The following is a 134,325-nucleotide window of genomic DNA, read 5'->3' as shown; positions in this document are numbered from 1 at the left end:
CCACTGCCACCTTAAATTTATTGCTATCTTTAACTTACTGATACCTTAAATCCAGTGCCACCTTAAATCTCCTGCTACTTTAAATGCACTGCTACCTTAAATTTATTGATTGCTTAAATTCACTGCCTCCTTAAATTCAGTGCAAATTTTTTGCTATTATATCTGTGCATTGCGCTGTGTGTGAGTGTCCTGGACATTCTGCCATTCGTTTCCTATGGGGAAAAAATATCATCTTTGAACTTCCTTTATCTTCTTTTGATAAAACTTCAGTGCCCCGTCTCATGCTTCACATCCTCTTGACAAAGTCTGAACTCCATTTAACTCTGACGGGTGACCCAACATGCTGAACTGGCCTTTACTTCACTTGATGCAGCTCTTAAGAATGTGTATATGTAGACGGAAGCTGTCCACCTAATGGCTGAATAGAAGTGTGGGAAGCTAAATGGATTGTATTATTGTATCAGACAGATGGTGGGAAGTAAACGGCGGGAGGTGCTGAGGTAGTGAGAAGAGCAATGGACAGGTGTTAATACTTAACAACAACATTTCACTTTACATGCTGTTTAAGTTCCCAGCAACCGGATCGGTGTTACATCGTAGACCAACATGGCTACAGATTTAAAACAATATGCCAGCATTTTTCAACCTATCTGCTGCATCTGTAGCATACAGCCATTTACTAGCCTGCTAGATCACCACCAGAACCACTGTGTGTTGTGTTTTGGATGCTGGTCAACCAGCTTGACCATGTTGAGTGATCAGCTAAGCCATGGAATGTGTGCTGCTCCATGCAGTTTCTTTTTTTTTCAGCTGGCTGTAGATAGCATTTTTAACATTTCCCTGTACTTGGAAAAGACAATATCGACTCAAATTACCCATAATGGGATTCCAAATAGGGAGATGCTGAAGCAACCATTTTCAGATATTCAAGCTTTCATATACTTTGTATATAATTGGTTACTTCATCATGGGAAATGCACAGGCTAACAATTGAATGAAATGCAGATTTTTCGTTTTAAAAGAGCTGTTAAATGTGACCGTCTTGTGAGTAAGTAAATAAATTATATTCTGCTTTGCCTCTACTAGACACGAGTGCCTTAACACAAGCACATTGCCAAGGGCATGTTGTTTACAACATGACTCAGAAGGCTGAGCTAGCGTGACTGGCTCTGGTGCATTTCCGCTAACTAGGCTAACTATGTCTTTGGCAAACTATCATGTTGGCACATTGTCCACTGAGGAGAAACTACATTGTGTTGAAGACGACAAGTCCTCAGTTTCCAGTGCTGTAACGGTTAGCTTTAGTAGCGCGTTAGCTAATCTGAAGAGGCAGCCTCTGTTATATATCTGACAGGACAACCTACTGATTTCCTTTGGGTGTGTTTGAGTAATGAAACATATGTACAGAGGTCTTCCTCTGAGTGAGACTTTTTAGCCCAAAATCAGTGCCATCACCTAACCTCTTTAACCACCGGTGGTTCCAAAACGCACTTCGTCATATTCTTTACTTCATAACTTGCATATTTTAAAAGCTTCATTCAAAAAGTGGGTGTCGTATGAGAGCTGTAACTGTCTTCTTTCCAGTTAAATAGATGGGTAATGTAATATTAAAACTTTATAATAAAAGAAGCTGAACTCACAATTTTTTTGTCTACTGAAAGTCGACCCATTTTTCCACAAATCTGAGCTATAAACTATAAACAGATGGCGTCTCTTCAGTGATCTGCTCTGTAAAAATTATTTATATAAAAGTAATACAAAGAGCGTCTAAGATTTTTGGCTTTCAGCAGTAAATTGTAAGTATATAGCATTATGTTTATGATCATAAAACACATTTTCAGTTAATTTGAGGGGAACATTTGTAAAAGCTATTTTATGCAGTTACTGCATATAATTTGCAGTAACTGCATAAAATAACCACACTGAAATATACCTACGAGCATAAGTGGCTAAGAAAGTAAGTTACTAGCCAAATTCTCAGAAAGTCCCACTTCCCTCATTATTGTTGCTGCATCTGTCAAACTTTCAGCTCATGCTACCTGGTAGCATCTATAACACTTATGCTAACAAAGCAGCTAAAAAGTTCAGTAGTACAAATGAACATTTAGAAGCACACAGAGGAGACATTTTTCATTCAAAAAATGATGTTCAGGGTGGACATTTAAAAATTGACAAGATACGAACTTAATTTAAAGCGAATAAAAATGGATTCTGGAAACCATGTTTACATTAATCAAACCAGGGAAATCATTTAGGCACACATAATGGACGCTGCCGCTTCAGAGGAGCTAATGCTAAAGCTAGCACTACAGCTAGTCAGAGCAGCGTTAGATGCTGAGGAAAACTTGTCTTTTATGAGGTCTTTCAGCAAACATTCGTGAAACGTACAAAGAATGGTAAGTGTACAAATGAATTAATGTTCATCTCTACATAGAATGTTTTTATAAGCACTGTGAGCACCACACAGTGATGTTTAATCTGAATGACTAGCTAAAAAAGTTAGCTAACTGATTCTAACATTGTCTATAAATCATTATACATCACATAAAAATAATGTTCAGCAAATACAGATAAAGTTTAGCTTAATTCTGCCTGTAAGTAGGTTTGACACTGAGCTGTGAGTTCCCTGCTAGAATAAAACACCACAGACTGGATGGCCAACAGCAAAACCAGCATATCACTGCTGTCTGGACAAAACCTCCTATCTCCATTTTTGTTGTTTTTCAGTTTATGCCATGTTTTGAAAATGCCTTTTGCCCTTTACGTTGTGTGCACATTTTATGGTGAATGGACCAAAAGAAATGGCCCAAAATGACTTGGCAAAAGGTCTGGTTCCATTGAGTTGCATTAAAAGTAAAGTTTTTTCCTCCACCTGTAAAGTTATCATTTTGGAGATAAGAGGTTTTGTTCTTACAGCCCGATATGTTGTGTTTTGGATGCTGGTATGCTGGTCAACAAGCATGACCATGCCAGGTGAACAGCTAAACCAGTACCAGACCAGCAGTAGACCAGCATAAACCAGCGTATATGGGCTTCATGCCGGTCTGTGCTGTTTTTTTCAGTATGGTTTGGTTTTCCAGAGTCATTCACCAAATATCTATTTATTAACTTGTATATTAAAATTAGTCCTGCACATCTCTATAAACTTCATGTTTGGGGTTTTAGTATCTGGAGTTGTTTGGCATTTTAAGTAGAGGTAAGATCACAATGTGCGTCTTTAATGCTGGGGTGCAATACAGGCTGATTCATTGCTTGATTCACTTATTTCCCCAAGCTGGGCTGATTAATTTGGCAGCTGCACTGAGTCTGTGTGTGTGTGTTTGTGTGTCAATGTTCACGTTCCTCATCACTCATCCAGTCATGGCTGCCAGATCACTTGCCCTTCACCTCAAAGACACTCACCCTACCAGTCAAAGATTGGTCTCACATCTGCATATTCTGATGTGTGTGGCCACAAGGACACAGCTCATTCATTCAAGAAATATATATCAGTTAGCAGCGTTAGCTTCTAACATAACAGCAGCTAACATATAAAACAGTGATTAAGCCATCGTCTACTATGCTACACTGTGTTGAGACTTTTGAAGGACTTGTAACAAGCAGCTAAGAATTTATTATCTCTCAGGCTGAAACTGAACGTCTTCAAGGACCAAAAGTAGGGGTCTGTATTCTAGGCTCTTCTATCTTTAGTCTTTGAAAAGGTTCTTAAGAGATAGTGAGTGTAGTCCTCAGTGGTTCTCAAGCTGATAGCGTGACTGAAGGCTTTCCATGAAAAGAGTCAATTTATGTCCCATTACCTTTTTAAAAGCAATAAAAGTGACTATTGTTTTTTATTTCTGTAATAAATGAAGGAATCTACGTTAACTTAAAATAAAATTATTAAAATTAGCATTTAAATGATCACAAAAACACTTAAAATGTCTGTATTGACCTTTAATACGATGATATTGGCCCCACTTCACCAACATTGAACTTCTCTATGAAATACAATTATTAAAATCTTCCAGTAACACCGTAATTACAGTATTATTTGGATAAGTTCCACTCAATTTAATGTTAAAACAAAGATGTTTCCTAAATAATCTGTTTAATTTAACCAAAAAAGCCATTCTAACCTGTCCCGCATTTTATGTGCAACGCTGTTACCCAAAAACTGATCCCCCTCTTAAAACAACGAAACATTCCTTTTACTATGATATACACAGGAAGTTGCATCATTGTTTTCTGAAAGATCCTCAGACAAATAAGTATCCGCATTCTTTTTTCTCAATTTACACACACATTTTTTTTTTTTTTAATTTATGTAAATTATAAGGTTATTAGTAGTTAGCATGCAACATGTGCACCCTTTCAAGCTAACCACTCCTTAATGCTTGTTTGTTTTAGGCTAATTTTATGGTGAATTTATGGTAAAAACAGCTTACATTTTCAGATTTTGGGAAATAAACACTTACTTTGATTGACACTTTGTCAAAAAAAAGCCAAAGAAAAAACATTTTTGAAGAGTTTTGAGGCAAAAAAAATGAACTCTACTCACTGAAAGTGCCGAAGGTGCTCAGCTGCAGAAAGGATGCTAACTGGTAGCAGAGTGTAGCAACATTTAGCCAAACAGTTAGCAGCTAGTTGGTGCCTATTAGCATTATTTAGCTTATAAAGCAGGAAAATCACTTCATATCCAGCATGACTGAGTTGCTAAAGAGCTGTTGGATGTTTGTCTAAAGTCTAAAGTGATGAAATTTGGTGTAGTCATACCTTGGATGAACATCTAACAGAACATTTGACTTTTTTGGTTACATGTAGTTTTCATATTTTTATTCTTAGTCTAATTTGGATTATCTATGCTTTTGTTAAAGATAGTAGTAGTTCTGTCTGACCAAAACACTGAAAATGACAAACAATAATAACTCACTTTTTATCTATATGGTTTGATTGATTTAAAAAAAGGTTCTTCAGATTTGTGCTCAGCTGAGCTCACAGAACATATGGACCAAATTTTAATGTAAAATTTTAGATATGGACATTAATAGAATGCTACTTTTGGCCAGCAATGCCATGTTTTTCCATGCATTTGGTAGCCATCATGTGTGATAATCCTCTGCTAAAGTATGTGCTGCAAATGGATACTCCTTCAACTGCTGCTGGAATTCGTGTGGTTTTTATTTATTTTGTAATTTTATGGTTTTGGCACTAGAAACAAGGTCTCAACGTTACACAATGTTCTAGTTTCACTAATGCGAAACAGAATATGTTAATGACTACAACAAACACATTAACAGCTATTTTGGGAATTTTGTTTGTCTCATAATCTGGCTTATTAGGGATGCTTGCAGAAGCGTCTTTGTTTTTGTTTTGGAAGTCATTTGTCTCATGTGTGGTTCAGTATTTCTTGTAGAAAATTGGCTTTGGCGCCAGCTAGTTTCGCCAGCCATGCTTAGGTATCAGTATGGGTATGTATAGTGCTTTTTCTAGACAGTTCTCCCACATGGAAATCTGATATATGGGCCATAAATGCACGTATCATAAAGGGTCAGACGTGTATTTCAGAATATCAGTACACATATGTGGTGTATAAGCATTAACTATTGGACGTATGTGCACATATATGGATCATACATATATGTCTGATAGGTGGGTGAACACATGCATGATATATGAATCATACATATACTCCATGTTTAATACATATGTCTGATGCATGGATCATACATATAGGTCTGATACAAACACCAAAAGATGTTTTATAAGCAAAATGTCCAAATGAAATACACTTCTATCATATATTCTTTAAACATTTGTTACATATATATATATATATATATATATATATATATATATATATATTTGTACAGGCTGATAATTGGCTGAAACATACGTTCCACATTTGAAAATGGCCAGTTTCAGTCTCTGCATACTTTGTTAGCCCCCTTTTACCCTGTTCTTCAGTGGTCAAGACCCCCCATGGACATGGTGGTGGTGTGTTAGTGTGTGTTGTGCTGTTACGAGTGGATCAGACACAGCAGTGCTGCTGGAGTTTTTAAACACCGTGTCCACTCACTGTCCACTCTATTAGACACTCGTGAGTCCACCTTGTAGATGTAAAGTCAGAGACGATAGCTCATCTGTTGCTGCACAGTTTGTGTTAGTCATCCTCTAGTCCTTCATCAGTGGTCACAGGATGCTGCCCACAGGATGCTGTTGGCTGGATATTTTTGGTTGGTGGACTATTCTCAGTCCAGCAGTGACACTGAGGTGTTTAAAACTCCAGCAACACTGCTGTGTCTGATCCACTCAGACCAGCACAACACACACTAACACACCACCACCACATCAGTGTTACTGCAGTGCTGAGAATGATCCACCACCCAAATAGTACCTGCTCTGTGAGGGTCCATGGGGGTCCTGACCACTGAAGAACAGGGTAAAAGGGGGCTAACAAAGTATGCAGAGAAAGAGATGGACTACAGTCTGTAATTGTAGAACTACAAAGTGCACCTATATAGTAAGTGGAGCTGATAAAATGGACAATGAGCGTAGAAACAAGGTCATAATGTTATGCCTGATTGGTGTAAGTCACAAGTTGGATAAAAGGAAAATCCAAATGTACTAATATATGTCATATATTTGAAATCCATGTATTGCCATATCTCTGATTTCTGGATGGGTTCCTCTTTTAGAAGACTCGCTCAGTTTGCTGGCTGCACGTTTTGTTTAAATGACTCATGTTCAGCCATCCACATAATCTGACCAAACCCCAGCAGTACCGTGGATGACCATCCTCGGGGAATTCCTTTCAGAGAACGCTCACTGGGTGGTATGAAGATGTCTCTCTCTCTCTTTTGCACAGTTATGCAGTGATTCAGATTCAGCTTCCTCAAAGTCAGCTTCCTAAAACTGACTCATTAGTGTTGTTTGACCTTCTACATAAATAATAAAGTAAATAAAGCCCCCCAGCATTGGGCTGTGGAAGAGTGGGACTGTGTTCTCTGGAGTGATGGTGCTCCATCCAGTACCTTTGGCACAAGTTAAAGTGATCCAGAACTAAATATCCAAAATCAGTACTTGACCTCACTAATGCTCTTGTTGCTGAATGCAAACAGATCCTCACAGCAATGTTCCAACATCTAGTGTAAAGCCTTTCCTGAAGAGTAGAGGCTGCAAAGGAGGACAAACTCCTTATTCATCCCCTTGATTTCAGCAGAATGAGCAGGTGTCTGTGAACTTTTGGACATACAGTGTAGGTATGAAGCTAAAAGTGCTTCAGAAAGTTTGAGGCCATCACCGGAAAAGGTGTGGCCTTCAGCTTTTCCTGGCTTCATGATGGTGCCTTGCGATAAGGGCACAGCTAAATTAAGCGTATCTGGAAGCCATGGAGAAAAAACAGCACCCCAGACCACCTTCCCTCCACCCTTTCACTTAGTCTCATGCAAATTGCGCAATGTGTTTTCACACAGATTGCTGCATCTGACAGATGCAGAAAGAAGACGAGGAATTTCTGAGCCTCGACAGCCTGCTGAAGCCTGTTTAGGGTCACTGGCTGCATGTGTGAACGTTGATGACAGGGGGTCCGTAAGGGGCCGGAGTGCCGGGGTGGAACTGACAGGAAGGTCACATGTGGGCCATTGCCTGTCAGTCAATCTGGAGTGCTGTATTGTTTCTTATTTCCTGTCTCTTATGCCCTCCCTAATTCTTCAAAAGAAAGAGACGGAATTAAGGAGAGAGAGAGAGAGATAGAGAGTGAGAGAGTGAGAGAGAGAGAGAGAGAGAGAGAGAGAGAGAGAGAGAGAGATCTATAGACATGATGAGTCACGCTTATGTGAGAAATGGTTACACCAAAACCCAGAAACCAAGCAAGGACAAGAGAGTGAGAATTTGTTTTTAAAAATTTTTCAACAATACTACTAGGACTACGACTAATAATAATAGTAAGCAAATTAACCCTTTCTCTTAGTAGCCATAAGATCAGGGGTCGGCAACCAAAGAAGAGCCATTTTGTCCCTTCAAAAAAATCTATGTGCCTTGGGAGCCACAACATTTTATGTCCATTTTATTGAGGTAACGTTTTACCATCTTGACTGAAAATATGTCTTAATATGTGCTAGATAATGCCCTAATGTAGATTTAAAAAATAAATGTAAATGAAAATGCAGACTTACTTGCTTCAGCTCAATTATAGCCTCTTTTCTCGCATCTCCGGCAGGAAACCTTTCCGCAAAAGTAGAACAGTTTCTTGTAAAATATCTCTCAACGTTTTAAGGCTGAAGTCACTTCTCTTTCACCAGCTTCTTGTTTCTTTCTGCTTGTTGTTTGGTCCCTTAGTCAAACTCGGAGGAATTTTTGTTCTTAAGGAGCATTGATGGAATATATTTCAATGGAAATATGAAGCAATGCAACATTTCTTAATGTGTTTAAATTTTAGACATCTGCTTCAATGCATTGAGTCATCAAAGGTGAGACACAAATGGTGCATAAACATTTTTTATGCTTGCCATGACAGAAAGCCTTAGCCTAGGATGATCAGGTTTAGATTTGTAATTTTGCTGTGTTGTTTTTTCTTTGTCTTTGTAACTCTCAGCTGTCTGATTTTAACTCAGTTATGATGTCTTCAATGGGAAACAGTGAATGTCATGAGTGGGTCCATGCTTTATAGTGAAAATTGTTTCTGTGATGGTTGTGTTGACAGTTGATGTGTACGCAGTCTTGAGCTCTACAAGCATGTCTCAGCCAATGAGATGTTAGAAATGGACCATGCTGCTACCATGCAACATGATGCAATCACAGTCTGTGAGAATCTACAGCTTGGGCTAGATTTAAATCAACCCCATCTTAGCCAAATCACATTTCTCTTATGACCTTTTGGTGGTGGTATTGTTTTTGGGTCCACCGTCCACTATAATGATCCCCTATTTGTAAAGTGTCCAGTGAGTGGAAGCACAGAATAGATGTTTCAGGCCCTGTATGCACTTTTTAAACATCATTTATCCTGAGAGCAGTGGAAGTGAAGTGATTCTAGCACTCTATACGTGGCTCCCACAATGCACTGGTGCCTAAGAAGCCCCACCCCCTCTCACTCTTTGGATCAGATTCTCTCCACGGGTGAGTCACTCACACACGTACGCACAGGTGAGCCGCAGCAGTCTTGGCCTGTCAGCTTGTTAAATAGTATTAGCCCCTCAGCTACACCAGCATAATCTCTGAACACACACCCAGCAAAGAAAAGCTCCATCTCATCTTACATTTACAGCTTTCTCGCTCAAGGCATGTTCTGTTTGCCTTTTAAGCAGCAAAAAGACACGCAACAATAACGTAGGACATTGTGATGTGATCGCATTGTTTTACAAAGAGTTTTATTAAGTTTCTGAGCTCGCAATAGTGCTTATAAAGCACCAGGGCTTTTTTACAACATCTGTTCAGGACTGCTTATAGTAGTTGTTAGAATTACCTGTGAAATGTAAATTAACTAAAATGTGGTAAAATGTAAAAATCCATTTGCAATTCCTCAGTTTACAAAAATCACTAGTATATATTTTATACAGACCTAATTTGCAGTTATAGCTGCAGACAATGTTGCAGTATTAAAATAAATTAATAAATTAAAAACCATTACATAAAAAACAACCCATAACAACAACAACGATGATAGTAATAATAAAAACAACAATAATAATTATGATGATGATGATGATTATTATTATTATTATTATTATTATACAATATGCTGTTCAAAAATACCCAAATATCTTTATTATTTTAATTGTTGTTCTGTCTTATATTTATATCTAGTAATGATACTACTGCTACCATTTTTAGATTATTAATGTTCTTATTATTCATGTTATTAATGATGTTTATTGTATACATTATGTATTTATTAATATGTGTATTATATTACTACTACTACTAATAATAACAAAAATAATAATAATATCAATTAATTATTATTGTTATTATTGTTGTTCTTATTATTATTAATATATGTTATTCCAAAATACATTAATGTCATTATTGGTATTATTGTTGCTTTATTACACATTATTATCTAATAATGATACTACTACTGTTTTCTACATTATTAATGTTCCTATTATTCATGTTCTTAGAAAATATTTTTGTATTATTTATGTATTAATACCTCTAAGATATTACTACGACTAATAATAACATCAATGCATTTTTTTAACACACAAAACTTTGTAGTTTGTGTGGCACATTCAAAAAAGAGAAAAACTTTTCTATATGATTATATGATGATGATGATGATGATGATGATGATTATTATTATTACTGTCATTTTATGGCTATTTATAAATACTACTATTGCTATTGTTTTGTGTTGTATTTTTAAATAATAATAATAATAATAATACTGCAGCTACTGTTTTTATTTTAGATTTTAGATTACTAATTTTGTTCCTGTGAGTGTTATTAATGAAATGTATTGTAGTAATTATGTTTGTATTAATAACTATACAATAAGAAGAGAAGAAGAAGAAGAAGAGGAATAGCAATTAATAATCATAACAATAATAATAACAATAATAATAACAACAATAATAATAATAATAATAATAATAATATTTTATTTTTTATTGTTGTTATTATTTGCAGTATTAATACTGATGCCTTTATTTATTATAGAAATAATAATTATGATTTCACATTGCTTGTTTCACATATATTGTTAAACCAAAGTCTAATGCCACAGTCACTCCTGGGGACACTTTACAAAGCAATAATCACTTTAACTTATAGAAGTAAGTAAACTGGTTGTTTAAAAAATGTCAAGTTCACTGAACATTAAACAATAAGTTAACAGAACAATTATCATGTGTTACATTTTGTTAACTTATTATTTAAAGAACAAATAAGACTGAAATGTTTACGCAGCCAGGTTACTTATATTTACACGTTAAAACTCCAAACTAGTTTGGACAGCTTACCTTTTTCCACTCACACTAGCCTGAATATGCACTTCTCCACTGTGTCGACGCTGTGCAGCTGATTGGAGTGACGGAGGACGATCTGCCCAGACTGATCTCTGTCTGAGGCTTTTTAATCATATCATTGACTCACAACCAGTCTTTGTGCTCTGTTTAATTGAATTGGCTACATAAAACTGCATGGCAGCACTCCTGTCCTTTAACCTTAAACCTAATCCATAAGCCAACCTCAATCATAATCATTAAACTCATACAAAGCACAGGCCTATTCTTGAATAGGGCGAGGCTGAGGTGTCGAAACTTTGAGAACACCTGAAACAGTAAGGTTTCCAGAGGGAGTCCTAGATATTTGGTCTACCAATTTGATGTACAGGCCTCTGTTTAACATACACTGATCAGGCATAACATTACGACCACCTTCTTGTTTCTACACTCACTGTCCATTTTATCAGCTCCACTTACTATATAGGTGCACTTTGTAGTTCTACAGTTACAGACTGTAGTCCATCTGTTTCTCTGCATACTTTGTTAGCCCCCATTTTTACCCTGTCCTTCAGTGGTCAGGACCCCCATGGACCCTCACAGAGCAGGTACTATTTGGGTGGTGGATCATTCTCAGCACTGCAGTAACACTGACGTGGTGGTGGTGTGTTAGTGTGTGTTGTGCTGTTCCGAGTGGATCAGACACAGCAGTGCTGCTGGAGTTTTTAAACACTGTGTCCACTCACTGTCCACTCTATTAGACACTCCTACCTTGTCAGTCCATCTTGTAGATGCAAAGTCAGAAACGATAGCTCGTCTGCTGCTGCACAGTTTCTGCTGGTCATCCTGTAGTCCTTCATCAGTGGTCCCAAGACGCTGCCCACAGGACGCTGTTGGCTGGATATTTTTGGTTGGTGGACTATTCTCAGTCCAGCAGTGACACTGAGGTGTTTAAAAACTCCAGCAGCACTGCTGTGTCTGATCCACTCATACCAGCACAACACACACTAACACACTACAAAGTGCACCTATATAGTAAGTGGAGCTGATAAAATGGACAATGAGCGTAAAAACAAGGATCATAATGTCATAATGTTATGCCTGATCGGTGTAAATACTAATGCTTATTTTTCATCAACAGATCAGTGTGGGTTAAAGCTACAGATGAGGAAAAAAGAAACGATTCTTCATTTTGTTGTTTATATAGTTAGTATAATGACACAGATTATTATAATTATTATGAGACTTAGAATTATGTATCCTAATTAAGTCATTTTGATAATCAACTACAGCTTACGGTAATTTGTCATGACCTAGTAACATTATTTTCAGCTGTCAGTTCAGTCAGGCCAGACAGCGAATGCCAGCCATCTATAACAGCATTGTTGTATAATGAGCAACATTTACTGTTGTTGCTGTTTATTTTCTTTAGGTGTTTGAGGCAGGGTGGCAAGTAGAGGTGTGACGCTCAGGTGTCCACATACTTTTGGCCATATAGTGTACCTATGTGGTTGCAGCCCTAGAATTTAGCTCACCTAGTTAACTAACGTTGGGTTAGCTTTAGCTGGTGTCCTCAGAGATGCAACAGAATGTGGTAGATCCTTATTGTAAATCAGCTATGCTGCAATTTTAAGCTTTTAATGCTCTACAATGCAGCTAATTGTGGTTGTTTTTCTGTTTTGTGAACTGATGTTTCAAGGAAACCTGGTGTGAAGTGAAGTAGCTTGTTGACAGACAAAGCCACATAGGGCATGAACTATCTGGCAAAAAATATGGGATAATACATGAGGGTGGGCAAGTTCGGGCTTGCATGGGATCAAGGAGTTCCTTTTGTTAGTGAATATTATTTTACCGAAGAAAATGATTTCCACTGATGCCCATTCAGTCTTGTGACCAAACTGTGTTCTTATTCCATCTATAATACCTTCCACAGATTCATCAACATTTCTGCTTAACCCCTTACATGACCTGGGCCACAGGTATACTACACACTTCTATAACCTAAGAACAGCTAAACCAGTTTGCATTGAAATCACTGTAGTTGTTGAATAATAAGCATTAACATGGAATAACCTCGAGATTTGGAGGGGTTAATCCAGTTTTTGAGATGTAAGCATTCATTCGATCATTCATTGATGGAGAATGTGCTGAAAAAAACCTTTTCAAAAAGGACCATTTATAGCACATCCATGCACATTTTCCATTCATCTGAAGAGCCCTTTCATGATGCAAAGAACCTTTTAATCATTCATAGGGTGCTTTGTGTGTTCATGGTTCTATATAGAACCATTTTCTTAACTAAAGAACCAAAGCACCATCTTTTTAAAGAGTGTAAACCTCAGTCAGTCTCAAAAGCCACTGACATCCACCACGTTTTTCTATAATTTTTGTGTGTTTTCCTCACACTGACGTGCATCGCATGATGTCTTTTTATCGTTTGTGTATGTTTGCTTTCGATGTGACATCATTGTAGCAGCGCTGTCGTCCTCTTGGACAATGGTTCCAAACAGCAGTATTGTTAGCTATGTGCTTCATTTTTTAGTAGGCCTCATAGTAGGTCTAGTGCAGGGGTCACAACCCAAATGTTAGAAAGAGCCATTTTGTCCTCATGTGCTAGTACAGGATAAAAAAATAACATAAATGAACACACAGACTTACTTTGCTCTGCTTTAAGCTTTAGCTCAGCTATAGCTGCTTTTCTCACATCTCTGGCAGGAAACCTTTCCGCAAAAGTAGAATAGTTTCTTGTAAAACGTCTCTCAATGTTTGTTTGGTTTTTTTTTACAAGGCTGAAGTCAGCTTATCATAGTGGTTGACCATTTCTCGTTGCAGATTAAACCACCTGAGTGCTTATAAATGCAAATAAGTCCATTCGTCTCCAAATTATTGATGTTTGTCATAAATTTTTCTCTTTGCCTTTTCGTTAGCTACTAGCTAGGCGAGATTGTTGTCTGCATTGCTACGGTGACCAGCAGCCTGCGTACCGACCTTCAGGTATTTATTTATTGTTAAAACTGTGTTGAACGATCAGCAGAGCTTTATTTTACTGCAAAGGAGGATTATTTTATTTTTACCTAAAGATCCGATTCTGCTGTGGAGCCGTATGTTGCAGACACCTGGTATAGTGGAAACTATTACCTATTGTCAACTTGAATGATAAACCTGCCTTTTCAAATAGGAAGGAACTGTTGTTTATTGCAGATTGAATAAATAAATCAACAGAATCGATAGTGTTGGTCAAACAGTTGTTTATTTGTTGGTGAACGGTTACTCGAAAAACCATTTCCTCCCTGCTTTCCAGGCACATCCACACTGTGGGGAATTTTCCTGCCAACATGGTACCTGAGGAGAGGCGGTAAACATGGAGCTTCCTGTTTCGGCCGCATGTGAGGCCAAGAACCCCATAGAGAAGCTCAAACAGATGTGCGCAAGACAGACAGAGAGCCTTTCACGGTGCCTGGCTTCGGAGCCGAGTCGGGAAGTGGCTTTGGGTTTGAAACCGAAATCCATGTTTTCCTCTTTTAACGAATGGCCTCGTATGAGCCGTGGCCAGTGACGCACGGTGGCCGCTAAACGGAAGCCACGTGTGGGGGGGGGTTCCAAAGCAGGCAGGAGTGAGAGTGATTTAGAACACACCTGTGATGAGCAGCAGCCAGAGCAGGAGAAGAAGAAAGCCTGATAAATATATACAGATATGCAGGTAGTTAGTTAGACAGATTTATGAATACAGTGATTGATGGAAAGTCATGGAAGATGCAAGCAAAATAGGGAGGGTGGTTGGAGGAACCTGGCCTTTACCCAGCGGGCCTTTCCCCAGTGGCATTGTTACAGCCAATTTAAAAACCACCATAAAATCTTTGGCCCCAAAATGGTTGCGGAAAGGCAGATTTGGGAATCAAACAGGCCCGCTCCAAAAGCACAGCTGGTAATACTATGCCTGTGGGAAAAGTGCTGACTCTGCAGAGAGAGAAATCCAGCTCGTAGAAAGTTTTCTCTCTGCCCCTCTCCCCCACCGCACTCTTTTTTTATGACGTGTCAGTGTCTGTATACCACCTACGTCTACCGTACTTGTGATTTGTCCTTCTTTGCAAACAGTTTCCGAGGTGTTTTTGCTGAATACCTGTGATTTGTGGTGTCGCTGAATAGCCCTGGTGTCAGGGAAGTAGTCTGAAGGCACTGTGCTTGTGTTTGTGTCTGTGTCAGTTGGTGACAGTCGAGGTCTTGCATCAGGGAACTGACTGTGCCTGGCACTGCAGTGCTGCACTGAGAAGGAGAGAAAGAGAGAAAGAGAGAGGGAGAGAGAGAGAGAGAGAGAGAGAGAGAGAGAGAGAGAGAGACAGAGAGAGAGTATGCAAAAGTAGTTTGCATTTTCTCTGAATGCAATGGTTGCCATGCTCTTTGGATTATACTCTTCTGCCCCCTGGTGTTGGAATGTTTTCTAACAGCCAACATCGGCCTTCTATTCTTAGACTATTACAACTGCAGGCAATGTGGCCAATAATCTCATCACAATCTATTTTTCTATATCAGTAATTAGCATGATGATAGATTTTGTGACAATTTATTTTAACCCTTTAATGTTCTGCTCAACCATTTGGGAGAGCACATTTTGAGTCACTATATATGCCACAAAGTGCCATCTCGACCGTTTGGTAGACATGAATATTTTAAAAATTGTGGGGTGAAAAAAAAACAAAAAAAAAAACACCAGTTGTTTTTATTATTGCCCCAAACAAATAAAAAAGTACAAAAAATAAAATTCCATTGCTTTTTTCTTGGTGAGGACATTAAAAGGTTAAGCCTAAATAGTATCCTCAATGCAAAAATCAGGCATCTGAAATGTTAATTTGCTAATGTTTCCATATAAAGCATTCATCAATTTAAAAATATTCTGTGTACGACACGGTAGAGTTTTGCTTGATCTGTTCAAATTGGTTCAGAAACACCTGCTTCATAGAGCCCTAATCTAGTACGCTAACTACAAGATAATATATTAGCCTCAGGCTAATGCACTGGACACAGCCTAGACACTCTACGACTACACAACAATACAATACTGTCGTGTCGGTGTAGAATAAAACACAGCAGGCCATGATTCTGCTGCAGAAAGTGCTGTTGTATGAAACACCTGGCAGCAAGACACTGAAAAGGGGAGGGGGAAGTGTTTCGTCACCAATAGCCATGGGCTTCCACCTCCTGGTGACCCTCACTCACATACAAACAACCCGCACCCCAGGCACAAAATGACACAAACAACACATAACACTTGCGTTAACTAACAGCCAACGACATAAAAAAACAAGTCCCTTTTTCGGAGGGTGCACGTCTCCCATGAGCCTCCTCACATGGTCCTACACATGGCCAGAGCTTCTCAGAGGCTGCGTGGCAAATAGCGGCGCACTACAATACGTTGTAATACAATATGAAACTAGTATTTTGGACACGGAAGAAAATAAAAGGCTAAAGCTAATAACAAAATTATTCCTAAAAATTATTCCTATTATATCCTAATAGAACATAAAAAATTGAAGCCCATTCCTGCCCAATTCTGGCAGTAGTATTTTCAAAATTTTGATTTAGTGTCTTGGAATAATGACTTACACCAATCAGGCATAACATTATGACCACCTCCTTGTTTCTACGCTCATTGTCCATTTTATCAGCTCCACTTACTATATAGGTGCACTTTGTAGTTCTACAGTTACAGACTGTAGTCCATCTGTTTCTCTGCACACTTTGTTAGCCCCCTTTTACCCTGTTCTTCAGTGGTCAGGACCCCTATGGACCCTCACAGAGCAGGTACTATTTGGATCATTCTCAGCACTGCAGTAACACTGATGTGGTGGTGGTGTGTTAGTGTGTGTTGTGCTGGTCTGAGTGGATCAGACACCGTAGTTGTTATTTCAACATAATATCTTAAATAAAAAAAAAATCTATATATATCGTTGTTGGAACAAAACCTTGTATCTCCAAAATGGTAACTTTACAGGAGAAGGAGAAAACATACTTTAGTTTTAATGTAAGTCAATGGAACCAGACTTATTTCCAAGTAATTTTGGTTCGTTTCTTTGGGTCCATTTATCATCAAATTTTCACACAATGTTAAAGGCAACAGGTATTTTCAAATTATGTCAAAAACTGAAAAACAACAAAAATGGGGATGTTTTCTTCCGACAGCTGCGATATATGTCATTATTTTAAGATACAAGTCAATATTTTGACAGACTGCTGCCAGAACAGAAGCAGGCAATTTTTTCCCTCTACCTGACATGAGTGGGCATCCTGAAATTGACAGGTATGAATAAAACATATTTAAAAAATCAACATTTTGGCAGCATTACCCTTAATGGATGTTAACATTCAAAAGTTGAGAATGAAGATGTTGCACAGTACGTGTGACTGTTTCCTTTACCTTTTGCATAATCTGAACACTGAAAACAGCTTGCTAGCTAACTCTCCTAACTGCTGCGCTGGTTAATTCTGCTGTGAGTGAAAGGCTAGACTCCTCCTCTCTCCCATCCAGCAAGTCGAAGGCACATCTCTACTTAGCGTACACAATGAGGAAATGTCCAAAGTTCAAGCCTTTGCTGCTAAAGCGTATTCATTTTATCACATTTTGAAAGCCAGACCTAACAACTTCATCTTCACCTTCACTCTCAGACTTTACTTGCTATGTTTCTGTACAACTTCTCAACCATGCTGTTGTGTGGTTTCTCCAAATGGGTGTATAATTAAACAGCTTACTGGCTGTTGACAAGCTGCAAGCGTTATCGATTTCAGTGTAAATTAGAGAAAAAGTTTAGAAAGTTGAACGAAGTTTAATAAGGGTGTACATACAACTGTACCATCAATACACCGCCTGGTCTCTTCTGAAGGCCTCTGATTTGTACTGTAAAGTAAAGGGGGAGGGAAAGGGGGAGAGTTACAACTGCCCACTACCTCTAACAATCCTTTCTTCATGAAATGGCATTCAGACTGAGTCCAATCTCCTTATTTTTAGACTTCAGGACAGATCAATATGCTCAGAATGTCCTTAAACTAGTTAAACCTGTGTTCTGTAACCACCTTTACATTCATTATGCTGCCCTTATGTGAATCATATAAGCAGGTAATCATATCATTATGAGACATAAATATAAAAAGGCATGGAGTTTGACCTGCTTGCTGCTGTTCTTGGACAGTATTAGTGTTTTGGCTGTTTGTAGTTGCACTGAAGTTTGAAATGGGGTCAGCAGCTTCATTCTGTATTCAGGGAATACCGCAGTGTGCCTTAGTGCACTGCTATCAAAGGAGAGCATTCGGAAAACTCTTCTCTGCTTTATTAAATACATAATTAATACACTCCAGTCTGCGGAATTGGTCACATCGGAGACATATTTCTGTTGTTGCTTCTAATTGAATCATACTGGCCACTCAATGCTATATATCACCGTGAGCTTGATTAGGGACGCCAATGCACCACAGTACAAGCTCAACTAGTGGATCTTTAAACATTGGCTGAACACTAAAGATGATAGAGGTGATGTTACCCTGTATGACTTATACACACATATATAAGTCTGAGCAGTTAGTTATAGGGATGTAATGATACACAAGTTTCAATTCACAATACTGGATTCACGGCTTATTCATTTGTCAAATTTGGTGCGCAAACATTGCGCTTGCGTTAGACGGTGTAATTAGGAGACTGGTCATTCTCCATGATGCATTGTCACATCTTCAGGATGCACGATGTCACATTTCTATACTGCATATCAAAATGTCACAATATACTGTTACACCCTAATAAATTACCATGGAATCCCAGGCAAGATATGGCTGCTGGGAACCTGTTTGTCCAGTGCAGGTAAAAACAATGGTTGATCCTAAAAATGATCAAAATTTACATACTGTTCCCCTTTCCATCAATTCAGTAAATCAGCCAAGACATATTAGTTTTGCTCTGGGGCTACAAAGACTAACCTCTTCCCCTGCCTAAAAAACAACAGAGACCAGCAGTCCATGGTCATGCTGGTTGACAAGAATACCAGCATCCAAACCACAACATATGCTGCTTTTGCTGGTGACCAGCTGTGCTGAGTTGAGCTGGTTCTTCTAGCATGGTTTGCAGGCCCCCTAGTGGCCATTCTGCCAGTGCAATGTAAATCAACTCAGATATTTATAAGTATAGAATCAAATGGAATATTTTCCCCTCAAGTTTGTTATCAGATTAACTAGGACACTGTCGGCTCTCTGAGTGAAATGTTGTGAGTCTGCATAGAGCTGCTAGTAAGCAATGAGGGGTGAACGAGTAGGGGTCAGAAAACATTTGACACCTGTCCACGAAGACGAGATGCCGAGATCAAACAGACACAATGGCAGCTTTCTTCATATCAAGCAAAATGGTGTACAACTACCACAATTACCACATCTGCCACAAAAAAACATCTAAAAACAATAAAAACAGTTGTTACTGCTGAAATACAGCACAGACCAGCACACATTTTGTGTCTAAGCTGGTCTAAGCTGGTTTATGCAGGTCTTGTGCTGGCCTGGTTCTTGTTTAGCTGGTCACCCCAGCATAGTCATGCTGGTTAGCCAGCATAAGATCATCAAAACACAACATAAACTGGCTTTGGTGCTGGTCAGTGTATCAATTTCCATTGCTGCCGAGCAGCATACCAGCATCCAAAACACAACGTGTCCATCTATGCCAGGAGTGCACAGCTCTGGTCCTGGAGTTCTGGTGTCCAGCACAGTTTGGAGGTTTCCCAGCTCAAACATACCCACTTAACCTGGCAATTAACAGATAAATGTAATTAGGTGTGTTGGAGCAGGTAAATCACCAAACTGTGCTGGACACTGACCTTTCAGGACCGGAGTTGTGCACCTCTGAGCGATGTTACAAAGACAAATATCCAGTTCCCAGTTTTGTAAATCAAATATATTTCCATCAAAACATTATATGCCATCAACATTATTGCAGAAAAGAAAAATGCATCATTCAACTGACTCTGAAACAGGCGCTAATTGCATTTTATGGCTGCTGTGAAAAGGGGCCTCATGTAACAAGCAAGTAATGGAAGTTTACAGCTAACAGGTTAGCCATGCACAAACTGCATGCCTCAGTCATCACACATTTGATGACTCCAACTGTCTCAAGTTGGGAAATCTTAAATAGTTTTACTACTTTTTTGAATTTTATAGACAACAGTATGTCATACAGTGTCAGAAGCCACAGAAGCAAGTGTGTTTTAGCAGTTAGATGCAGGTAGAACTATGCTAATTGGTGAATATGAGCTTCCATTACTTGGTAGCTACATTAGCCTCATAGCTCCAGCGCAAAACCGCAGAAATAATCTTCAGACATCAAACTTGTCTTGGCTGATTGAAGACGTGGGTTAAGGAGAAACTTTTGTAAAGACCTGTTTGGACAGGATAAATTTACATGGTGTCCTGGGCTAACGTCCTCTTTTACAGATGATACTCTGATTTTATTTCCATCTGGACTGGCCATGTCTGTGTTTCTCCCTCCTCTCCTGAGATAATCACACCAAATTCATTGTGTTGGAAAAAAATTTTATTTGACTGATGCTACTTGCTGTATTTAGTCTTCTTGCATGCATCCATATGAAACATTTTCCGAATCGTAAAAAAGAAGGATGCTTTGGAAGTCCTCAACCATTTTAATCAGTCTAGGTGGTAGACCTCCATCTCCATCCTCTTTACCACTGGGAGGAGGAGGAGAAACAAAAGAAAGTCTGTAAGTGAAGCAAGATCTCGGATGCAGAATACACAGGCGATTATAATGTATAAAGCACTTTTATTCTCACATAGCTACACAATGTCATCCGAGCATTACTTTATATGCAAATATCATCAACTTTTCATGCAAACTTTTCATACAGAGACTTATGACCACTTGTGATGCAAAAATCCAGGTTTGTTGTAATTACAGGAGATTTGTTTTTTTTTTACAGAACTCCCCGTAATTACTTAATCCAATCTGAATAGAGCTGAATAGAGTTTTATATGCATTTCCATTGGTCCATCTTCCTGTCACCTCCTTCCTCTGAAACTGAGTCTGTTGGCTGTTTCATCTCTCACCCTCCACCCCCCTCTGCTGTTGGAAGTGTTGGTCCATGCTGGTTAATAATTCAGCGTCAGCGTTGCTGTGCACAGGTCTTGGGTGTGTGTGTGTGTGTGTGTAGGATCGCTGGCTCACACACCGTCCTGCAGTCTCTGCTAAGACAGCTGCACCACTGAGAGTGAGAACAGCGAGATCCGGCGGTGCTGCAGAGCACATACACGCACAAGAAGACTGTACTCGCGCACACATCGTGCAGGGAGCACTGTGACTGCTCTTTCTCTGCTGTGGCTCTGTGTGGGTCATTTTCTCATACCACAACTCTCTCTCTCTCTTTCTCTCTCTCTCTCTCTATCTCTCCATCTTAAACACATATCACCTCCCTTCCTCTTCATCCTTCTGAATTCCTTCTCATTCTTCCCCCCATAATCCACCACATTTCATCAAGCAAGCCCCCCCACATCTCTCCTCAACCCCTGCAGAGACCGGGCTTAAGGGAAGATGTCTGAGGCTGGACCCAGGAGGGTTTTGAGGTGGCCTGGCTGGACTCTGCCCATGGCCACCTCTCTCTGCCTGCTGCTGCTGTGTGTGCTGTGCCTGGCCGAGGGGCGCCGGGCACCCAAAATCCCCCGCTGCCCACCCACCTGCTCCTGCACCAAGGACAGCGCCTTCTGCGTGGACACCAAAGCCATCCCCAAGAGCTTCCCACCTGGCATCATCTCACTGTGAGTACAAACCCAGCTTGCTCAGCCATCACACTGTCTGTCTGTCTGTCTGCGTGGTCATACCTGTTCAGTGCGCACTAGACTGAAGTTAGCCAACAGTTTGGCAGACTCTCTTATGTTATCACCTGCCTTCCCAGTCTGTGTATTTATTTGTACACTCTTGAAAAAAATGTTCCCTCAAAGGTTCTTTAGTAAAGAAAATGGTTCTATATAGAACAATGAGCACTAAAGAGTTCTTTGCATCATGAAAGGGTTCTTCAGATTGATGGAAAATGTGTGGTGTGGAAAAGGGTTCTATGTAGCACCAAAAAGGGTTCTTCTATTGTTACAAGCTTGACACTGTAAGCATAAAAGAACCTTTTTGGTGCTATATAGAACCACTTTCAAAAAGGTTTCGATATAGAACCACCTACAGCACATTCTCCATCAGTCTGACGAACCCTTTCATGATGCAAAGAACCCTTCAATCATGCAAAGTTCATGGTTCAAATTTCTTTACTAAAGAACCTTCGAAGGACCATCTTTTTGTATTCATACATGTCGGCTTGTCACAGTTATTACATAATCATATGTATTTGAGTTGATAACAATAATTTAAGCTGACCATATTTTTTTCTGTAGCAGAGGAGGAAGGTCCATTACCTTCCATAATCATAAATTCACATATGTGGCATATATGGTGAGCTGCGCTGAGTCAAGTGCCTATAAATTAAAGAAAGCAGAATATGCATGCAGATATATCATGGGTCCTATGAACTCTGACTTGGTGCTCTAAAACCTTTAGAGGGAAGTGTTGAGTAATGTTTGTTTATTTGAGCTCGAGGTGTTTTTCTTGTCAGTTGGGAGCTACTAAGTATCAACAGATAAACAGCAAACTTGGCCACCACGTCCTACATTTTTCTTGGATTTTAAAATGACCATAGTTCTATTTTCCTTACTTTTCCTTTCCTTAACTTTTCTTTATTCCATAGAATCAAACAGACTGTGTTTGTTATTATGTCTTTAAGACTGATATTTGCAAATGAGCTCTGTTCTGATTGGCTTTTCTGTATTGTGATTCATTCAGCAAGCACTCAGAGCTAAAACACTGCTTAGAACTTCAGTGCGAGTGGGCGGAGCTAAACTGCTGTAGGCTGAATAAGTATGTATAATTAAATGTGTTGGTTCTTGTGACATCATAGAAATAATGAATTCAAAATGAGCTATTTTTGCAGTGCAGTTACCATATTTGGACTGTATGGACTGGGATAGATAATGGTACACATCTAAAAAAAAAGGGTTCTTCAAGGGTTCTTCAAGGGTTCTTTAGCAAAAACAATGGTTCTATATAGAACTATTTCATGCTTAAATGGTTCTTTGCATGATGAAGTGGTTCTTCAGATTGATTGAGCATGTGTTGTATATGGTTCTACATAGAACCTTTTTGAAAATGTCTACATAGGACCAAAAAGGGTTCTTCTATTGTTACAAGCTTGACATTGTAACAATAGTAGAACCCTTTTTGGTGCAATATAGAACCATATACAACACATTCTCAATCAGTCTGAAGAACCATTTCACAATGCAAAGAACCATTTAAGCATGAAATGGTTCTATATAGAACTCATGGCTCTAAATAGAATCATTTCCTTTACTAAACCCTTAAAGAATCAACTTTTTGAGCAAAAAAAGACAATTGAATTGTTAATTGCAGTTATTCATATAGAAATTAATAGTTGGCTAAAATTTCACGATGCAGGCCCACATTTATGTCAAAATCAAAATCCCCCTTACCACAAGCATAATCAACCAGCCAAGACATGTTCTGAAGTTTGCTTCTTTGGTTCTACACTGGTGGTCATATTTTGGTCAGTTTTTTATTTTTCGCCACACTAACTCTTTAAAAGAGAGTTTGCCAGTGCAGGCCGGCTGTTAGAAGTGGCAGCCGATGTCAGGTGATGGATGACAGCACTTCTTTGAAACTGTCCATGTTACATACATAATTTAGGAAAAAGAGCATATTTTGTGTGTGAATGAGCTGCTCTAATCTGTGTAGTGCTTCTTACTGACAGACACATATCAGAAAAAAGACAGGAAAGGCTGTTGGAGTGTATTTTCCAGCAGCGAGACAAATTAGCCAATGACCCCTGTACTTCAGTGACGAAGGCCGAGGGCCAGCACATCTTCACGGTTTGATGAGGCAATAGAATGCGTTGCTTGAATATCTACCAGTTTGAGAGGTTTAATGCTGCTCCACTTTGTAACTAAGGGGTATTATTTGTCAGATGGATGGCAGCTGAGAACAGATGGAGAATCTCTCACTCCCTCCATCTCTGTCTCACTCTCTTGTGTGGTTGAACAGACTGGGTAGATGAGGTCAGCTTTGCCTGGCTAATAAAAGATGAGACACAGCCTCAGTATGTCTTTCTTTCTCTCTCTCCCTCTGCGTGCCTCATGAAGCCAACTTGCTTGAAGCGATAATGTGGTGAAATGTGGCGATTTTCCACAGTTTTACCCTCACCACAAACTTCATCACCCAACACGTGTGGTGTCAGAAGTGTGCTTATTTAGTTTTGCTCACAATTCTTTTTTTTTTTCATTACTATTTTCAAACTTTTCTTTATTCCATAGAATTAAACAGACTGTGTTTGTTACTATGTCTTTAAGACTGATATATGTAAACGAGCTCTGTTCTGATTGGCTGTTCTGTATTGTGCCTCATTCAGAAAGCACTCAGAGCTGAAACACTGCATAGATCTTCAGTGCGAGTGGGCGGAGCTAAACTGTGAATAGGTGGATATATGTAAACGTGTTGGTTCTCATGACATCACAGAAATAATGAATTCAAAATGAGCTATTTTTGTAGTTTAGGACTGTTGGGACAGGGTAGCTAATGGTACGCTCTTTAAAAAGATGGTTCTTCAAGGGTTCTTTGATAAAGGCAATAGTTCTAGATAGAACTATGGGTCCTCTGTAGAACCATTTACTGCTTAAATGCTTCTTTGCATAATGAAATGGTGCTTCAGATTGATGGAGTATGTATTGCACATGGTTCTATATAGAACCTTTTTGAAAATGGCTACATAGCACCAAAAAGGGTTCTTCTACTGTTACAGGCTTGACACGATAACAATAGCAGAACCCTTTTTGGTGCTATATAGAGCCATACACAACACATTCTCCATCAGTCTGAAGAACTATTTCACCATGCAAAGAATTATTTAACCCCTTAATGTTCCAGGCTTATTACATACTAAGGCTTATTATTCAGTAGCTAGAGGGACTTCAGTGCAAACTAATGGAGCTTTTCTTAGGTTATAGAAGTGTGTAATATGGCTTGGTAAGGGGTTAAGCATGAAATTGAACTACACAGAACCATTCCCTTTACTAAAGAACCCTTGAAGAACCATCTTCTTAAAGAATTTTACTCTGGGGCTACGATGCTAATGTAGCCTAGTAATGGGAGGCTACACCCTATTATTATTCTATTGAGATAGTGGATTGGCACCTGCAAAACTCAAGGGTTCAATATCGGTATAAGGAAAGAAAAAGTGATACTGTGCCATTTCTATTAATTGCCATTGTGCAAGCTGCAGGCCTGAAACATTGCCTTTGTCATCTTACTCAAATCCTTGTTGGCAAATTGTCTGTTTAAACTGGATTTAGAGCCATATTAACTGAGATACTGTGGTTGTGTGTGTGTGTGTGTGTGTGTGTGTGTGCAGGCCACAGAAAGCTCACTCCCAGCAGGGTTTACCAGCCGCAAGTCTCAGATCACATGAATAATTGCCATTCAGTGAAAGCTTGACTTCATTTTCATTGTTGGTTTATGCCTACGTGTCTATAATGTATCAAATAGCAGAAGAAACCACTTTGCCATGGCTGTAATATAAGCTCGGTGGTCTGGCCAAAAGTATGTGGACACCTGACCTTCTATATGAACTTGTTGGACATGCCAGTTCAAATTCATAGGCATTAATATGGAGTTGCCCCACTATGTGGCTATAACAGCTTCCATTTTTCTGGGAAGGCTTTGCAGTGTGTCTGTGTGAACATTTTCCCATTCAGCCTAAAGAGCATTTGTGAGGTCAGACACTGATGTTGGATGTGAAGGCCTGGCTCAATGTTCCACTTCATCCCAGAAGTTTTCAGTGGGGTTGAGGTCAGGGCTCGATGCAGGCCACTAGAGTTCCTCCACACCGAACTCATTAAACCATGTATTCATGGACCTCACTTGGTACTGTTGCCACAAAGTTGGAAGCATATAATTGTCTTTCTATGCTGTAGCATTAACATTACTCTAAGGGTCCAAGCCCAAGCCCTACAAAATAGCCCGAGACCATTAACCCTCCTCCACCACACCAGCCACAATTGAGAAGTTATATGAAAAGCTTATAAAATTGTTATGGTTAGCCCCTAAAATGGTCAGTGGGTACAAAATTTTACTATACACTTCCATAATCTAAGAGCAACTCAAATTTGCATTATAGTCTGTGTAAATACTGAATAATTAGCCTTAGCATACGATAAGCCTGGGATTTGAGGGGTTAAAAGATTATGTCTGAAAATGCCTGGCAAATTATACGCTATTAAAGACACTATCAATTAAAAACAAGTACGTTTAGGAATCAGAAGCTCTTCACAGACCAGTAATGAGCTCTAATATTTCTAATGATCTATGAAGCCTCACAAGGTGAAGGTGTCCTGGTTTTTCACTCAGAGAAGACCTGAAGATGTAAGGAACGAGAAAGAATGTGTCCTACTTTCAAGAGATTTAATCCTTCATCAAAATGAGAAAGCAGTCCAAGATCTGTCCGGGTCTGGAGAGTAATTACTTAAGGGGACGAGCCTTATAGAACAGCTCGATATATAGATCATGAGGGCACTTAACAGCGGGAATGGGCTCTCTCCAGAGAAGCTGTGTAGGTCCGGCCTAACTATGGATTTCAGATTTGTGGTATTATTAGCATTCAGTCATAGTGATGTTTACAGTAGGATTATGTTGCTCATGAGGAAAGGATCTGAAAGTACAATACTGGTCAGAATCACACCTGGTTGAATGTTTTTCATCATCTTAAAGACATTTCAGTCTGAAGGCTTATGCCTAAATGCTTGAAACTAAGTTTTAAGACAAATAAAAAGTGCCTATGTATTAATTTCTTTACAAAAAAAAGTCTTTTTTTTTTGCAAAAATCACAAGTAGTTTTTGGCATCCAAACAGGTATCAGTATGTGTGTATCTTCCTTAGTCCTGCTTTCCAAATGACTCCTCATGATGCTGCTTCAGAACATGCTAAGGGAGCGAAGCAGCATCAAGGTAAAGGGGGGGCTACACTGAAGAATCTATAATAGAACTTTTGAATTAGATTATTTATGTGTAACTTCATAGTTTGGTACCACTTCACGTGTATGCTCCACTGTAGATGTTTAACTTGTCATTAAACTAATCACCTTGATGTTTCCTGGTTACCTAGTAAACAGTAAGTAAATGTGACAACGAAACCGTAACATTTACCTTAACCTCAAGTCAGAATGGTGTCCTAATCCTAACCCTTAACCTTAAACCTAATACCGTTAGGGATCAACCAGCCTTTACTAGACTGTTAATAATTGGACCAGCTGTGGCTCATCTATATGAGACTATCCAAATAAAAAAGGACTCACAGCTTTAATACCTTCAGAGTTATTCTAAAATGTAGAAATGGTAATTATGAGCCCCTTAAACTCTGAGGGTGTGTTTTAAACTCCATCATTGACTACTCAGCATTCTGAGTGGAGATTCTTTGTTAGAAGGTAAACATCGTCCAGGACTTAGCCTAATCCTTGACCAGGAAACTGATCCTAAGGGTCCATATGTGGGCCGACACTTGGGTGTTTCACTTTTATAACCAACATATTAGTTATGTAGTAATTCGTTACAGAATAAATCAGAGCAGTAATTGGACAATGAGTCTTAATTATTTGTATTTATTTTAATTATTATTTTATTTTGCTTAGTTTCAGATTTTGAAACATACATTTTTTGTTCTACCATTTAATTATCATCTTATATACTTTTTACTCTTTTAACTTAATTAGAAAAAGATTGTTAGAATTTGCATAATTTTTTCTTTCTTTCCTTTTTTATTATGCTGGCTTCTATTTTTCCTTTTTCATTGTAAATCACTTGCATTTTAATGTATGTATGTATATATGTATTATTATTATTTATTTATTTATTTTTATTATTATTATCATTAAGCTTACTAAAAAGCCTATACACTAAAAAAGATGATGCTCCTTTTGGTAAAGAAAATGGTTCAATATAGAACCATTAACACTCAAAGAACCCTTCGCATGATTAAAGGGTTCTTTGCATCATGAAATCGTTCTTCAGATTGATGGAAAATGTGCTGTAGATGGTTCTATACAGCACCCAAAAGTGTTCTTCTGTTGTTACACTGATGGTTCTTCATGGGTTCTTTAGTAATGAAAATGGTTCTATATAGAATCATGAACATTCAAAGAACCCTGTGCATGTTTACAAGTTTTTGTTTAGCATAGTGAAAGGGTTCTTCAGATTGATTGACGTGCTATAGATTGTTCAATATAGAACCTTTTTGAAAAGGGTTCTATTTAGTACCAAAAAGGGTTCCTCTATTGTTTTGATGTCAAGCTTGTAAGAATAGAAGAACTCTTTTTGGTGCTATATAGAACTCTCATGCACAGGGTTCTTTGAATGTTCATGGTTCTATATAGAACCATTTTCTTTACTAAAGAACCCTTGAGTATAGTTAAAAAGAGCAAGTGTACCTATAGCATTGACTGGCACCATACGCTGCTAATCATAATTGCTCTTTTGCTTGCAGGACGATGGTGAACGCTGCCTTCACTGAGATTCCTGAGGGGGCGTTCTCTCACCTCCACCTGCTGCAGTTTCTGTGAGTAGAACACGCTTCACTGCAGCCCTTTCAGCCTTGCTTTGGGTACCTTAAGAGCCCAGTATCACCAATTTTTACCTTGATGTAAAGCTCCATACATTGAAAACTGAACTGCAGAGCCATCCCATTACGCATTAAACACATTATGCTGTCAGAGCTGTGAACATATTCACATGTACAACTCTACACTAAAGTTTGGACACACCTCTGGTCAAAATACATATTTTGTAAATCGATTTTTAAAGTGAAAATAGGTACACATGCTCTACAGACAACAAACCTAAACATGGCATTTTAGTTTCGTGTACAATTTCTTTTGCTGAGTTTAACATATTAACATATTAAATGTAAACAAAATTTAAACATTTGAAACCAGGAGCTTTAAAATCTGTGTGTGGTAAAACTGTGCTCATTATTACAAGAGTATTTTGAAAATGAATGCCTTGCGTTATTATATTATATTATATTATATTATATTATTATGTTTAAAGTATTCATTTGTTAATTTAAAAATTATTTATACATTTGTTCATTTTCTTCCCATTTGTTTGATTTATTTATGTATTTATTTATTTTGCAAAAAAATGTAACATTAAATATAAAACATGCCACAAATCTTGCCACACTTTATATTTGTATAATTAAAATTATAACAAAAAATCAAACATATTTATGTCCCAATATGCTAAATTCAGCAAATAAACGTAACTGTGTATCAAAATGTGCAGAAGTGTGTTCTCCAAAGAGGATGTCTGTAAACCGATTTTTCACAAACCAAAAACATGTAAAGTGACCAGGAGTGTCCCAAACTTTTGCACTCTACTGTGTCAGTCTTAGGGCTTTACATACAGAGCATGGTTCATTCATGCATACATGCAGAACTGAAGACATCTTGCACATCAAACGGCATCCGGACAGTGAAAATGCATCATTATTTTACTTGCCCTCATGAAAAACATACATAAAAGTGTTTTATGTGGAAATAAACGAAAAAATAAACGCCAGAGAAATGAAACGCACACAGGAACGTTACTCATGAGTGGCTCTTTCTGTGGAGAAGGAAGTGCAGCCAACCTTCTAAACAGAAAGAAGGGAAAGAAAGAACAGCCCACAGCACATTTGATCAGCAGCAGGTGTTGTTCTCTGAGCAGAGGTGGGAGTGAGTGTGTGCGGAGTGGAACACAGTGTGCAGTGCGGTGTGTATCAGTGACAGGGTCAGCGTCACTGCTGCAGTCCACACAGCCGGCAGCCTCTGCTTACACACTTCTCACACTCGCCAACAATAGCTGCTCTGTCCCGGCTGTGTGAGTGCGTGACTGAGAGAATTCATTTCAGTGAATCCCACAGACTTTTATTCACACCAGTCCAGAGCTGGATCCAGTAATTAATACTCCAGTATTTGTTAGTTACGTTGGAAAGACTTGGAATGTAAATTCATAAAATATGGTATTTTATTGAGAATTCTGAGAATAAATATTTACTTAGTAATACCCCTGTCTACTCATTCTCATGATCTTCAAACTGTGAGGTTTGTGAGGTTTTTACAAGCAAAAATGATGTTGTTTTTTTACTTTTGAGAGATTTTTGAAATTACTTTTTCTGCCATTTTCTTCAGTTTGTTTTGAGTTGGGTGGGACTCAGTTTGACCTTATGTGACGACAGACCTGCCAAAGTACCGATCAGAGTTAAAAGTATGTATATGTAGCATTCCTCTCACATAAACTGACTAGCCATGTTTACATTACATCCGTTAATAATCTGACTAATAGCTCAATCGGAATACAATCCATCCGTGTATACTTCTTAATCGGAATAGACGAGTCCGATTGAGGCCATTTGGAACACATTTTCTATCCGATACAATAGCCAATGAGCTGCTCCGCTTGCCAACCAATCATTACTAACCAATCAGTAGCAGTAATATATACGCAAATTTTCTTTGTTTTTTTTTTTTATGAAATACATCTACTTTATCAAATTAAAGGAAAATTCTGGGCAAGTGATCAGAAACTATTTTAACTTTTCACTTTTAGCCGCTGAGCTCCGTTTACTCCCATTCATTAAGGTCTCACGGGCGCCCTCTACTGTTTAGCAGTCCTGTTTTTTATATAATGGGGGAAATAAGAAGCAGCCACGCTCCTTTTAAACCGGCTCTGACCATTTTCACCGGAGTCGGGTTGTTTACATTGCCTGGAAAACAACATGGGCAATCATAGTGCGGTTTGACACACCCACACAGTTCCGAGCAGCAGCAGCTCAGAATGTTTTGTCTTGACAAGTTGGTCTCTTGTGTATGTGTTCTAGGCCGGACTTGTTGTTACGTGTGAATGTGTACACTGCCCAGCTTCTTACAAGAAAACTTCAGTTTTAAATTTACAAGTTTTTATTTTATTTTCCATTTTTGCTTAAAAAATGCACTTAATGTACATTTTGCAGTGTTGAGTTCCAGTAAATAGGATCCTACAATCTCTAAAGATATTAACATATCAAGTTAATATATATATTAGCTGGCTACATCAAGGGCAGAAGCATCAAATATACTCTACTTAGAGCGTGTCTCAAGTCTTTTACAGTATATGTTACCAAATTGAGAGTGAAACTGCCTAAAATGTGTATTTGTAAGCTCCTGCTGGTGTGGGTTCATACTGGTTTCCTCCCCTTTAATGGGACATGCAAAAATGATTTGAGTGCTCGTAGCCCCTTTGTGAAGCATATTCAGCCTGCTGCACAGGGGTGAGTGTGAGTCATAAGCGGGTTTGTTTATTATCCAGGATATTTTTCAATGTTACTGAAAGTATTATTCAGTGTTTATTAGACCTAAAAACAAAAAAAATATATTTTTTTAATTTTTTCTTTTTTTTTTTTTAACAGATATGTGATCAAAAATCAACAAACATCCAAATTTAAATTAATAATCTGAGGAAACTAAAAATGGGGAAAAATATATATACTTTTTTCTACAAAGGAATCACAAACTCTTTCTTTCTCTTTCTCCAACAGTCTGTTAAACTCCAACACATTCTCCCTGATTGCTGACGACGCCTTCGCTGGCCTCTCTCACTTGCAGTATCTGTGAGTATGTATGTACTACTGTCTTAAAACTCAAAGCCAATCAGGAGGAGCTGGATAAATCACAGCAATGGATGCGGTTTTGTCTGCAGTCTATTCAAAAGGGCCAAAATTAGTCCTCTAAATGCACAGCAGTAAGAAAGCAGGCAGAACAAAAGAAAGAAAAGGCCAGGATGTATGTCGCTCTGGCAGCTATGAAGGAGTGCTATTGATCCATCTACCTTTCTGCTCCTCCACAGCGAGGGGCACCACTTCCCTCCATCCACTCATTCCCTCTGAATGCTGAGGGGGCCATTTTCTTAATTGACGAACAATATCGCTCTGCTTATGGGCCTCCGGAGCGCCACGGCACAGCTGTGTTCTCTCCGGACATTTCTCGGCCCTCAGTGCCAAAGCTTTCAGCCAGAAGTTGAAGTTGAAGGAACAATATTTGCAAAGAGGCAGCTGAAGGTTGAGTGCTTTTACTCCTTAAATGGAACACGAGCGTCGTCTGCACTCAGTGACTTTAGGGCATTTAAAAACTTCGGTTGCGTCCCAATTGTGTACCACACACTAATACTATACCGTATATACTGCGTACTAATCTTAATAGCATGAGCTCGACAGGTTAGTACACAAAATATTAACATACTACACCATTCTTACTAACAGGAAGTGACTAACCATTGCTATGACATCGCACATCATAGCAAGCTAGACTCTGAAGGCTAGCTAACAAATGAATGTGTGTTCACAAACAAATTTCTTACAGAAACGCTAACAAATAAAAACATTAGAAAGTATAAAACATTTGTTTTTTTACAGAATATTTTATAAATTTGGGATGGGCTTGGAATAGACGTTTATACACCATTTCTGGTCCCGCTACCACCGCAGCTGCTGTCATGTTGCCGTCCACCATTTTTTCAGAATTATCCAGATGTGAGAAGCTCCTCCCTTTCTGTTTCCCGTTAGATTGTGGGACAATAGTGTCCATCATTACCATACTCAATAACCGACTGGTTCTAAGTATGCATTGTGGATTGTGGAGTATACTCAACTTTGACACTCGTGACTATACTACATACTCCATTTTGACTGAACAAAGGTGGTGTTATTGCACCCTAAACCCAGCGAAACCACTGATTTTAAAATGTTTTTTTGATTAGAGACATTAATGGCAGCAATTTATGTGTAATTTATTACAAGATGCTTGTTTTAAAGTACTGTATATAGTAGCCTCGGGACAGTAACTGACATTATTGAATACTGTGATCATTTGAATATGTGCCAATGTCACTATTTCCTTTTCCCTCATGTGCCAAACATTTTTTTCTTTATTGCATAGCTTTTATTTACCCATTTCCTTTGCACAATCATTCTAAACCACACTCTTCAAAAAAGATGGCTCTTCAAGGGTTCTTTATAAAGAAAATGGTTCTATGTAGAACCATGAAGAACTATTTGCATGATTACAGGGTTCTTTGCGTGGTGAAAGAGTTCGTCAGGCTGATTGGGAATGTGCTGTCCATGGTTCTATATAGAACCTTTTTGAAAAGGGTTCTATATAGCATCAAAAAGGGTTTTACTTTACTTACAAGCTTCACATTGTTACAATAGAAGAACTCTTTTTGGTGCTATATAGAACCCTTTTCAAAAAGGTTGTATATAGAACCATAAGTAACATCAATCTGAAGAACACTTTCATGATACAAAGAACCATTTAATCATGCAAAGGGTTCTTTAAGTCTTCATGGATCTATATAAAACCATTTCCTTTACTAAAGAACCCTTGAACAACCATTGTGTATGGTTAGTTAATAAATGTATGCAATAGAAAATATTGCAGTTAATTATAATAGAATTAATAGCTATATAATTATAATTATAGCTTTTCAAACTGTAGCTGTAATTGGATCATGATTATATTGTTTATTGCTATAATTCAGCCGTACACAGTATTAGTACACTGTCTTAAACTACAAAATGTGTGATATAAGAACATTGGATACTGTATATATCAGCAAAATGAAAACCTCGTATCTCCATTTTTGTCATTTTTGAGTTTTTGATATAATTTGAAAATGCCTGTTGACTTTTACAATGTGTGTAAATTTCATGATGAATGGACCAGAAGAAACGGCCCAAAATGACTTGGAAAAAAGTCTGGTTCCATTGACTTACATTAAAAAATAAGTATGTTTTTCCTTCTCCTGTAAAGTTGCCATTTTGGAGCTACAAGGTTTTCTTCTGACAACAGCGATTTACAGATATAATGTATATAACTGTATTGTTATTTGTAGTCTTAAAGGAACACGCTATGAGAATAATGTTGAACTGCTGAGCTGACACAGATACCCTGTGGTTCAGATTCGTGGCTAGATTGAAATGCTAATGAGCGTTAGCTTTTAGCAGTCCTGAGGCAGCAGCAGAGCTGTATGACTAAGTGTCCTGTTCAGCTGAGGCTGCATTCACTTGCTCACTTCTCGTTAGATCAGTTTAAAGAAGACTGATCGAATTGCGGTAATAAGCTAAAGTCCATGTCCGTTCCCCCAGGCTGTGAATCCATGATACACGCACTCAGTGCAGCTAACCAAGAGAAAAATGGACAGATTTCCTAAATGCTTTATAGTTTACCCCCCGACTTCACTTTTACTCTATTAGATCTGGCCATAGTCTGACCATAAGTTCCAAATCTAATGTTGAGATAGCATTTTTTCATGTTTGTTTTTGTGGTAAATTTGTCTTCATTTATTTCTTTGAAGCTACACTACGTAAGATTTTTGTTAAGATTAACAGAATAAGCAGTACTGAGTCAGGAGGAAATGTTTAGGTCTAAAATGCAAAATCAACGCTATACTGATGAAGATACGATGCCAGTAGTCAATAAATCACTTATATCCTCAGAAGACACAATTACGTAATAGCATAACTGAATTAACTACATACAGTCACATGCAAAAACTTGGACACCTGGTCAAATGTTGATGTAGTGAACATAAGTTTACACGTCCTATACAGAGAACAAACTTCTACACATTTTAATGAACGTTTATGGCTAATTTGCTGTATTTTTTAACACATAGGTGAAAAAATAAGATATAAAATGTGGCACATACAAATGTGATTGGATATTTTAAATTTGATGTTTTTTCTCTAATATGTTAAACTGAGCAAATAATTAAAAAATTGTGCACTACAATCACTACAATTTGCAGAAACAGGTCATATTTCAGTGTGTTCTCTGTAGAGGATGTGTTAACTCATTTACACTTAATCAACAAAATGTGTAATCTGGTGTTCAAACTGCTGCACACGACTGTAGCTGCTTACAGGATAAACTACATTTAAATTAGATTTGTATTCTGTGTCAGTTTGTTCGGGTTTGTACTTGTTCCCCATTTGTTTCAATGTAACAGAAAAAATGTACAGAATGTTTGTCTTTTGCACAAAACAAGACTCCACACACAACAGTAACTTTGTGAAATTAGTAATCTCTCATTTTATACTTAAAACCACAAATGTGATATTGATGAAAAGTTTAGAATCTGCACTTTTAGCAGAATTTGCCAACTTGTTTTAAGGAGCTGCAGGTGAGAAATGATTAAAGGGCCCATATAATGAAAAACTCACCTTTTTAAAATAAAAGTTTAATGAAGTATGCAAACACTGTTAATGTTTCACAGTTTTCCAGGCCATACATGGCCATATGTCAGAACTAAACTTCAGAAGCTTAAGTTTTGAATTCACTGGTTTTGTGATGTCACAAAACCCAGTGCATTAACACATATCCACATATTCAGCATGCAACAGTTTAGCCCCATTCTTTCACGCTGAAGTGAGTGTTTTTTTGATTGAGGCGCAGTACAGTACAGCCAATCAGAACAGCATATATTTGCATACATCACTCTTAAAGACACAGTAACAGCCTGAGATAAAGAGAGGATAGAAATTGTACTGTAAAATGAATTATATGATATCACATTATTATTAGTAGTAGTATATTATATTGTTGGTACACAAATGTCATAACAATTATGACCCCTTTAATATAAGAACAATTGATTCAATCTCATGAAGCAAAATGGCAGATATGGGTTCATTCGTTGTGTTTCTGAGAATATCCTCACTAAGAACTGACTCATCTTCTGTGGTTTGCAGACCACATGTCCAGCTCACTGTGGTGTGCTGAGCTTGTAGGAACAGATCCAGCCTGAATGGCCGTTGAAGAATCTGATCTAAGCTTGTCTGAGGTTTGACTTTTTGTGTTTTGCTGTGGCTGCCCTCTCCTCCAGCGGCGGACTGCTGAGTCCACTGTGCCTGCGTCAGGGAGTGAGCTACACAGGCATAGCAGACGACTAACCAGAGCTTTGTTTTTTCACTGGCACAGGAAAAACAATGACAGTCAGTTGATCGAAAACATATACTTTTGCATAAGTCATTCTTCTTTATTTGGCTTCGTAGCTAAAGCGATAATTCAGCCCAAAATCTAATTTACACAATTTCCCAATTAACCTAAACATAGTTGATCTGCCAAGACAAGTTTGTTGTCTGAAGTTTGGTTTAGTCCTAAGCTGGAGCTACAAAGCTAAGCTAAAGTTGAAACTTAAATTTTGTTCATTTTTACAGATAACAGATTGTCATACAGTGTCAGAAAGCTTATCGCTGCTGTCGGTACAAAACCTTGTATCTCCAAAATGGTAACTTTACAGGAGAAGAAAAAAACATACTTTACTTTTAATGTAAGTCAGTGGAACCAGACTTTTTTCCAAGTCATTTTGGGTCATTTCTTTTAGTCCATTCATCATGAAATAAGGAGCAACAGGTATTTTCAAAGAAGGAGCTCTGAGAACTTACTAAACTTGGTTCTTCTTGTTGTAAAAACAGGGCTCTTTCTCCAGGCTACGTGGAACTTTTAGAGTTATAACCAGTTTCACAACGGTTAGATAGCATAATGGGTAACATTACAGAACTGTTAGCTGAACAGTGAGGTTCAAATCTCTGCATATACAGTAACCTTAACATTTTTACCTGCCTAGTTAATGACTGTGTTTGGCTTTCCCAGGAAACATGATTGTCTGTAGTGATGAAAGTGATTACATTACATTTAAATTCACACATTCAAAATGTCTGAGGTGATTTCACTCTCGTCTCTGGTTCTGTGACCATGTGTATGTGTTGTCCGCCCCTTTGTACCCGGACCATTGTGCCTACCGTTAAATCCCAACTTAAGATTCAGGTAACGTTTTGGTCCATTTGCCAATGCAAAGCTAGTGGAATGACTGCAGAGAAAGAGAGAGAGATAGAGAGAGAGAGGGGGGAGAGAGAGAGAGAGAGAGAGAGAGAGAGAGAGAGAGAGAGAAATGAGAAGACACTGCACCATCTTCAATGTAATTAAGCTAAAAGGTTTTAGAAGATGAATGTAACACATAGAGCACACATGCAATGCCTCAATCTATTATGCAATCTTAATTGAATTCCACAGGACGGTGACTCATGAATCCATCAGAAAGAAAGAGGCAGGGGGGAGGGAGGGAGAGAGAGAGAGAGAGAGAGAGAGAGAGAGAGATGGGGGAGGGACTGGACAACATACAGCTACATCCATGTTATTAAGTGGAAAAACAGCAAGCAAGTGCACAAAATGAAATCGCTCTGCTGTTGTTTTTCTCTCATTGATATTACTCAACAAATGCATGCAAGTCAGTGAAACCTTCCCCCCGGACTACCTTCCATTGTTCAGCATCTTTCTTATACACCACGGTTAACAGATTAGCCACATTGTTGGCTGTAAGTGCACGTTTTTGTGCAACCTACCACTCAGTTGTCTAGCACTGCGCTTTTGTCGATGTTTTTGTTCCTGTCTCCACCCCTGTCCTGCCTCCTGATTATCTGTCTCACCTATTGCTTGTCTGTAGCCCCGTGCTCTCATTAACTTTAGGTGTTTCTTGGTTGTTCTCTTTGTAGTTATACCCCTGTTCTTTGCTCGGCATTGTTTGTTGTGTTCTCAGCTTAAGTGTAATCTTAAAAAGCTACCTAATCCATTTCCATGGAACCCCTTGACATAATATTTTTAAGTGAATCCTACATTTAATTTTTGATAATACGTAAAAACAATCAGTGCAGTTTTTCAGAATTTACTCAAATCACTTTAGTGTGATTTACTTGAATTGTTAAGTACATATTTGTAATGTGGTGGAAGATGTAGGATAAGGAAGCAGGAAGCAAGTGCAAGCTGGGAGCTTTATTGATGTCCATCTTGAAAACAGCAATAAATAACAGAAACATAGGAAAAGCTCTATTAGAAGAACTACAAACAGAGAACAAACAGAACAAAAGTACAAAATACTGGAGAGAAACAAACTAAAGCTGAATCTGAGAACACAACAAACAATGCCTATCAAGGAACAGGGCTATAAATACACAGAGAACAACCAAGGAACACCTGAGGCTAATGAGAGGGCGGTGCTACAGACTAGCAACAGGTGAGACAGATAACCTGGAGGCAGGACGGGGAAGGAAACAGGAACAAAAACATCAACAAAAGCACACTGCGAGACACATGAGGGAAGGTAAACAAAGTGAGATGTGGACAAAGAGAGCAAGGATGTTACAATGTTACTCAATCAAGTAACTTAGAAGCTGCTTAACACATTTGTGTGGAACCACTTGACATTTTTAAGGAATACAACGTTTAATTTTTGTGAATGTAGAAATGCAGAGAGGAGCACTAAAACTGTGTTTTGCTTACACTTCACACTTCTAAACCTTTGTAATTAGCCTGTCATACTTAGCTTTCCTTCATTGTATAGTCACACAAAGAATCACCTGGATGAAGGATGAGACTGTGCTTCTCCTGATTCATTCGTTTAACTCTTTTTTTTCTAACCCTTTTTTCTTTTTTCCTTCTGCCTTGCAGGTTCATTGAGAACAATGACATCCAGGCACTGTCCAAGCACACTTTCAGAGGCCTGAAGTCACTAACACATCTGTAGGTATCCACTACTGTCTTAACAGTGCAAAGCTGTGTATTAGCAGTTCTATGTATATATCTATGTATATAAGTGCAGTTTCTATGTATATATTTTATGTAGCATAAGTTGATTCCTAAATTTTTAGTCAAATATTTGAGGACTCTGATATCTGATATGATTCCAATATCATTTTGCCTCACTAATATAACATAAGCTCCACCCAATTTACAAAGCCAATATTATGCCAAAAAATATGTTGGTGTGTTAGTGTGTGTTGTGCTGGTACGAGTGGATCAGACACAGCAGTGCTGCTGGAGTTTGTAAGCACTGTGTCCACTCACTGTCCACTCTACTAGGCACCCTACTTTTGTAGATTATTTCGATCACCTCACACGAGCAAGACTTTTTACCCATTAGCGTTATTCAGTTTATAGTCATATTCCTCGTTCTGAGCGTCCAAGCTGGTCAAAACCTATTGAATGTTGGCAAATGTCCCCTTAGTATGTAAACCCCATACAATATTTAATAAAGCCATAATAAATCGTTGTTTCGTTTGTTTGTGGTCAGTCATAAAGTGGTCTTCCCTCTGTTTTGTAGTCATCGTTTGTGGTCATGTTAGTAACTAGGCCTGGAGCACACTAGGAGGTGCAGTGGAGGGAGCTCTAAAAATTCAAATGGACATTTTTGGCTTAAAAGTGTGTATTGTTTGCTTTGAATTCAACAAATATTGCAATGTTCAGTCCTAGTTTGACAGCCCTAGTAGTTACTCAAAAAGGAAACTATTACTAATTACTTCCCTGAAGCTGTAATGAGATTACTTTACTGATTTCTTCCTGGAAAAAAGCAGTCTCACTATTCATTACTTTACTGCTGTGGTACTCTCTAAAGCCCACACATCTGTACTAAGTGGTAAGCACAAGAGAAAAATCCAACAGTCCTTCCAGTGCTTTATTTAGAAAGCAATAGCCAATCACAGTATATATCATTGTCCCTGCCTTTGAACAAAACACATTCAGTTACACTTGATAAAGATTATTAATGGCTGACACTGTTTGAAAATTTAGAAACTAGCCAGTAAAAACAGTCCAGAAACAGCTGCCTTTGTGAATAAGTGTAAAATGCACAGAGCTGTTTAGATGAGGTTGGGTCTCTCTCTTCTTTAGCATGGTGATCTTATCCATCTCTTTCATATTAGTGTGGTTATTTGCTTTGACATCTTGTTTGCCAAGTTTACGGTCTTGTATAGTTTCCCGCATGTATGTTGTGCAGCTCACATTCACAACTGAACTGAAGCAGTCAGCGACACAGGTAGCACACACCAGTGTACATTATGCATAAAGACATGTATAATCTGTATAACAGGAATGTACACTGATCAGCCATAACATTAACACCACCTCCTTGTTTCTACACTCATTGTTCATTTTATCAGCTCCACTTACTATATAGGTGCACTTTGTAGTTCTACAATTACAGACTGCAGTTCATCTGTTCCTCTACATACTTTATTAGCCCCCTTTTACCCTGTTCCTCAATGGTAAGGACCCCCACAGGACCACCACAGAGCAGGTATTATTTGGGTGGTGGATCATTCTCAGCACTGCATTGACACTGATGTGGTGGTAGCATGTAAGTGTGTGTTGTGTTGGTGTGAGTGGATCAACACTGTGTCCACTCACTGTCCACTCTATTAGGCACACTACTTTTGTAGATGTAAAATCAGAGACAGTAGCTCATCTGTTGCTGCACAGTTTGTGTTGGTCATCTTCTAGTCCTTCATCAGTGGTCACAGGACGCTGCCCACAGGACGCTGTTGGCTGGATATTTTTGGTTGGTGGACTATTCTCAGTCCAGCAGTGACACCGAGGTGTTTAAACACTCCAGCAGCACTGCTGTGTCTGATCCACTCAGACCAGCGCAACATACACTAACACACCACCACCACGTCAGTGTTACTGCAGTGCTGAGAATGATCCACCACCCAAATAGTACCTGCTCAGCAAGGATCCATAGGGGTCCTGACCACTGAAGAACAGGGTAAAAGGGGGCAAACAAAGTTTGCAGAGACTACAGTCTGACTTAAAGGTGAGTGGAGCTGATAAAATGGACAATAAGTGTAGAAACAAGGAGGTGGTGTTAATGTTGTGGCCGATCAGTGTATGTTTTAAATGCATAGTGTTAAATGAATTTTGCTCCATTAGAGACATATGAGTGATGCAGTGATGAGTAATGAAATACGGATTAGGTCAGTAACTGCAATGTGATTACAAGAATTTGTACTGTAATGTGTTACTTGACTTCCTTACAGGAAAAAGTAATCACATTACTGTAACGCATTACTTTGTACCGAGTTATCCCCAACACTGTCAGAAACTGACCACTGATGAAAGGCTAGATGGGCAGATGAGCAACAGATAACCTACAGTCTCTAACTGTACACCAGAAGGTGGAGCTACTAGGTAGGCTTTCTAATGAAGTGGCTGATAAGTCTATATGCCTGACATGAAGGAACTTTTAAGATATTTTAGTGAACTTCTTGATTTATATGAAGCAAATAAGATTTGAGGCCATACTGTGCTCTAACACAGACTCTCTCTTGTGTCTTTGGCAGATCTTTGTCTAACAACAACCTGCAGGTTTTACCCAGAGAGCTCTTCAAACACCTGGACATCCTCACTGACCTGTGAGTCCACTTTTTAACACATTCCAGATGAAATTTACTGAATTGCATTTAGTGTCCATTTTAGCGTACTCTATGTACTACATGTACTTTATGCAGTCTACCATGCATACACTGCCATTCAAATGTTTGGAATCACTTATTAACATATTCATATCACTGTTGTCAGAAAAAACCCTTATCTCCATTTTTGTTTTTTTGATTTTTGACATAATTTGAAAGTATCTGTAGCCCTTTATATTGTGTGTAAATTTCACGATGAATGAACCCAAAAAATGGCCCAAAATGACTTGGGAAAACATCTGGTTCCATTGACTTACATTAAAAGTTCAGTAGGTTTTTTTCCCTTTTTCTGGTTAGTTACCATTTTGGAGAGGTAACAAGGTTTTCTTCTGACAACTGCGATATATACGTATATTTTCCATATGCAGTAAAAATTTATACAGTGAAGATGTAAATATTATGAACTAGACACCATTATTATTTCAGTTTTAGTACTATTTTAGATTTTCACATTTTATTCATCATTTTCAGATCAACAAGAAGTTATTAATTGATATATTATACACTGTAACCACACTTTAATGAACTATTCACAAAATTTGATTTGAGATTTGATCATCACTTTGTGAAGCTGCACAGGACTAGCAAGATGAATCAGCTTAGGCATAGATCTGCAGCCACATTGGTTATATATCACTGAAAACATTCATTCCAGACTTGAACGGTAGTGTGTTTAATTAAATAGAGGAAGTTGTTCTGCTTTGTCCTCAGAGACCTGCGAGGGAACTCGTTTCGCTGTGACTGTAAGATCAAGTGGCTGGTGGACTGGATGGAGAAGACCAACACCTCTGTTCCAGCTATATACTGCGCCAGTCCATTTGAGTTCCAGGGCCGACGCATCCATGACCTAACGCCACGAGACTTCAACTGCATTAGTGCGGGTACTGAAGGAACACTGCTATTCTGGGACTTCCCTAGGCAAAGAACTGTGGCCTAGGAGCAGCTCTCCTGCCCAAACAACCTATAGGATATGATGGTCAAGCATTCTGCATTATTCAAAGACAGCAGTAAAGCAAGCTGTAGCCTTTCTTACAGCCTCATCTGAAAAAGCTTTTATACATTCCTTCTGAGTTAGTTTTACATTCAAAAATGGTTGTTGTAAATAGAAACATTTTAAATTGAAAATGTTTTACTTTTGTTTATTTTTAGGGCAGGGATGACCAATTACAGCCATGAAATAGCTAAGTAGAAATTATAGTTTTTTAGGGTGAACATTCAGGGTAAATGCTACAATAAGAATATTTTTTCTTTCTTCATTGTTCTTTGATGTTTATTCATCCCGAGGTCTTTTTCCACCTGGTCAGTTTTTTTCAGATTTAACGCAGTGAAACCTTCACATCGACTCCGATGCGCGTTAACACTAAGAATGCGTGAAGAAGACTCGGTGGGAAGAAGACCACGTTTTCAATTTGTCAATCAGAACACACTTGCCCTCAGCTAGGTTAGCCTCAGTGAGCTATCCATGCAAATTTGGTAATGCAAAGCATTTTTTTTTTTGAGAATTTTGAACATAATATAGAAAAAAATGTTAATAATTGCTTATCTGGCCGTTAGCTTTGGTTGAAAATCATTGTTTATTGCATTAATTTTTTTGTTGCAAGCTGTGTAGCATTTAGCTTGCTAACCAGGAAGCTAGTAGAGTAATGAAGTTGTATCAGCAGTTGTGTATAACAGATGGAGTAGTTTGCTAAGTAAAACCCAATGTGAATAGAGCCAAAAAAACAATATGGGTTTGAAATATTAAACATCTACAGTGTTTTGTTGCTATAGCTAATAAACAGCTTTGGCTGCCATTTGTTTCTTTCAGGTTTGAAAAGGGAAAAGCGTCATGTTGCAATGATTTCAGGGCAAATTTGGTTCCTGAAGTAGACAGTAGTGTTCACTCGATTCCTCGCCCTCCAGAGGTTCATCTAAAACAACTTCATTTGAGCTAATATAGTAACGTAACGGCCCTTAGATAGTGTTGGAGGTTTTCCGAGGGGAAGAGACGAGGCCAAGTCAACGAGGACATGTTAAAATGGGTATTGTGTGAAGAGGCCTTGCGGCTTATAACTGAAGATTGGGACTCTCAATTTTTTTTAAATTGCTCATCATCTCAGCCCTATTCATTTTTATAGCTAACGATATGTCATACAGTGTTTAGCAAGTTATTGTGGGTTTGTTTGGTACAGTTTGAAGCGAGGGTGTGATGAATTTAGGCATGCAGTTTGCATGTGTTAGCTGATGGAGTGGATTTGAGTGAAGTAGGAAAGCAGCTTTGTTACTACAGCTTAGCAAAATAACCACAGTCAGCATGAAGTGGAAGTTCTGACCTTGAATAATCAAACCTTCTCAGCGGTTCAGGCAAGGATGAGTCTCTATGTTGTGCTGTGGATTTTAACTGCTAATGCCTGGGCACTGATGCCATTAGGAAGCAGCACTTGAGTATTCATTGTTTGTCCTTTGTTGCATTGATCTTTGTACTGACCCCTCTGTTCCTACAGATTTTGCGGTGTATGAGACCTACCCATTCCAGTCCCTATCCGTGGAGTCCTATGAGTTTAATGATGACCTCTATGTGGTGTTCGCTCAGCCAAATACAGGAATCTGCACCGTTTTCATCTGGGATCATGTGAACATGCTTTTCAAGAGCGATTACAACATAACATGTAAGTCGAAAACCACCCAAATACACTACTTACATTATTACCAAGTTTATAACATTAGTGGTATAACTTTATTTCCAAATGAACCTTTTTAATAACTTAAGCAATTATGTGTCTGTAAATCGAATCTGCATTAATGAGGGGAACCTTCATACTCAAACTCAGCAAATAAAAAGACAAAAATAGAGGGCATGTTAACTCATTTTCATGTAAAAAATCAACAAAACATAGAATATGATCAGAATTTTGCTTATGACTGTCCAGAATAATTGTCACTGATTATAATGAACAATTATAGTACAATAAAGGAAGGAATTAGCAATAGAAATACAAGCAGTCTGTCACAAATAGAGGCTTTTTTACATTCAGGAGTCCAGAAAATGAGACATATTCCTGATTATGTACTTTTTTTTGTTACTTCTAAGATATTTTAGTGATTTAAAATAACAAACTAACAGCCATTCGTAGCCAGGACTCCTACACTCTCAGGAATAAAGGTATAAAACTGTCACTGGGGCAGTTACCCTTTTGTCACTGGGGTGGTTCCCTCAAGGGTATATCTCAGTACCTTTAGTCAGGTTCCTATTCTGACAAACTGGAAAACAAGGGAAAAGATTAGCATCAATCAATGGAAAAACTTTCTAACAGAACACATAGCAAGGACAAAATCTCAAAGAAAAAAAAAGTCAGGGAATATAACTGTACCCTAATCCATTGAAATGAGATTTTTAAATAAGTTGTATTGACTCCACACCCCCGTCTCGTCTCCAGGCTTTTTATTTTATTGTTCTGTTTTAAAACATTAGATTATGAGAAGATACAAATATGTATTTTTCACCTGGAAAAAACTTAATTAAGTTACACAACTGGACCTTAAAACCACGGTTGTACCTTTGAGGGAACATTTACATTGTTTGTACCTTGATGAACAAAAAATTAAGAAACGTTGAGAAACGACTGGCTTCTTTTATCCTGGCCCTGGCTGTGTTGGTGCATGCTATATAAGATCAGTCACTTGTTTTGAAGATATTAGCAGACATGAGGGGTTCGTTTGAAACGATGTTTCAGATTCCCCTTTAAAATAAAGATTTCCATCACTCAAATCCTGCAAACAGCTGAAGCGTAAAAGCTCCCTGGGCTCCTGCTGTGTCTCCCTGCGCTAGTGCATCTAAAAGCAGATGCTATTCTTACTCCACTCAAGCTGCTTTTAACGTAATGGGCCTGGGCGTGAGGGAGAGAGAGAAAGGTGAGAGAGGTGACGGTAGGTTTTCTAGTCTCACTGGGAGTGGTACACTAGGAACAAAGGAGGAGGAAGGGAGGGATGGAAAAGGGGAGAGAAAGAGAAGATGTGGCATATGAGAAAGAGTGAAAGAAACGGAGCTGTCTGAAAAACCTGTTTTCTCTGTTATGTGTGTGTGTGTGTGTGTGTGTGTGTGTGTGTGTGTGTGTGTGTGTGTTTTCAGCTCGATCTGCGGTGTACTGCAAGCCTGTGGTTATCAACAACACCCTCTACATGGTTGTAGCCCAACTCTTTGGAGGATCTCATATCTATAAGTGAGATAATAATGCATGCAGTAATACTCACACTTGCTTAATATAGTCCCATTAATATGGACAATTAATATAGCCAGAGTACAAATGACTAGGGATGCATGATAATATTGGAATTACATTTTTATTGCAGTCTGCAAGAGCAGAACATTTAGGCATTGCTGGGTTACTGGACCAAAGAAATAAATGTAATATTTCTCTACAATGCAGATCCAAGTAGATGTAGTCCCAATTTCTACCTTTTAGAAATGTTCACATATTGCCATTGGCAGATACATGCATGAAAAACATGTGACATTGGCCCACAGTTCCCATATTGGTGCATCCCTACAAATTAATTGAAATTAGAATATGTAGTTCTTGAACTTTGATAATAGCATGCAAGGTTTCTCAGCCACTGTGCCATGGACCACAATGGGGCTGTGTGGCACCCTCCGGTGGTCCTTGTGACAGTACTGAAGAGGAGCCAGTGGTCTGTAATCGCACACTTGCAAGTGAAACATGTCTTTAATTTGCCAACTTTATGCTTGATTTCAAGTATAAAACAAGCATATGTTCAATGATACACATCACATAACATAGCATCCAAACATTACTTTTTCCTAAAAAAATTTGGTAATACTTTACTGTAGGGTACTGTTCATAAGGCTACATGACACCTATATAAGCTCATCATGACAGCTGACAAAACCTTACATAACTGTTTATAAATGCATATTCCAATAGGCATCATCTGTCACAACTTTAGCTAACTTTGATCAAAACTGGCAAAATTTATAGGCTTTAAACTTTACACAACACCTTTTGGAATAAGCATTTATAAACATTTATGTAGGGTTATGTCAGTTGTCATGATAAGCATGTAGGTGTCATAAAGCCTTATGACCAGTGTGCTACAGTAAAGTGTTACCAAAATTTCCTCCAGGACTTCATGGTTTCTAGCAATAAATAGGTGGACCCTGAGATGGAAAAAGGTTGAGAACCCCTGGTATAATGTATTTGAACATAATTATGAAGTGTATTGCCTGTCAAACATTTGGAGACCCATTTCTGCATTCAGAAATGTTCATTTTCTCACGGTAACTTTTCATTAAGTAGGAAAAATACATTTACTAATACTTTGGGTATATTTTGTACCATCAACGTCATTTTCAACAAAGTATCTACCCTGGTATACAGAGGAGGTATTGCCTTAAAGATTGATTTGACAGTTTTCCTTTCTTAAATATTGCTAAAAGCACATATTGAGTCTTTTGACCCATGAATGGTTTAAACACCTGAGAGGTTTGCTAATAAGTGATGATATCACAACAAGAGAAACAAATCTGTGGGCTTAACACAATTTTATTATTTTTTTTTTTACAAAGATTTACATATTAGGTTATTATATACAAAATGACCTGAAATGAAATGAACCTAGCCTTCTTTTAAGTTACTGCAAACCGGCATGCTCATTTATATTAAAGTCATGTCCCCAAAATGTTGATGGGCAGTTTTGAGGGTACAATTTCAACAGACTCATATGTCTTTCTTAAATGTTGTAACTTTGTTCTTTTTCCGGTCTGCAGGTGGGAAGAAGGGCCTTTGCGCTTCGTCAAAATCCAGGACATCGACACCACTCGTGTACGCAAACCCAACTTCATCGCCACCTTCCAGATCGAGGGGGACTGGTACTTCGCAGTGGTGGACAGCTCCAAGGCTGGCTCCACCAGCATCTACCGCTGGAACAGCAACGGCTTCTACTCCCACCAGTCCCTCCACCCATGGCACCGCGACACCCACATCGAGTTCCTGGAGGTTGACGGCAAGCCCCGCCTCATTCTCTCCAGTGCCTCGCAGCCCCCGGTGGTGTACCAGTGGAATCGCAACCTGCGTCAGTTCGCCTACCACTCCCAGCTCACGGACACGGGTGACGTTCAGATGGTGAAGCACTTCTGGGTGCGCAAGTCACTCTACCTGTGCCTCACACGCTTCATAGGAGACTCCAAGATCCTGCGGTGGGAGAGCCAACGTTTCGTGGAGATCCAGACCCTGCCGTCCCGTGGGTCAATGGCCGTTTACCCCTTCACCGTGGGAATCAGGCAGTACCTGCTGCTGGGAAGCGATTACTCCTTCTCCCGTGTCTACCTGTGGGATGACCTCACCCAGAGGTTCCAACCCTTCCAAGAGCTTAACATGTTAGCGCCACGCGGCTTTAGCTTGGTCTCCATCGACAACAAGGACATCCTACTTGCTGCCAGCTTCAAGGGGAAGACCATGGCCTATCAGCACCTAGTGGTGGACCTCAGTGCCAAGTAGACCATTTTATGATATTCCCATCCTGGTGGGGCAAGTTCTTGGAAGATCAGTGGGTTTGCTGGCTTCTGTCATGTTTTGGTGTAATGTACATGTAATGACTTGGAAGTTGTAGTTTGGCAACATATCAGATTTACACATTTTCCCCCTTCTTCCAAATCCAGTCAGTCAGCCAAGACTTATTTGGTATCTGAAGTCTGCTTTGTTAATTTTGCACTGTATCCACCAGTTAGCATTGTGCATAGTGTGGGTATAAATTCTCACTGTCAGATAGGCTTGCTAATGTGGTTTCTGACACTGCATTATGTACTGCATAATAAAAATCAACCTTTTCTCTCCCTATACAGATTCTGATATCTGAAAACAGGATATTGGCCACATAACAATCCTGTACTAGCGCTCTGTTAAAATATGCATGTCTGTAGCAAAGTACATAAACATAAATATACACTCCTGGGCAAAAAAATGGGTCAAGCCCAAAATCTAACATTTGAAGAAATCAAAGGGAAAAGTTGTCCCATATTAAGTTACTTTATCTTCTATCACCTATCAAATTTCTTCAAATGCAAATCATTAGACAGCTCAACATGCTTGGAGGAGAACACTAATTGCCAGTTCTAATGGGGGGAGACAGAAGGCCAAACTTGAAAGAGCAAGGCCAATTATATTCTTTTGGACTCCTAGCCACAGATGGCTGTGGCATCACTGGGAATTGGTAGGGCTAACCTAATAATAAAAGTATTATTTACTGTGCAGCCCTACTAAACAGTATGTCAAACCATGTCAGAAACCACAAAACAAGTCTATTTGCAATTACTTAACAATCTGACATGGTCTGAGGTAAATGGTGATTCTCAGAGACCACGTCTTAGCTGACCAACTATATTTTTGGTAAGAAAAATGATGTAGATTTGATTTTATGCCTAACTACTGCTTTAGGCCTACTTGCCTGGTTTCCTGTAACATTTGTCATTTAAACATGAACATTTCTCCAAGTAGTGTGCCAAGTTATTCACCTGCCCTTCAGAGGTGGACAAATCTGTTCTGGATATCAGCTCATCAGTGGATAAAATTCAAGATGCAAAAACAATGTCTGTATGTATGATCTGCCATTTTTCACCATGAACCAAACTGTCCATACTTCTTTATTCATCTACTGGAAACAAATCAACTGGACTGTGCAGGAAATACAGTTACGACTGTTTACAACAGATCAAGATAAAGTATCGGAATGGTCCTACCAATTAGGATTTAAACCCGTATCAGTGCTTTGTACCACACATATGTTTTGCTACATAGCATCCAACTTTATTTCACTGTATTCTAGATTATAATTCAGCTTAAACTGTATCTTTTCTACAAACCTGATAACATCACCCATGTAAACTGCAGTATTAATGGCTATATTCAGAATGAGATTTTATACTCTGTACTATAAGAGCTGGAATGCATGCAGATATATAGACTGTTATAGAAACAAAGCTTTGCTTATTGACTTTCTCAGTACAGATAGCTCAGTAATAACTATTCTGTTTTCCATTTTTCATCCTCCGTCTCCAGTTGTTGTGTTACACAATGATTTCCGCCCCCACACAATGAATCCCACCCTTGTTTACATCACCAATATTGTTATATTGTAAAATTCAGACTCACTGTTGCTGCAAAGTTGCATCATTCTGTGCTCTGAAAATGCTTAAACGTAGCTTCTCTTCTGGCTGTGTTTGACTGAGCATGTAGGTTTATAATGTGGAACCTTATATAACTAACTTAAATTTCATAAACGTTTATCATCAGTAGTAAATTGACAGACTGAATTTATACAATGCTTTCTCACCACAATATCATAGTTCTGTTTTTGATACATAAACACATCTTCAGTGAGTGTGATTTTGTTTCTGGTGATTTCCACTTCATAAGGTTTTTCACAGAGTTTTTTCACTGTTGGAGATTTATGAAGATAAAAATAGAAAAAAAAAAGAAAGTTGTCTCTTGATGCATCTCTTATGTGTCTTTTATCATCCATTCACCTTCTCTAAGCTCATTCTCAGGATTTCAATTATAATAACTGTATTTTTAAAATACCCCTGATCTGTCTTGGTGAAACTGCTGTTTACAAAGCCAAACTCCCTTTCTTATTAGTGGGTTCAGCTATTTCAGCCACACTCACTGCTAACGGGTGTGAGAAGAACTATTTATCGCAAGCTTTGTGGCTTGGATTTCAGTGGCTATTCAGCTGCACAGGAGCCAAAGATCACAATGTGCAATGCCATGTGTCGGCTGGAGTGGTGTAAAGCACACTGCTGTTCCACAGCAGTGGAAATACGCTTCAGTCAGTCTCTAATCTGGGTTTGGCTAATAAAGAGTGCTGGCTGTAAAGTTTGGTGGAGGAGGAATAATGGTCTGGGGCCCTTAGTTCCAGTGAAGGCAAATCTTAATGCGACAAAGGTGAGGCCAATTTACGTCTTTCTTTGTGGAACCCCACCTCTTCCTCACCATGCAAAGTTTTTCTGACAATTCCCCGTACACAGCTAGCATGTACTGGTATGAAAAATAATAATAATAACAGGAATGTTATTTCAAGAATATCCTTCGCTAGATAATCTCGTTTTTAACTTTATCTTCTGAAAAGATGCAGTAGCCTACTTGAAATGCTCATTAAATACTATTCTTATATTCTTTTAAGGACTTTAAACATTTATAGGCAAAGTAGCAAAAGTGCCTATTGGTCTTTTCATACGTTCCCACCACATCTGAACCAAGATATCAAGAACACTGAATTCCTGGTACAGATGGATTACAGCAAAATATAGCAGCAGTCACAAATATGAACATCTACTCCTGAATATAAATTCATTATTTACTTATTGCCACACTTTAGTATGATAGTGAAGACATCCAACTATGAAAAAACCTATAGAAATATGCACGGATCAAAATGGCATTAATTAAAAGCTCCCTCACCGAACATGCTTGCATAAAATGGTTACAAATATGCTGCCTGATGCCTGAGACATTGTTTTACAATACTTTTGTGGTAAAGCTTCTGTAATAAGGTAAAGTAGTTCCCAAAGAATATATGTTGTAGCGTTGGTGCAGAAGAAGACACGGACAACACAGCACATTCCGGCAAATGCTCCTTTTAGTCTGTGGCAGTGAAATACCCAGACCAGCGCTAACCTAACACAAAGCACAAGGAGGGGTAACTAGTTACATTACAAAGCCCACCCTCCTCAGACACAATTACTCTAATAAAGACAACTACTCTGCAACACTGCAACAGCATCAGAAACAATAAAACTGTTTTTCCATTGCGTGGTTCGGCTCGACTCGGCTCGCCTCCACTCGCTTTTAGTACCAGCTACTTTGTTTTCCACTGCAGATATAGTACCCCCTCAATGTAGCTGGCTGTCACAGCGACACCAAATGAAACTGCTGAGACGAATTTTGATCAGAAGAGGCTGATTGCAGTACGACAAAAGACTGCTGACAAAAAAACAGGAGAGTTTGGGAAATACTACATCAGAGTTCAGATGACGAGATGATTCTGGTTGCTCAAAAAGGGTGGTGCAAGATGGTACGCTATTCTAGCATATGTGTTTAGCAATTGTCTCTAACCAATCAGTAATCTGTAGTGATTTCACGTCACCTTTTGGTATCAGCTCAGCTTGCTTGGAACCTCGACTGAGGTGGTACCAAAATTAGTACCCAGTACCAGGGAGCCTAGTAGAAAACCAAAAAAGGCGAGAAGAGTCGAGTCAAGCCAAGACCACACAGTGGAAAAGCGGCTTAAGTGTCCTTTTCACCCGGTGGTGTAGCGCATTCCGAGAGCCGCTTTGCATGGCCACACGTCTAGGCTCTCCATGGCAGCGTGGCCTTTGGCGATGCCACAATGGCTTTGTTTACAGGCAAAGATATTCGCCAATCCGATTGAATTCATTTCGATTATATATTAAGACTATATACAAGAGTGTTGATATGCTCACTCTACTCAACAATCTCAATACGTTCATTCGTAGAGCACCACTTGAGTCCAGTTAGAGTGAGACGAGCAGCGGTAAGCAGTGCTTGTGTTTTTAATTGCTTGCTTTGTAATATGCCGATTTGAGAAACTTCCATCTGTTTTTAATTCATTCTATAGTTCGTGTAAACCCACTGTTGTTCATTTACTCATTTACTTGTCTGAACAGCTCATTATTGCAAGCTTTACAGCCGTCCATCCTGCTAACTATTTTAAGTCTTTTAAAGTTTGAAGCATAAACTTTGCCTCCTCTGCAGACCAGTTTTGGGCTCCCACCATGCTGAACGTTATAAATTTCCGTTGTGGCGCAAACATACTTAAACTATCTGTCTGGGAATGTAAACACATACAGGTGTTTACATGGTTATTATTCTTCTGTTTAACAGATTATTTACAGGATTACCCACCTCGTTCGATCGGACAGAAATTGTGTGCGGAATGGCCTCAATCGGCCTAGTCTATTCCGATTGAGCTGCATACATGGACGTATTCTATTACAATTGAGCTATTAGTTGGATTATTAACGGACTATCAGGCTACACGTAAACGTGGCTAGTGAGTGTGTTTACATGCACTTAATAATCCGATCATTATCAGATTTTGGCAGTTGTCAGATTATTTAAGTGGTCATGTAAACAGGATACTCGGATAAAGGCCTAGAAATCAAATTAAGAAATCTGAGAGCTGCATTTTAGCTCAGTAAATGGATTTTTCAGCGCATGTAAACTCTTAGTCTGATTTCTTTTGTTTTTTGCATGTGCAGAAACAGAGTGCTGTCCCAGAAACAGCCAGCAGTGTTTAACACAGCACCAACAAGATGACAAAAGGAGCGGTGCTGAAATCAACTTGCTTGACGAAATTAAGAATTCTTCATCTTCTAGACTGAAGTAATTTAAGCTAAAGTGACTCAGCGTAGAAAACAAATACATGGCATGTAGAATTACTGACAAAATCTGATTTTCTGCAGGTCTCTGATTGTTAAGTCCATGTAAACGTACTCAATATTTTGTTGGCTTTGCCACTATCTTACCATTACCACCATTATGTATACGACATGTGTAGGTCCACTGGTTATGTTGGTTATAAAATGGCTATACTTGCCATGTACCCATAACGACTCCTGGTTCCTATCACCTCCACTGTAAAGAAGTGTGAATAGTAAGTTTCTCTACAATGAATCATTTCACGTTAAACCACTCTGTGTGACGTTTCTTACATCTCATTGATTAAATTATGCAGAAGAAAACGTTTAAATCGGTAGAATTTCCCTGGAAGTAGATGTGACAGAGTAAATGTAACTAGTTACTCTCATCTGGTGCAGTAAGGCTGTTTGTATGAGGACAGTGCAGTACTGCACCGCTAGATGGCGGTAAACCGATCCCCTCGTGACTAAATGAAAACACTCCTCTTTGCCTTTCCGGGTTGTTGGCGTCTGTCAGGATCAAAACAGCTGAAGAGAAGCGGAGGGTTTTCCTTTCACTTTTCCTCTCAGGCCGTTTTTAGGATCTTGTAAACTCTGCACAGCATGAAGAAGTTCGTCAGTCCTTCTGAGCCGACATGCTGAGAGGAGTCCGTTAGCTGGCAGCGTCCTAGCCGAGCTGTAAACCCGAGTGTGAGTGTGAGTGTGAGGAAGCTCAGCTGGTGGTTTTGTTAACCTCAGAAAAATCTTATAATCACACAAAACCGAGAACATCCACATAATCTCATTTTACTCATAATCGGATTAATAACGTGAGCCTGCCATGTTTCGCTGTCAGAGTTGTGAGGGGTGTTGTTGACGAAGCTGAAATCAGCTGCTTGTTCGCCAACTCAGCGTTGGAATTTTTCCGTTCCACCTTAAATGGTGCAGCAGTCGGAGCAACATCAGTCGCCAGAATGTAACTGCTGTACCATTTAAGGTGGAGCGGAAAAATTCCAACGAGGAGCTGGCGAGTTGGAAGCCAGTTTCATCCTCGTATTGTTGTGGGGTGTCAGCTCGGCCTGCTGTGAGAAAACGCTGGTTAATAACAGGCTAATGTAGCATAATCCACAGTAACAGAAGAGAAACATGACTGCGTTGTGGTGATGTGAGCCATAGGTTTACGGTGAAAGGCAGCTCAAAGTGCTTAACGTAAAACATAAGGAGAAGATGGTGTGTTTATTTTCTCAAATTCCTGAGTTAAAAGGGGTAGGAATGAAAAATAAATTCTTAAAAAAATTAAATTAAATTATACAAATAAAAAATCACACAAAATAATGAAATTGGTAATAAAATAAATGAATAGATAAAATAAAACAGAACTGGAAACCACAGTATGAAAAATAATACAACACTAAACTAAACTAGAAAAGCTTATGTAAAAATATTATTTGAATGTTCTAAAGTGTTAGATTGGTTTTTAAACTTGCTAACTGAGGAAGCTTGTTCTCTGTCATGGAATATATTTATATGTAGATATATTTTTTATTAAACCTGATTTTTCACAGTGGAAGCATTTATGTCAAAGGGAAGTTCCACCGATTTTTTTTTTTTGCATTAGTCAATCATGGAGATGTAACTCCATGTATAACATTCAGAGTGGTTTGATTTGACATGGTGCATGATAGAGAAACGCACTGACTTTTTTTTACAGTGGTGGTGATAGGAACCAGGGTTTGCGAAGTCTACAATGCAAATCTAGCCATGTTGTTTACTATCTAAAATGACCAGTGACCCTACACGTCTTCTATACATAATGATGATAATGGTAAAATAGTGGTAAAGCCAAACCATATCTGTATAGATTTTCCACAGGGAACTATTTTGATTTACAAAAAAAGTGAGCATTTCACATTTTTAGCCTTTCAATTACACATAAACAACATGTGAGAGTTCTACTGACAGTTTTGGTAAGATGTCTTGTTCACAGTGTGGTGATTGGAATCAGAGGCCTGAAGAGTTTAACGCCTCTAAAACCTCCCTCACAGAAATGTATTACATGAAATGGTTATGAATATGCTCGGATGTAGTTTCACCAGAAAGTGTTGGCCTAAAACTTGCATTTTTAAAATACATTAATAGTTAAGAGGGTGTTATACAGCAAAATGGTCCCCAAATAAAATTGTTACTATTTTATCAAAATTACATATAAAAACTCAAAAGACTTAGGTAGGTTTATGAGCAACTAACCAATACTGAACAACTCTGACTCCTACACAGAGTCAGAGTTGTTCAGTATTGGTTAAGTGTTCACAGTGGTGGTGATAGGAACCAGACGTCTGAAGAGTTTGACGCCTCTGAAAGCTCCCTCAAAGAAATGTATTACATGAAATGGTTATGAATACACTGCCTGATATCTCAGACATAGTTTACAATAGTTGTTTTTTTAATATATTCATAGTTAAGAGGGCAAAATAGCCCCCCAAAAAATTCCTACTATTGTACAGTTATCAGCATTACGTATTAAGAAATCCAAAAGACCTGTGTGGGTTTATGGGTCATTTTGGGTAGTAAATAAAATGGCTATATTTGCTTTGTATCTTGATGTCTGGTTCCTATCTCCACTATTTAAATAAATCTGCGTTTCTCTAGTGAAGCACATCAAACCACTCTGAATGACTTTGTTTACATCTCAGTGATCGATTCATGGAGGAATTTTAGGAAGTCAGTGGAATTTTTCTTTAACCACTTTACTGGATGGTGTTGTGTGCCTACAGACTAAATACGGCACATTTCATCATGCCTTGGTATTTTTTGTGTAAGATATGTATTTCATCAGTTATTGTTTTTCACATCTGAGTAAATCTTCCCTTTGCAGTGCAATGCCAGTGTCACTGCAGCAGAAAGTTGGCACATCCTCCAGCTCAGAGTTTCCCCCAGACTGGGAAGATGATGAGCGCATGGCCTTCTTGTTCTCCGCCTTCAAGGAAAACCGTGAGGTGGACACGACGGACTGGGATGGGAAAATGAACTTCTGGTCCCCGCTGATCGTAGAAAGCTGCCGACGGCGAGGATCTGTTTGTGTGAGCCTGCAGGAGCTGAATGAAGGTTTTCGAAGAAAGGGGGCCATTCCTCTGGGCCTAGGAACAGTCGTTCAGAGTATGATCAGGTACACTGGCACCATTAATAGTCAATAACTTCATCTCACAATGCAGGAAAAGAGCTTATTGTATCATGAAAGCTCAGATCCTAAACGTTTACATTTACAGTTCACAATACAAGAACTACTCGTTTTGAATTTCAAGCCTTTTGCTATTTTCACTGATAGAACATCAGTCAGTCGTCTTACTCTCAGTGCTCATTGTATATGATGAAGATTCTGTGCCAGATCTTAAAGTAGTCATAAGTGAAAAACGCAAATTGCCCTGTTCACCTGGCATTAACACATCTCGGGTGATGTGATCATAAGTGGACAGCGCTAAGTAGAGGTGTGGACGGGATCAGTGTGTCTCGGAAACGCATTGTGATCCAGTCACTCAGACCACCTGTGTAGGTGGTCAGGGACGCATACGGCCACATAACATCTGTAGTGTTATGTGGTCCTACATTCAGCTTCCCAAATCTGATTTTGTTGTTTGGTCATTTATATTATCTTTTTAATTTGGCCTTTATCTGACATCAGACTGAACAGATCCTGCTTGTAAACTCACTCGAATGGGCAAAAGAACACTGATCCACCCAACATGCTCATCCAACGAATGTAGCGTAACTCCTCTGGTGGCAGATTTAAACGAATAGCTTTCTGTTTTTTAGGCCCGGTACCAGGTTCATGTGGTTAATATGACCAGGGATATTAACTCAAAAGATCAATTTTGATTCAATGTTGACTTTACAAAGCAATTTTTAGAATATGTTCAGCATATTGCTAAAGTAATGTCATTTGTGTATTGCATTCCATGCTGACCACTTTGAGATCTGATGTTGAATCTTTTGAAACTATTACTATGATTTTTTCATATCCAGGAGTGGGAAAGTGCAGAAGGAGTCGGATTTCGCTGCTAATGTAGATTCTGGCTGGTTGTCTTGGGGTGTCGGGCTGTTGTTGGTGAGACCGCTGAAATGGACACTGTCGGCTCTGCTGGGCAGCGGGAGAGTTCCACTCGAGGAGACCTTTGTGGTGATTGAATTGGTTAAAGTAAGTTGCTAACAATGTGAGCCACCGTAAACTGGGAGAACATACACTGATCAGCCATAACATTATGACCACCTTGTTTCTATCCTCATTGTCCAATTTATCAGCTCCCCTTCTATATAGGTGCACTTTGTAAGTTCTACAGTTACAGACTGTAGTCCATCCGTTACTCTGCATACTTTGTTAGCCCCCTTTTACCCTGTTCCTCAGTGGTCAGGACCCCCATAGACCCTCACAGAGCAGGTACTATTTAGGTGGTGGATCATTCTCAGAGCTGCAGTAACACTGATGTGGTGGTGGTGTGTTAATGTTGCGCTGGTCTGAATGGATCAGACACAGCAGTGCTACAGTCTGTAAAAGTGCACCTATATGGTAAGTGGAGCTGATAAAATTGACAATGAGCGTAGAAACAAGGTCATAATGTTATGCCTGATCGGTGTACATTGAAGTACTTTATAATTAAATTTCATGCTACTTGTTTGTTGTAGGAGAAGGCCACCGCATTGCTGGCTGCGTATCGGAACTCTCCTTTGGCGGGACAGTCTCTGCTGTCCTTCCAGGAGCTGCGCTCTCTCTCCTCTCACATCTGCCCGGACGAGACAACTCTGTGCCTGGCTCTGCTGCAGCTGCAGAGGGAGAAACATGTCACGGTCTCGCTACATGAGGGGGAAAAGGTGTGTAGTTGTGCAGGGTGTGGCAGAAGAGCAGTAGCCACTTATCCAGATGTGCACAGTTTCTCATATGTAGCATGTTTGGTGTCTGAAATTTGCTTTGTTAGTTTTGCACTGGAGCTACAAGGCTAATGTAGCTAAAAAGTAACTGAAAATCATAGCTAGTATAACGACTGTGCGCATGTTGCTTTATTAAATGGGTAGTTTTTTGCTTAGAATTGTGACCATGATTCCTAGATGTGCTTATTCAACATAGCAATTTTATGAAGAACAATATGGATATTTACCAAATTCTCACACAGCAACTTGCAACACGCACCACTTCTTCTGCCCAGTTAAACCAAGAATAAAACAAGAATAAGCCACAGTAGATCACATGTGGTCTCAGGGCCTCTGAGCCGTTTGATGGGATGAAGCGATGATGTAGCTATTCAGTGATTGGTTCTACGTCGACGCCGCTATTGTGCCACTGCATCTTGCCAGAACAAAAAAAAACAAGTTCAGTTCTCTTACACAGTCAACAGACAGACCGATTAGGCATAACATTCTCAGCACTGCAGTAACACTGATGTGGTGGTGGTGTGTTAGTGTGTGTTATGCTGGTCTGAGTGGATCAGACACAGCAGTGCAGCTGTAATTTTTAATCACCTCAGTGTCACTGCTGGACTGAGAATAGTCCACCAACCAAAAATATCCAGCCAGCAGCATCCTGTGAGCACTGATGAAGGACTAGAGGATGACCAACACAAACTGTTCAGCAGCAGATGAGCTATTGTCTCTGACTTTACACCTACAAGGTGGACTGACAAGGTAGGAGTGTCTAATAGAGTGGACACAGTGTTTAAAAACTCCAGCACCTCTGCTGTGTCTGATCCACTCGTACCACCACAACACAGCTCTTCTCGCCACAGAACATGTACAATTGTGACTAACAGAACCTACACTGACGCAAGTTTAGATGATAATGACTCTGAGGACGCAAAGTTGAGTGGCTGAGGGACAGAAGGCCGGAGTTAAACCTGTTCTGTGGTGTATGGACCTGTAGCGTCCTAGCTAGGCTAATCTTGCCTGGTTAGCTTATCTAGTGGCCTACAGATCCAAACACTACAAAACAGCTTCGATTCCCTCTGCTTTGCTGTTACAAGTGCAGATGACTGAAAACTCATGTCCTCAGTCTGACAGAGCAAAGTCAACTGATTGGTGTTGATCTGTAGCCTGCTGGGCTAGGCTAACGCAAGAGTGACGTTAGTTTTCAGACTAAAGGTTCTACCTACCACTGTACATCCTCCATTCCAGCTGAATGACACTCAAATAGGGCTGCAACAAACGACTAATTTGATAGTCGAATAATCTATCGATCACTGAAACGAATAATCGATTATTCGGGTTATGAATCACTATATCATCAGATAACTTTGATGTAGCTATTAGGTTTTAAATTTAGCTTAAGATTGTTTTATGCATTTACTAACCAACAATGAAGACAATAAAGATGAACAACATTCAGGAATTCACTGTTCTAATGAACTGTCCTGCTAATACAAAAGATAAAAGAATAAAACTCCAATATATTTTTCCTGTCAAAACTTATAACCAAGGATGTGCAAAGTAGCAGCAATAAAATATAACAAAACTAAATTAGTTTTCCTTTAATCAAGTTTAAAAAAAATCAATATACATTTAAATGTTAAACAGTGCAGTCTGTGCTCAGTGCATTCTGCTCTCTGTCAGCGCTTTGCTGCAACTAAATTCTGCAGTCGCAGGTCTTCAGTGAAAACGGAGGAAATTCTCCGGGCTCCTGTGAGAGTCGCGCTCTCCTCTGAGAGCTGATACTCCCGCTGCAGAGGAGATGCGCTCTGATGGAGCGGAGGGGAAAGTGGCAAATTTTACTATAAACAGTTAAATGAACGATTTTGTGTAAACGCTTAATTTCAGCGGTAACCCTTCGTCCAGTTGCCCTGTATGTCCGCTGAGAACTACACCCTGAAGCTGTTAGCGAGTGGTGCTAAACATTCGCGGAGAACAGAAACCTGTTTGGAAACGCTCTCCTGTGTTTGCCGAATCTGACCGCACCGGTGGCCTCGTCGCTGCGAATAATAGATACTTGATTTTCTGTTCTCCATTAACGATTCCAGAGAACCTGCATTTCGAAATACAGAAGTTACAGTTCAGCTCACAATAGGACAGAATTTAGCATTAGCGTTAGCTAACAAGCACACTAGCACAGCTATCGCCGCGTCCCAAACCACACACTACTGTACTTCACACCCTACACTAATGAGGGCACTTCTAATGGTATATGCGCTATTTTTACACACTATTTAGTGTGCTAGTATGCGATTTGGGACGGGGTATATGTTACCGAGATAAATCTTCTTTCATCCAGTGAGCTGAGAAGTTTCCTCTTTAGATGCCCCAACATGGAGGATGTGCTCCCATGCCAGCCAAGGACGGCTTTTTTTTCCTCAATTTAGTTCCACACTTTGGAGGATTTTGTTTTTGAGGCTGCCATCGCGCTGTTGTTAACTCTCCAGTGAGCGGTAATGTCAAAACGTTCCTAGTGAACACGAGAAAGACGCGTAATGACGTCACCAACCAGTCGACTACTAAATTAGTTGACAACTAATTTGGTCGACGATTTTAGTCGACTAAGTCGAATAATCGTTGCACCTCTACACTCTGGTGACTGGTGTTGGAGTGACAGCTGGAATCAAACATGCCCTGTACCGTTTAGCCTGTTAGCCATTGCTGAGCCACTCTTCTGTGTAGTTTTCTTCAATACTGCCTGGTTCTGACTTAGCAGCACAGCAGATGCATAGCAGACCTTTGTTATCTATATTGTTTGGTAATTTTTTCAATTTAATAAATTGTGTGTTTTGCAATTTAATAAATTGTGTGTTTACAGCTCATAAATACCTTCTTGTTAAAATAATAAAACATCTAGCGCTTAACCATGTGAAGTATACTGTAGCCGTATGTTGTCTTTTGTTTTTAGTAACTGATGTAAAGGTAAAAACCTTTAAGCCCCTGTTCATGATTCATGAATGAAGGTGTTCTGTGTGTGGAAGACTGCAGCACAGCTTTATCAGTTTAACAAGCTCGACAACAGTTGGGGGGTCTACTTTGCACTGCTACAGAATGTACTAAAGCTAGACAACAAATCAACATCAAATTTTTGTGCATCAAAACTTTGTGCAACAAAACTTTTGTGCATCTTAAAGCTACAGACGATTTGCTTTTGGACCTTTAAATCGCCTGACTTGCTTGACAACTGTGATAGATGGAAAACATCTGCAGTTGACGATACTAATTGGATCCAGCCTACTTCCATTACTTGTTAGCTACATTTGTCTTGTAGCTTCAGTGCAAAACTAAATAAGCAAATTTCAGATGCCAAACACGTCTTGGCTGATCAACTACTTAGGAGGTAACAGTTAAATTATAAAGCTATTATTATGCTTTAGTATTCATTATTAACTGTGCCTCTTCTTCACTTGTGGTACGGCCAGTTGGTGAAGTTCAGTCAGGCAGGACATGGACGTGTGTCTCCAGTCAGTGAGGTGGATTTGGGGATCTATCAGCTGCACCGCAGTGAGAAGCTGCTGGAGGAGAGAGTGGAGGAATTGGGCCAGGAAGCAGAAAAGTATGTTTATTTACATAGAAAAATATTATTTTGATGGAGTATCCCTTTTCTAACACAGTAACACTTATGTAATTTATTGGCATGTATTTACCTGTTTGTTTGTTTGTTCGTTTGTTTACATAGATATTTATGTGTTTCTTTTGTTTTTAGATGTAAAGAACAGGCAAAGGCTCTGCTGAAAGAAGGGAAAAAGTCTCAGGTGTGAACGATATTTTATTTTTAGTGTTATAGTATTTGAAAAGAAAGATTTTACGGAAAGCATCTCACTGTCCTCTCTTTCTGCAGGCACTGAGATGTCTAAAGGGGAGAAAGCGTGTGGAGAGAAAGGCAGACCGTTTGTACGCTCAGCTTGAGACAGTTAAGGGAATCCTGGACAGGATAGCAAGCTCACAGACTGACCGCCTGGTACGATACACATGTGAACTGACTTGCTGCCATTCTGCTGTCGTTCTTTCAGCTGAAACCTCATTCCTGTTTTTCTGTGTTGTTGTTTAGTCATAAATGGATAATAAGGTCATTTACAGTGGAAACTTGACTCCTACATTCTCGTCTATATCTGAGTGAGTTCGTGTGTATTGTAGGTGATGCAGGCATACCAGGCAGGCGTAGCAGCTCTGAGGATTTCTCTGAAGGGCGTAACGGTTGAGAGAGCTGAGAACCTGGTTGATCAGATTCAGGAGGTAAGAGTTTATGGTAATACCTTAAAGGAACCTACATAGACACTTCACAGCACATGCATAAGCATTGAATAATGTATTTATAAAGCAATGCTTTATAAACACACTGCTTTATAAATACATTATTCAGTGCTACATATATGAAATGCTCTTTACCCATTACATGGAACCTTGTAATGGCCCTTATAGTAATACTTATGAAGTTCTTATGAAGATAGTGTTATTAAGCTCTGAAAGCTTTTAGAAATTCCCAGAGCCCGTATTTATGTATGCAAAGTTTGAGCACCCCTGGTCAAATCAGAGTTTGTTGATTTTGTAAGTGAAAATTCGTTAACACATGCTCTGCAGGGAACACACTTAAATATGGCATTTTTCTGCTAATTTTATATTTTATATATTTTATATTGAACTTTTTATAAATGTAACTTATAAATATAACTTTTTCCAATATGTTAAGCAAATAAACAGTAATTGTGCATTAAAATATGCAGAAGTGTGTTCTTTGTAGAGGATGTGTTCACTTATTGTCACTTAGAAAATCAACAACACGTCATTTGATGAGGAGTGCCCAAACATGTGCATACGACTGTAAGAGCAGGTCTCATCATTTCTTTAATCTTGCTCTGTGGTTCATAGAAGGTGTTAGATGACCCCAGATCAGCATTTTTAAATTTGGGCCCTAGATTTTACATGTTCGTTTATTCATCTCTGTTCTTCCATTCTCTTTTTCTTGCTCTTTCTCAGCTCTGTGATACTCAGGATGAAGTCAATCAGACTCTTGCAGGTGGAGCCCTAGACTCAAGTAGGTTTTATGTTCTCAACAAATAACAAATAAAAAATGACTTCTATTAAAATTTTACCTCTCTGGTTTGTCAGTAATGTTACTAGACTCCACTTACAGCAGCTATACACAGTGTGATCAGGTTAAGGCTAATGACTTTATTGCTTTTATTCCAGATGAAGCAGATTCAGAGGAGCTGGAGGAGGAGCTGAAGTCTTTATTAGAAGAGAATGCTCCAGACACAAGTCTAACACTACCAGAGATCCCATCATACCCTGTCGCAACTAAAGAAACGGCTGTGCTGGGCGACACTTTCTTTCGCTCCCTTCCCTCCGTGCCTGATACTAGCATCACCGATGAGGAGCTGGAGAGGGAGCTCAGCCGAATCAGGCTGTGAGTTGCTGTCCTCTTTCTTTGGTTTATCAGTTACTAATGACACTCATAGGCATCCGATCAAAAGAATCAAATACTTTTTACTTCTTTGGTTGCGGATACATGTATGAAATTATTGAAATATTTAGATCATGTGCAGCTGTAGGAGGCTAGGAGAAAAAAAGTGTTCAGAAGCTCTCGATGATTTTAAAATGACAGAGAAAGCTGTATAAGCTTGAGAATGAAGTTAATGAAATAATTCTAAAAAAAAAAAGATTTGTAATTTAATTTAATGTAAAAAAAGTATAACTAATTATTTATGTATTTATATATATTAATAAAAAGTGTCCAGAAGCTGATGATTTTAAAATGACAGAGAAAGCTGAAAAACAATTAATAAAACAAAAAAAGATTCAAAAATATTTTTACATATACAACTTATAACATATTTATTTAATACATAAATAATATACTATTAATTGTCATTCATAAATATCCATTCATTTATAAATATTTTTCCTGATTTATTTTTATTATTATATTTATAATATAAATACAGAATAGAGTAGTAAATCTAAAACATCCGTTTTGTTGTGGAAATATATTTTTTAAAACTACACTGTATAAATGATTAACTTTGGAATGGTAGTGTTGATGGTTCATTGTCTTTCATTACAGTTCACTGCACTGTAAATTTGATAAATTATGTATAAATATAATATAGATTTAAATAAATGTTGACTTTTTTCTGAGCCAAACAGCCAAAAAAGTGCATCAGGTTTTGAAAACTTTAACACTAATGCCACCTTTCACATCAGAGCTCATGCTCGAACCCTACTCAGACACACGGTAGCTCCTGTGTGTGTTGGTGGAAGTTGTGCTATGATAACTTTGTCACTGTTACAACTTGATGAATCTATTTCTTCTTTCTCTTTATCTTCTTCCTGCATTCATTATATTAAATAAAAAAGCACATTGGACTTGATGTGAAAGTTTCAGCGCTTTAAATCCGTATAAATATACTCAACGTGAAAAGACCTCAAAACAACTATACATTAAAGAACAACTAAGCATGAAAAATGCTGCTACTGAAGGTGCTTGTGTGTGTCACATTCACTACTGTGTGTTCAAAAGGGTAAAACCAGGATTGGAGTTTCAGATCACGGATCAGCTCGCACAACGCTCACACTTACAAAATGAAAATAAAAATGCTAACCTCTACTTTTTACCATCTGAAAGTTTTAAGCTTACATGCTGTTTCTGTGTGAATGGGCTAATGCGAACATTGTGATCTTTTCATGTTTTTTTCTGTTTCTTATTCAGGAATGCAACATAAAGGACTGATGTTAGTGTTGAAGTGTTGGCATGACACAGCACAGATGAGAACAGATGGCACAATAACCACTGGACAGGCTGTCTACAGAGACTGCAGTTTACAGAGAAAGCAATCATATAGCCTACAGTGTATGTTCTTTTTTTTCTTTGTCATTATTCATGTTTGTAATGGCATGTTTGTGGTTTTCTTTTTAAAGAGAGTTTTAAGAGTGGCCTTTAAGTAAAAATGTATTATTCTAATAAAAATTATGATGCTTAACAGGGTATATTCACAGCTGAATCTGACTTACTGACTGATTGTTTTTTTTTTTAATGACAATGTATGGAATCAAAGCGTCATAGCAAAAATGTATCTACAGAACCAGTGTAACCCAGGCAAATGGCTTACGCTCTGCAGAATGGCTTTGACTTCAATGCCTTTGCAGTCAACTTGTTTCAAACAGAGGACTAGGCCTAAAGTGGTAAAATGTAGCTGATCAGCTAAAAGATGTTTGGTGTCTGAAGTTTGCTTTTTTTTTAGTTTTGCACTGGTGCTATGAGGCTAATGTAGCTAAGTAATGGAAGCTCACACCCCTGTATGATGACAGAGACCCCACCAAAAACTAGGGCTGTACGATATTGACATAAAATGTGTAGTTCGATAAAGCTGTGGGATATCACTGATGAAGATATGAGAAGTGATAAATTATTATTAATATAGTGTATCTCTGACTAGATATAATGCAAGTTATATACATAGTATATATGTTACTGCCTCACACACTGGTGATGAGAACCAGGGCCACAATGTCTACAACACAAATATATCCATTTTATGTACTATCCTTAACCACTGGTGAACCAACATGTTTCACTTGAGTTTCTATAATATACTTTGTTCACATCTCAAACATTAAATTATGCAGAAATTTAGAAAAATCAGTGGAGTTTCCCTTTAAGTTACTCGTCCCCCACGCAGGACAGCAGGGTTTAAAGTCCATCGCAGAGAAACGCTCATTGGGCTTCTTTTAAACTGCTACTTTTGTATTTTTACTCAAGTTGTTTTTGGAATGGTACCTTCACTTACAAATCACTATCTCACCAATACTTTTACCTGGCTAAGGCTACGCTAAACACTTATTTATTGGTAAAAAGGTAGTGCCATATTCTGTCGACCGCATGCCCTCACCAGAGCCAGTTGATGGGGAGCCTGGCCACCTAGTATTTCTCCTGTTATATCAAAAACATGACGACAAAATGCCAAAGCAATGGGGCTGAATGGAGCTAAACAGATAAAAATGAAAAGTTAAAATAGTTTCTAATCACTTGTCTGGAACCTTCCTTTCATTTTGGAAAAAAAGAAAGATGTATTTCACTAAAAAAGTAAAGAAAACTTAATTATATAGTTACTTTTTTCCTACAGCAAACGGTTATGGGTAGTAACATTACTGCCACTGAGTGCTGATTGGTTAGCATTACTGCTACTGAGTGCTGAGTGGTTAGCATTACTGCTACTGAGTGCTGAGTGGTTAGTATTACTGCTACTGAGTGCTGATTGGTTAGCATTACTGCTACTGAGTGCTGAGTGGTTAGCATTACTGAGTGCTGAGTGGTTAGCATTACTGCCACTGAGTGCTGATTGGTTAGCATTACTGCTACTGAGTGCTGAGTGGTTAGCATTACTGCTACTGAGTGCTGAGTGGTTAGTATTACTGCCACTGAGTGCTGATTGGTTAGCATTACTGCCACTGAGTGCTGATTGGTTAGCATTACTGCTACTGAGTGCTGATTGGTTAGCATTACTGCTACTGAGTGCTGAGTGGTTTGTATTACTGCTACTGAGTGCTGATTGGTTAGCATTACTGCTACTGAGTGCTGAGTGGTTAGTATTACTGCTACTGAGTGCTGATTGGTTAGCATTACTGCTACTGAGTGCTGAGTGGTTAGCATTACTGCTACTGAGTGCTGATTGGTTGGCGAGCGGAGCGCTCAGAAATATAAAAGCAGGGTTAAAATGTTTTATGCTATTCTGTGTTCTGGGAATGAATTGATTCCCCTCTATAAAAAAGTTTAAGCGCTTACAAACTATTAATAGTTTATAGTTTAATTAATAATTATTTTCTCAAATGCTCCTAATCAACCCATTCATTTCGGACTCGCTCGGGAGCGCCCTCTATCGTTTGAGAAACCCGGAAGACATTATAGGGTGGTAATTCTCCTCTCTACAAGTTCTCTGGTTCTCCTTACTACACCTGGACTCAGTCTATCGGACAAAACAGCGCCATCTAGTGTATTGACTGAAAAGCGGCCATTAACCCTGAATATTTAGTGATTCTCTTGCTGATCTAATCAGTGTTAGTCGGTTCTCTTCATAACGCAGGCTGTGATAACGGAGATAAAAAAAAGTCCAAAAATGAGAAAAATACAGAATATATTTTATCCTGGAAAATGGCCATTTTTTAGCTTTCCATTTATTCTCCTGATAATCAGAAGTTTTATTTAAAAACTAATCAGGTTACATACCTAAATAAATCCAAACTATTCAATAATCACCAAACACGCCCTTATGAAAAAGATCTATACTACAGGAATGGAGTACAGGATTCCTATAAGACTCTTAGTGAATTCAGAAAATTACTGTAGTTTCCCTGAAGGATATACACAGAAGTGTTATAGAAGGTGAAAATACTTTAAATATATATATATTTGTTATAGTATTACCATAGATCTTTTTTTGTAAATACTTTTGTAAAATTATAAGATAAGAAAGAAGAAAAGAAGGTACAGGAATCTTCAGATTGTACATGCACTCTAACATTTAACAACCTGTAAATATTTAGCAAAATAATTCAAGCTTTTTTCTACAACAAAACAAAAACAAGACATTGCTGATGAGGTTAGAATATACATTTAAGTACCAAATACACTTAAAAGTGGGGATGTACAAAAATGTACAGAAAGTGGAAGCCATATTTTTCTCAGCTCCTGACACGATTTAACTTTTCAATGAGTTACTAATAGTGAAATTGCTCCAGTTAATATTCATTCCTGCCTATGTAGAAACACCATACTGACAAAAAAAAACATTTATTTAATGAGACAACTAATAGTTTTTAAAGCCTGAGACGTCGAGCCTTTTGTTCAGCACGAGTAATACGAACACACTCGCGCTTAGTTCCACAGGTGGCTCAATCCCTTGTTTTTGATGATGCATGGATTATGAAGTACACGTGAAAAACACTGAATCATGATTTTTCTTCTTAAAGATGACATAATGAATAGAAACATAAAAGAAAAGAAAAAATGGGACGATGTACTTTACATTTTGTTGCCAACACCGTGCAGCAAGGGCGTGTATGGTAACCCCAATTAGTTAAAGAGACGCGCATGCGCACTCACTCGCTCACTCACTCCTCGCCTACCTGCTCCGTAGTTAGCTCGGTTAGCATCGGGCTGTTAGCCTGCAGTGCCGGGTTTTAAAGCTATTAGCTTAACCCCCTTAGCGATAGCCGCCTTCTGAGTATTGTAAACATACTAACTTTGCTGCGGGTCCGTGTGTAGGGGGTTAAATCTGTACATTTGTGTCCATTTTTTTTATTTAAAAGAGTTGACGCGCCTCGCCGGGATGGATGGAAGAGTGAACTTAGCCACACGCCTAGCTAACGGCTAACGGTGAGTAACTCAGCACTAACACGAGCTAAGCTGAAGTTTGCCTTGTTTAATACCAGCCAGGCAGGTTTATAGTCTGTATTTAACCACTTGGTCAGTCGTCAAGGTTATTTAACGTTATCTAGCTACTTACTTGAGGGACTGTTTGCCATCTTTGCCCATTTAGCACGATAGTTAACCTAGCAAGCTGACGTTACGTCAGTGGGTCAGTTTAATGTAACTGGTTGCCTTGAGCTGCTGGTGTGTTATAACAGTTAACGTTACCAGTCAACACAGTTGACTAAATGGCCGTGTGGGCCCACTCAGGAAACCTTAAAGGGATAAAATGTAATTTCAGCTTATTATATCGGTAAGAAGGCGTACAGCGTGCCGGCAGTTACTACGTGGTTAATAAATAACAAGCCAGTGACAAGGGACGGTATAAAACTACGTAGCCAGTTTGCATCGCATTATCTTTTAAGTCCATGTAAACTGGCTGTTAGGACGTGGTCGAAATACGCTTAAAACAGGTCAACAAGTCATTTCAGCCTTGGCTCGTGTGGCTGGCTTAACGGTGGAGTGAAGTTCTCTTCCGTGTGTTGATTAATCATGTGGACAGAAGGTTCTGCCACGTCCCCTTAGACGTGGCTCAGATTAGTTACAAGTTCAAGGTGCGTTTCTCTTGGTGATGTCCAGGCTAAGGATGCTGTCCAAAAGCAACACTGCCGTTCAGAGAAGGGGAGACAGTTTAAAGGCCTGAAGATCACAGCATTGGCCACCACTGGGACCTGTACACAATGGGAAGGTAGGTCCATGCTTTTGTTTTAGTTACGTCTTTAATAATGTTTGCAGCATAGTTTTCCCAGACTTACTACATCTACATGATTCAGGGGGACTTTATTGAGACAGTTGAACCAAATCATCTCTCAAACGTTTAACTTTTATTATGTTTCACTATTTGGTACTATTGTTAGGATTACTGAATGATGCACTGTACCCATATGGAAAATATAAGTGAGATGTAAATACATTTCAGATGCTTTGTTTCATTTTTAAATGTATTCAGAACACTAAAGTGACCATTTTCATGTGTATTTTTTAAATATATTTAATTAAAACATTTAGCATGACCCATATTTATTTTATGTATGATGTAATGTTGGAAGAGTCTGGGGTTTACTCGAACGTTAAAAATGAACTGACTGCGTGACATTTATGCTTTAATCACAGCACCAACGTAATAACAGAAATACAGGTTTTTGTTATGACAAAGTAGGCAGATGCTTAAACACATATTGCCTCTGTGTGACTGGAGTGTTGCGGCAGTGTGACTGCTGAAGCTCTCACGTCTTGACCTTTAACGCATACAGCATTTTAGCTGCGAAGCATTACAGCGGGCCTATAGCTGCTTTTAACCGAGTTCTAAGGTCACCCATTTGCCAAATGGATGAGTAGTTTATTTCATTTATTTTATTTTGCTTAATAAAATACGCTGTTTCAAGCCTGTAGACAAATTGAAAATAGGTCTGTCACGATTATGTAATTGCTTAATCACAGTTATTTGAACTGATCGTGGTTATACAGGCAGACTGCAGTTATTTTGTTAGCATACACACAATTATAGGTGTACATCACAAACAAACAAACAAACATTTTTATCTGATGCATTGAGGCAAATACATATAAATTAAAAAAAGAAAAAATACACTTGTTGAAACGCATAATTGGCCTTATGAAAATGGCCAAGTTCTGCCTTGGTGTTATAATACCATTAGAGGGCAGCGGTGAATAATGTTTGTTTATTTGAGCTCAGGCTGTTTGTGTTATAAAGTTGGGAAGTGCCACAGATAGGAAACAAGATAGCTAATCAGCTAATTCAGCCATTTTTGTTAACTGCAGTTATTTGTAAGACAATTGTCAGCTAAAATTCCAGAATTGTAACTGGCCCAATTGGAAATTTTTATGCAACCTGAAAAGTTTAACATTTTTTTTTTTCTTTCATTTTTATCATTTGTTTTGCTCTGTGCCTATCCTGTATATGCTGCGCTGATTCAGTGCTGTGTGTGGGACACTCTTCCGTGCTGTTTGTGCAGACTGTGAACTTTTTGAACTTTTGTGTAAATATCCAACAAATGAAAAGTCTTTTTTCCTGTATGTGTTTTATCTGCAGGATCAGTATCTCCTGCCTGTTTCCAGCATCATGGCACTTCAGCCTGTCTCCTGTAGTTCTTCCCCGACTCATGCTCCCCACATTCAGGCAGCTGCTCTTGCTTAGCGTCCTGGCAGCGCTCCTCGGTCTCCTCTACCTGCTGCTGGTCTCAGGGAAAGGACAGAACATCTGGGTCCGAGAAGACAAGCGCTACCACAGGTCGGCTTGCTTAGTTCACAAAAAAGCTTATTTAGCACATTTGTTGGGGACAGTGACAATGTCAGGTTGTCAGTGCAATACAAGTATAGATATAATGACAAAAATGTATTTTCTAAATTTCATTTTTTTTGTTTTTGATTTCAATTTGCTTTGAATTTTTAAAATATGAAGCTGATGCTTTACCAAGAGTAAAAGTAATGAAAATGCAGTTGATACGTTAAATAAAATCAAATGCTTGAAGCTAAAACAAAATTTGGTTTGACAAGGTAACACACTCCTTTACATAAAATATGGTAGACAGCACTAATTAGAAAGGCCAAGTATGTTTTTCACACTAACGTTGCCTGTATATCCATTTTAAACTGAAACAGTATTTTTTGCCAGGTTTTTGTTTTTGCTGTTAATGGAATTGTTTACTGTCTCATAAAAGGAAAGAAGCATGAAGCCAATATTGTGGTCTGTTCTCTGCTTTAGTCAGAATCAAACGATTGTTTCAAATCATTTCTGATTTTAAATTAAAATTCTACACATTTCTTTTTTGAAAATGTTTTCCATGTTTGATCTTGGAGATATATTTTCTGCTTGTGGAAACTGTTTTTCTGTTATGGTTATAGTTACTTGTTACCCTTGCTGTCGTCCTTTTGCTCTCCAGGCATTTGGCGCGGGTGACAGATGTGGAAGCCACGGACACGAGTAATCCCAACCTAAACTACGGTGTGGTGGTGGACTGTGGGAGCAGTGGTTCTCGTGTGTTTGTGTACACTTGGCCTCGGCATAATGGCAATCCTCACGACCTGCTGGACATCCGGCAGATGAGAGACCAGCATCGCAAGCCAGTAGTCATGAAGATCAAACCAGGTCAGTGTGGAAAGGCTAAGCTGGAAGGCACAAAATGCTGGTCCAGAGCTTTTAAACGAAGCTTAACCATGGCTCTCACCAGTAATACGTTCAGAGTCTTTGTCTTTGTCTCCTTTAACTAGTTAAAATCTGCCACCAGTGTGGTTACAGTGTTTACTTATGTGTCAAAACATCATAACACGTGTCCGCCTCTGCAGGTATCTCTGAATATGCAACTACACCAGGAAAAGCCAGTGACTACATGTATCCTCTGCTAAGTTTTGCTGCCCAGCACATCCCCAAAAACAAGCACCAGGAAACTCCACTGTATATACTATGCACTGCAGGCATGAGGGTTCTGCCGGAGAGGTGATTACATCCTAATTCTATTATAATGCCTGTATCAGTTGCTGCGAGTATAAATTGTGATTTCAACCTCATTCACTTTTATACCTTATTTTTGTTTATAGCCAGCAAGAAGCCCTGCTGGAAGATTTGCGGACGGACATTCCTGTGAATTTCAACTTTCTCTTCTCTGATTCACATGTGGAAGTCATTTCAGGAAAGCAAGAAGGTGAGACAGATTGTACAGATTGTTGCCAATGAAATGGGATGTTCAATTCAGCCAGCTTTGTGGGGTAATTATTAGGGATGCACAGCCAGTTGTGCCTTGATGCCGATATCTGATATTATTCGTGCACATAACAATTTATGCAGTTAGGTTAACATTTAAAGGTAATAGAAATTGGAACTAAATCTACCTGTGTTACAAATGCAGTAAACGAAATACAATGCAGACATTTTAGCACAGTCGCTGAAACGTTTAGCAAAGTTGCCAAACAGTTTTGCTCTGTCAGAGTACGGTAAATACGTCATTAGTCATAGGGTTGATATATTGGACTAATTTTAGCATTTATCTGATGCCAAAAGTTTTTTTAAAACAAATATCTGAAGCAATATGAGTCCAATATCATTGTGGCTCAGGTCAGAAGGGTTGTTTATCCCCTCTCATTTTATTTTTATAGGTGTATATGCATGGATTGGAATCAACTTTGTGCTGGGGAGGTTCAATCATGTAGATGATGGTAAGTTTTGCTGCTCTTTGTTATTAGGGATCCAAGCACCAAAAATGTAACAGGTGACTTGTTCATTTGTTCAATATGACTTTAATTTAGACTGAAACCACTTGAACACTTAAACATTAGTTTTTGCTTTTGTGTCACATTTGTTACTGCGTTTCAGAGCTTTGGTAGCTTTTTGACTTGCTGTAATGGTGTTCAGAAAGTCAGACTGAGAGTGAGTGAGAGCAGATCTGATATGAAGTACTTTGCTTTTACTAGTTCCATTCTAAAATGGAATGGTTGTCATGGGGCCATAAAATATGTTGTATGGCCTTACACTGTGGCTTTGAATTGCAAATGAAACCCACACATCACAGCAGTCAAGCAAGACTGTTCTACACACTGGTTGATTAGACCAGTTTCTAATAGTTATTTTCCAATAGAAGCAGCAGTCTTTCATAGGCAAAGGCCATCAGATGCCTGATATGTTCTGTACTCCTGAAAGCTGGGTAATGTTTTCCAGCTCTTACTTAGGTGCTGGTAATGTGAACCCTGTGTGGGTGGAACACTGCTCTTATCTTAGAGTGGAGGTCTTTTAAACACTACTGTATCCAAGGCCATCTTTCACAGATGTCTACTTTCTGTGTGCCATGCTTTATTTTCAGCGAAGGAAAGTTAAATGTCAGCATGACTTAATCTTTGCTTGTCCTTAATGTCAGAAAGCCATGTCTATAAATATTTTAACCTGTCACTGCTAAGCTCTGGGGCTTTGTGGGATTATAAGCTTTATTAAGACTCTGCTGTTGTTTTAAGTATGTTCGTAAATGGCAAACATGCAGTAGACATAAGTGAGATTTGTTGTTTTAGTTGTTGTAAGCATTGTTTTGAGCTATCGTACTTCCATTAGGCCAGGCATATAACTGATTCCACACAGCCCAACCTCACGTTCATAAATGTGTGTATTTTGTGTCTTTTGAGTTAATGGTCATGAAACTTCTTAAAGTAATAATGAAAAAAGGTTTTGTAAAAGTTTAAATTGTGGCTATGTGATGCTCTGTCATTGATTTCTTTCATATGTTGCATGTGAGTGCTTGATTTATCTATTTAGAAGTCTTGTTGGAAACATTTCCTGATATCTTGGACACTTGTGGCCTTATTTCCTAAAGTGATTGTAGCAGTGAGAGCATTTATCAGACAGCATTTGAAGTGATACTCTCTGTCATGTTAAAGAAATCATTGTGCTGTTTGTTTTGGGGACTTGTATGTGGGGTTTATAAAAACCTAGATATACACTATAGGGCCAGAAGATTGTGTATAGAATCACTGTGCACTGAGCCATGCAAATTCCATAGATAAATACTGGCAGTAAAATAGGTCTTACTGAAGAGCTCTGTGCCTTTAAACGTTGCACTGTCATAGGATGCAACAAGTCAGTTTGTGAAATTTCTGCTCTGTTAGATCTGCCCCAGTCAGCTGTAAGTGCTGTTGTTAAATGGAGGCGTCTAGGAGGCTATTGAGAACCGGTTTGGATCAGCAGGAGGGGCGCTGTGCTCCGTGTGATGAAAGCATTCACATGCCTCTGACTACCTTAACCATGTCTAATGCCGAATGTCATTCTGTGCTCTCCGTCATAGATAAAGCTGTAGCACCTGTGTCCTCAGAATTGTGTTGCCTTGTCGAAATGTCTTACCACAGTGCATATTTATAGATGGCTCCCTACATAAAACTTGAGGGAATAGTTTGATAGCTGAAATCACCTCATCCAAAAATCCTGTCAGTACTAAACTACGACAGGTGTTATAATAACTGCTGCACCATTTAAGATGGAACAGGAAAATTCAGACAAGAAGCTGGCAGACTGGAAGCCAACTTCAGCCTCGTGTTAAAACTACAGGTACTATAGTTTGATTGTCTGAATGTCGTTATCAGAAAATCCAGCATTTAAAGAATAATTAGGATATTTTGATAGCCTGAATTGTCCTATCAGGAGCTAAGCAGTAATATTAAGCTGAGTATCTACTGAATTAAAATTAAAATAATTCGCTAACTTTTAGGTAGCCTGAGGTGAGCTGTCCTGACAAACAGGGGTAACTAAATTTTGTTTTGCTTATAGTTGTTAATATTTTCAGCTGTAGAGAGATGACCACAGCTTTTTTTTAATCTTTTGTAATCTTTTCACATCTTTTAATGTCATGTCTTTATTTTTTGCACCAAATTATGGAGAGCAGTATCAGTAAGCGTATCATTAAATATCGGTATCGTAAAAGGATTTCTGTTGCATTGCTCATCCCAGAGTTCCAAACTGTGTCTGGAAGCAACATTAGCACAAGAACTGTGCTTTGAGAGCTTCATGAAATGGGTTTGTGTGGCTAAGTTCCTGCACACAAGCCTAAGATCATTATGCACAATGGCAAGCTGGTGTCAAATGGTACTGGATTCAAAGTGGTATAAAGCACCACTGGACTCTGGAGCAGTGTAAACGCTCCAGAAAATCACTCTTCACTATCTGGTGGTCTGTTTGAGGAATCTTGGTTTGGCAGATGCCAGAAGATCGCTATCTACTGGAATGCGTGATGCCATCAGTAAGGTTTAATGGGGGAGGAATGGTGGTCTAGGGCTGTTTTTCAGGGATTGGTCTGGGCCCCTTAGTTCCAGTGAAGGGTAATGTTAATGCCACAGCATAAAAAGACATTTTAGGCAATTATATGCTTCCAACCTTGGGGCACCAGTTTGGGGAAGGCCATTCCTGTTCCACCATGACTGTGCCCCTGTGCATAAAACACTTTGATAATTTTAGTGTGGAAGAACTCCAGTGGCCTAAATGAAGCTCGGACCTCAACCCCATGGAACACCTTTGGGATGAGCCAGGCCTTCTCATACAACATCAGTGCATAGGATGTCCAACAAGCTTATATAGGTGCGATGGACAAGTGTTCACATATGTTTGGCCATGTGTTGCTTGGCCCCATAATTGCTGCTATGAAATTGTCACCTAACAGCAGCGTTAAAATGACAATTTCTCCCTCCTTGCTGTATTTTGATTTCTCTTTTATTCTGTGGTCTTTTGTCTTCATAGATCATGAGGCTGTCGTAGAGGTGCAAGTTCCTGGTGGTGACCAGCAGGAGACGCTGGTGCGCAGACGCACAGCTGGAGTGTTGGACATGGGTGGCGTCTCCACTCAGATAGCATACGAAGTGCCCAAAACTGTAAGCTTTGCTACTCCACAACAGGTTATTATCTACAACAATTTCCATTCTTAAAGCCAAAAAGCTTGGTTTGGTCACTCACAACCTTTTCTCCCACCTCTCTGGTACATGGTTATCTTACCTTGCCCTTCCCTATGGACTGAGAAGGCCTGTAGAGCTGAGGCTCTGAGTTAAGATCAGCCTGCTGCATGATGCCACAGCAGTGTGTGGGTGTGCAAGGCCTAATCATTGTTCAAAGCAGCAAAGAAAAAGATTAAGTGCTTATTCTGATTCAGCATGTTTGCTGTGTATTTGGGGTGTTTGTGATTTATTTTTGCCATTGACCATATGGGGAATTTCCAGAAGTCTACCTTTTTATTTTACGTTGTCACTTCACTAACAGTCTATTAATTTATTAAATGCAACGCATCTGATCTAAGACCAGGTTGTTCCAATCGGGTAGTAAAGTCTTTTTTGAAAGTAAACATGTGGAAAGCTTTCTGTGCATGCTTATCACTGGCTGAAGGGCAAGATGAACTAGCTTCAATACACTTTTCCTGTTATATACTAAATGTTTCTGTTCTCTTTCAACTTCTAACAAATTGCGCTCCAGTGTATATGACACTGCTTTTGAAAGCTTTGCCTGTTAATGGATTGTAGTGTGTGTATACTAACATTAGTAACCAGAGTAAGAGTTTTTTTAAGCCTCTTTATCTGACCCAAAGCAAGCTTAGACGTGTCTTTTTGCCCACATGTATGTTTCTATTTGCATTTACAGGAAGAGGTGGCTAAGAACTTGCTGGCCGAGTTTAACCTGGGCTGTGATGCTCATCGCACGGAACATGTCTACCGGGTTTATGTTTCAACATTTCTGGGTTTTGGTGGGAACGCAGCCCGGCAGAGATATGAGGAGCAGCTTGTGAGCAACACGATCCTCCAGAACAAGTGAGAGCCACAGTGGTGTGAAAATGTGTCTGAATGTGGTGCATCTGCATTAAGGCTGGACAATATATATTTATCATTATTATGGTAAACTATGTCACAATAAGCTTTTCTGTGCATATCAAGGATATTGTGAGTATTTAATGAATGCTGATCAGCTGCGAAGAAAGCATACTTAGTCCTGCTTAATTGGATTTAGTGCAGTTCAGTAAATGCGTAAATGTCTTACCTTGCCCTTTCTTGGCTGTAAGTCTACCTTTTTATTTTACGTTGTCACTTCACTAACAGTCTATTAATTTATTAAATGCAACGCATCTGATCTAAGACCTTTTTGCCTGTTCCAACATATCAGATGTTAAAAAAAAATCACACATTGAGTAGTGTGAAAGTTTCTTATATTTCAATTGTTTTTTGCCTACTACTGATCTAGATTGATTTTGGATTGTTAGAGTTGTGTATAATTTATTAGAATAATATTCAGTGAGTATGCACTCATTTATTTGCTGTAATAAAGAATTGTAACTCAACAAAATTGTTGTGAGGTCAGAGATTTACACGTGTAATTGGTGACCTCACCTTTTCTTATTGTAAATCCTAATGTCCCCTCTGGGGACTTCTCTGTTCTCAAAGAGTAAGAAACAGCACTTTGTGCTTTTTTTTTTTGACATTGTTGTTATTGTTACATGATACTGTTTTTCAAATTAAGGAGTGAGAAGCTGTTACACATTCTCCAATTCCCCAATTTTTAAGGATTTCTTTCATTTCTTCATCTGAGATGTAAACAACGTCATTCAGCGCGGTTTGATATTAACATACAGACTTAGATTTCTTTACAGCTGTGATAACAGGAACCAGTGGTCACTATGTCTGCAGCATAATTACAGCCATTTTATTTACTGTTTTGTTTACAACCAGTGAACCTACACGTTTTAGGAATCAAGCAACAAATTCATAACCATTTTAATGTCATTTTCTTAGAAATTTAGAAAATCCACAATTTTGAAAAATCATCAGAATGCCACTTTATGTTCCCTCTTAATTTGGGGACAAAAAGTCCAGCTGTCATTTTATGTAACTGTGTAGCACTGTATGTAAAGGTTTACTGAATAATATCCATTTTTATCAAATTTTGTTGGATTGTAGTGGACTAGTAGTGCATATTTCTATCTCACGTGTTGTCCTCTGTGTGCAGGCTCTTGGGTAAGCATCAAGGCGAGAGCGCCGACTCGCCCATACTCGACCCCTGCATGCCCACTGACCTCGAGGACGAGGTGGGCCTCCCCGGCCGGAAGCTGCACCTTCGTGGGACCGGAGACTTTGACCGCTGCCGCCTTCTTCTCCAGCCATTTCTCAACCGCACCAATGAGACCAGCACCTCGTTGAATGGGGTCTACCAGCCCCCCATAGACTTCAGCAACAGCCAGTTCTATGGCTTCTCTGAGTTCTATTACTGTACAGAGGATGTGCTGCGCATGGGGGGTGACTACAACTCCACTAAGTATGCCAAAGGTGCAAAGGTGGGCTTAAAAGGACACTTGTGTGTTTTAATTTTGTATGAAAGTATCTACGTCTTAACCAATTTTAGTTTTTAGGGTTTGGGTTGTTCGAGTCCCACTTGGAATAAACCCACATACTCCACATATGAATGTTTTTCATACTGTAACAAAGCTGATTAAACTCATTTGAGGTTTTCTACTGACATATTTATGCGTCTCGTTCTTTCAAAGCTAAAGGAAAAATTGTATACATACGTATATCTATATTTAGAGCGCTTTATTAATTGTAAATGATGTTGAAGACAAAAAAAAGGTTACACAGGATAGATTCAGTTTAGCCTGTCTAATTCTTTTCTTTGATGATTGCAGGACTACTGTGCCACCCAGTGGAAAATTCTAAAAGAACGCTTTGATCGTGGTCTGTATGCTTCCCATGCAGACCTGCACAGGCTAAAGTATGTTACAAACGCTCACCTTCCCACCACAAATTAGATTAACATATTAGAGTGACAAGCTCCAAAAGGACAAGAGAAACAGGCTCTGTCTTCCTCTCTTGACAGGTATCAATGTTTTAAGTCTGCGTGGGTGTATGAGGTGTTCCACTCAGGTTTCTCCTTCCCTTCGGGCTACGACAACCTGAAGACTGCACTGCTCGTGTATGATAAAGAGGTGCAGTGGACTCTGGGAGCCATCCTGTACCGCACACGCTTCCTACCTCTGAGGTACCTCCACCTCACTTCATAACACTACACAGTTTCTCTTGGTCTTTAAAGCAGTGCTTTGGTCCAAAAATTGAATTTACAAATGTAGTTGATTGGCCAAAATGTGTGGTATGCAAAGTAATAGAAAATTATACCCCAAGTATAGCGTTACGCACACAAAGCTGTTGTAGCTAACCAGAAGCTTGTATCCTCCACTTTAGGACAAAAAGGGCTGATGTAGCCAACATTGTGCAAACTAGGCTAATGTACAAGAAATTAGCCTGATTGAAATGTGTGCAGCCTGATTGTTTTTTTTTTTTTGTTTTTTTTTCTGTACTTTTGTCCACTTTTAGAGAGAACCATGTCTGCCTTGATTAATATGAAGAACTCATAGTGATGCTTTCTTTTGTGACTTTCTCACCATGTTCTCTAATTCCTCTGCCTTTCTGCTTCACAGGGACATCCAGCAGGAGAGCCTGAAGGGCTCTCACTCGCACTGGCACCGCGGCTTCACCTTCATGAATAACCACTATCTGTTCCTGGCCTGCTTCTTGGTGGTGCTGCTCTCCATTCTGCTGTATGTGCTCCGGCTGAGGCGCATTCACCACAGGGCTACCCTGCTACGAGGGACCTCTGTCCAGTGGCTAGAGGAGGGACTGGGCTCTCCAGACCTGCCCGTCACTCTATAGAGCTCCGGTCGCTGTCCGCTGTGCAGTCAATAACTGGAGGAGAGCTTTGACTCTCCAGACTTTTAATAATAAACTGTACAGCTTGGGCCCTGTGAATCAGCTCACCTGTCCATTTGCTAGAGGAGGGCTTGCACTTTCAAAACCTTCACCCTTCATGGCTTTGTGCCTGCCAGTATCAACTGAATATCTCCCTTCATTCCCAGACCCCTTACAATGGACAACTTTCATATCAAATCGTTCTCTCAATATAATATTGACTCCTGACTTTTTCTGACTGTTAATGGAAGCTGCTGGCAGAAAAGGCCAGTGGAAAAACAGGCTTTCTGGTGCAATGATCCTACGTTGAGACTGCTGCGGAGTGCCTGGAGAGCTGGACGTGCGGGCCATTTCTGCCTGCCCACAGTTCAGCAATGAAGTTCAGTCTTTGTCTTGAATAATTTAAAGACGATGTTTGCTGCCTTTAGTTTTTAAACATTGCTGTTAATGTGAAAGGAGTTGAATACAAGGTTGGCATGAGGTCTGTGTATGTGCTCTCCAATGACGTAATACTCTCTCTGTCTGATAAGATTAAGCGGCAGCTGCCTCGCACCCATACATGCACACACTCCACACTTTTACATTCATCTGTTGGTGCCAAAGAGAAGAACATGAGATGCGTTTTAAGTCATTTCAGTTGAAAACCTGTTAGTAGGGATGGTTATTTACATTGGTACTGCCAGACAACAGATTAAAGTCAGCAGCTGAGGTTTGACATTTTAAAGGAATTCTAAAGTATTTCTCAACTCTATCTCTTGTCTGTGCATGTGTGTTGTACGGTCAGTTACCAGCAACAGTCATTTCAGTGCGTTTGCCCTGTATTTAGTCTTTAGAAAAGAACAGAAACAGAAAGTCATTGGAAACTACTGAATTATGTAGTGAATGATCATAAACTTTGCTTAAATAACCTTTTTTTTGATAATGTCATGGAAGAACCACTTGGAACATTCTTCAAAGAGATTTATGGTGTGAAGAACCTTTAAAAAGATAAGAAGATTAATGTGATGTATACCAATTTAAGGGTTCTTCCTAGAACCTTTATGTAATATGGAGGTCTAGGCCTGTCACGGTCATGAAATTTTAGCTGACAGTCAGTTGCCACAGAAATAATTGTGGTTAACAGTTGAATGTGGTTTTTTTTTCCCCCATTGTATGCAACTGTTAAACCTTTATTAACCTAAGGTGGCCAGATTGGCTGATTAGCTGTTAATGCTTAGTAGCTCCCAACAGAGGACAGAAACAGCTCAAGCTCAAGCTCAAATAAACAAACGTTACTCACTGCTGCCCTCTAAAGGGGTTATATCACTTGTCAGAACCTTTTCTTTTCAGGAGACCCATAATGTGTTTCAGTAAATGTTTTCTCTGCTGTCTTTTATTTACATACATTTGCCTCAATATAACTGATAAAAAAATACCCATATGACAAACATATAATTGTGAAAGTTAACAATTGTGATAATTGTGATCAGCTAAAATAACCGATCAGTTAGATTAATTGCGATCAGCCCAGTATGTGACAGGCCTGTGGAAGTCCTTTAAACTGTAAAAAGGCTCTTCACACCCACACAAAAGGTTCTCTAAAAACATCCAATGAAAGATTCTTCATCAAACCAAAAATGGTTCTTCGATAGCATTATGCAAGGAACCCAGTTGGCACCCTTTTGTAAAAAAGGGGAATTTCCAGGTTTTGAACAGCACAGCTGGGTCCGGTTACATTTGCTTTGCCCAGGGTTTTCTGGTATCCATGGCGATCAGGCAAGAATGTGTAAACCACACCAATACGCTGGTTATATTACCAAAAAATCTTCCGCCTGAAAAACTAGTTCTATCTGTAAAAGAATGAGTTATGCAGATTAACAGTTTAATTCATTTATTGATTGATGTGATATTATCAAAAATTCAAAGTCTATAAAGTGTGTTTCACAGAAGTGTTTCTTCACAGCCCATTAGTTTCCATTGTTAATCTGTTCTGAGGGTTTTCTGCAAAAGGGAAAACTGTTAGCGGTAATCAATGCAAATGCAGCACAGAGATTAGGTTGAATAGTCCTTCAAGATCTGACCGATACATAGTGCCAGCATGAGTCCATGTTTCTGGTTTTGACCAGTGGTTGGACTTGAGTCAAATTGCAAAGAGGGCATAGTATTTATTTATATCATCTGAGGTGCTGAGCCTTTTAATTTATGATCCACATTCGAATCAAAATGGATTTTGCCCCCCTCTTTCTTTCCCTGTTCAGTGGATGAGAACTGTGACTGTTCAGATAGTGATCAGTGTAGAGGTCCAGCAGAATACACCTGAGTTTACCTCTGATTTACTGTGACTTAAATATGAGTCACAGATTCTGTCTAGAATCCTCTGTTTTTGGCTCGTTCTTCTTGAGATAGCACTCACAGACAGGCCGTGCATGTATGAGGTACTGAGAGTACAAAACATGAGAGAATAATTGAATTTTTGTTTTGTAGTGACACTGTATTAATATTTATTGATTCTCTCCATGTACTGTTCAAGGCTTTTTAGAAAGGGGTTGTTTTCTAGCTTTATGCTTTGATTCTATAAGCTTAGTTCTGTAGTTGGTGCCAGTCTGTGTGTTTGAGAGATTGTGTGTGTGTGTGTGTGTGTGTGTGTTTGTGTCTGCCAGCTCCACTGTTCCATTTTTGGCTCTTTATTATTGCACCATTTGTGTTAGTATCTTTTTATTCCTTTTTTAAATGGGTTATTTAATAGTAATTTCCTGACGATTGTACATTTCTCTCTCTCTGTCTCTCTGTCTCTCTGTCTCTCTCTCTCTCTCTCTCTCTCTCTCTCTCTCTCTCTCTCTCTCTCTCTTTCTGTTTGAACTTGTAATAGCAATCAGAAGAGAACCAGTGCAATATTCATGTAAAAAGGAGTTTTCAGCATTGCAACTGCTTGTACAGTAATAAATTAAGGAGGTGAGATCCACCACACTTTTATTTCACTTTTTATTTCTTTTAATCTCTCTTGAGATACAATTCTGCTGTCTGTTATGTCAAAGTGACAATGATCTAAACTCCTCATCAGAAATATTAGTTTGTCGGTGAAACATGACTTGCCTTGGAAACTATAAAGGGGAATTCCACCAGTTCTAACTCAATCATCTAAAAGTAAAATCATTCAGAGCGGTTTGATGTAAAAAGCTTTGTTTTTGGAATGCTTTACAGTGGTGGTGATGGGAACCAGGGGTTCCAAAACCACCAGTTTTTATAGGTAACATTGATGGTCAAATAGCAGTAAATCTGAAAATGATATGCTTTCTTTGGGGACTATTTTGCCGCGCAGCACCCTACATGTAGCTCTCTGACAAACACATTTTAAAAATGTTGTGAAAGAATGTCTACGACGGGTGCACGACTCTAGTCCTGGAGGGCCAGTGTTCATCAGAGTTTGGTAGTTGCCATATTCAAACATACCATCTAAACCTGGCAATTAACAGATGAGTGTAATCAGGTGTGTCTGAGCAGGTCAGTCAGCACATTGTAGTGGACGTTGGCCCTCCATGTCCGGAGTTGGGCACCGCTGATCTAAGACTTTAAGCAGTGTATGTGCAACTATTTGAACATAACGTTCTGTAATGGCTTCAGACGTTTGGTTCCCATCACCACCACTGTGAACAATTCTGACTCAGCAAGTTTCTCTAGAACGGAGCGTTTGACATCAAACCACTCTGAATGACTCTGTTTACATCTTAACCATTCAGTTATGCAGAAATTTTGGAAAATCTGTGAAATTCCCCTTTAACTCAGCCAGGTACTGTACTGTTACTACTGGTATCTTGTAAAGAGTTTATAGTATTAAATTACCTTTATGTACTGATTATCTCTCATCAGCTGTCAGAGGCGGAGGATTTGTAGTGTGCACGCAGAAAACAGAACAATTAAACGACTTTCAGATTGACTTTTTACAGTGATTTTATTTCTCTGCCCTGAGAAATTATTTCTGAAAATAAATCCATGCTTTCCTTTGCTGTAATGCATGTTCACTTATTATGTCGGTTTCACAAGCCATCAGAGTGAATAAAGTAGCACACTGTTTATAATGCAGGGTTTACAGTCGGGCCCGACCTTTATGAGGATTTTGTCACTGATACTGATTGTAAGGAGCCGAATATGCTGATAAATTCTGATAATTATTAATTATTAACATCAGATGGTAGTTAAACATTGATATACAGTGCTTTATTCACTGACATGATTGTCAGTCATCATATTTCGTAAAGTATTACATTCACAAAGTTTTATATAATAGAAATATGAAAGAAGACGCTCATAAATGACCTCATGACATTAAAGCAAGTAAATGGTGCTGTACTGAAGTCCAGTCTCAGTTTCAGGAAATGACCAGCCTCGATCCTGTGATGGCTTAACTGGGTATTATTTGTTTATTGATGTTTATTGCTTCCAAAATTCAGTCGTCCTCTTGAGGGTTAATATATTACGACTATGTTTTATTTAATAATAAAAGTGTATGTATATTATTTCGTTTATATTCAGTTGACTGTAGGTGATGATTTTGAATAAGATTTAGAAAAGAAGAGAATTTTGACCATCATTTACTTCCCAAAGTTACAGTGTAAAGTTGGACTATGATATTATTTTAATATTATGTGTTGCCAAAAAAATCCAATATAAATTATTTATTATTAGGTATAATGTATAATGAATGATGATGAATATACAGTGAACTACAAAACAAATGTCAGGTTTTTTCCTTTCTTTTTATTTTTAAAATTCTGAAAAAAATCTTAATCTGGTCTCGGCCACTCCTGATCTCACTTGATGTGTCCAGGTCTCGGTCTTGAGTCAGATTATCTCACACACACATTAGTGGTCTTGATTACACTCTTAAAAAAGGTGGTTCTTCCAGGATTCCTTAGTAAAGGGAATGGTTCTATATAGAACCATTTCTTGCTTAAATGGTTGTTTGCATGGTGAAATAGTTCTACAGATTAATGGAGAATGTGTTGTATATTGTTCTATATAGAAGCTTTTTGGAAAGGGTTCAAAATAGCACAAAAAAGGGTTCTTCTATTGTTATGATGTCAAGCTTGTATACAATAAAAGAACCCTTTTTAGTGCGATATAAAACCTACACTATGTGGCCAAAAGTTTGTGGACACATGCTCATCCAATGTTTATTTCAAAATCAAGAGTTTTTAAAAAGCGGGGTTTGTCCCTTGCTGCAGTAATTGTCTCTATTCTCCGGGGAAGGCTTTACACTAAATGTTGGAACATTGCTGTGAGGATTTGATTGCTTTCAGCAGTGGGAGCACTAGTGAGATCAGGTATTGAGATAAACACCACTCAAACTCATCCCAAAGGTGTTGGTTGATGCTCCATCACTCTAGAGAATACAGTTTCACCTATCTACAGCTCAATGCAGGGGGTTTCATACCCCTCTTGCATTGGACATGGTGACCTTAGGCTCATGTGTGGCTACTCCAGAGCATTCTGTTCTATTGTCAATGCTTTTCTATGGCAAATATACAAGTTATGTGTGTATTCAAACTCCTGTGTCAGCAGTGAGTGCACCTTAATGCTGCTGAATTCACTAATAAGAAGAAGTGTCCACAAACGTTTGGGCATATAGTGCATACAGAACTATTTAAGCATGAAATGGTTCTATATAGGAATCACAAGAATCATAAGAACCTTGGAAGAACCATCTTTTAAGAGTGTACAACACTACAAGTAAATAAGAATTCTCACAAGTCTCAAACGAGCAAATCTAAAGCTCTGTCTGTTCTACTTAACAAATTAATGTCTTAAATGAACGATGTTCACACGTTCATCACTTTGTCCTAAAGTTTTCCCTTTCCAGGTACATTATTGATGCTTTATTGGTGGGATTTCCACTAAATCCAGTAATTGGTTTGCCTGGTTTCCAGCCTGTTCTAAGCACTTCAACCTGACGATTTTGTTGAATCATTTAAAGATAATGAGTTGATTCCGAGGAGTGATATGTAGATGATGCTTCATACAGAGTGTCTCTCACCCTCTTCTCTCTCTACCTGTTGGTTGTGCTGATTTACCGCAGGAGCAGTAGGAGCACTCTCTTGCTCTGTTTTTCTTCTCTCTGCAGCTGCCAAACACACGACTAATACCTTTTAATTACAGGCCATATGTTTTCCTATAGCAGACGCCAACTATTCTCTCAAATCAGCAGCACTGATAATTATTCACTACAGTTCAAAAGTTTAAAACCAATGTTGTCAGTAAAATTAAACAATTTTGGTTACACAAACATGCATAAAATAATTCTAAAATGCAAATGCTAAGGCAATTTTACAGCTTTCAGATAATTAGTAGGAAGCTAGGAAGGTGTGAAAACATTAAGACTTGTCCAGATGTACAGATCTGCAAATCATTTTGCTTTGAGTGAGCCTATAACACTATATATATATATACATACATTTTATTAAAGCAAATGAACATTGTTTTGGCAGTGACTTTTTTGGCAGAAAGTGTGACAGTTCTTAATGTTACACACTGATTTTCTGACACATTTAACACAAAACAATGGGATCTAACTGCTCCCCATGTGGCCATGAGGGACAGAGATGCAGCCTCACTTCCTGCTCTACAATGCAGGCGTGTGGCTAAAATAAGGCTAAATTAAGAGTGGACACTATAAATACTGAATATATATATATATATATCTATATATATATATATATACATCATCTAAACCGCTTATCCTGCTGGGTCGCGGTGGGGTGCTGGAGCCTATCCCAGCTGTCACTGGGCGGAAGGCAGGATACACCCTGGACAGGTCGCCAGTCCATCGCAGTATATATATATATATATATATATATATATATATATATATATATACATATGTACAATTTTCTGTTAATTGTTTGACACTGAAGCATTAATAACTTGTACTTAATGGCTGTTTTTTCTGAAAATAAAAGTCTCTGACTTTTGCGCACTATTGTACATCATGTATTATGAACATTTGAGTCTTGCGCTATACTGCTGTTATTGCAGTGTGTAGCACTGTGGGACAGAAGCTAGGACCATTTAATAAAGACAGCAGCAGAAACTCAGACACAAATCCAGCTGCAGTACACCACTCCAAAAACAGCAGCCCTTTAGCCAGCAGTTACATTATTACATCTACATATGAACGCTTGTTAGAGCGACTCAACTTCCATTGTACTGTGTTATCTCTTTTTTCAAAACCATTTTTCCTCTGCTGTCCTGAATTGAACCCTGGTCACTTCCTCCCGTGATATCATGTCCTGAAGGCCGTCCTGAGTTTGTGTTTGTGGGATGTTTTGCACTGGCTGTTGTTTCCTTGCACTGAAAAATAGTAAATGAGTTTACCTTAATTAAGATGTGCACATAATCCCTACATGAATAATATAAATCAGTTTTATTTTTTCAGTTTACTTTCTTTTGCCAGTAATCGTGGTTGATGTATGTTTATTCATGTGTAAATGTTGCGTCCAGTTGAATTCAAATTCAGTACATTACGTATTTCAGTGTAGTGTTTATAGCAGTAGTATTATCCAGTCTACTGCTGTCTTATTCAGTTTGGGAAAGTGGCCCTGTCAACATGGAGTGTCCTCGCTGTCCTCATGTTTGGTCAGGAAATGACCAAGGAGGGACTGTGAGGCGTCTTCTGGTGACATCAGGCTAGAATAAATAAACGACTGTAGCCGTTGCGCAGATTCCTAGTGGCACTGAGAAAGTGAGCTGTGGATCCTACAGAGTGGAAACACATTAAACCAGAACTTAGCTGCCTACACTTACTATTATTACACCTGGAGGGTCAATAGAAGGTCTGCGCTTCTGTTAAAACCACATATTTTCACATAAATATCAGTTTTGCATTAAAGCAACAAGGCTAATGTTGCTAGCATCCCAAAAACTGTATGACTAAATCAGCGCACATTTGCCTCAAACTGTGTTTAGTTGCTAAGTAATCTCAAATTGACATGACAGCAGTCTCTGATACTGTATGGCATACTGTTATTTAAAGATGGACAAAAATATGTAGCATAGCTAAAAAACTGTAGTAGCCTGAAGTTTTTCTGTACTTTTGTCCATTTTGGTAGATATCAGTCCTTTAGTTTTGCACTGAAGCTAGGAGGCTAATATAGCTAACAGGTAACAGAAGCTTCTAGCATGGTGCAAACAGCAGAGGAGAACGCTCAGAACCTTTAAATCAATCACATTTTAATTTCCAATGTACGGAGCCCCTAAAACGACAAGGCCACAGTTAGGTCTCCCATAGCTGTGAATTAATATATTGAGGCAATACGGCAACAAGAAACTTAATTTGTGGTCTCGATATATTCATTTGTGGCCACGCCTTATTAAAAAATAATCACCATCTTGCATTATGGGCTCTGTACCAACGAGTAGAACCAATTAAGTGAGAAAAAAGTCACTCTTGGTCTTCTGGAAGTTCTAGGTAAGTCGTTTGCTGTGAGTATGAGCGGTAGCATTACTAATCGGCAGGACTCTTTACTGTGTCACTGTAAAACTGCTACAGACAAGGTAAAATATATGTTAATATGTCTGTTATAGCCTTCAAATAAAACATGGAATAAGCTTCAAATGTTTGTGTCTAATCTAGAACAGCCAAACAATGATAATGTGAATAGCTAAGTACTAACATACTACCAGAGTCCTATAAAGGCACTAGCAGAAATTAGCATTTTTGTAGAAGGTTTTTCCACCTTATTTTTGACCGAGTTTTGACATTTATGGTTTGCGACTGGCAGACTGCTTGCCTAAATCATCACATATTCACCTCAAACTGGGTGTATGTGGCTTTTGACGCTAAATGACATCTACAAAAATGGACAAAAAGGCGGAAAAATCTTCCGGCTTCAAAATAGCTGCCGTGTGGTAAGTATGGTACATACTTATATTAATTTTTCTAGATAACAGTATGGTACACGGTGTCAGAAACCACATTAGCAAATCTATTTGATATTACTTAACAAGTTAATACAGTTTGAGGCAAATGTGTGACGATTTAAGCGTACAGTCTTCAAAAACCTCCTTTGCTTGTTAGCTACATTAGCCTCATAGCTCCAGTGCAACACTGAAGAAGCAAACCTGAAACTCCAAATTTGTCTGATTGACTGAATTTTTAAGCTAAGGGGGAAAAATTCTGTACATTTTTGACTTTTGGGCACTGCTTCAACAGAAGCACTGATCCTAGACCAGTGCGTTGAGTTGAGTAACCTAACACAGCTAAGCTACCATTACTTTTTAGTGCTAGTGCAAAACTAAAGCAGCAAATTTCAGACACCAAACATGTCTCAGCTGATAAAGTGCTTTTCAAGTAAGGGAAAAATTGTGCAAATTCTATTCAAGGCTGAACTATTTCTTTAATCCAGTGACAGTTATGCAAGTTCCTGGTGAAGCTGGGCTTGGAGTTAAATTAATAAAAATAAATTACATTTATATCCGGAGCCAATTGCTTTTCTTGGGCAGTCGTTTCCCAGCAGGGCTGTCTGTGGATGTGCGGGTGGCCTGGCTGCAGGGGGTAAAAGAGTAAGAGGGGGGTTTGCCCAGGCTGAGGTTGTTTGTAATTGACCTGCTGGCTCCTGGTGGTCAGGTTTAGGCCTGAGAGAGACTCACTGATGATAGATGAGCTGAAAGGCAGATGGCCTGTAACACTGCTCCTAACCTGAAACAGAAAATTCGAAAATACCAGCTGACATTTATTTAAATTTCTTGATGAACCAGCCAATAGAAATGCTTCAAAATTACTTAGGAAACATTGGGCCTCATTCACCAACCGTTCTTGAGAAGAAGCTTCTTAAAACCCACTTACGCAGTTTTCACAAAGTTTCTGACATTCACCAATGTTCTTTTATTTAGAATTTGTTCTTAGGTAAGAACAGAATCTACAGACACTCAAGAGCACAAAGGTGTGAACAATTCTGCGGTTTAAGAACTTGTCATTAATCTGACGTCGACTTTTCCTCAGGACCTTTCTCAAGAACACATTTAGGAAAAAACGTAATTTACATATTTGTGAATGTAGACAAATCTTACATTGAAAGTAAAAAAAAAAATGCTTCTGTGAAATTATCATTGACACCTTTATTTTTAAAGTTAACATGAAATTAAAAATGTGAATTTTTTTTTATGTTGTTCATGTCTCTGGTCAAATGAAGCACAATTCACCATGCTGTACCATTTAAAAGACAAAATTATTGTTGTTCCATAAATTGTGATTAAAGTGTAGTGACTTTTCGCCACCTCTAAAACATCTTATAAGTTTTGATTTCATCACTGTGCACCAGTGGGCGGGGGCAAAATAACAGCAGCCAATAATATCATGTTTTACTTCCCCCTAATTTGTGTTGAAAGTGAACATTATCATTATAAGGTAAATGCCATCCTGTACATATTTTGTCATAGCATTTTGTTTTGTCCTGCTGTGGCTGATATTCGTGTGGTTGGTATAGTGTACTGGGTAACACCTCTGCCTTCTACTCTGTAGACTGGGGTTCAATCCGCGCCTGGGTAAGCACCCTACCCTATACCAATGGGCAAGACTCCTAACACTACCTTCATCTACCTGTGTAAAATGATCAAATTGTGAGTCACTCTGGATAAGAGCGTCTGCCAAATGTCGTAAATGTAAAACAGAAGTAATTAGCTGGCTTGCTTGTTCGGTTTTGACAGCGAGAGGTCATTAAACTCTGAGTTTTACCTAGAGGAGATGAGCTCTCAGACACTGAAACATGAGTCAGCACTGAGCTCCCTGCATGGAACACGATACACCCTGTGTTACTGACAGGCTTAAATCCTGGCTTGCCAAAAAGTGCTACAAATATTTCTCTATAAATAAATAAAATAATACTGGCCCTTTCTGAAACACTATTACTGAAATGATACTCTTTCTGAAACATTTTCTTTAGTTGTAACTAATAGTAATATGCAGGTGTGGACTGTAATGAAGTATTACTGTACTTAAGTACTTTTTTCATGTATCTATACTAAAGTATTTCCACTTTTTTTGACTTTTACTTTCCCTCTACTACATTTCACAGTAAAGTACCCTACTGTACACTCCACCACTTTCTGCAAGATACTATGAAGTTAACACTAGATTTTCCAAAATATCCTAAAGAATATGATGCACTTTCACAAATAAATCAAACCGATCATAACATACCCTTTATTAATTCCCGAAATACTGAGTGTCCAATCATGGCTTAGCAACAAGCTGTCTGAATGAAAGAAAGCGTCTTTACGTATTAATGCTGCACAAAGGCTCACAAAGAGGGTCTGGCTCATTGTTCAGGCCTCAAATGTAAAATTAGCATTTACGGTGACAATAACAGATTCACTCACATCCTCATACGACACGTCCTTCACCACGTTTGGACTGAGTTCACCTTGAATCCTCTTTCATCTCACTCAGTCATCAGATTTATCCGTTCATGGACTGACTAAAAACTGTGTAAATTTGATTCTTGGCTGAACCTGCACTTTGAGGCTTTGCAGTGTTTGAAGTGTGTGTGTGTGTGTGTGTGTGTGTGTGTTTGTGTGTGTGTGTGTGTGTGTGTGTGTGTGTGTTTGTGTCTAAAAGAAGGCACAAGTGTGTGTTCCAGAAAATTGCCACAACAGAGAAAAGGAGCTGCAGATTTATGAGGAATTAAAGAGTGTTTTGCATTTAGGTAGATACAAGTGGGGTGAATACTGCTCTCTCTCTCTCTCTCTCTCTCTCTCTCTCTCTCTCTCTCTCTCTCTCTCTCTCTCTCTCTCCTGCCTCAACTCTCTTTCTTTATAATCTAACTCTCCCTCTACTCTCTCTCTCTCTCTTCTGCCTCAACTCTTTCTTTATAATCTAACTCTCCCTCTACTCTCTCTGTCTTTCTACTCTCTCTCTCTCTCTCTCTCTCTCTCTACTGTATCTTTCTCTTTGCTACGTTAACTTCCCCCTCTTTCTTTCTACTCTCTCTTTCTTGGCTGTCTCTGCTCTCCCTCTCTCTTTTTTGTACTCTAACTCCCCTCTTTTTGTCTCTCTCTTCTCTTTTTCTTTCTATATCTCTTTTTCTTTCATTCTCTCTTAACTCTCCCTTCACTCTCTTTCTCCGTCTCTCAACTATTTACTCTCTTCTCTCTCTAATGTTTCAGCTCTCTCTCTCTCTCTCTCTCTCTCTCCCTACTGTATCTACTCTTTTAATGTTCTCTCTACTCTCTGAACTTTCCTTCCCTCTTTCTTTCTTTCTTTCTTTCTTTCTACTCTCCCTCTCTCTCTCTGTCAGTGTTGGAAACTACATTTTATCAGAGGATGAACACAAAGCATGTACTTGAAAGTAGAGATAGTGCTGGGTAAATTATTGCTGAAGTAAAAGTAGAAGTGCTCTATACAGATTTCTACTTTAGTTAAGATACAAAAGTACTTGCTTTAATACGTATTTGAAACTACACTATATAAGTTTTGGGGGTTTGATTTGGAGACCTCTCTGGTGGAAACATGTAATTGCACCCAACGTGTGGAAGAACACTTCATAACATGGGTTGTGCTTCGGACCCCTTCCCTGAATGGATGAATCTGCTGATTGTGAGTGCCTTGAAAGAGTATTCAAAGAGAAACACGGTGTCTTACAAGGATGTGAGTGATCTGTTATTGTCATCATATCTTTATCAGTATATTGAGACCTAAACATTGAGCTGGATCTTCTTTTTGAGTCATTTGCGTGTCGCATTAATACGTAGAGATATATGTTCTGAAAAACCCCATGAAATCCGACCCAACATCTCTGACTTTTCAATGATTATTTCAGGCTTTACAATTTTAGCGTATTCTGTTTTCTCCTGACTCAGTAATGCTACTTTTTCAGTTTTAACAACAAAAAAAAAAATGAATAGTGCAGTTTTGACAACGCAACACAGTTTGGGGCAAGTGTTTGATTTCAGCATACAGTTGGTGTGATGCTGATTGGTTGGGTAATAAGCTTCATACCTTGTGAGTCTCGTAGTTCCAGTATAAAACTAAAGAAGAACACTTCAGACACCAAACATGTCTTGGCTGACATCTGGAGAAAATTGTGTAAATTAGATTTTTCACTTTTTGCTTTACAGTCTGAACCACAAACAGTGTGGTTATTGATTTATGAAAGGGGCGGGGGGGGGGTAAGAAGTGAAACTAATATGTTGATTCACCGTTTACACAGTTTCAAAGCTCTGCTTTGTTTGGCTCTTGTCTTCTCTCTGGGCTAAATCATATGATCTGCTCATGCGAAGTGTGATAAGGCCTTAATGGAAGGCAGGAGAACAGGTCTAAGGACACGAAGCAGGAGAAAGAACTGGGGGGACTTTATTTTAACTATTTTGTTCACGACTCACTTTCTGAAGTTTGGACTAGGGCACTTATTATATTCATTTTTTTCCAGTGTTTTTTTTCCAATGTATTAAACTGCGACCTGTCCAGGGTGTATCCTGCCTTCCGCCCAATGACAGCTGGGATAGGCTCCAGCAGCCCACCGTGACCCAGAAGGATAAGCGGTTTAGATGATGTATGTAAGTATGTATGTATGTATTAAACTGTAAAAAAAAAGAGAAAATATGCCAAAAAAATACACTAAAATCTGAAGAAAATTTGCATATTTAAGTGTGTTCTCTATAGAGGAAATCAACAAAACATGCATTATATGCATTAGCATATGACTGTATAGCGATATATGACTCTACAGAAGCACAGTTTTATAACGGATGGATAGATTCATACTGGCTGACTGCAAAACTGAAAGAAGTAGCATTACTCAGTTTGGAGAAACAAGACTAGGCAAGCATAACCCACAGGGAAGTTAACCAGCTCACAAACATATGGCCGAAAATGAACCTTTCAAAGTTTTTACTGTGCTGTGAAAAAGTGTTTGCCCCTCACCTGATTTCCTCTATTTTTGCTCATTTGTCACATTTAAATGCTTCACATCATCCAACTAATTTTAATGTTAATATAAGATAAAGACAAAACGAGTAAACACAAAATGTAGCTTTGAAATGATCATCCATTTATTGAAGATAAAGATTTATTCAAAATACATATCCATGTGAAAAAGCCCCCCCTAAACCTAGTAAATGGTTGTGTCACTCTTGGCAGTAACAACTGCAGTCAAACGTTTGCGATAACTGGCAATAGGTCTTTTACGTTATTGCTATGATGTTCTGATTGTGGAATGCGGTGTTAGCTTTACGCCAGATGTAACAGGATCCGCATCTTCCAAAACATTCCACCTTTGACTCATCAGTCCAAAGAATATTATCACAAAATTCTTGGGGGTCATCCAGATGTTTTTTCGCAAGTGTGAGATGAGCCATTGTGTTCCTTTTGGTCAAGAGTGGTTTGGGCCTTGCAGCTCCCCAATGGATGCCATTTTTGCCCAGTAGTGTCTTTCTTGTTGTGGAATCATGTACACTGAACTTAACTGTGGCAAGTGAGGCCAGTGAGTGCAGTTCTTTAGATGTTTGTCTGGGTTCTTTTGTGACCTCCTGGGTAAGTCATTAATGCACTCTTGGTGAAATTTTGCTGGGAAAGTTCAGAACTGTTCCAAGTTTTCTCCGTTTGTGGATCATGGCTCTCACTCTGCTTTGCTGGAGTCCCAGATCCTCAGCAATGGCTTTGTAACCCTTTCCAGACTGGTAGATTTTAGTAACTTTGTTTCGCATCTGTTTATGTTCTATTTAAGTGATGTTTAGATTCAACAGGTCTGGCAGTGTTCCATTTTAGATCAAAATGGCTGAAAAAGAGCCGACAAGGAGCCACTAGAGCTCCGTTAGCTTGCCACAGAATAATGTTTCAAGCAAGAACACACACTCCCATGAAATGCAATGGCCTTATGGCCCTAGCTTAGCTAACGCTGTGTAGCATGAGAAGCTGGCGCCCAATCCCTAACCCCTCAGCGACGAGAGGGTTGGCCACTGGCCTCTCGGCACTTGGAGCTTAGGCACCGACTTCTCATGCTACACAGCGTTAGGTAAGCTAAAGCTATGCCGTTTAGCTTACCTAATGCTGCCTCTCCTCTCTGCAGCTGCCCTGCTACACTGATTGCAGGCTAACACTAGCTATGTTACTTTTTCTTCTTTTTCTCTATCTTTGTCTTCTATCTACAGGCCATTTTTACATTTCTGCATTTTGTGTAGTCATTGCAGGTTAACGCTGCTTTCGCTAAAGCAACGACAATAACAACAATGAAGAGCAGAACATATACAGCTTACTGAAGTGTTCGAGCTTGAAGGAATAAAACCTTATCTCAGTTTCAGTGGTTTATCAGCTGATGATGAACAGAGAAAAAATGGGTTGCGCTATTAACAAAGGAATAAACTTTTTCATACAAAAAACAAAGAATCTCTGTGTCAGTGTTTCACCGCTGCTGACTAAAGTTACCCTGAATGCAGGTGGTGCTTTAAAGTTGCTGCTGCAGCCGCTTTCAGACGAACAGTTTTTATATTTTATTGTTATCATGTTAAATTATGTTACAATATGCTTTTTTGAGCATAATATGACTATATTCAGTACTTAAAAAGCACTGACTGAGTTTTATTACAAGGGGAGCATAACTAGGCCTGTTTAGTTGGATACAGTGCAGTGCAGATTGTAAAACAATGAATAAAAGTCATTGTAGTTGTCGATTTAGTGTTACTGTCTTTTTTTTGTGGCACTACAGGTCCTATATTGTCAGTTCTAACTTAGTCTCAGAAAAACTAAATATCAACGATAGAGAAAATGTCTTGAAGTATCGTGATATTTTTTTTTTGCCATACCGCCCACCCCTAAGTACAACCCCAATTCCAAAAGTTGGGACGCTGTGGAAAATGTAAATAAATGTAAATAAAAACAGAATGCAATGATTTGCAAATCTCATAGACCCATATTTTATTCACAATAGAACACAGAACACATATCAGATGTTGAAAGTGAGACATTTTACCATTTCATGAAAAACATTAACTCATTTAGAACTTGATGGCAGCAGCGCATCTCAAAAAAGTTGGGACAGGGGCAACAATAGGCTGGAAAAGTAAGTGGTACTAATAAAAAACAGCTGGAGGAGCAATGTGCAACTAACTCACATGACTGGGTATGAAAAGAGCATTTTAGAGAGGCAGAGTCTCTCAGAGGCAAAGAGCGGCAGAGGTTCACCAATCTAAAAATTGTGGAACAATTTCAGAAAATTGTTCCTCAATCTACAGTACATAATATCATCAAAAGGTTAATAGAATCTGGAGAAATCCCTGTACGCAAAGGGACAAGGCCGACGGTCAGTATTGGATGCTCGTGATCTTCAGGCCCTCAGGCGGCACTGCATTAAAAACCGGCATAATTCTGTACTGGAAATCACTGCATTGCTCAGGAACACTTCCAGAAATCAATCTCTGTGAACACAGTTTGCCAGTTAAAGCTGTATCATGAAAAGAAGAAATCCTATGTCAACACGATCCAGAAATGCTGTCGTCTTCTCTGGGCCAAAGCTCATTTAAAATGGACTGAGGCAAAATGAAAACTGTTCTGTGGTCTGATGAATCAAAATTTGATATTCTTTTTTGGAACCATGGACGCTGTGTCCTGTGGACTCAAGAGGAGAGGGACCATCATAGGTTGCATTATTGCCTATGGCGTGGGCAGCTTACACATCTGGAAAGACACTATCAATGCTAAACAGTATATAGAGGTTTAAAACAACATATGCTCGCATCCAGACAACGTCTCTTTCAGGGAAGGCCTCAGGGAAGGAATGCTAAACCACATACTGCATCCATCACAACAGCATGGCTTCACAGAAGAAGAGTCCGGGTGCTGAACTAGGCCGCCTGCAGTCCAGACCTTTCACCAATAGAAACATTCGGCGCATCATGAAATAAAAAACCAGCAAAGAAGAGCTCGCCATCAAGGTTCTAAGTGAGTTAATGTTTTTCATGAAATTGTAAAATGTCTCACTTTCAACATCCGATATGTGTTCTATTGTGAATAAAATATGGGTCTATGAGATTTGCAAATTATTGTATTTTGTTTTTATTTACATTTATTTACATTTTCCACAGCGTGCCAACTTTTTTAGAATTGGGGTTGTAGAACATTCACTCACGTCCTTGGAAGACAAGTCCAGCACCAATTTTTGAGTTTTCTTTGAATACTCTTTCAGTGCCCTTGCAAACATCAGATACATACGCTTGAGGGGTGACTTCCAAATATATATTTACGTTTGAAAATATCGGTATTGGTTTTGGGATGTTAGCCTTTGTATTAGTCTGTATATAATTTAAATTAATTTTAACCACAGCTACACAATATATTGTTTATTAATTGTTACTGTTATATTGGCTTTTGTAGAACTGATTTCAGAAGGCTGCAATGTGCAAAGGAGCCCTCTAATCAATCACAATGTGCTATGAGCATCCTGACCCATCACAATTCCAGATGCCTGTTTCTGGTGACTATAATCCAGCAAAGTATTCAAAAATATCAAACAGATTATTTTAGCTAGAATAATGCAGTCTAAGCTTTACCAGATCACATTATTGATTCACCAGTGTGCTTAACATATTACAAGGCTTATTACAATCACAATATTTAGCGATATAATTCCAGAACCAGTATTCTGTTCATATCATTCAGCCCTGCAATAAAACAATGCAGAATGGTTCAGGGATAAGCACAAACTGCTCTGGCAGCAGCAGGTGTTGCCAGATAAGAAGAGCACAGCCCCACTAATCTGCAGATCCACCCTTAAACAGACTTGATGCTACACCCAACACACACCCAACACACACCCAGCACTGCAGAACCAACCTTCAGACACCACAACAGAGGGGGATAATGAGGACCATTATCCATTTTACACTTGTTTTGAAAGCTGCAAAGCAAATGAGGCAGAATCACTGTTGTATTATTGTTGATGATGATGATGAAGGCGCAGCTTTTGCTTTCAAGAGCAGCCCAACAATAGCAAAGTCCTGGCGTGCTCAAAGCCATAAGCCTAGTTTGTGGTGGAACTATTCTTCCTGCAATCACAAAACAGTAGGAAGATCTGCATCCCTCAAAACTCAGCGTCAGAGCAAGAAGAGGTCTTTTGAGGGAAGACACAGAGAGGCCACTCTGAAAGAGCTACAGATTTCAGTGCCTGAGACTGGACTGAAGGTGTACAATGCGACAATATTAACAGCTCTGCATACATATTGCCTGTATAGGAGAGTGGCTAGAAAGAAGCCATTACTGAAGAAAAAAGACATCAAAGCACAAGTGGAATTTGCCAGAAAGCATCAGAGTGACCCAACTTAAATGAAGGCTTTGTGGTCAGATGAGACGTGAAAATTGAGCTTTTTGGCCTAACACTGTCTATTTCTCATCAGACACTACCCCATCAGTGAAGCATCATGTTGTAGGGATGCTTTTCCTCGGTGGGGGCTAGGCATCTTGTTAAAACTGAAGGACGGACAGACTGTGCAGAATACAGGGAGATACTACAAGACAACCTGTTTCAGTCCGCTAAAAACTAAAGCTTTCAAGAAATGTTACCTTTCAGCAGAACAATGATCCCTCATAGCACAAGGCCAGAGCAACACAGGAGTGGTTGAACAATAAAAAGATGAAAGTTCTACAATGTCGAAGTCAAAGTCCAGGCCTAAATCAAATTGAGAATCTGTGTCCCTGTGTTTGAAAATTTCTCTCACAAACTTCATCTGCCAGGAAGAATGGGTAAAAACATTTCCAAACAATGTGCAAAGCTGGTAGAACCTTATCCCAACAGACTTAAAGCAGCTACCAAGTACAAGTCTGAAGGGGCTGAATACTTACGCAAGAAACATTTTTCAGTTTTTTTTAAATATCTGGATTTTGACTTGAAAATTACTTGGAGTGTATTGGTTTTCAATAAAAATACTGTCCAAAACAATCTGTGTACGTGTTATTTGTAATTCTGACGGATGTTATGACTTTTAAAGGGGTTGAAGGGCAGTTTAAGGGGAGACGAAGCTATCTTGACCGAAATGAATCTGCATGGCAATGAATCGATGAATCGAACGCTCTGTCCACTGGAACGCACTGTGCGAAAGAATCGGTCCCGAGTCGCTGAACTGAATCGAACTTCAAATCAACTGTACAGCGGCTGCTCTGGATCGCCGTGGAATCAAAGCGGGAGCTGCTGGGAATGCGGAGAGGCGAGGATTAAAAACGGGAAAGCGAAGGGGCAACTACGGAATGTTGATGCATCAATAATATGAAATCGTGTCCAAAAAACTGTCAAAAAAAGAGAAAAACGAGAGAAGAGACAGTAAAAGTTGTTCGTTGGTGGCTGGATTTGTTTTGAGTGCCGCCCCCGTAAATGACGTCGTGACGTCACGGCTGTTCCGTAACGCGGCCATGGTGGACCCGCCGACTCGACTCGGGGCGGCTGACTGTGAGTGAGTGAGAGAGAGAGAGAGAGAGAGAGAGAGGAGAGAAACTCGTTCTCGGCTCAGTCCCTCCCGCATGGAGTTGCGAACCGAGCCGGTCGTGGCCAGCTTGGAGATGTCGGAGACCTCCGAGGCGGAGGAGTATGAGAGCCTGCCGCCTCACGCTTCCCTGGCGACGCACATGACAGCGGGCGCCGTGGCGGGAGTGCTGGAGCACACGGTCATGTACCCGGTGGACTCGGTCAAAGTAAGGCTCTCAGGCTGGCTGTCCAGCTGCTCAGCGCCCTTGTGGGCGTGCTGAGGTCCGGCTACGGCAGTCGGCTAACTCGCTGCCTCGGTTCTATGTGAATTCGGCTGCTTTTTAGCACGAGGCTGAAGTTGGCTTCCTTTCCTGCCAGCCTCTTATTCGAATTTTCCCGTTCCACCTTAAATGGTGCAGCAGTTACATTCAGTGCTGGAATGTAAGAATGTAACTGCTGCACCATTTAAGGTGGAACGGGAAAATTCGAATAAGAAGCTGACTTTTTAGCACAGTTAGCTAGCCGAGCCAAGGTGAAGGTTAGTTAACTTAGCTTTCCTGCAGCTGCGTTAGCCTGACTTGCTGAGGGAAAGTTTTGGCTTAAAGTTTGGTCGGTTTGGGTCCGCAGACTTTAGTAAACGCACGAGTTGCTGTGCACGTTTTTCTGCTGCTATCCGGAAATTATTCCTGCTCATATGCGAGTGCTGCGTTTCACTGAGCTCCTGAGAAACCAGAGAAACCGAAGTTAGATTAGATCAGTTAGATCAGATCAGGGCTCTTCAACGCCTGTCTGGTCCTGTGCCGCTCCAACTGCCTAAACTGCAGGATCTCTGCACTAATAGATACCGGATCCAGGACAGTGCACTGTCATTGAGAGGTGATCCTAAACGCAGAAGGCGTTTTATTATCAGTAGGTTAAAGGGGGACTCCACCGCTTTTTCAAAATTTCTGCATGATCAAATGGTTCAATATAAGCAGTGCCACTAATGCTTAATTCTACATTCTTAAGAAAAATGGTTCTTCAAGGGTTCTTTGGTACAGGGAATGACTATTGAGAACCATGAGTTATACATAGAAACACTTCGTGATGAAGATTAAGTTGTATATGGTTCTTTATAGAACCTGTTAAAAATGGGATTCTTCTGTTGTTACAAGCTTGACATCCTAACAGCAGCAGAACCCTTTTTGGTGTTATATAGAATCACAGTTCTGTAGAGAACCATGTACAAAACGTTCTCTATCAGTCTAAATAATAATTTCACTATGCAAAGAACCTTTTCAGCATGCAAATGGTTCTTTGAGTGTTCATAGTTTCATGTAGAACTACTGTCTTTACTAAAGAACCTTTGTTTTTAAGGATGTAGAGAAACTTATAGTCTGAATTCATTGTAGTGGTGACGTCTGAAGAGTTTAATGCTTTTAAAGCTCCCACACAGAAAGTCATTACATTCATTTTTATAGATATGCCACGTGATGCCTGAGCCTTTGTTTTACAGTAGATTTATAGAAAGGTTTTGGCTTAAAACATATTATTTAAATCCTGTAATGGTGTAGGCCTACATGCACAGCACTGTAAGTCAAAATAGTACCCATAGAATTACACAGATTTATCACTATTTTACCATAAACATTACATACAAACACTACAGACTGTAAAAAAAAGGACATATGTAGTTTAACCCCTTACCAAGCCATGGGCACAGTGGTGGGCCCAAAGTTTTTTTACACAGTATAACCTAAGAAAAGTTCCATTAGTTTGCATTGAAGTCCCTGTGGTTCATGAATAATAAGCCTTAGTATGTAATAAGCTTAGAATGTTAAGGAGTTAACTGGTTGTTTTGGATAGTAAATAAAATGGCAATATTTGCATTGCCCTCTGGTTTCTAACGTCATGTCAAAACAACCTGAATTACGTTTCCATCTCAGTGACTGAATTCTCCAGAAATTCAGAAGAATCAGTGGAACTTCATTTTAATATCTGGGATATTTCTTAACTTTTACTTTGAAATCGTTCATTTAATAGACATCTTGTCTATTACGGCTAATTTAGTGTTCTATCATGGACAACTTGTGTAGAAGTGGAGATAAAACTGGACTCTAGTTTGAACAGTTTTGTAGTTTTCTTACTAAAGGTACTAAAGCTAAACTTTCATTCAAGTTCTGACTGATTATGTACATTATAATCATTGTGACCTACTAAGACACGCTCACTGAGTTGCACCACAGTCTAGGGAGTGCTCAGGCGACTAAAGAGTGAAGGTTGTGGTGGACTTTGTCCTTAACCTATCTTACCAAATCCGCAAACCGCTATCCCTTTTCGCTGTCTTTCTCCTGAAAGGAGAACAACTCTCCTTCCTCTTCTGTCTCACTTTACTCCACTGCATGATGTCATTCAGCGTTGCTCTGTTGTTTCTTTTGCCACAGATTCCGTGAAAGACAGGCTTTCTTTTCTTATGTTTACTGTATTGGGTGTAAAACAATAGTCTTATGATGACGGTGAAAATGCCAGGCTGTTTTGTGTGCGCTAATCTTCAGACCAGCCTCAGTCCAGGCTCCTAAAACAACAGTTCATTCACAGACTCATGCCTGTCTGATAACTCGCTCGGTAGTGTTTGGGCCTCCGTGGTCTCTCTGGGGAAACACTAGGTCTGTAGTATCTTTTCCTCTGTAAATGGACTCTTGTGTGAGCACAGACTCGGACCTGTCTAGTCAAGGTAGAGATTCTGAATGAAACGGGCATCCTTAGTCTCCTACGTTTAGAAGTTGCTGGACTACAGTCCATCGCACAACCTCAGCAGTGTCAAAGTACAGGGAATGAAAATGATCTGACATGCTGCCAGATAAGCCTCCGGGGCTATTCAGTCGGCGCTTGCGTAGCCTATTGTCACCGTTTCCTTCGAGGCTGCCAAAATGTGTTCATTCGCCCCTTTTGTGCTGGTCACTGTACTGCTACACATTTGACAGGCACATACTACGTGTCTGGACGGCACATAGCCTCACAGACACAAGTAATCGCCTAATGAACCAGGCGGCTTTGCACTTCACCTGGAAGGAAGTGGGCTGTAATTGGGCTGTGCGTACGTGTGGATGTACGTTTTGGGGGGAGATGGAGGTGAAATGGAGAAAAAGAGTGACATTGTCTATTCACTTTAGCCCTAATGGTGGAAAGGAGGAAAGAAGAGACTAAAGGAAGGTAGATAGTTGGTAGGGAAGCGCAGTTGGGAGCCAGGATTTGAATTAGCTGTCCTTATTATACTGTTGATTACATTTGTAATGAAGTAATTGATGCGATTGTGACTATTTTGTGACGTTTATTTGTGTGTTTTTTTTTAAAAGCCTAAAAATAAACAAGGATAATAGCATTGCCAGTATTGCATCCCTAGTTTTGACTTAGTTTGGTATTTGTGTATCCATAAGCGTCCATGAACGGATATTCAGTTAACCGAAGAAGATAATAAAAGGCTTCGTATCAACATATCATCGTTGTTATCATAGTTCTTATTCATTATTTGTATTTTTAGTTGTAGCTAATGCCAGGTAGAGTGGTTAGCCTAGTTATGGCACTGTCTCTGTCTTCTCATTCTTTCAAAATACATGAAAATAGGTGTGTCCATCAGACTTTAAATATATATCTTTATCGTGCACGTTGCTAACTAACCATTGCCGATTTATAGTAGGTAAGTTTTAAGCAATTAAAAATCAAGTGTTCAAGTTTAATCCTGCAATCGTGGCAACATTACTTGGAATTTATTTTTGTTTTGGTCGAGTTGTTTGACGCAAGTAACGTGATCCTGCAAAGTGCACTCAGGCTGCTTTTGAATTCTTCTGCCAAAAATGTCAGCCGTGTAAAAATATGTAAGTGTTTGAGGAGGAAATCGAGACTGCAATCTGTAGCGTCTCCAGTGGAAAAGTTGACTGATGAGGTACTGCCAGCTTCGTCTCAAGTGCACGTTGGTGCATGTGTTAGGCCTACCCGCATCACTATATTCATATCAGGGCATTCATTTAGCCCACAAAGTGCTAGCTACTAGCTTTGGTTATCTTATAACAAAGCTATCATCTTTGTTGTCTGCTGCGTTCAGCACGAGCCTTGACTAGTGTAAGTCGGCCTGTTATGCTGTAAATAAGTCAGAATCAACCATAATCATTTATGACTGGAGCACCCGTCATAGTAGGCACTGTATATAAAGAAAAGGCCTCATATGACCTTTCTGTCCTGAGACCTAATGCACAAAGTTCTGTCTAGATTCTTTCATAATCTGCTTTGTGATTAGCCTTTTCACTACTGAGACTTGCCTATGAAGTTTTATCATTGTTTTGTGGAGTACTTACAACTCCATGGCCATTATTAAAGTTCCATAACTGAATGTAATAAGCCTCTTAAAACCACGCGATTACTTAATAACATTGTATAAATCGGTGTAACGGCGAATAAGTTTATCTTGTTATTTACTGGGATATCCTTCCATTAGAAAGTAAACCAACCTGAAGTGAATCTGATCAGCCTGATGTCTGTAAGGTGGCGGAGTTTGCCTGTATGGTTCATGGTGTGTAAAGGCAGCTCTGAAAGCGCTCTGTGTTTTTTTTTGTTTTGTTTTTTTTTTTTCCGTTTTCTGCTCCAGTCAGCCCCAGATTTCACTCATTGTCATTTTAATGCGTCCGGCGCTAGAGGGTCATTGAGTTTACATCTTCTGTCCAGCGAAAGAGGACAAACTGGAAACCTAAACAAACAGCGTCCAAAACCCAACATTAAAAAACCCTCTGTCATGCTTGAGTTTATCCTCAAGAGGAACAAGGAAAACATCAAAGTTTCGTTCAAGAAGTGGGTAAAAAGTCCATTGTGCAGTTCTTCCCGCTTCATATTTGGGGCACTTGGCAAGTACATCAGCCTGATAGCTTTTGCCAACCTAAGTACTGCGTGTTGAAGCTTGATGGTAACAGCACTTCCGCTGGTAGTAAAAGTACAGGGTAATGAAACAGGGAATTCCAGTATGAAGGAAATGATGGGAAATTGAGTAACGCTGCTGTTATCTCTCTGCGTGTGCTTATGAGTGTACTTCTGAAGCCCTTAGGAGCCTAAATTGGCCTAAACGTTTCCCTGTAACCTTTATACACACTCTCTCACCCAGCTGTTGGACTCTTTCACCCTGCACACTTGCAGGAGTGTCTTTCTTTTTTTGTCAGACCTGTTTGAAGTGTAACAGTGCAGTACAGTTATTCTCTGTTTGGACTGTCTAATAATCCGCCTGAGATACGCCTGATTCACAGATTGCCCAGTTTAGTAGTAGCCTGAAGGTTTTATCATTCTCATTGTTTTGCATTCATTCATTCAGTCTCTTTGCTTTTTGATTGCAGGAAGGACATAGAGGTATTTCCTCGATGTATTTGAATACCTCAAGATGAATGATGCAAGTTACTCTAAATAGAAGCTTCCTGATTGGTTTGATTGAGCATGAGTGCCACTGTTTAGGTAGCAGTAGGTGGTTCAGAGTTAAACAAAAGAGCTAAAAGGAAACGTCTTCCCTTCAGGATTGTATCTCTGTAACACGCTGTACTCGTAGGCTCACAGGCCAGAAGTAAACAGGAGTGTCAGTTCATTCTGCTGATTTCTGACTAGTCACGATGACTTGATTAAACTTGGTTACTGATTAAAAAAAACATAAAGGATTAAACTTTACTTTCTTAAGTTAGTTAGTTTGAATGGAAAAGGAATAGAAAAAAGTTGGTAACTTTGAAAGGAAGTAAATGGAGCAAAGTTTTTCTACAGTAGTTTTGGAGCGTTTCCATTCCGATCTTCATTAATTTCTCACGCAATGTGAAATGCAACAGGAATTTTCAAATTCTGTAAAAACAAAAAAAGGCATTATTTATTCAACAGTGATAATATACAGATATACATAGGTATGAAATATAAAAAAGCTTTTTGTGTATCTTTTCCAACAAAGCCTTTTGGAATCTTTGAAATGCTATGCATAGTTTATTTGTCTGACCTTTTTTGGCTCTGATTATTCGATTAATCATCAAAATAATAAATCGATTTCTCAGTTAGTAACATAACCAATTATGACAGTCACAATTTCAATCATGGCTGATTCCAGTTGCACACCAGCATGATGGGATACACATTTATATGCAATTTTGACACAGTGGTTTTATGTATGTATTTTCAATTGAAGTCTTGTTAAAGGCTTCTTGGTGTCCAGTGAAGTATTTTGAAGTCGTTGAAAGGCTATGCAAGGTTTCTTATTGTTCAGTTTGGTCCAGTTTTTGTTTGGCCTTCTAAAAAAGAAACATGCATAACTTTTGCTTAATTTTTAAAAGTTATTGGCTGATCACTTGATTGCTAATGTAATCAATAGTGACAGCCCTGTTCCTGACTGGACAAAGCTCAGGCTCGGCTCATTTGTGTTCCATTTCATTATTATTGAAAACAAAACAAAAACTGATGCACCATCTGGCTGTTTTTGGGTTTGATGCTAACTTACACTAATGTAAAGCAATTCCAGAGTAAAGTGTAAATGGAAGAGTAAACTGAGGCTGCATACATTTACACAGTATTTTTTTTGTTATCCTCATGTCAGGAGGAGTGGCAGGGCTGAGCGAGGGTGTGGGCCTTTATCTCACTGTACCAGAGGTGTGTGTAACACTGTGGGTTCAATCACGCTCTCACATGTGAAGGGCGGCACTATGTAGATGGCGCGCCCACGACCTACATAATGGAGACTCTGACCTCTGCTCCAGAACTTTAACTCATTCAGTTCCAGGCTTGTTCCCATAAGCAATCCACATAGCTGGTTACATTTTAATGTATGTTTAGCAAGACGTCCTACTAGATCAACAGGACTGTGAGGTTATGTGCTAAAAATGTGCACCAGTTTTTCATTGCTGTTCCAGAGTTAAAAGCAGAGAGAAGGCAAGTTTCGTGGTCCTGTACTAAACCCAGGTTAAAGGAAACAGTCTGCTGTTCATAGCGGCTCACTTCTCACCTCTATGATTCCTTTCTGAGCTCCTCCAGCGTTTGAGTTCCCCCATTCCCTGTGTAAAGGAATGAAAGGGACAGTTTTCCACCCCTCTGCTAAATGTGTTGAAGCGAAGCGAAAAGTCTTGACTTTGGGGAAGAATTTAGACGCAGTACTTATTAGGAAAGTCTGTCCCTGGACAGTTAGTACCAGTCATACAACACCTAACTCCTATGTCGTTGAGTGGACAGAGACCTATAAACCTAAAACTGAAGGCCAAATTTAAAAAAGTAAAAACATTTAAAATCTGAGAAAAATCTCATAGTTACTAGGATTTAGCTTACTGATCTATTGATCTATTACTTAATGCTTCAGCATATCAAGATATTTTGGACAACTGTATGCTTCCAGCTTTGTGGGAACAGTTTGCTGAAGACCCTTTTCAGTTCCAGCATGACTGAGCCCCAGTGCACAAAGCAAGGTCCATAAAGGCATGGCTGGATGAGTTTGGTGTAGAAGAACTTGACTGGTCCGCACAGAGCCCTGACCTCAACCCCATCAAACAACTTTGGGATGAACTAGAACAGAGAATGCGAGCCAGGACCTCTTGTCGAACATCAGTGTCTGACCTCACAAATGCTCTTCTGGATGAATGGGCAAAAATTCCCACAAAATCTTGTAGAAAGCTTTCCAGAAGAGTGGAAGCTGTTATAGCTGCAAAGGGAAACCAACTCCATATTACTGCCTTTGGATTTAGAATGGGATGTCGTAAAAGCTCCTGTTGGTGGAACATGCAGGTGTCATGATACTTTTGTCCATATATTGTACCTTAAAGGTTAAGCTAGTTAAGCTGCATTAGTTACCTTAGATCATGTAGTGCTGCAGTGAAGAAGAGCAGGTTTTGTTCCATGTCAAAAAAGTACAAAGGTACATTTCATAGTTTTGATCCTCACTCCTCATCAATCTGTTTCAGCAACAGTTTCTGTTGCACAATGACAGCAGAAATCTGTAGTTGAATGTCCTCTGAATCCAGATATGCACTGTGTGGTTTTAGAAATCTTGTTCTTTGGTTTGAACAGAATTGTGACTGTATTTTTGTGTGCCTGTTTAAACACAGACTAAATCACACAGTGTATGTCTGGGGAGAATATGCCAAAAGGGTAGTGTTTAAAGTGAACAGAAACTTGGAGTCTTCTCTGTGTGAGCAGACCCTCGTTCACTGCCAGCTTGAGTCGATTGTTCGTTAGCGCGGCAGCGTACACTAGGCTTATGTCACATGGTTTTAGGTGGTATCAGAATGTTGGTGTTGGTAATTTCTGTGAGTATGAGTACAAATAAATGAGCACGCCATCAGGCCGATACCAGTATTGGTGTTGATACATCCCTAGTTTGGCTTAATCAACGCATGAAATTTGTGTTTTTTCAGGTTGTTCTGGCTGCTGCATGTGGGCAAGTCTCCACAAGGAGTGAGAGTTTTTCCTGCTTGCGGCTTTACCAGCAAGCTGATTGGCTTTTTTTATTAAAAGGCAGGCAGTTACCTGTAAACAGCCACCATGTTGAGCATAACAAGCTATTCCTTTCATCTAAACTGTTGCTAGGTTGGACCAGCCTTACAGAACATTGATAAAATCCCATTCATCCTAATTGTACCTCAGTTGTAGCGCACAAAACAGTTTTTGTCAGAAAGTACGTTTAGAGTTCATTATTAATTTCACATGATTTTATTCTGTGTATCTGTAAAATGTCATGTTGTAGATCGGATGTAGTTTTTTATCTTGAAATCAATCTGATGTTAACATGGGATCAGATCCATTGTTGTCGTTTCCAATCTGCCTAGTTTCGATTAGCTACAACAGGTTTGCCCAATCCTGGTCCTGCAGATCTAACACACCTGATTCAGGTAATCTAGGCCTTCAAGGGTGTCTGAATGAAGAGCCAGGTGTGGATCTGAGCTCTCCAGGACCAGAATTGAGCACCATTAAGCCACAAAAACATAGTCTAGCTTGGTACTGTAACATGTAACATATTAAACTCACAGTTGAGTATGACTCCAAACAGAGTCTGCTATGTCTCATTAGGTTGAATGAGAATTATCAATACACTGCTATCTTGTCGGTTTTTGTCTGAGAAGCTTCTTCTGTGTAAAGCAGTTTTTTTTTCCCATTTGTCTTTCTGTTGCGTCATCTCGAACACGAGACTATGTGCTCTTCTTAGTGCAGATGACTGACTGGCATCGAGACAGCATTGTGACGTGGTACTGTTGAAATCTGGCTATTTTCTACTAACATGCTGCTATACTTACGTGCTATCTTATATGCTGTTATGCAGTAGTGCGGCTTGTTTGAGCATCGGAATACGAGTCTCTTGTGTTTCATAAACTAGATATTCAGTGTTATTTTCTTGAGGATCGTGAGCAGTTTCAGCTCGTCTCCTCTTTCAGGAACACATTCCCCATTCTTGACCAAGAATAATAGCACTGCTGCAGTGGAACAAACAAATAATTGTTACATGACGTGGCTTGAGAAGTGATCTTTTCGAATCACTTCCTGGACAACGTTTGTTTATTGGGGGTGATGTTTTAGACTGATTTCAGTTTTAAAATGAGTGTTTGGCTTAGTATTGTATGCAAGGCCTGTCACAGTTAGTACGTAATCACCCGATGGCAGTTATTTGAGCTGATTGCCATTATTTTCCACCATGGGTAGCTTTCAGAATCATATGTTTGTGTCAACAGAATATGAATTGGGAGTTGAGCCAAATGCATGTAAATAAGAGAAAGCAGAAAATGCATTTATTGAGACACACCATGAGCTTTATGGAGCCAGCAGAAGTTGTGACTGGGGCTATAACGTCATCAGAGGGCAGTGAGAAGTAATGTTTATTTGAGCTTGAGTTGTTTCCGTGTACAACTCGAACCTACGAAATATCAGCCACTATGAAGCAGAATAACAAATTAGCCAATTTGCCCACTTTACAGAACAGGCCAGCGCAAAACGGTGTCTATTTCTGCCATTTTATCTAGTCTTTGCCGTAAGTAACATGATTTCTGAATGTTAATGATCTAACAAAAATTAAAATTGAGATATTTGTTCAGTTTGTGGTGCAAACTACCTTTTTGAGCAAGAAAACGCGTGGATGGAAATATAAGTCGCACCTCAGTTGCACTTGATCAATCCTCTGATTAAATAGCTTGATAATAATTGCTAACTGATCCAAATTCTGGAGCGGATGGGGGGCACAGAACGTCCAGCAATAAAAAAAAAACATATATTAGACAGTGATGGAAAACACTTTAGCACACAGGAAGCTGTTGCGAACGTGCACACAGTATAACTCCTCTGGCGGCAGATTACTGTCAGTACTAGCTCCGTTGCGTTCATATTATGATGCTGCCTTTTGGATTTCTGTTAGATCTTCGTTGGCAGTGCGTCCACCCCAGTGACCTGAAGAACCGCCCTGTTTGTCAGGACGCTAAGAAGCTGCCCTGCCACCAGCAGCCAGTGAGGATAAGGATACCCTCAGGATTAGACCAACCAAAATAAAGGAGCAATCCAAGGCGTCCAGTCCAGGAGTCAGGATGAGCCAGTAAAGGTTTATCAGATGGACCCCAAAGGAGGAGGTTATTTAGAATGCTGGAGCAGAAATATTGTAATTAGCATTCCAAAGCTAAGTGAGTTGGACGCAGCCGTTAGAGCTTCAAGCCACACCTTACTAATCACTGAATGAAGGCTGGCATGCAGAGAGGCTTAAGCCCAGGCATCATTCCAGCCTAGATCAGGATAACACACTCGCACACGCACACACGTCTGGGCAATATTCCAATCCAGGTCAGGGTGCAGGGCCTGTCCATGTTACTTTACTATTTCTACTGGACGCCTGCAGACACCAATGGATAGTGACACATACCAACACACACACAGTCCACAGTGCCCGTTAAAAGTTTGGGTACACCTAGCTTTTTAAAGGGATTTTTATACAAGTGGGCTTTGTCTTTGTGAGTTAGTAGTAATTTATTAAAGTCTATCCAGCTGTAATTTTTTAGGGATGTGAGTGGGATCTCACGTACACACTTAACCACTGAACGTATTCAAATACTGAAATCACTATTTGGGTACTTGTAACGTTTTCTCACGGAGACGGAGATGGAGAAAATGTGCTTGCCAGCAATTAAGTGAAGTGGCGATGTTATGTTTTTTAACAGGACTCTAAAATGTTATGTATTAACTTGTATAAGTAAGTAGTTCATATTATGCTTTGCTACTACAAAGCACAAGCGCCATAACGTGAGTGTGTTGCCAATGATGTGTTAAGGACATGATGCTTAGCTCTAATGCTAACTAGGCTAAATAAGTCAGCTGATGTGAGATGAGAAGATATTTCTTTAACACATCAGCCCCGTTTACATGCAGCCTGATAATCCGTTAATAATCCGACTTATAGCTCAATCGGAATAGAATGCGTCCATGTAAACACTTCAATCGGAATAGTCTAGGCCGATTGAGGATATTCGGAATACAATTTCTATTGAACGAGGTGGGTAATCCTGTAAATAATCCATTAAATAGAAGAATAATAGCCATGTAAACGCCTTTATCGGATTACATTTCCAATCGGACCGTGTAAGTACATTCTCCGCATGTGCGTCGTGTCATAGCAAAAGCAGAGAACTCATAAACCGGCAAAAGTTTAGAACGTTCAACATAAGGGGAGCAGAAACTGGTCTGCAGAGGAGACCAAGTTTATGCTCTGATCTTTAAAAGATGGCGGTGGGACGGACGTCCAGCTTATGTGTCTCAGAACACGACGTCTTCCTCTCGGCCTTCTTTAATAAGGACATGTGAAGGACGTTTTCCTGAGTCTGACATCATTTTAAAGTAATTAAAAACTCCAGCGCGCCAACTGGAAACTCATCTCACTCTGACTGGACCTCACGTGATGCTCGCTGTCATGGTAACGTTAACTCTAAGTGGTACTCCACGCATGCGTGTCATTTTGGATCGGATTACTTGTAGTGAGCATATAAACGAAGATTTTCATCAGATTGTTGAGTAGAGTGTTCATATAAACACCTCAGTCTTAATCTGTAATCGGAATGTATTCGTTCGGATTGGCAAAAATCTTTGCATGTAAACCCAGCCGTTGGCTAACACATTGACACGTCGTCCACTGAGGAGAAAAGACCTCGTATAGAACACGACACCTCGCCAACTGTGTACATGCTATGGTTTAGCTCATTATTTCATCTTTTACCCACCTAACATAAAAAAACCTGCTGACTTTCTTTGGCTATTTTTGAATAATAAAATGTTTTCAAATGTATTGCTCTGTGTGCTGCTAAGGTATAAGCCTACATCTGTAGGTTGATTTTGGCCCCCAAGTCCCCAAGGTTAACCAAAGATCCATCCATTAACTCCTATGTACACTCGAATATCAAAAATAGTCAGAATGGACATCGCTAATGTTGTGCGGGAAAGAATATCACACATATTTGTGACAGGCCACAAATTTTATCACCTTGTTGAGAAGTCGAGATTCAGGTTCATCAAAACATTGTTTGATGACACGAAAGTGCATGAAATATAAAATGTTCCAAATGAAACATCAAGTCAGGTCTAAGATAGAGCACTTTAAATATCCGGCAATACAATGCAAACATACAGTATACATTTCACTTAAATATGCTTAACGCATGCTGTAAAAACAAATGTATAAAGTTTGAATGTGAAGAAAGATTCACTCATAGTTTAAAAGCTCTTGGGGAAAAATATACCGGGTGCCTTTTGCTGTAGTTTAGGGTTGCATGTATTGCTTACTGCTCTGTTAAGGATAGTGATTCAATTGTGCAGGTAAAAATGCATGGAAGGGACTCGTAGAGCCTGTAGAATCTCGTCAGATTCATTTTTGGTAGCTTCCACTGTTTTGCCCATATGTTTGCCCAGTGAGTCTACAGCATGAAAGGATTTTAGTTCTTTCACAATGTCTTGAGATAGGCCTGCTCGAACAAGCTTGCTCCAGAACAGGCTGGATGAAGGTCAGATATACATGAAGCGACACACCCTAAGATAATGAATCAGTGCTGGGACTTTATTGGTAATGTAAGTAATGTGGTTATCCTTTCTAAGGTCTAAGTTGATCTGGACACCTAAGAGCTTTAAGGATTCCACACCCTGACCCTGCAGGAGAAGACTGGTCAGGTCTGTTATGAGGTTTTCTAAAACTGATCACCAGCTCTTTCTTAGAGCATTTGCTGAAAGGCAGAAAATCTGGCCCACCGGAATGAATGCATCAACGGCAGCTTGCGTTTGAACAGGAAAAGCTATTAACAGCTCAGAGAAGGTCAGGTCATCTGCATACTTAATGGCTTCCAAACAATAAGGCAACATCTGATCCAGCATATTCATGCAGAGGACAAAAAGAAGAGGGGATAACAATCAACCCTTTGGGCACACCAGCCTGAGTTTCCCTCATTACACAGTTTGTTGTCTTCCCAGCAGACAGCTACGTGAGGTCAATAGTACATCGTTGGAAATACTAAGTGAGGCTAGTGTGGATAAAAGCTGACCATGATCTGTCAGAAGCCCTGGCAATGTCAACACTCATCAGGTGTTAAAACGCCAATCATTTATAGCCGATACCTGCTCTTCATACCAAGGAAGATACTTTGAACTTGAAGCTGAAGGGTATCACTGTATTCACCTGTATTAGACTTGTGGTTACTCTTGCTCCAGCTCAGTGCCTGCAGTCTGTTATGAAACATCCCACATACATAATAATCATAATAAGTGGCAATACAGCATATCTCCATGTTTGATAATGGTTTATGGGTGCTTAAGCAGGAGTGCGCATCATGTGTAATGTCTTTAGGAGGTAAGCTCAAACTTGTTAGACACAAAGAAGTTGAGCTAGTGTGAAGCTACAAATAAAGGGGAATTAGGGGAATAAAGAGGAAAAGAATGGTGAAGTGGATGCGGTTAGCTTATCTTGCTTCACAGGGTAATCTGTGGTAAAGTTATTCACTCTCTAATTACAGAATAGAGAAGATGCTGTGTTTTAGCTTGATGTTTACTGTAATTGTGAGGATTGCTGGAAAGAAAGTGGGAGATTGCAGACTGCAAGAGGATGTTTAAAACAGTGATGGTTGCGCAGAGTGTGGTTTTGGTTTTGCATACCAGGATGGCTGGGGAGATTGTTTTTCACTTATGTCCTTCTGTATCCGTGAATATGAGTAACTGTTGTATTGTAATTGTAATAATAAGTTTATTTAAATCATGTACAATCCTGCATTTAAACAATACAGAGTAATATCAAAACTGCAAACAGCTTCTGAATACAGTTTGGTAGTAAATTGTTCTGTGCTTTGTACGTTATCTGTGCAGTTTGAAGGTTGACTAGATCACTGAATTTTAAAGCATGTCATTTAATGTATAGTTTATTGGTTGGTTCATAATAGTCTGATCGACTTATAATTCTTATAGCTTTCTTCTGTAGCATGAAAATAGGTTTGGTGTTGGTTTTTTATGTGTTGTATAATTACATACACATTCATTTTGAATTATTGTTGGCAATTCCCTTAAATGTCCATTATCAGTGGCAAAGTAATGTCTGACATTGCTTGACTCTATCATATTTCAAACTGTACTTCAGCTCATGTACAATGATATTTAACTTCAGTCTTGAAACCCAGCGTCCCTAACAGTCTTGGGCTCTGCTAATAGACTGAGATGCTGGAACCATGTCTGTGTCCGTGGACTGGAAAGCTCAGTAGATCTCAGTAAACCCGGTAACCCTTCACTGCTTTGATGTGAATAAATTGACCTCATTACTGAATAGCCTCTGTATCAACAATGTCCGCAATCCTTACCACGTTAGGCTGAAAGAATTGTTATTTTTATCAAATGTCCACATTTATAACCTGGGTCCACACTTCTGCAAATGTGCCATCTTTCTGTGCAACCATGCAATTCCACATACTGCCAAACTGGTCTTGCAAAGCCTCTTTCAGTAACCCTAAAGCTTTTTATCCCACTGGAGTGGTGTGGAAGTTGCAGCCTTTTCCAGAGCATCCAATTTTATACCTTTTGGGAGGTAACCTGCATCCAGCTCCAGTGCTTTTCTCTGAATGGCCAATATGGGGTTTGAGAAGAAGTAACAGCTGTTTGTGCCCATTTGCCTCTCAGCAGTGTTTGTCGTTCTTAGCCCTGATCCGGCCTGTTCTCCGCCGCCTTTATCCACCCTCATGCCAAATCGTTCACACATCACAAAGCATGTTTTTATTACAGCAGTGAAACGTGGTGCAGTCAGAGAGATGGGCTGCCCTATCTCTCTCTGCATATTGATTCTGTTTCCTTCCCGTCATTTCATTAACAATAAAATGTCCTTTTCTTTTCCCAGAAAGCATCTGTCCATTCTAAAGAATGTGTGTAAAATCTTTTTTGTAGAAATCAGGGGACAGTCAAGTTTTAAACATTTGTGTCCAAAAAACTGCCAACTCTCACAGACATTCTGTTACTGTGGAGGAAGTGGACGTTTGGGTTTGAATGATTTTGGGATTTTTCCCATAAAGCCCAAAAGAGTGTTTAAATTCTCTATTGTTTAATTCTGATTGTTGCTCTGGATCAGCTTGGCGTGGCATGACTTTACCATTCGTGTGGGTTTTGGGTTAGTCCTTCTCTCCATTGTTCTTATTAACTTACAGTTGTGCTGTTAAGAAGGCAGTTATTGCGATATATCGAGTTAGCAAATGCAGCTTTGTTATATTATTTCTCACTAGTAGCTCATTGAAATTGGTGCAACCCTCTAAAAGATTGCAAGTTTGAGCCCCGGCAATGCCACAGCCATCTGAGGCAGAGAGTCCAAGAGAGCATAACTGGCCTTGCTCTCTCTCGATGGGTATGATGGTCCTTCCTTTCAGCAATCACTCAGTGCGATCCTAGCCAAAGTAGACAGCTAGCTCACATGACATAACAGGGCTAGTATGTGGGAACTGGCCACGGCCAAACTGATTCTAGTTTATTCTGAGTTAAATTGAAGATGTAATTGTTGTGCTTTATGCAAGCAAAAACTTTTAATTTTGCCATATTTTTGACATCATTTGATGCTGAACCAAGCCAAAAAAGTCAGAAGCGCAGTCACAAAACCTGTCTATACAGTTTGTAAATGGAATGTAAATGTAATCCGTTACATAACCATGTAATTATTTATGTATCTGTATTTTGTCGTTGTGTCCTTTCCGCAGACCCGTATGCAGAGTTTACAGCCAGACCCGAAGGCTCAGTACCGAAGTGTGTATGGAGCGCTGCGGAGGATTGTCAGAACTGAGGGCCTCCTGCGGCCCCTCAGGGGCCTCAACATCACTGTGCTGGGGGCCGGCCCCGCCCACGCCCTTTACTTCGCCTGCTACGAGCGCATCAAGCGCAGCCTCAGCGATGTCATTCAGAACGGAGGCAACAGCCACATTGCCAATGGTGCGTATGACTGTAGTGTCACCATGAGTAAGCACATTACTGATTGTCCACATGAAAGCAATTTGAAGAAGTAATGCAATGCTCTTAAAATGAATCATTTCTTCCTCTCAGGGCTTGCAGGAAGTGTAGCGACTGTGCTCCATGATGCAGTTATGAATCCTGCTGAAGGTACCACTCTAAGTCATTGTAGTATTTCACAGAGCACTTTTCAGGGCTTTTTTTCCCCAAGGTGGAATGCATGTTTTAAAGGGTACATATCATGGATAGCTGAATTTAGATTAAATATGTAAACATCATTTAAGATTCATAAACGTGTACCCGGTGTATACATTCCATATATGAAGATTAAGCTTCAAAAACACACCATTTTGCATTCATCATCGTGGTCGTCACCTGTAGCAGTTAATGGAAATGTGAAGGAATAAAAGCTGTTAAGATATTAAGGAAGTCTATTAGATGTTAAGTTGTTCCTGGCAGTCAGGAAGCAGAGTCATTACTGTAACCTTCCAAAGAATCCAGACTTCTGAAAGGGTGTGGCAGTACTGTCTTTATTCCAGTGTCTGTTTATTTCAGTCTGCTTTTGAATGAAACACAGTACAAGGAAGCCAATCTGAACTCATTTACATACGTTAGTCTTAAAGGCGCAGTAACAAAAACATCCTGTTTCATTCTAAAGATTAGAGAGAGATCATGTAAAAGTGATTTATACACATATACAAGAAATATGTAGCATAAGAGACCCCCAAATAAATCTTTTCCCTTTTATTCCTTCCTCAGTGGTAAAGCAGCGCATGCAGATGTATAACTCCCCCTACCGAGGCCTCTGGGATTGCGTACTGACGGTCAGTCGTAAGGAGGGCCTGGCCGCCTTCTACCGCAGCTACAGCACGCAGCTCACCATGAACATTCCCTTCCAGGCTGTGCACTTCATCACCTACGAGTTCATGCAGGAGCGGCTGAACCCTCAGCGGCAGTACTGGCCTGGGACACACATTCTTTCGGGTGCGGCAGCCGGAGCGGTGTCGGCCGCGGTCACCACGCCGCTGGATGTTTGCAAAACCCTCCTGAACACGCAGGAGAACGTGGCCCTCAGCTCGGCGCATGTGAGCGGCCACCTCTCGGGCATGGCCAACGCCTTCAGGACGGTCTACCGGTTGGGTGGCCTGCCGGCCTTCTTCAAGGGCGTGAGGGCGAGGGTCATCTACCAGATGCCCTCCACAGCAATCGCGTGGTCTGTCTATGAGTTCTTCAAGTACTTCTTGACCCAGCATGAGCAGCACAGCCTGGAACTGTCGAGGGAGGCAGACAAGACCGGGCCAACATGAGGCTAGGGCAGTGGTTCCTGATCCTGGTCCTGGAGTAACCTGCCCTGCGCCAACATACCTGATCCAGCCAATCAGCTAAATGATCTGTCTGTGCTCCGCCCACAAGTGTGTTGTTATAGCTGTCGTTGTGAGGTTGTAAAAGCTTTACAGAACATTCACAGAAATTCCCAGGTTTGGGCATCAAATTATGATGAATGTTTTGTTGATTTTCTAAGTGCTTTCAAATAAGACTACCCTTATAAAGCATTCATTAATGGTTTAAAATGAGTTTGTTTAATGGTTATGAATTAGGCCATAAAGACCTTTTTAAAGACCGCATTAATAAGCAGTTACAACACAAATAAAAAGGGCAACTTTGACCTGTTGTTTGCCTAAAAGTGAACAGTTGTTCATTTATACTTCTAAAACTCAGATTTTCATGTTTACTGATCTTACTTTGTCTTCATCAGTAAGCATTAAACTCAGTTTCATCATATATTCAGATTCATCAGATATAACTTCTCACTTTTGCCCTTTTTATTAATGTGTTATAACTGTTTATGAATGCCTTTTTAAAAAGTGTATGACCTAAATAATAACCATGAACAAGCTATTTTTAAACTCATAATTCATAAACACTTTATAAGGGTAGTCTCATTTTAAGGTGGTACCCATTTTTTCACACTGTTTTAAACAGCGTATAATATTTAAGTACTGCAGAACTTCACATAGAAAATCAACAAATCTATGTGTTTTGACCAGGGATATTCAAACTATTGCATAGGACAGTAAAGGTTCTTGTGGTAGATGGTTGTGTAATCTGTTTTGGAGATAAACACAAACTTGATAAGCTAATCATAATGTTTGAACATTGACTGACTAGCACTTTAAGGTTTGCTAGCTAGCTAAGTTAATGTCATAGCCTGCGCGTCTTCTGTAGAGCTCATCCAACCTAATAACAGTTACTACGAAAGTCTGCTTTTGTGGGCGGAGTCTGGATAGGTCAATTAACAAGCCCTTCTAAATACTAAAATATACCAGACAGGGACACTCCAGAAACAGGTTTGAGGACCACTAGGGGGTTAAGTTTACTGACACTGTCCACTCTTGGGGCTTCATAAAGAGCCCTCAGGACAGAATCAGCGCTACACAGAGAGAAGACGGTGGGAAGACCAACCGTGTTTGTCTTTGTCACACTGTGTGCATAAAATTGCCCCAAGTTCTCTTCAAAACAGATGAAGTTCAACTCTAAAAATGGAAAAGAAGAATGTAGACATCCGCTTGTGATGGAACGAGCACTTCCTCTCCTTTCGTAATCACGTTGTTGGTTCTGTTTTCTCAGATGAAATATTTATTTATTGGAAGAATTTATTGCTGTTACAAGCAGGAAACATATTTAGACATAAGAATATGTACACAAATGTGCGCATGCGAAAACGTCCCCACAGAAAGGAAGAAAAGAATGAGAACAGACTTGAGTTTGTCTGATGTCCACACTTTGGGTCTGATTCTGCCAGAGCAGCCTTGTACTACCTTTATTCTTGGAGTCATTGCACATCACAGTAAGTGCACCATTGCCACTAAATTGATCATGTTGTGCCGTGATGGTGTGACCAGTAGGTGTGCCACAGGAATCAGACCCAAAGTCACATCCTTCCAATCCCTCTGTTTCTATGGTAACAAGAGACGGCAATACATTTAGCCTTGCCCGTGTTTTTAAATTTGATGTAGGAAATTTGTATTTATTTCTTTTTGTTCAGATTTCCAGGGCTTCTGCTTCTCCAGACTTCGGAAGGTCATCTGAGTATTTATAAAGGACTGTTTAACACAACACATCCCCCAGTTCTGCTGCATGACAAATACGGAACAAGTGTGTTTTTAAGAAAAGTGCTCTTCTTTGGCAAAAGGCAGTCTTTACTACAGGTTGAGGCATTTATCTTCAATGACTAATATTGTCCATCGATTTCAATTAATAATATCGTTGCTGTCGTGTAAAAACCTCTTAATTTCTTTCTTTTTTTTTTTTACTCTTTTGCCTAATTTGAAAACTCCAGTTATCGTTTGCATTGTATGATTAACAGTCCAACATAAATTGCCCAAAATGAATGCTTTATCTTCTGATATAAAGTTACCATTTTGGCAATATGAGGTTTTGTTCTGACAGCGACAATATTTGTGCAATTGACGGGTCCAAAGAAGATAAAGATTTTACACCGCATTTCCTAGTCAGATTCGTTATTAACTACGGCATTTTACACCTTCAAATGTATATGTACTTTTAAAAAATTATTTTAATGTACTAGCGTAAAGAGAGAACTGGATTTAGGCCAGAAGTCTCCAAAATCCTGACCTTGAATCCAGTTTTCAGTTAAAGGTAAATTCCACTTTTTTCTGCGTAATTAAATGGTCACTATATACACAGTCATTCAGAGTGATTTGGTGTGAAATGCTCCGTTGTAGAGAAACTTGCAGACTTAGCTTTGTTCAGAGTGGTGGTGTTAGGAACCAGACGGCAGAAGCTTTTAATGGCTTCTGGAAGCTACGTCACAGAAATATATTACATGATGAATAAGTTGTCTAATGCCAGAATTTAACAGTATTCAACAGTAGTTTTGGATAGTAGATGAAACTGCTATGTTTGCATTGTAGACATTGTGACCTCTGTTTCCTGCCAGCACCACTGTATGTTTGTCTACAACAAACCACTCTGAATGACTTTGTCTACATCTCAGTGATACAGAAATTTTGAAAAATCAGTGGAATTCTCCGTAACTGTTGATGTCACTGATTGGCAGCCTAGTGTCTCGTCTGCAAGTCTTTACAAAATCTGAAAAAACTGATTACCACCCGATCCGGATACTGGATTCAAGCTCCGGTTTTGAAGGCCTCTGATTTTTGCAATGACGTGCTGGAGTTCAAACTCTTAACAAGTGGTTAATTTAAGTTATTTCAGTATGTTTTACTGTTGTGAGTGATAATGACACCTAACGATTAAGCACTTAACCATTCCGGACAAATTATAAGCATGTTTTAGGCTATGCCACTGTAATGGCTGCTTAGCACCAACAGCTACAGCAGTGGGCTTTGACTGAATAGATCTTAATTGCTTAATCCGGGACCACGCTAGGAATTTGATCAGTGTTCTGATCAGTGTTTGTTGAAGTTGTCAGTTTTGTACTGATAGAATTGTGTGCTTTACTCTCTCTGGCCTCTTTCAGTAAAACATTGAAGTTAGTTAAACATATAGGGCTGGTTTCCCAGACCCAGATTAAGCCTAAACCTAGACTAAAAAGACCTCCTAGTGGTGATTCTTCATTGGTACTTAATCCATGTGTGGGAAACTGGCCCAAAGTGCGTATATCTGCCCTTACAACCCACAAGCCTTGAGTGATATTTCCATAGCAAGGTACAAAAACCTGTTTGTGAATATGCAGTACAACAAAAATCCTGTTTTCTCCTAATTGCAAAGCTTGTGTGTCTCTAGATCCTATATCTAGATGCCTTCTCCCATTCGTAATGGATGTTGACTTGGCTCAAGAGTCTGCCTTTGAGCATTGAGTGCTTTGCACTGAAATCACGCACAACAGTATAAAGTCCTTGGAAGTGTAATATTGTATATATTGTACTATATAACTGAGAGGTGTCAGCACTGGCAGCTTTTTCTTTATTTTTTGGATATTTAGCTCTTATTTTAGAGCATGTGTATGCTGGTTCCAGTGGGGGACCAACAGTCTAATGGTAAATGCACTCACCAAATGCATGGATGCCTCATCCCACGTCTTTATTAGAGCCCGGCCAGTATGAAAATTGGCACCAATATCAAGTTTGAGCTAAAAATGAAAAAGAAAAATGTCGTTCTATTGTAAGAAAAAATATTGCCGCTTTATTTGTGGGATTTTTGTTGATGCCGATAATATCGGCAGATTTTATCAGCCGACTGATACATCGGTCAGGCTTTAGCTTTTGTATTTTCTTATTTCACTCTTCATTTACAGAGTCTAAGATATTGTTCACGTGTACATATTTAGTAATGATCAAAGTAACGTCTCAGACTGACCTTGTAGCAAGTCAGAAGAAATATAACCTTTTAGCACATCACGATACAGTCATCCCCTTTACTTGTGGACCGTCTGGATCTGATGTGTTTCTATGATCTATGCAGCTTCATCCCATGATAACTATGGGTAACTGACAGGGATGTTGGTGGGTTTGCGAGGTTTTGGTGTTGAGGCTGGTTCAAATGGCTTGGCAGAGGGTCCTTCCTCTGTCCACTTCCTGTTCCCATTGCCGCCCTTTTCCCAGACTTCTGTCCCCGAACGGCTCGGAAGTGTTAGACATTCCTCTAAATTCCACCGGAATCTGTGAATCCGAGGAGATTTGTTTGTTTGCCTTTGATTAAACGCTGGTTTAGTGTTTCATTCGCTAAATGCATTTTTTTTGAAGCACATTAATTACTTTATACTCAAAGACCCAAAGACTTACTTTAAATGCTCACTCACACACAGCGTAGCTTGAAAACAGATGCCACCATAAAAAACAGCTGACATAAAGTAGTGGTTTTAATGTTGTTAAAAGGAATAGCTCAACCAAACATGCTAACATGGCTAACAACAAACTAGTAGCCAAACTAGTAGCCATTAGCATGACCCAATTTGCCTAATGCTGTTCATTCATTCACTCTTAGCAACATTAGCTTTTTTGACCAAGCTGTTATTTTAAGAATGTACTTATCAGCAATAGCCCTGAATGTTTCCTTAGATAGGAGCCTTAAATTGCCTTTTTCTGTTTGTTTTTATGTGTGTTGATTTTAGCTTGTATTAAATGCACAGTGGCTATGAAGCCCTGGTATAGAATTGCTTTTCTAGCCCATGAAATAAGTATTTAAGGTAGAACTTGAAGAAATGATATGGTGGAAATTTTAATTTACACAATTGTACACTTATCCCGGGTTTAGTTGATCAGCTGAGATATTTTGTCCAAGTTTTGCCTAGTTTAGAACTGGAGATATGAGGCTAACGTTGCTGACAAACACGAGTCAATAGGCACCCAAATTGTTACCCAGATCCTTTCGGTAAATACATCCTCACAACTTTTCTCACCCACACCTTGGCCGTCATTAAGGCCAGACAGACTTGTTGATGGGGTCTAGGACACATTATGACCTACTGTGAAGTGCAAAAATGAGCAAAAACTCACCTTGTTGTCGAACGCTGTGTTCATTTTTGTAGTTCTCATTGTCATTGTGTCCTTAACCACATCAGCCAGTCTGTGTGACCTTATTGAAGATCTGAATGCAGTTTGAGTGGGTTATAAGAAGTTTTGAGGATGTTTTTACAGAAAAGATTTGGGTGACTACTGACTTCTAGTGTCTCTTAGCAGCATTAACCTTGTAGCTCATGTCTTGGCTGATCACCTACATCAACTACAAGTGGCAAATTGTCGAAATTAGATTTTTTTGCCAAACCATTCCTTTAACGATGGCTATTTTATTTATTGTTTATAACTGCACAGAACCTGATCTTTAGTCTCAATCTTTATATCTGCTGTCAGATTGCTTTATGCTGTACTCTGTTAATGTGTGTTAACTAACTCTCTATTTCTGTAATTCTCGTCTGGCTCACTCTGTGATCGATTCATTGTGAAACATCTGTCTCTGCGCTGTTGGCTGTAGGAAAGTATAAGTCTTCATGCGTGTCCGTTTCATGTTTTATTTGTGAGTGCAACAGGGTTGCCACACCCTTCCAAAACCTGCATTTTCACAACTGAAGAATAAGACTCCAACCATTGGACACAGCTGCTTTCTCTGCGCACAAAACCGGAAGGAATATTGAATACAGAGTGCCATCTAGAGTACTAAAGATACTTTACAATGGAGACAGTAACGTAGATGCAAAATGTTTATTGATTTGTGAAAATGCTGCTACAGTTTGTAACACTGGAGCCGAAATAAAAAGTTACTAAATTTTATCTTCCATGAGTTTTTCATTCAGTACTCTCACTTACACTATACTGCCAAAAGTATTCGCTCGTCTGCCTTCACACACATATGAACTTGAGTGACATCCCATTCTTAATCCATAGGGTTTAATATGATGTCGGCCCACCCTTTGCAGCTATAACAGCTTCCACTCTTCTGGGAAGGCTTTCCACAAGGTTTAGGAGTGTTTATGGGAATTTTTGACCATTCTTCCAGAAGCGCATTTGTGAGGTCAGACACTGATGTTGGACGAGAAGGCCTGGCTCACAGTCTCCGCTCTAATCCATCCCAAAGGTGTTCTGTCAGGTTGAGGTCAGGACAGGCCAGTCAAGTTCTTCCACACCAAACTCACTCATCCATGTCTTTATGGACCTTGCTTTGTGCACTGGTGCACAGTCATGTTGGAACAGGAAGGGGCCGTCCCCAAACTGTTCCCACAAAGTTGGGAGCATGAAGTTGTCCAAAATCTCTTGGTCTGCTGAAGCATTAAGAGTTCCTTTCACTGGAACTAAGGGGCCGAGCCCAACTCCTGAAAAACAAGCCCACACCATAATCCCCCCTCCACCAAACTTTACACTTGGCACAATGCAGTCAGACAAGTACCGTTCTCCTGGCAACCGTCCAACCCAGACTCGTCCATCGGATTGCCAGATGGAAAAGCGTGATTCGTCACTCCAGAGAACACGTCTCCACTGCTCTGGAGTCCAGTGGTGGCGCTTTACACCACTGCATTCGACGCTTTGCATTTCGCTTGGTGACGTAAGGCTTGGATGCAGCTGCTCAGCCATGGAAACCCATTCCATGAAGCTCTCTACACTGTTCTTGAACTAATCTGAAGGCCACATGAAGTTTGGAGCTCTGTAGCGATTGACTGCAGAAAGTTGGCGACCTCTGCGCACTATGCGCCTCAGCATCCGCTGACCCCGCTCTGTCATTTGACCTGGCCTACCACTTCGTAGCTGTCGTTCCCAATCGCTTCCACTTTGTTATAACACCACTGACAGTTGACTGTGGAATATTTAGTAGCGAGGAAATTTCACGACTGGACTTGTTGCACAGGTGGTATCCTATCACAGTACCACGCTGGAATTCACTGAGCTCCTGAGAGCGACTCATTCTTTCACTAATGTTTGTAGAAGCAGTCTGCATGCCTAGGTGCTTGGTTTTATACACCTGTGGCCATGGAAGTGAATGGAACACCTGAATTCAGTGATTTGGAAGGGTGAGTGAATACTTTTGGCAATAAAGTGTATATAGAAGTTATATGCGTTTTTATAGTATTTTTATAATAATTTTACAGTATTTATTTACATTTGTTTGGGCTGGACTGTTACGCAACTAGCTGAAAGGGCGATGCCTGGCAAACAATAAAAGGGCCCTTCAGCGCCAACTTTATTGGGTCCTGTCCAGTCCCATTATGGGTTTCCATAAAACAAGCAAAATTTCAAAACTGTGTTTTAGTTATGAATTTCTCCCCATCAGGTTCAATACTGATCTTAACTGCTCACAGAATGACTGAGCTGATCTGAAATGTGAACTGGATGTAACTACAACACTAAAATATATTGTTGTTAGCTTTGTTTCAGTAAAGTCAGAGTCATTTATTGAAGGGTGCACTTTTTGTCTGAGCATGAAAGTTTTCACCACTTTTGGTTTTCAGAGTTTATTGTATATAAGATGATGATGCATAAAGTTACACACATTCTTGTTTTTGTAGCACAAAAAAGGTCTCACTTCATTTGGATAGTCCACTATAGTCCCCTGTAGATTATCTGCAGATGTTCAAAGTGTTAATTGGTGAAACTCAGTCGATTCCAAACGGTGGGGGGGTTAGGATTTGGACCAGGGTTGAGGGTTGGGTTTAGGTTTTGGGTTGAGGTTAAGGTTAGGGTCAAGATGAGAGATTTAAAGAAAATTATGGTGAATTTAGTAGATATTTAATTGAATGTAACTTGAAATTAATTTGTCTACAAAGCATCTAAAGTGGACTATCCAAATAGGGTGTTACCCAAAAAACATTCAGAAAAAGCTGAAGCCCCCCCATAATCAATTTGTCATTAGGTTTTACAAGATGTTTAAAACATGTCAAATCATTTTTAGTCCTTGACTAAAAAATGTCATTATTAATCAAAGAACAGCACTAAAATATTCTAGTTTAAAATTAAATGGTTATGGGTTAGCGGGGTCTTACGCTGGGGGCTTCTCCCCAGACGCCCCAAACTACCCTACATATTTATACGTAGACAAAGTTTAAATACAAGTGCACAAACATGACAGACATCAGGTGACTCATTCTCATCCAGCAGTGTGTGGGAGCTGGTGTTCAATAGGCTTCTGCTTTTAGGTTAGGCTTCTAGGGAAAATGAAGAGCAAGAGCTGTTGCAGGTAAAACCACTAGAGGGCGCCAAAGACTAGAATTAGATGCTGTGCTGCTTCCTGTAAGGTGTTTTATTGCTGTAGATGTGGGGACTAAATAGACATTAATACGGGTTGTGTAATGAATAGTATGACATGACTTTAATGATCCTGGGTAGTACTAGTATTTTCACATAGTTTGTTATTTTATGCATAATACAATAATAAATATAGTTTGTAACTACTGAGATACTCCTCTATCGTCTTCTATAACACTCTAGGAAAGTGTTACCCGGCTTTTTAAAGGCTAATAAATGGAAGAATACAATTATATTAAGGTGTAGGTGTAGTGAATCATGATATTATTGGTTATATTACTTTTCCCAGCTTGTTGGTGCATAGTGATGTAATGAAAAATGAGAAGATGTTTTAGCGGAAAGAAAAAGTCACAAGAATTTTGTCTTTTAAATGATATATGATGAATCATGCTTGATATGACCAGGAACATTAACTAACAAAAAAAAAAGAAGATCGGTTTTAATTTCAGGTTGTCGTTAAATGGGTCACTGGTAGTACATGAAATTAGCATAAAATCACAGAGACATTTTAAACTCAAATGTGATAAACTGAATTAAACAGCTTTGGAAATGAAGGCCCAGGTGAAACCTGGCTGTACTACAGCTCCCCAGTGAACTACTGTTCAGTAGTTCTATTGGGCACAGCTCCCATTCAAGAATGTAATCTGCTCATTTGTTTAACCTCTAGGTTAAAGGATAAGTCCTCTAATTCTTCACATAATTAAACTGTTAAGATGTAAACAAATTCATTCGGAGTGGTTTGGTGTGAAATGCTTCGTTCTAGAGAAACTTGCAGTCTGAATTGTTCACAGTGGTGGTGATAGGAACCAGATATCCACCTCTAAAAGCCACCTCACAGAATGATATTGCATGAAACGGGTATAAACGTGCTGACTAATGCCCGAGACATTGTTTTACTGTAGTTTTGAGAACATTTAGCTTAAACGTATTTTCTAACATCCATTCATGGTACATGCAGGGTGTTGAAAAGCAAAATAGTCCCAAAGAATTTTTTTTTCCAGATTTTATGACTATTTTACCATGAACTTTACATTTAAAACCTCAGAAGACACGTGCAGGTTAAGTGATGTTTTTGGATAGCAGATGAAATGGCTATATTTGTGTCATAGACATTGTGACCCCTGGTTCCTATCACAACCACTGTAAAGAGATCTGAGCCAACAGGTTTCTCTAAAATAAACAATTTCACATGAAACCACTCCGAATGACTATTTACATCTGAAATATGCAGAACATTTTGGTGGTATTCCCCCTGTAAGTGGTAATATATGAGCATTTCTGTATGGATAGTAACAACACAGTTGAAGACTCCGTCTAACCCTGCCTGTTTCTCCTCTCCTTTATACCCGCTGACCTTATACGCTTCAATAACCCATAATGAAACTTTTTTTCTATCTCTCGAAGATAAAACTACATGTCCCGGGACACGTACACCCTCCCCACACACCGCACTGCCTTTTGTTTGTTGTTGTTGTTTTTTTTCTCTTGTCTGATGAGATGTTTCAGTTGTTTATCTGGGTGGTATAAAGGCAGATACTTCCATCGTCCTCTAACCAAACCCACCTTATAATGTCCCTCTGCAATCACACTATCAGCACTGAATCACCCCTCTACTTTGTGCCCCTGGATTACAGATAAGGCCATTGGAAAAGCTGAAATGACACATAGTGCACATACACAGGGCTCTGTGTCTCACACACACACATCATTTACTGTTCAGCATCTCTCTCCTGGTCTCCGAAAGGCAGAGGGGAACCCTCAGGGCCCTCTAGATTTTTGGCAACTCTGGAAGTATTACAGCATCACTCTTTCACTGTTCAGTTTTAATGAAAACTCAAGGGTTAAATTATTAAAATACCCAGAAAAACAAAAATCTTTTCCTTCATTGTATCTAGGTAGACATAGCTAAGCGAGCTCTCCTATTGGTTATGACTTCAAGAGCTGAAGAGAAGTCCTACAATGTTAGATCAGCCACCAGCATAATTATGAACTGACAGAAGCATCAACCGATCATGTTTTACAACAACCAATGTAGTCAGAAAAAATGTCAATCTAGGCCTTCTAGAAGTTCTAGATATGCCACTGATTGGGAATACGAGCAGCAGCCTAATCACTTGGTTGTTAGAAATGGAAAACAGCGACGGCAGCTCTGTACGAGCCTCTCTACTGAAACAGTCACGGTGAAACTGCTATAAGATATATTGTATGCTATATGCTAATATGTCTGTTACAAGCATCAAGTAAAACACAATGTATTTTAGAAGCTTCAACTATCTGTGTTTATATAGAATGGCCAAAACACAATCATTCGCTGTTAGCTTAGCGCTAACAAACTACTAGTATTCCATAGGCCTGCTAGGAGAAGTTAGCATTATCATAGAGGTGTGTTTTGACAGGGTAGTGACATTTATATCCCAGATTGGAGGCCTAGCTCTAATAGTCATGGTTCACCCACTGTTAAGGCCAGTGGAAATTGTCAGATGAATTAATATACATCTCAAATACATATTTCTTATGCTACACTAGCTATTTGGCCTATTGTTTCTACCAGTAAATGGATGCTAGTAGCCACACAGTTACTGGAATAATGGTAAAGGTGGCCACTAGTTTTTTCACTGGTTGCTTTCATTCATTTTCATTCATTAGCAACATTAACATTTTTGACTGAGCTATTAATTTAATTCGTAGAGATCTTCACGCTGGGAATCCAACTGACCATTTGCAAAATTCTGACTATTCCAGTTAGGCTTATTTACTGTTGCTTTACCCATCAAGCTTTCAGCTCAGGCCACCTGGTAGCACCTGTAGAGACTACACTAACAAACTCAAAATTTCTGTAGCACAAAGTAAAATTTAGAGGAGGGCATTTGAAGATGTGTTATTATTTACACAATAACTTTATTCAGTTATTATTCAGTTATATAACTTTATTTAGTTATTCAGTGCTGATGTACAGTACGTTGGTGTCTCAGTCACCTACGCATATTATTTAAAACCATTTATCCTGGCTATACTTGTGTTTTCACTAGTAAAAATGCTGTATACAATATCATTACAAGGAATACGAATGAACATAACGTAAAATGTAACGAGAATTTCTTATTTTTTGAAAAAAGCAGGTTTTTTGTTTACTGGTATGAAGAACAAAGTTTGTTTTTCCAGGTTTCTCTTCAATGCTCCCAGCCATCACATGGTTTTGTTGAATTCCATCACTAGCACATAACAAAGTATAGCCAAACCAGGTTTTGAATGGTAGCTCCAGGTAATTCTGAGCTTCCTGGAGGGGAAGTTTGGAGAGGATTAAACTCACTGACACACTGTGAAATCACAACGTTATATTAATAGTATGTACATTTATTGTGAAATGAATGTTTTACTGAGCAAATAAGTGCTTACTGGCCAGACTAATAGCATTTTATTTCTTTTTAAAATTTTCTCAGGTGCAAAAAACTTTTGCACAGCACTGTATATGTTTGAGAATTGACATAATAGGCCTATGTATGTAGGCCAATTGAAATGAAAAAACAAGGATTCTGAAACACACATTATCATTAATCAAACTAGGGAAATCTTTTACCCACTGGACATTAAAGCAGTCAGTCTTTTATGTTCATTAAGGAGTTCTAGTGGCAAAATCTATCCTTTCAGATGAACAGGACAGTGTGTGTCAGAATTACACGTTCCTTAGTAAGTACTCTTTCACCTCCATTAGTCTAATAACTCAGACTAATTTACCGGCAGCACAGTTCTCACTGCAGGTTTGTTATGAGGAGTTTTATCTTTTGCTTGACGGAGGAAGTTAATGCTTGGAGGCGGCATCAGTCATTATTTTTCATTATTAACAGGCTGTTGATATTGATATTTCACTGTGGTTTTACGAACATAGTCACACAGAAATTTCTGTCCAAATGATGATTTAATCTCTAAACTAGCATCAGTGAGATTTGGTCAGTCAGTGGTTAACTGCTGTCTCTCTCTTTCTGAATGAACACTGATCTATTTGTGGGTTTGAGGGTTTGATCTCACTCACTTTTAGACATGACAAATGGCTTCCAATATATATAGTGAAAAGGGTACACCCCCTCAAAAACCCACCCCCAAATTCCACAAACACATTCGCGCTATAGCCACTTCACACATGGTGCACATGGCCGTTTCACCCTTAGTTTCTTCCCACTCTAAACTTAAGTACACATTCCCACCAACATTTAGCCCCAAATTTCTCATGGCCGTCCCAGGCGTCCTTGTCATGAGATTGCATCTGACATCACAAGACTAATCCGGCAGACTTCCATCAGGAGGTTCAGTTTGCTAGCAAGGACGTTTCAGATAAGACATCTCTTGTAGATTAGTTCTCTGTTCTTCTTGTCGGTTTGTTCTTTCAAGGTCACGGTGTCAGAAGCTACTTCTCAGGTAAGTCTGTTCTTCATGCTCTTGGTATTGAGAAACACCCACTGTCTTTGTTCTGCCGAGTCTCAATGGAGGCCATGGTGGCCTTGCGACTACAGAGTATGCAGCCAATCTTAAGGGCCAATCAGATCCCAGCTGATGATAGGGATGAAGAGGTGGAACTGTTCTCGCTACAGACTGAGAGGGTTTTAGACAATGGACTGCGTATGAACTTGGCTAAGTAGCTGAGAAAGTGTAAAAAGATGTATGACAGCTGAAAGCGGAATGGTTTCAAGACCCCCTGCCCTTTGGCCCACCATGTAGAATATTTTGGTTTGGGTGAATGTGTTAGTTAAAGGGGTTTAGACGAGCTGTAATACAAGGTTCACTTTACAGTCAAACCACCAAATCACCCTGATTCCAAAAGAACAAAATATAATCTGCTAGCTAACGTCTCTCAGACGTTCACTAGCAACATCTTATGGTTCTGATGTGTTGTTCACAGTATGTGTATTGGAGATACGTAATCCGCATGATGATATACTGAAGAGCTTGCCTGACAAGGTGCAGGAGATGACACTACAACTGTCAGCCTAATGCTTAAGCGAGATTGTATCTTAGTCTAAGCAATTATTCCGTATTATTATGGTTCGTCTTGATAACAGAGTTACCTCGGAATTTATTATCTTCAAGGCTTTCCTTCTGTACAAGAAAAGGAAACAAAAAGGGAGAGTTGAAGGGAGTTCCGTCTATGAGAGAGCCTCTCTCGTTTCAGAGGCAGCCTAGCGTATCCCACTCGGAAAAACAGGTGACACAAAAGCAGATGGGTAATTATAGTGCTGACTTGTGGTTACACCCATCAGCAGCTTGTCTTATCTGATGAACGCACTCTTCTAGACAACAACCTGAGATGCTTATGCAGATTCCATTCAGGTCATGATTCAGTTAAAACAGACACAACCTGTCTGTGTGCACTTTGTTGATGCTGGAGATGTCTGAGTGCAAATTGACCAAATTAGGCATTACATTGACTGTTGTATTGAGTCTTTTTAGATTTTAAGTAGAATTTATTAAAATGTATTGACTGAACTGAACATTTCAGTTGACCATGTTGAGTTGACACTGTGTTTTTTTTCTTGCTTCTGGCCAATTCTACCCACTAGTACCCCAACACAATGCCACCCTACCTCAAGGCTAGCATGTTCTTCATCCAAGACACATGGATCATCACCACAGCTTCTCAGGCTGACGATAAACCAAACGTCATTGGACAGCTCAACACATTTGGATGAGAATTCTAACTACCAATTCTATTATATAAGCTAAGAGGTGCTCGCATTGGCTAGCACCACACTGAGTAAAGGGGGAGAAGGAGGACTATCCTGCCCACCCAGAGAGAGCGGGGACAGTAACTCTGTCTTCAGATGGTGGAGTGTATGACAGATCTGAACCCCAAAGAATCAACAAGAATCTACAAGAATCAACGGAGCAGATCTTAATGGGAGGTGTTTTGGGTGGGAAGCTGGATTTCACACCTCACTAAATGGATAGACTAAACAAACTAGCACTTATTGCGCTTCCACCAGATTTAATTCTTCCTAATCAGCCCACGTAAACAATTGCAAACATTAGCAAGTGCCTTGAGCACCACAGCTGGCGAAGAAAAACATTGTCTTTCTGCGTTAAACTACTCACTAAGCTAACAGGCAGTGTTGGGCAAAATACTTTGAAAAACTGAAATAAACTGTCCTAAATGTATTCAGTAAAGTATTGCATTACAATACGTAAAAAAGTAACATATTCAGAATACATTTACAATACATCTTGGTAAGGCAGATGGGAAAACCTTCTTTTTCTTAATTTATACTCTTCCTTGCTGTTCCTGGTTGTCAGTTTTCTTCGTGTTGCTAATTATTCTGTTAATACGTTGTATAAAAAAATTGCTTATCATTTAAATAAAGTCTCAAAAATTCTCAACTTCTTTTTGTCCCTCTCACCTCTTACTTCAGTCCACTGCTGCTCCCACAATGCCCTGAGCACAACACAGATGTAACACTCACAGACATGTCCACTACTGAGGTTATGAGTTCGATCATCCCTCAAAAGAGCTCAGTAACACTGACATTAAAAGCTGGCTCTTCACTTTGATTTATCAGTCTACTCATTCTTTAGTTAGAACTTCAGTGTTTGTAAAGAAGCTGTTAATGGAGTTATTCAGAATCCATTTAACGAGCAAGTTAATAAACAAGCATTGGTGGTGATTCTTTGAAGATCATTTGAAGATTATATATATATATATATATATATATATATATATATATATATATGTATATATATATATATATATATATATTATTTATTTATTTATTTGTTTTTGTGGTTCAGTGGGTATCCTAAAAGGATTCTTCTAAAAAATGGAACAAATAACTGTATTCTAAATCTCTAAATCCAGAATAATAGCCTAATTATCTGAATACAGATAATAGCACAGAGAGGAAGTAGCAGTATGGTGACCTCGTGTCCCTATGTATGGAATGACATCATCAGTTATTTGCATATTGGGCGTGTTTTCTCCCTTGTCATACTGACTATCTCTCTGTTGTCTTTCTTCCTGGGCTATACTTCATTGAGTTTACGCTTACATTCTGTGTAGTTAATGGCTTAGCCTCATTATACTTGGCTGCGAGAGTGCATTACACGTGATAGCAGATTAAGTTTAGCTAATTTTAGTAAATTATGTTGCCGTATTGTAAAAAAGGCCACTGATTTGTGTAGAAATCATGTACATAATTCAGATAAGCTCAGGAAAAGTCCACTGTCCTGTATGTTTTCTGACAAATGTCCTTGTCTTCTCCATGCTGCTGAAAGGCCTGTAACAGGACTGGCTGGAAGTCTTGTACGTGAATCAGTCATGATAAAGCTGACATTTAGGTTGTCAGAGGCCTATCTGGCCCTGCCCTCACATAATTGGTCACTCTTGATGGGGTCAAAGGTCAGTGCTGCCCGGTTCCTGTGCATGCTCTCTGCTGAGAGGTTCAGTCAGGGTGCACACTTACCTACGTACACACACGCACGCATACACATGCACTTACATTCACACGTGTACCCGTCTGCAGTGTTTAACGTTGCCCGACCGTAAAGCGTTTATCAGTGCGCCGCAATAGCAGAGCTAGAATTCCTCTGTCCCTCATCAAAGCAGCAAGAAGTTGAAAAATGAAGCTTTAAAAATGTGCTCGCTCCCGACCTATGTGGGTGCTCTCGGGTTCCATTGTACACAGGCACTCTAGCAAACAATGGGCGCGCTGGCGAGGAGGGAAAAAATGTTTTGATAAAGTACAGTTTTCATAGTGTTCTCTAAAGCACGGACTGGGTTATTTTGAGGAAGTCTACCGTGTAAAAGTACTACCTACATGAGTCCTTTCTCAAATCATCTAATGAACATATTTGTCAGTCACCAACTAGATCTATTGTTAAAGTGAGGTACTTAAATGAGAAGAAGCCACAGTCGTGATAGGGTTCAGCCTTAAAATGAAAGATGCTTTTATTTTGAAATTGTAAGACCTTAATTTGTGCTTAATTCAGTCTTTGAGATGTGAAATAGTGCACTGTAGAGAAACCTACCAACTCATATAGTAACTATCTGTGAGGTAACTTTTAGAGGCAATCAACACCTCAGACATCTGGTTCCTATCACCACTATTGTGAGTAATTCTGACTCAGTTTTTCTAGAATGCCGCATTTTACATCAAACCACTCTGAATTACTTTGGTCACATCCTAATGACTTAATTATGCAGGTATTTTGAGAAAAGATAGTGGAATTCTTCTTTGAAACTGAGCTCCTATCTTGTTTTTCTTTCCCACCCTGAAACAGTCAAACCCCCATGTGGCGCACACTTCAGTTCTTCACTCTTATGTTGCACACAGTACATAAAACTTACACAATAGTTACACAATAATTGACTGCAACATTTTTTCTCACATTTTCTCAACTTTATGCAAATGAATACAACAGTCTAGCTGATTGGCTCAAACTAAATCCTCGGACCAATTGTATAAACGGGGGTCCGAGGTCCCCAGTTGCTGCTTTCTGAACTTTGTGTTCCTATGCTGCATTTTTACTACCTACTTTCTTTCCTATTCTCAATAGTATCACTCAAAATATGGAACAGAAACTTATCGCTGCTGTTGAAAGAAAACCTCCTAACTCCATTTTTATCGCTTTTCAGTTTTTGACGTAATTTGAAAGTGCCTGTTGCCTTTTACACTGTGTATAAATTTTACAATGAATGGACCAAAAGAAACAGCCCAAAATTACTTGGAAAAAATTCTGGTTCCTTTGACTTACATTAAAAGTAAAGTATGTTTTTTTTCCTTCTCCTGTAAAGTTACCATTTCGGAGATACAAGGTTTTCTTCTGACAGCAGCATTATTAAAACTTGTAAACATATAACCATGTTTCATATTTTAACCAAAAGGGCAATACATACTACATATTTTACGTTTTCCTGTCAGAAGCCCAACAGCGTACACGCCTATACACGACAACAAGAGCGGCATCCCCTCATCAAGAGACAAACTTGAAGCGACATTAGCGACATGTCGACTCCTAATGTATGGTGTATTAGAAACATATGGTGTCAAGGAGGAGGATTTAGCAAACCTTGTATGGTAGCAAACCTTGTTTGGTAAAAAGGAGAAGGTATAGCAATAAATGCTATTTCTTTAGATGAGTTAATGCTAAAGCTAACACTGGAGCTAGTTAGCGCAATGTTAGATGCTGAGGAAAACTCGTCTTTTACTCAAGATCTTTCACCAAACTTTAATGCACTCATACACATTATTCTTAGTATTTTTTCATTAATATTTATTTCTACACTGAATATTTCGAATCGCAAGTGTGAGCTGTTTATTCTGACTGATTAAGCTAACTTAGATGAGCTAAGTCAGTTAAGAAAAGCTAACTAGCTAACTA

At 39.3% G+C, this 134,325-nt stretch overlaps 4 protein-coding genes across 6 annotated transcripts; all 4 read left to right on the top strand.

Moving 5' to 3' along the window:
- The first annotated feature begins 21,052 nt into the window (after nt 1-21,052).
- lgi3 (leucine-rich repeat LGI family, member 3) lies at nt 21,053-49,979 on the top strand. The gene is made up of 9 exons (XM_036578535.1): nt 21,053-21,710; nt 28,537-28,608; nt 31,609-31,680; nt 38,573-38,644; nt 41,239-41,310; nt 42,082-42,251; nt 43,854-44,018; nt 45,479-45,569; nt 47,135-49,979. The coding sequence occupies exons 1-9, from the start codon at nt 21,487-21,489 to the stop codon at nt 47,862-47,864; spliced, it is 1,668 nt and encodes a 555-aa protein (XP_036434428.1). The 5' UTR covers nt 21,053-21,486; the 3' UTR covers nt 47,865-49,979.
- Nucleotides 49,980-53,275: 3,296 nt separating this feature from the next.
- chmp7 (charged multivesicular body protein 7) lies at nt 53,276-64,728 on the top strand. Of its 2 annotated transcripts, none has more exons than XM_036578533.1 (11): nt 53,276-53,491; nt 55,656-55,946; nt 56,801-56,972; nt 57,458-57,643; nt 61,150-61,283; nt 61,434-61,482; nt 61,569-61,688; nt 61,865-61,963; nt 62,705-62,762; nt 62,918-63,134; nt 64,437-64,728. In XM_036578533.1, the coding sequence occupies exons 2-11, from the start codon at nt 55,660-55,662 to the stop codon at nt 64,447-64,449; spliced, it is 1,335 nt and encodes a 444-aa protein (XP_036434426.1). In that variant the 5' UTR covers nt 53,276-53,491; nt 55,656-55,659; the 3' UTR covers nt 64,450-64,728. The 2 variants fall into 2 exon arrangements, with proteins under 2 accessions (XP_036434426.1, XP_036434427.1); XM_036578534.1 differs by having other exon boundaries at nt 53,276-53,497.
- A 3,121-nt stretch (nt 64,729-67,849) lies between these two features.
- Nucleotides 67,850-79,413, top strand: entpd4 (ectonucleoside triphosphate diphosphohydrolase 4). Of its 2 annotated transcripts, none has more exons than XM_036578532.1 (13): nt 67,850-68,099; nt 68,772-68,880; nt 70,246-70,443; nt 71,096-71,301; nt 71,499-71,649; nt 71,751-71,854; nt 72,306-72,365; nt 75,418-75,548; nt 76,306-76,472; nt 77,662-77,986; nt 78,335-78,420; nt 78,526-78,687; nt 79,124-79,413. In XM_036578532.1, exons 2-13 carry the CDS (start codon nt 68,873-68,875, stop codon nt 79,353-79,355), a joined length of 1,830 nt encoding a protein of 609 aa, XP_036434425.1. In that variant the 5' UTR covers nt 67,850-68,099; nt 68,772-68,872; the 3' UTR covers nt 79,356-79,413. The 2 variants fall into 2 exon arrangements, with proteins under 2 accessions (XP_036434425.1, XP_036434424.1); XM_036578531.1 differs by having other exon boundaries at nt 75,418-75,572.
- A 19,084-nt stretch (nt 79,414-98,497) lies between these two features.
- On the top strand, nt 98,498-122,499 carry slc25a37 (solute carrier family 25 member 37). Its single transcript, XM_036578530.1, has 4 exons — nt 98,498-99,033; nt 115,000-115,228; nt 115,340-115,396; nt 116,006-122,499. The coding sequence occupies exons 1-4, from the start codon at nt 98,863-98,865 to the stop codon at nt 116,551-116,553; spliced, it is 1,005 nt and encodes a 334-aa protein (XP_036434423.1). The 5' UTR covers nt 98,498-98,862; the 3' UTR covers nt 116,554-122,499.
- Nucleotides 122,500-134,325: the final 11,826 nt, after the last annotated feature.

This window comes from Colossoma macropomum, unplaced genomic scaffold, assembly GCF_904425465.1.
Source record: "Colossoma macropomum unplaced genomic scaffold, Colossoma_macropomum, whole genome shotgun sequence".
Taxonomy (NCBI): Eukaryota; Metazoa; Chordata; class Actinopteri; order Characiformes; family Serrasalmidae; genus Colossoma; species Colossoma macropomum.
The sequence above is the reverse complement of the archived record's forward strand: the minus strand, read 5'-3'. Positions and strand labels throughout refer to the sequence as shown.

Excerpts from the sequence above, each read along its gene's own strand:
- lgi3 (XM_036578535.1), top strand. The coding sequence starts at position 21,487 with ATGTCTGAGGCTGGACCCAGGAGGGTTTTGAGGTGGCCTGGCTGGACT. Across the intron at positions 41,311-42,081 it reads CTGGACATCCTCACTGACCT|AGACCTGCGAGGGAACTCGT; the intron begins GTGAGTCCACTT and ends CTTTGTCCTCAG. Across the intron at positions 42,252-43,853 it reads CTTCAACTGCATTAGTGCGG|ATTTTGCGGTGTATGAGACC; the intron begins GTACTGAAGGAA and ends CTGTTCCTACAG.
- chmp7 (XM_036578533.1), top strand. The coding sequence starts at position 55,660 with ATGCCAGTGTCACTGCAGCAGAAAGTTGGCACATCCTCCAGCTCAGAG. Across the intron at positions 57,644-61,149 it reads CGCTACATGAGGGGGAAAAG|TTGGTGAAGTTCAGTCAGGC; the intron begins GTGTGTAGTTGT and ends TGGTACGGCCAG. Across the intron at positions 61,284-61,433 it reads TTGGGCCAGGAAGCAGAAAA|ATGTAAAGAACAGGCAAAGG; the intron begins GTATGTTTATTT and ends TTTTGTTTTTAG.
- entpd4 (XM_036578531.1), top strand. Across the intron at positions 71,855-72,305 it reads CATTTCAGGAAAGCAAGAAG|GTGTATATGCATGGATTGGA; the intron begins GTGAGACAGATT and ends TTATTTTTATAG. Across the intron at positions 75,573-76,305 it reads GCTTTGCTACTCCACAACAG|GAAGAGGTGGCTAAGAACTT; the intron begins GTTATTATCTAC and ends TTGCATTTACAG.
- slc25a37 (XM_036578530.1), top strand. The coding sequence starts at position 98,863 with ATGGAGTTGCGAACCGAGCCGGTCGTGGCCAGCTTGGAGATGTCGGAG. Across the intron at positions 115,229-115,339 it reads CAACAGCCACATTGCCAATG|GGCTTGCAGGAAGTGTAGCG; the intron begins GTGCGTATGACT and ends TCTTCCTCTCAG. Across the intron at positions 115,397-116,005 it reads AGTTATGAATCCTGCTGAAG|TGGTAAAGCAGCGCATGCAG; the intron begins GTACCACTCTAA and ends TTCCTTCCTCAG.